This window comes from Lathyrus oleraceus, chromosome 7 (assembly GCF_024323335.1).
Source record: "Lathyrus oleraceus cultivar Zhongwan6 chromosome 7, CAAS_Psat_ZW6_1.0, whole genome shotgun sequence".
Classification (NCBI taxonomy): Eukaryota; Viridiplantae; Streptophyta; class Magnoliopsida; order Fabales; family Fabaceae; genus Lathyrus; species Lathyrus oleraceus.
This window is the reverse complement of record NC_066585.1, coordinates 226905803-227049981: the sequence shown is the minus strand read 5'-3', so window position 1 is coordinate 227049981 and position 144179 is coordinate 226905803. Positions and strand designations below refer to the sequence as shown.

Here is a 144179-nt window from a genome sequence, read left to right as displayed (position 1 = left end):
ATCCTTGAGGCCATGATATGATATGTTATGGGCCATGAGGGATCTTAGGGCCCAAAATTGGGGTCTTACAGGTACCTCAACTTTTAACTCCATATTTCTCATTATAGAGTGAGAGTTGGAAATTTGGAGGTAATATTTGGAATCCTCGTGTTTTTCTCTTCAAAATGGTATATGATCCATTCATTTTCATGAACTTTTTATCCTGACCAGTCCGGTGAGTTGGTCGGAGAAGATGACCGGAGCTAGGGCTCTTGGGGTGTGTTAGCATTGTCCAGACCATCTGATCCCATGGATATGTTCTAATATGGTTCATCCATTTTGATTATCATTGTTGTGCAAGCATTGACTGAGCATCATGATGGGTAGCGCGTGTGGTCATCAGATATGCCACCTCAATTAATGAGGGAGATTTGATGGCCCTTGTTTTTCTGATTTATTTTATTTTTCTAAATTTATTTTTTAAATAGCATTTTCTGATTAAACTCACTATAATTTCATTTTTAATCCAAAAACTATAGGACTACCACCAAAATTTCACAAATAATTTTCTCTTCCCATTTTTGAATTAAAATTAATCTTTGGATTGAATTTGATATTTTTAGTGAATTTTGTGATTTTTGAATTGTTTTAATTGATTTTTAAATACTTCTGACTTTCAAAAAATGCCAAAAAAAATTATTCAATGATCCTTTGACCTTGTTTGACCTATGATAAATCCCTTGGCCATTTCTTTGGTGATTTGAAGGGATTTTAGGTTTTTGCCCTTTTAAAAATGTATTTTCTTCATTTTAAAATTGTTTAAATTGTTTTAATTGCTTTAATTTTTTGTTGAGCTATTTTATTGACTTAACATTGAATCAACTTTTGTTTGGCCTTGGTCTTGGTTGAATTGGACTTTAATTTGGTCAATTCCATTGGACTTATGGGGTTGATGAAGTTTGAACTTCATCCCTCAAGATGAATGAATGGTATTAATCAAGTGAGGTTCATCCCTTGATCAACTTGGGATCTCTTTCACTTCATATCTTCATCTTCATCTCATTTCTTTCTCAATCCATTTCATGGCCAATGACTTCTCATAGATCAAAATGCTAGTTGATTCATCAATAACCTTGTGTCAGATGAATCAACATGAGCTTGACTAAGATAGGTATATCCCCTCTTTTTTTATGGTATGCTTTAGGAGTTTGGTCTTGATACCTTGTCTCTAGCATGCATTAACACCAACATTATTATTGACCGACCTCAGATAGTTGTGACTTCTACATAATTCCAATTACGATTGCTTAACATAGCGCTAAATTTGTCTCGAAAGCAATAACATTTTTTGTAAGATAGATTGTAAGTCTCATATTCCTCTTTGGAATTGTGTAAATATTTTTCCTCTTTTCCATTTGTGAGAGCTAGTGGCATACTTGTTGATTTATCCAAGTTGGAGCCTTTCTCATGAATGATGTCTAGGTTCATATATTCATGCTTGTGAGTGGATGGTTGAGTGTTCTCCAAAAAAATAACTTAAAACATCTTATATTCTTCCACTAATATTCACTAATATCTCTTTATATTGACTTTACTTTTAGTGTCATTTACTTTAATACAATTTAAATTCTTGCACTTTATCATTCATTGCCATTTACACTCATGCAATTTGTTTATGTTTCAGTCATTTTCACTTTGCTCACTTGAGCCATATTTTGTGCTTGTGATATATTTGTGTTTGTGATCTTGTTTGTTTTATGGTCTTAGGATCTTAAAACACTTAATAAAAACAAAAACCTTAAAAAATACATTGGTGGACTGTTGGACCTCTGTCTGTGACTTGATTTGGACTTGTGGACTTAGAGTAGGCAACATCTCTGAGCTATGGAAGGAACTTGGACAATGCCATTAATTTAAGATTGAGATACCTTGGTCAATTTCATCCATCTAATACAAGCCTTGAGAGACTCCCTTTGGTTTATCTGATACACTCCTTCTCTGTGCCTAAGTTGTTATTTTGATCTTATTGATACTATTTGATGGTTTCTCTTTGAGTATGTTTCAAGGGATATTTCATCTGATACATTTGAAGGACATTGAAGATTGTTTGCTTTGGAGTTCTTGCTTGGATGATTTGGTTATCTTTATTTGATACCATTGGTCTTCTTATTAATTGCTTGGACGATTATAGCTTTGTTGATTGCTTGACAATCCAAAGGAAATGGGTTTCTATCTGACATTATTGTCTTGTGGATGCTTCCCATGGGTTAGATCTTTTCAACTCTAAACTTTTAAATCTTGTCTAGGATAGTCCTTTCATCTCCTCATCCTTCTTTAATTTCAAAATCTCTCTCTCATTTTCAAAACTTATTTGCTTGTTTTTTTCAACTTAGACTTGTTTTAATGAGTAGAAACTCTGGCCTTAGGCCATTGACTTTCAAAATATTTTCTTAATCAAACTTGTAAATGAACTTAATCATATTGAATTTATTTTCAAAAAGAAAAAAAGGAACTAATTACCTCATCTAATCATTTTGGCCATTTTGTGCCTTTTCCCTTTAAACTTTTCAAAAGGAAGCATTTTGATTTGAGTTATCTTTGGTTGAGATATAATTCTCCCATTACATGATATGTTGAGTGTGAGACTTTCCATTTATTAGGGGTTAGTGGCATACTTGTTGATTGAATCCAAGTTGGAGCCTCCCCTCTTAAATGTTGTAAAACCCTCATTATTGATGGATGTTTGATTGAGTATTCCCCCATTGATAACAAAAGATCTTTAAGTTTTTGTTAAAAATTAATCCACACATCTTTGAAATTTTTACCATGAACTACGAGGTTTTGATCCCTCATTTTATGTTGGTACGTAGGCATAAGATCAAAAGTCTTATCAAGCACAAAAATATAAATAATGAATTCTTTTCTCATCCCCTCATTCTAACTTTTAAGCAAACATCTTTTTTTCAACTAAAACACTTACACATAAAAAGGGATTCCTAAGAGTACCTATGACACTTTGGGTGTTAATACCTTCCCTCTATGTAACAAACCCCCTTACTTGTAATCTCTGACATTTTATTAGTTTTGATTTGAAAACTTTTTATCTTTGGGTTTTGTTCGTACTTTTTCTCTTTTCCTTTGGAAACAATAAAGCGTCGTGATGACTCTTGTTTTATTAACGTTGAGTTAACCAATAGCTCAATAGTCATGAATTTACCGCTACATTATCTAGCTTTTCACCTCGGTCATTAGCATGAGGAAAAAAGTAACACATTTTCTATTACATTATTCGTTACCACACTTTCTATAGCCCGAGGTGATATATACTTTTTATAGTAGCGGAGGAGAAAAAGTGATATATACTCTTACTAAATCATGATGACTACTCTTAGCTTGGGGAGTATAAAAAACATCTTAAAGATGCTTTGACACATGAAAATAGCTATAGAATCATCTATAATAGATATATACTCTCTCTTGTCTTTAATATAAGAAAAAATTTACTTTTTAGATTCATTGAATAATCAATGTATTTGGATTACATATAGTCTAAATACATTGATTTTTCAATGAACCTAAAAAGTAAATTTTTTCTTATATTAAGGACCAGAGGTTATACTATGTTATATTGGATTTTTCATTGTTCACATCAACAACCATCTTGCAATCTAGCTCAAAAATCAAATTTGTAAGATCTATTGCCATTATCTGTTGCAATGTTTGATACTATGTTCCTCAAGTGTTACACTTCACCACTGAAAGTTTCTTATGACACCAATCTATTATTACCATGTCATAATGGTTCTAGGAATCTCTTAAATATTTTGATTCCATAACACATTTTTTGTTGGAATGTGGTTCAATCAACTTTACACTGCTTTGAAGAAATTAATAGGTGCAGTTCCTAACGAATTATAGTTGAATGAGTTAACTTGGTTTGGGTGCTATAGCCTTTCAGGGCATGTTGGTAGAGTTAAGTATGTATTTATATCAAATAACCACACCATCAACACATTCAATTATGGAATCCTAGGTTTTCTTGTTTCACTTCTTTCAAATACACCATGATATCATGGAAAACATGGTCATTTGATCATCATTCATTTGGATTTAAAATTTCAAACAAATCATCAAAGCCTTTGATAGATAGCATTTTACTACAATACAAAATAGGCTAAATAAAGACCTTACTCCAACACATCATATTATTCAGACAAACATGAAGAAAAAAACACAAACTTTTAGAGGTTCTATCACAATAAACACAAGATGAAAGACATTTACGCCTTTAGTTATGAGGTTTGATCATTCTGGAAAGTCCTAGTCCCCACCCAAAAAATTGACTTAGAAGGAATGTGAAGGCTATAAAATCATTATTTTGATTATTATATTTTATTTAGTAGTGTTTTTTATAAGTCCAAAAATATTTTATATTTCGTTAAAGTAATATCTCACATTTCTCCTTTTTGATTAATGGATGTATTTCTCCTCTTTTTCCTTTTACTTTTGTATTCAATTAGGGATCGTCAAAGAAAGATCTAGAAAAGGTCAGGTAACCACCAGAGAACTCAGCCAAGTAAATGGAGACCACTAGATATGGAGTAAAAGAAACCATGTACTCCTTATGTTCCTTTAAAAGTGTCATTTTTGACTTTTTACACATACCATAAAACTACAATCAATACTACTTTGAATTTTGAAATGATACTTAAAAATAAACAATTTTTGTCTAAAAAGTGACACTTCAAAAGGAACAGAGGAGGTGTTATATAAGCCTGGTCTAGGTATGGACTGTATCAAAGTGAGTGAAAATGGAAGCTTTGAAGTCATATGAGTTATTAGTTTTGGAGGAAAAGTGTGAATTTTGAGGACAAAATTAATTAAGCGGGAAAGAATGTAATCCCTTACTTCTCCTCTTTTGATTAATGGATGTATTATGTTGTATAATTAGTTGGGGGCTTAATTACAAGTGATTGAGGGTGTTAAATATGACAAGAACCAATCATATGCCGTAAACAATGGGACTAGAAGATGAAGGAGGTAAAATGGACAATTTTCCCTTCATGGGTATTTTATCCATTTCATGATTTAATATTTTACCTCAAGAAAAATCAAGATTTATTATAACTAAGGAATGGTAATTAAGTACTTAGGTCACAAGTAAAATGAAAAATGATTTTAGTTATTTGGTTTAAGAATGAGGGGTATAATAGAGATTCCACATTGATTAATGAGGGGGGAAAAGGTCTTTTGAGAAGCACATTATAAATATGATTGATCTAAGTTAAATCATAGTAGATGTTCATTGTTCATCATCTTCCTCACTTGCAAGAGAGAGAAAAATGAGAGAAATGGGTGGTGACAAACTCATCTTGTTTATTGTCGCACTCATTTCTTCCGTGGGTACTATCAATGGATCAAGAAAGTGCTTGCATGGAAGTTTGAAAAAATAATAAGGATCTTAGACTAGGAAGGAAGAAACTTAAGAAAACAAGTTATGTTGGAGAGGCACACAAAACAGAGTAAGAAGAAGAGGAGTAAAATCTCTACAACAATTGCATGTTCTTGGAAGAAGATAATCATCCCAAGTTCAAATGTGAACACCAAAGCATCAAGACATTTTCTCATCTTCATACAATAGTCCTTGAAGTCAGAAACAAGGAATAAAGGTGAATTTCCTTAAGCTTTAATTATAGTTAGGGATCTGTAAACTTGACGGTATGCATGCGATTCAATTGGGAATTCAAGTAATTCAAGTAATTAAAGGATTAAAATTCTATAGTTAGAAATGATGAATGAATGCATGTTTGTAGTTGGATTCGTGATTTAAAATTTCTACGCAATTGTTGTGTTTTATGAGTAGTATGATGAACATAATTGTTCTTGGATAATATTTGAGATCAGGATTGGATATGGTATATTTAGAATGTTTTCTAGTGTTAAAATCCTGAGTTTTCTAAGTTTCAAGTTTTGATTCAAATTATAAGGGGTTTTGATTCAAATCAATGGGTTTTGAGAACTTGAATAGAGTCATGAACATTTTGACTCGAGAAAGGAAGTGTCCTAGATAGTAAAATTTGAGTTTGTTTGCCTAATTCGAGTCAAGACTCCTCCTAATTCGAATCAGGGACCACATTTTGCCTAAAACCCCTAATATTTTTTTGTTATAAGCCCCACATTAATGTAGTTAATGATCTTAAACATTAATAGCATGAATATAGGTATGATTTGTTAGATTAATATTATAGATATTGATCCTATATTCCTGATAACAAAAGAACAACAAGATCAATAAAACAAAATGCGGAAATAGAATTAGAGGTTTTACCTTCAGCCATTGTTGCAGTGTTGTGAGTGCACTGCCTTTGATTCTTCAAAGCTCTTGCTCTCTCAATATAGACGATGTATTTCTTTTATGATGAGAGAAAGCTTTAGGGACCAAAGACTATTTATAGGCTTGTTTCTACCATCAAGAATTTAAAGCCATTAAAACTCATTACCACCCAATTAAATGGTCATCTCAATTTACATTAAAACCAAAATAAATCATACCCTTTTCAGAACCAAAATCCCAAAACTATGGACCATATTAAAATTGGTTTTTTATTATTAATAATTATTATAATAAAAATAAGAAACCGTTACATTCTCCCACTTGGTCGATAGAACTGATTATTGGCATAAATGAGTCATGGAAAACTTACTCAAGAAATAAATATGTGAATCATAGAGATAGTCCCTCTTAAAGCGAGTAGTCTCATTTATGTATTACAACATGTCTATACATTGATCCATGGGGTTTTCAATAAACCCAAATGAGGATATCGTTTCATGGAATTTAAGATACCATTGACGAGAGGCTTGTTTTAACCCATATATGGATCTCTTAAGCTTGCAAACCAAATGCTCACCATATTAGAAGAGAAACCTTTAGGTTGTTTCATATAAACCTCCTCCTCTAAATCACCATTAAGAAAGGCTATTTTCACATCCATTTGATGCAACTCAAGGTTAAAATGTGCAACTAATTCCAAGATGACACGAAGAGAATCTTTCTTAGATACAGTAGAAAAAGTATCAGTGTAATCGATTCCCTCCTTTCGAGTAAATCCCTTAGCAACGAGTTTGGCATTGTATCTCTCAATCTTGCCTAATGAATATTTCTTGGTTTTAAAGACCAATTTACAACCAATGGCCTTTGCCACATTAGGTAACTCAACAAGATCCCATACGTCGTTGTTTTTCATGGAATTCATTTCATCATTCATGGCATCATACCACAAATTTGACTCTTTGCAACTTATGGCTTGTCTAAAGCTCTCAGGATCATTCTCAGCTCCAACATTATAGTCAGATTCTTGCAGATACACAATGTAATCATTAGGAATATCTTATTTTCTTGTCCTGGTAGATCTTCTTAATGTTTGATCAACATTTTCTTGTGGATCTTGTTGTTCAACTAATTGTTCATCATCTTGATGGCCAACTTGATTTACTGGATCATAAGTAGCTTGTGAAGTCTCAATGATTGGTTGATCAATATCCATTTGAGCTTGAGGGATGTTGTAAATAGTAACCAATCTATGACTTAAAGTGGAAGGTTCATACTCTATATGATCATGCACAAAAATTGAATTTTTGATTTGATCTCTCCTACTAGTCAAATGATTTTCAAGAAACTTTGCATTTCTTGACTCCACAATCTAGTTGTATGAAATTGACAATAAAATCTATAACCTTTAGACCTTTCGGCATATCCAATGAAATACCCATTAATTGTCCTCATATCTAGTTTCTTTTCTTGTGGGTTATAAATCCTCACCTTAGACGGACATCCCCAAACGCGCATATGTCGTAAACTCGGCTTCCATCCTTTAAATAACTCAAATGGTGTCTTTGGGACAACCTTGGATGGAACCCAGTTTAGAATATACACAACCGTCTTTAGTGCTTCATTCCACAATAATTTAGGAAGATTAGAGGTGCTAAGCATACTTCGCACCATGTTCAATAATATTCGATTTCTTCTTTCTGCAACACCATTTTGGTTCGGAGAACCGGGCATGGTGTATTGGGCAACAATCCCATGTTCTTGAAGAAACTCAGCAAATGGACCAGGTGCTTGTCCACTCTCAATGTATCTACCATAGTATTCACCACCCTGATCTGATCTCACTATCTTTACTTGTTTTCCACACTGGTTCTTTGAAGGAGAAGGGCGATCCAAAATGCAGCGAATTTAAAATTTCTCCTTTAATGATCCTTACGAATGGGCATGATCAGTGATAGAATCATTACCTCTTGTGGCGATTGTAACCTTTGATGCAGATCTACGGAGCGATCACGAACGTTGAACGATGACAACGCCTCTACTCAGTCCACACGAACGGATTCCTTCAATCTTAGTGCTAGCTGCTACGAATGAAGGCTTTGAGTGAGAGAGAGAGAGAGAGAGAGAGAGAGAAACGAAATTGCAACTGCACTAATGCTTCTGCACAAGGGTTCTATTTATAGAACCACTTGTGTGGGCTATAAGCTAAAAAGCCCACTTAAGTGTATGTGGCCGATATCTTATAATATTCCAAAATCACTTAAGTGCGTGGTACCTTACCATATTTCGTATTCTACTTAAGTACACTGTACCTTACGATGTTCCTTAGTTACTCTATCTCTCATCAATCCGTCCTTTGTGTGTGACCCTGTAGGTTTTCGCGGCATTGGCAATTATATTAAATCACGCATTTGACATAATAAACAGTGAGCGGTGTCTAGCAACACATCACTGCTACCCAAGACACGAAAATGTCATGTGATCTGAAAAATCCTTCTGTGATAATACTTATGTATATAATTACTCTTTTTCCCTTATGTCTATATTGAACACAAGGCATAGACCGTGTCATCCTTGTCCAGTTCAATATTTGGCCCATAGACATTTATCCTGTTATGCAGGATGGGCAAATTTCATCTAGGTCACTCATGTCCCTTAGCATGCTTCGTGGAGTACCCATCAACTGTCTTTATGGTCATCCAGTTACGGACAACGTTTGATCAGCAATAAGGCACTCGACTCTACATCTAGGGTTCATAGTGGTTTCAGGTCGAAGGGTGGTATACACCATTATCACCATGAGAATAACTTATGACACTTTTCATAACATTCTATATAGTATTCTCATAGCGGGTCAATCCAGTATAAATATTACTCTTAATATTCATACCTATGTTTAAGACTTGATAACTCCTTATCCATGATCCATGAGATGTGATCATCAGTCTATAACATAATAGTTTTCATGCTTTAATGTTATCCCACTTCACAATAAAGCTCAACTACGGATACTTTAAGAATAGTGTCCTTATGTTTAATGTGATCTCATGATTAAGTCACACTTGATATATTAAATGGACCATCTATTCTAGGGACTTTATTAAACAAACATAATAAATAAAAATCCTTTTATTATTAATAAATAATTCGATACAAGTACCAAAAGTATTGGCCTCTAGGGCTTACACCAACATTCTCAACTTCAGCCTTAAAGACTTTGAAGGAATCCAATGCTTCATATTTATTGTTAAGCAAATAAATATTCATATATCGTGAGTAATCATCTATGACTGTGATGAAATATTTCTGACCATGTGCATCCATATCAGGACAACATATGTCTGTATGAATTATTTCGAATATACTTGAACTTCTATTGGCACCTTTCTTAGACATGTTGGTCAGCTTTCCCTTAATGCAGTAAACACAAGTTTCAAAGTCAGCAAAATCTAGAGTATTAAGTACCCCATCTTTTAATAACCTTTTAATTCTCTCTATGGAGATATTTCCTAATCTTCGATGCCATAACATAGAAGAATTCTCATTAATATTACACTGCTTAGTGCCAGTTTGAACATGCATTAAACTATAAATAGTTCGATTTGTAAATTAATACTTTAAAGACCACCAGACAATATACCATTCCCAACACATTCCGAATTATAAAATAGTTCAAACAAGATGTCTTTAAAATTAAAGGAATATCCAAAAGGTACAAGTCTAGAAACTGAAATCAAGTTTCGTGAGAAACTTGGTACATAAAAGGTCCTTTCTAATTTCAAAACAAAACCATTATTCAAAATTAAATTGCAAGTTCCAATAGCTTCCACATGTGAGCCCATCCTGCTTCTTGATAGGATAATCCGCTCACTACCCACTGGCTTCCTTAGGTTTTGCATACCCTGTAAGGAATTTGTTATATGGATTATTGATCCAAAATTAATCCACCAGGTGTTAATATTAACATCGGTCATATTAGATTCATAACAAACAAATGAGAATAAATTACCTTTCTTCTCAAGCCATTCTTTGAATCCAGGGCATTCCTTCTTCATGTGTTATCTCCTCTGAGCTAGATGGAGGAGAATTCTTCCTTCCACACCTTATAGTTATCTCCTCTGAGCTCGTGAATATCATATCTGATATCAGAAAAATTAGCAGGTTGAGAAGCTAAAAAGACAAACAAAATTGATGTCAAAATTTGAGGCATAAATATTATCTAAATTGTACGTATTATCAATATAAACATACCATAAAATAAATCTTGCAACATAAAAATTACCTGTGGACTAAATTTTAATGTAATAAGATTTTAAAAAAAATTGCGATAGATTTTTCAAACCTCACACTTTACGTGCATGATATAATTTTGTTTTTCTATCCAAAATTAATACTTTATGATAAAATTATCAAATTATGTACCAATTCATAATTCCTGTGGGCAAGTTATGAAAATATTTTGACATTTTATCCCAACTAATCATACACATATAATAAAAAAAATCCTATAGGATAAAATTCACTATACCACGTATAATTAATTACAATTTTATGTCTAATAATTTATGTGATCTCAAAACTTTAAAAAAATAATCTCAATTAATTTAAAGATGATGTGACTAATCCAAGTTAATCAAAATTATAACGATCACTAGACATAGTAACTCAATTATATGAGAGAACAAAATTAAATAAATAAGATCTCTTATACAATTGCTTAACAAAATAATAACATTATAAATCAATTTTAATTTATGCACAAATTTAATTTCAAAGACTAAATAATAAGGCATAATGATCAGTAAAAATGAAATCATATATATAAGTAAATTATTGTTCATGCCGTAAGTTTCCAGGAAAAAAAATTTAGAAAGTAAAATATTTCATCTTTTGATATGTTTTGAAACATAATATTCTAAAATTCAAAACTCAAAATTAAATCACAAAAAAATACCGAATATGGAATAACCATTCGAAAATAAGGCAGAGACAGTAGAGGCTCTAATACTAAATGTTAGATTAATATTATATATATTGATCCTATGTTCCTGATAACAAAAGAATAACAAGATCAATAAAACAAAATACGGAAATAGAATTAAACGTTTTACCTCCAGCCATTATTGCAATGTTGTGAGTGAACTGCCTTTGATTCTTCCAAGCTCTTGCTCTCTCAATATAGACGGTGTCTTTCTTTTCTGATGAGAGAAAGCTTTGGGGACCAAAGACTATTTATAGGCTTGTTTCTACCATCAAGAATTTAAAGCCATTAAAACTCATTACCACCCAATTAAATGGTCATCTCAATTTACATTAAAACCAAAATAAATCATACTCTTTTCAGAACCAAAATCCCAAAACTATGGACCACATTAAAATTGGTTTTTTATTATTTATAATTGTTATAATAAAAATAAGAAACCGTTACATTCTCCCACTTGGTCCATAGAACTGATTATTGGCATAAATGAGTCATGGAAAACTTACTCAAGAAATAAATATGTGAATCATAGAGATAGACCCTCTTAAAGTGAGTAGTCTCATTTATGTATTACAACATGTCTATTTTCAAGTATATATCTGTAATGTGGTAACTAACTTGACGAATAAACCAATGTTTACTCTTGGTCCAGATGTAACATATTTTCTCAAACTGATGTGCGCATGAAAATGAGAAAACATCACAATATAAGAGTTTTATTAATAAATTGTATGTATACAATCATAAGGAGGACCCAAGTCCCATGTTCTCTACATGATCCTTAAATTTTATTGGTGACATGCCCTTAGTCAAAGGAACAGCGATCATTAAATCAGTACTAATATGATTAATAACTACTATTTTATCTTTAACTCCTTCTCCAATGGCTAAATACTTTATGTCGATGTGTTTTCTTCAACTTCCACTTTTATTGTTCTTAGCCATAAAGACAGCTGCTGAATTATCACAAAAAATCTTCAGAGGTTTAGAAATAGAATCCATGATTCTAAGCCCAGAAATAAAACTCTTAAGCCATACACCATGAGAAGTAGCCTCAAAATAGGAGACAAACTCGACTTCCATAGTAGAAGTAGCAACCAAGGTTTGCTTAGTACTTCTCCATGAAATAGCTCCATTAGCCATCATAAAAATATATCCTGATGTTGATTTGCGAGAATCAACACAACCAGCAAAGTCGGAGTCTTAATAGCCAATCACATCAAGATTGTCCGTCTGCCTATACATTAGCATGTAATCTTTTGTTCCTTTAAGATATCTCAACACCTTCTTTGCAGCTTTCCAGTGATCCATACCTGGATTACTCTGATATCTTCCTAAGATTCCAACAGCAAATGCAATGTCGGGCCTTGTGCATACTTGAGCATACATAAGACTTCCAACAACAAAAGCATATGGAATGTTCTTCATTTGTTCCTGCTCAAAATGATTCTTAGGGCATTGATCCAAATTAAATCTATCGCCCTTGACAATGGGTGCAACACTTGGTGAACAATCTTTCATTCTAAATCACTCTAAAACTTTATTGATGTAGGTTTCTTGTGATAGACCCAAAATTCCTCGAAGTCTATCTCTGTGGATCTTAATGCCAATGACATAAGATGCCTCACCCATATCCTTCATATCAAAGTTTTTAGAGAGGAATTGTTCCACCTCATGTAGAAAACCTTTATCATTTGCAAGTAGTATGTCATCCACATATAAAATGAGAAAACAAATTTTACTCCCACTGACCTTCTGGTATATACATTGATCCATGGGGTTTTCAATAAACCCAAATGAGGATATCGTTTCATGGAATTTAAGATACCATTTACGAGAGGCTTATTTTAACCCATATATGGATCTCTTAATCTTGCAAACCAAATGCTCACGACTATTAGAAGAGAAACCTTTAGGTTGTTCCATATAAACCTCCTCCTCTAAATCACCATTAAGAAAGGTTGTTTTCACATCCATTTGATGCAACTCAAGGTCAAAATGTGCAACTAATGCCAAGATGACACGAAGAGAATCTTTCTTAGATACAGGAGAAAAAGTATCAGTGCAATCGATTCCCTCCTTTCGAATAAATCCCTTAGCAACGAGTCTGGCCTTGTATCTCTCAATATTGCCTAATGAATATTTCTTGGTTTTAAAGACCCATTTACAAAAAATGGCCTTTGCCACATTAGGTAACTCTACAAGATCCCATACGTCGTTGTTTTTCATGGAATTCATTTCATCATTCATGGCATCATACCACAAATTTGACTCTTTGCAACTCATGGCTTGTCTAAAGCTCTCAGGATCATTCTCAGCTCCAACATTATAGTCAGATTCTTGCAGATACACAATGTAATCATTAGGAATAGCTTATTTTCTTGTCCTGGTAGATCTTCTTAATGTTTGATCAACATTTTCGTGTGGATCTTGTTGTTCAACTAATTGTTCATCATCTTGATGACCAACTTGATTTACTGGATCATTAGTAGCTTGTGAAGTGTCGATTATTGGTTGATCAATATCCATTTGAACTTGAGGGATGTTGTAAATAGTAACTAATCTATTACTTGAAGTGGAAGGTTCATACTCTATATGATCATGCACAGAAATTGAATTTTTATTTGATCTCTCCCACTAGTCAAATGATTTTCAAGAAAGTTTGCATTTCTTGACTTCACAGTCCTAGTTGTATGAGATGGAAAATAAATTCTATAACCTTTAGACCTTTCAGCATATCCAATGAAATACCCACTAATGGTCCTCAGATCTAGTTTCTTTTCTTGTGGGTTATAAATCCTCACCTTAGACGGACATCCACAAACGCGCATATGTCGTAAACTCGGCTTCCATCCTTTAAATAACTCAAATGGTGTCTTTGGGACATCCTTGGATGGAACCCGGTTTAGAATATACACAATCGTCTTTAGTGCTTCATTCCACAATGATTTAGAGAGATTAGAGTTGCTAAGCATACTCCGCACCATGTTCAATAATATTCAGCTTCTTCTTTCTGCAACACCATTTTGGTTCGGAGAACCAGGCATGATGTATTGGGCAACAATCCCATGTTCTTGAAGAAACTTAGCAAATGGACCAGGTGCTTGTCCACACCCAGTGTATCTACCATAGTATTCACCACCCCGATCTGATCTCACTATCTTTATTTGTTTTCCACACTGGTTCTCTGAAGGAGAAGGGAGATCCAAAATGTAGCGGAATTTAAAATTTCTCCTTTAATGATCCTTACGAATGGGCATGATCAGTGATAGAATCGTTACCTCTTGTGGCGATTGTAACCTTTGATGCAGATCTACGGAGCGATCACGAACGTTGAACGATGACAACGCCTCTACTCAGTCCACACGAACGGATTCCTTCAATCTCAGTGCTAGCTGCTACGAATGAAGGCTTTGAGTGAGAGAGAGAGAGAGAGAGAGAGAGAGAGAAAGAGAGAAACGAAATTGCAACTGCACTAATGCTTTTGCACAAGGGTTCTATTTATAGAACCACTTGTGTGGGATATAAGCTAAAAAGCCCACTTAAGTGTATGTGGCCCATTTCTTATAATATGCCAAAATCACTTAAGTGCGTGGTACCTTACCATATTTCGTATTCTACTTAAGTACATTGTACCTTACGATGTTCCTAAGTTACTCTATCTCTCATCAATCCGTCCTTTGTGTGTGACCCTGTAGGTTTTCGCGGCATTGGCAATTATATTAAATCACGCATTTAACATAATAAATAGTGAGCGGTATCTAGCAACACATCACTGCTACCCAAGACACGAAAATGTCATGTGATCTGACAAATCCTTCTGTGGTAATACTTATGTGTATAATTACCCTTTTGCTCTTATGTCTATATTGAACACAAGGCATAGACCGTGTCATCCTTGTCCAATTCAATATTGGGCCCATAGACATTTATCCTGTTACGCAGGATGGGCAAATTCTATCTAGGTCACTCATGTCCTTTAGCATGCTTCGTGGAGTACCCATCAACTGTCTTTATGGTCATCCAGTTACGAACAACGTTTGATCAGCAATAAGGCACTCGACTCTACATCTAGGGTCCATAGTGGTTTCAGGTCGAAGGGTGGTATACACCATTATCACCATGAGAATAACTTATGACACTTTGCATAACATTCTATATAGTATTCTCATAGCGGGTCAATCCAGTATAAATATTACTCTTAATATTCATACCTATGTTTAAGACTTGATAACTCCTTATCCATGATCCATGAGATGTGATCATCAGTCTATAAACATAATAGTCTTCATGCTTTAATGTTATCCCACTTCACAATAAAGCTCAACTACAAGTACTTTAAAAATAGTGTCTTTATGTTTAATGTGATCTCATGATTAAGTCACACTTGATACACTAAACAGACTATCTATTCTAGGGACTTTATTAAACAAACATAATAAAGAAAAATCCGTTTATTATTAATAAATAATTCGATACAAGTACCAAAAGTATTGGCCTCTAAGGCTTACACCAACATTCTCAACTTCAGCCTTAAAGACTTTGAAGGCATCCAATGCTTCATATTTATTGTTAAGCAAATAAATATTCATATATCGTGAGTAATCATCTATGACTGTGATGAAATATTTCTGACCATGTGCATCCATATCAGGACAGCATATGTCTGCATGAATTATTTCGAATATACTTGAACTTCTATTGGCACCTTTCTTAGACATGTTGGTCTGCTTTCCCTTAATACAGTAAACACAAGTTTCAAAGTCAGCAAAATCTAGAGTATTAAGTACTCCATCTTTTAATAACCTTTGAATTCTCTCTATGGAGATATTTCCTAATCTCCGATGCCATAACATAGAAGAATTCTCATTAATATTACACCGCTTAGTGTCAGTTTGAACATGCATTGAACTATAAATGGATCCAATTTGTAAATTAATACGATAAAGACCATCAGACAATATACCATTCCCAACACATTTCGAATTATAAAATAATTCAAACAAGATGTCTTTAAAATTAAAGGAATGTCCAAAAGGTACAAGTCTAGAAACTGAAATCAAGTTTCGTGAGAAACTTGGTACATAAAAGGTCCTTTCTAATTTCAAAACAAAACCATTGTTCAAAATTAAATTGCAAGTTCCAATAGCTTCCAGATATGAGTCCATCCTGCTTCCTGATAGGATAGTCCGCTCACTTCCCACTAACTTCCTTAGGTTTTGCATACCCTGTAAGGAATTTGTTATATGGATTGTTGATCCAAAATCAATCCCCCAGGTGTTAATATTAACATTGGTCATATTAGATTCATAACAAACAAATGAGAATAATTACCTTTCTTCTCAAGCCATTCTTTGAATCCAGAGCATTCCTTCTTCATATGTTATCTCCTCTGAGCTAGATGGAGGAGAATTTTTTCCTTCCACACCTTATAGTTATCTCCTCTAAGCTCGTGAATATCATATCTGATATCAGAAAAATTAGCTGCTTGAGAAGCTAAAAAGACAAACAAAATTGATGTCAAAATTTGAGGCATAAATATTATCCAAATTGTACGTATTATCAATATAAACATACCATAAAATAAATCTTGCAACATAAAAATTACCTGTGGACTAAATTTTAATGTAATAAGATTTAAAAAAAATTGCGATAGATTTTTCAAACCTCACACTTTACGTGCATGATATAATTTTATTTTTCTATCCAAAATTAATACTTTATGATAAAACTATCAAATTATGTACCAATTCATAATTCCTGTGGGCAAGTTATGAAAATATTTTGACATTTTATCCCAACTAATCATACAAATATAAAAAAAATTCCTATAGGATAAAATTCATTATACCACGTATAATTAATTACAATTTTATGTCTAATAATTTATGTGATCTCAAAACTTTAAAAAAATAATCTCAATTAATTTAAGGATGATGTGGCTAATCCAAGTTAATCAAAATTATAACGATCACTAGACATAGTAACTCAATTATATGAGAGAACAAAATTAAATAAATAAGATCTCTTATACAATTGCTTAACAAAATAATAACATTATAAATCAATTTTAATTTATGCACAAATTTAATTCAAAGACTAAATAATAAGGCATAATGATCAGTAAAAATGAAATCATATAGATAAGTAAATTATTGTTCATGATGTAAGTTTCCAAAAAAAAAATAGAAACTAAAATATTTAATCTTTTGATATGTTTTGAAACATAATATTCTAAAATTCAAAACTCAAAATTAAATCACAAAAAAATACCGAATATGGAATAACCATTCGAAAATAAGGCAGAGGCAGTAGAGACTCTGATACTAAATGTTAGATTAATATTATTTATATTGATCATATGTTCCTGATAACATAAGAACAACAAGATCAATAAAACAAAATGCGGAAATAGAATTAGACGTTTTACCTCCAGCCATTATTGCGGTTTGTGAGTGAACTGCCTTTGATACTTCCAAGCTCTTGCTCTCTCAATATAGATGGTGTATTTCTTTTCTGATGAGAGAAAGCTTTGGGGACCAAAGACTATTTATAGGCTTGTTTCTACCATCAAGAATTTAAAGCAATTATAACTCATTACCATCCAATTAAATGGTCATCTCAATTTACATTAAAACCAAAATAAATCATACCATTTTCAGAACCAAAATCCAAAAACTATGGACCACATTAAAATTGATATTTTATTATTAATAATTATTATAATAAAAATAAGAAACCGTTACACGTCTGCCATCAATTCAAACTTGAATTGAGATAGTTAAATTAACCTTACTTAGCAAAAGTATGTATACAAGAGAAATGTTGCAATTCAACCCTACAAACCCTAAGTTTGATTTTGATTCTGACACTTTCTATTCCCTTGACCAAAGCTTGATCAAGTAACCCTACGCTGCCAATTTGATCTACCGTCCCACGCTACGCCTTTGCAAGAACATTTCGTTCCTCAAAGCCTTCACTCGATCAGATCCAAATTGCGAATTGTTGTTCACGCGATTACTGTTCATGCCGTAAGTTTTCAGAAGAAAACAAAAGTTAGAAAGTAAATTATTTAATCTTTTGATATGTTTTGAAACATAATATTCTAAAATTCAAAACTCAAAATTAAATCATAAAAAAATACTGAGGCAGTAGAGTCTCTGATACTAAATGTTAGATTAATATTATATATATTGATCCTATGTTCCTGATAACAAAAGAACAACAAGATCAATAAAACAAAATGCGGAAATAGAATTAAAGATTTTACCTCCAGCCATTGTTGCAGTGTTGTGAGTGCACTGCCTTTGATTCTTCCAAGCTCTTGCTCTCTCAATATAGATGGTGTATTTCTTTTCTGATGAGAGAAAGCTTTGGGGACCAAAGACTATTTATAGGCTTGATTCTACCATCAAGAATTTAAAGCCAATAAAACTCATTACCACCCAATTAAATGGTCATATCAATTTACATTAAAACCAAAATAAATCATACCCTTTTTCAGAACCAAAATCCCAAAACGATGGACCACATTAAAATTGGTTTTTTATTATTAATAATTATTATAATAAAAATAAGAAACTGTTACACGTCTTCCATCAATTCAAACTCGAATTGAGATAGTTAAATTAACCTTACTTTGCAAAAGTATGTATACAAGAGAAATGTAGCAATCCAACCCTACAAACCCTAAGTTTGATTTTGATTCTGACACTTTCTATTACCTTGACCAATGTTTGATCAAGTAACCCTACGTTGCCAATTTGATCTACCGTCTCACACTACTCCTTTGCAAGATCATTTCGTTCCTCAAAGCCTTCACTCAATCAGATCCAAATTGTGAATTGTTGTTCACGCGATTACTGTTCATGTCGTAAGTTTCCAGAAAAAAAATTAGAAAGTAAATTATTTAATCTTTTGATATGTTTTGAAACATAATATTCTAAAATTCAAAACTCAAAATTAAATCACAAAAAAATACCGAATATGGAAGAACCATTCGAAAATAAGGCAGAGGCAGTAGAGGCTCTGATACCAAATGTTAGATTAATATATATATATATATATATATATATATATATATATATATATATATATATATATATATATATATATATATATATATATATATATATATATATATATATATATATATATATATATATATATATATATTGATCTATGTTCCTGATAACAAAAGAACAACAAGATCAATAAAACAAAATGCGGAAATAGAATTAGAGATTTTACCTCCAGCCATTGTTGCAGTATTGTGAGTGCATTGCCTTTAATTCTTCCAAGCTCTTGCTCTCTCAATATAGATGGTGTATTTCTTTTCTAATGAGAGAAAGCTTTGGGGACCAAAGACTATTTATAGGCTTGATTCTACCATCAAGAATTTAAAGTCATTAAAACTCATTACCATCCAATTAAATGGTTATATCAATTTACATTAAAACCAAAATAAATCATACCCTTTTCAGAACCAAAATCCCAAAATGATGGACCACATTAAAATTGGTTTTTTATTATTAATAATTATTATAACAAAAATAAGAAACCGTTACACGTCTGCCATCAATTCAAACTCGAATTGAGATAGTTAAATTAACCTTACTTTGCAAAAGTATGTATACAAGAGAAATGTAGCAATCCAACCCTACAAACCCTAAGTTTAATTTTGATTCTGACACTTTCTATTCCCTTGACCAAAGCTTGATCAAGTAACCCTACTTTGCCAATTTGATCTACCGTCTCACGCTACTCCTTTGCAAGAACATTTCGTTCCTCAAAGCCTTCACTCACTACAACAAACAAGACCTTAGACAGCGCTTTTTTTAGCCTTAGACAGCGCTTTAAAGTGCTGTCTAAACCTCCGCTGCTAAAGGTTTAGACAGCGCTTTTTTAAATCTTAAAAGCGCTGTCTAAGCCCCCCCCCCCCTTAGACAGCGCTTTGGCCAAAAGCGCTTTATAAGACCCTCTTATTTTAAATTTTTTAGGTATACCTTAGACAGCGCTTTTGAAAAGCGCTGTCTAAGCCCCACCCCCTTAGACAGCGCTTTGGCCAAAAGCGCTTTCTAAGACCCTCCTATTTTAATTTTTTTAGGTATACCTTAGACAACGCTTTTCAAAAAGCGCTGTCTAAGCCCCCCCCTTAGACAGCGCTTTTGCCTAAAGCGCTTTCTAATCCCCCCTTAGACAGCGCTTTTAACAAAAGCGTTGTCTAAGGTATACGAAATTTTTTGAAGCTTTTGTTTTAAACCACATTTTTTCCAGGTTTATAAACCAGAATTTCTACCTGTTTTCAACCAGATTTTGACAGACAATTATCACATTTTATATATGCCATTTTGGCCTTTTATCTACCAATTTTTGGCTAACAAATATATATATATATATATATATATATATATATATATATATATATATATATATATATATATATATATATATATATATTATATATATATATATATACCAATTCAAACCAATTTTGCCTTAAATGTATCAAAATATATACAAATTTATGTACACATTTACAAGTCATTACATATACTACAAATGTACACATTAATTACACAAATTTATGAACAAACATTGAGCTCTATCATGAATTGACACCACTCCTCTTTGATTTCGTCCACTTGATCCTTTGTATAAAATGCACACTTGAATTCCTCAAAGTACTACATAATAATATAACATATTTTGAATTAATTCCAACTATTTAATTATATGAGATATGTGTAAATGTAAAAATAACTCATAAGTTAGAAATACATACATCGGTGGGAATCTTTAATCGGCCCAAAGCAAGAGTATCTCGCATAAACCTCAACATGAAATACCCGCAATCTATTTGATTACGTTGTTGAGGACACTACATATGAAAAAAAAATATGGATTATAAATCCTAAGTTTTATCAAGTGTCATCACTAATATAATAATGTAATAAAAAATGTGGTAATTAAAAATATACCGCCACTTTAATCCATGTAATGGAGTTGGCGCCCCTCCTTGGGGTTTGGATATCTCGTTGGGCCCGAAAAGCTTGTAGGACGCTAATAAAATAAAAATGAAGCAATTAGAACAATTCACATAAACTAAGAAAAATTTTGAACATTCTCACTTACGTGTCAATTAGGACCTTCATATCCGGGTATGTTGTCCAATCATTTCCTAACGAGTCAAGATAATACACAATTTCTCGGATAGGATTGATTGCGAGCAACAACCAATGTCCACTGTAATGATTAGGCAAATGTTAGATGGTAACTTGGAAAATAATTATAATAGATGAATTTAGAATGAAATGCTAACCCGGTATTAAACGGTATAAAAAACAACTTCTCCGCATCTTTATTGTCCATGAGGATCCGAAGAACGTACTCCGTCACGGTATCCGGTCTACTTAAGATTAAACCTAAGTTGACGGTCGTGGGTGCTAAGAATCCGAATGACACGTCCAAACCATTGGGGCGCATCAATTTGTCATACAAAAACCTAATATAAAAACATCATTAACACCTCTTTTGAAACATAAAGTAAACCGGATTAACATAAAGTAAACATCATTAACATAAGTTGTTTAATTAATAAAACAAAGTAGACCGGGTTTACCTAATATATGTATTGACAACGGTGACGCCGATTTCTTCATGACTAAAAACTTGCATGAAGTCTTCATTACCAATCATTTGGTCGTAATCAAAGCCGAAAATCCCTACCTCCATATGTACATTCCGAACACCTCCGATCGGTATATCGGTCATCTCTAGAAATGTCCTGAGGCACGACCTATACTTGGTGGTAGGTTTTTTCCTAGCTACGGTCTTCTTAGCACCAGAACTTTTTACCCGTGCGGAGGCGTTGCTAACCTCCTTTTTTTGTTGTGCGGAGGCATTGCTAACCTCATTTTCTTGAAGCTACATGTCATATAAATAGTTAGATCAAATTAAGAATGTAACAACTTCCATGAATATATGTCATATAATTGTATATTACCTCTTTTCTTGAAACCGTGGACTCGGTATGCCATGGAATCGCATTATCTTTTGATTTGGATTTTGTGGGAGTCTATTTAACATAACCAAGGAAAATATGTAAGTAAAATTTAAGCATAAATTTTAAACTTTGAATATACACATTAAAGTTAACATAAGTTTTAAGCATACCTCATATCCTACGCATATGAGGTTTGTCGGCCATGCAACAAACGAACCTACTGCTTCGTGCACCGTTGTTGCATCCGAATCATCGCTAGGATATGGTAATGCTGCATTCGGCTCAACTGCAATATCAACTGATACCTTCAAACATCCAGCAGGGAGCTCTCTAGTGTGGAGTAATACTCCGCTAACGTTATGCACTTTTCCCTTGCCAACCATCCGATAGTATGGTGACGACAAATACAGCTGACAATGGGAAATGCCCTAAAACCAATAATAACAAGAAATCGTTAATGTGTATATATGTCAAATACATAATTTAAGCAAATATTTCAATTTAAGACAATTATATGTAATTACCTCTGGAATGTTCGGCTGAAAGGTACAGTTGATACTGTCTTTGTCCGAAGCATCTCTGTATACTGTTGAGGCGCTAGCCTCTCTTTCTCTCCTCGATGCATCAAGCTCAGCTTGCATGGCTTCCAATCTTGCATGAAGCTCCCGATTACTAGGAGCCTTTCCTTTTTTAATACTCAGGGAGGTCGGAGTGACTCCAAATCCCTTACCCCTCACCCGACCATAATACTCAGGGACATCTAATGCCCGACTAAGTATGCCCTTAGTATCATCAGGAGATAAAGACTGAGATAGCTCCTCCTGAAAAATCAAATGAATACTGTATACTTGTCAAATATTTTTGTATAAAAATGTTATTCAATTAATGAAAAAATGTTATACTTACACATTTCTGGTATACATGTAAAACTTCTTCTTGAGGAACTCCAGATTTCCCCACACGGGCTTCCTTCCACAAAACATGTGCAGGAAGAGATGTTTCTGAACTTTCCTCCTTCTGCAGCTACACATTAAGTCATACAATTTGATCAGATAAAACTAATATATGATGAACAAATTTGTTATCGCAATTTATAAATACTTACCATGGATTGTTCTAAGCGTCCATATCTGACACGTCCTTTTCGGTACGGATATGCGGGACTTGATGCTCTTTCCCGATTTGTAGCACTTATTCTTTGAAAACCCGGGTCTTGTCTTTTGGATTTGAAAGCTTCCCATTCTTCAGCCGATATCAAACTTTCATATTTTTTAGGAAGCTCCGCATCCACAAAATTACCATCCGCATCCTTAAGGAACTTGGATGATAAAAATGTCCGAAACCCTCTTAGAAGCTTTCCGGCCAATTTCATACAAAAACCTCTTCTTTCTTCTTCGATGTTAAAACATCGCTAAGAAAAACATACAGATTGATAGTTAGTATCGGTAATTGAAAAAACATAATTGATACCGTATAATTAAGGGCCAAATGATTGTACCTTTATCTCACTCCAAATTTTTTCTTTGGACTCATTCAGCTCTTTGTTTCTCCAATCATCACATGTAATGGGAATTTCATTCCTTACTAGTGCACCGATAAAACTAGTTAAGGTATGCCCATTAGGTTCTATAAGTTGTCCCTGGTTGTTCCAATAGACATCTAGTATGATGCCTCGAGATCTTCCTTGGACCACCCTTCTCATTACTGTGATGCCTCTTCGAATTTCTTCTTCCGCGGATACTTTTTTACTAACTTCCTCATGTTGGTCATCAGCCATGTCTAACCTGTAATAAACCAAGGAAACCATCAAATATCAAATATAACTTATAATCAAAGCAATTGAAAACAAAAAAATAAAGAAATCATGCATTATCAGATATAACTTATAATCAAAGCAATTGAAAACAAAAATATAACGAAATCATGCATTATCAGATATAACTTATAATCAAAGCAATTGAAAACAAAAAAATAAAGAAATCATGCATTATCAGATATAACTTATAATCAAAGTAATTGAAAACAAAAATATAATGAAATCATGCATTATCACATATAACTTATAATCAAAACAATTGAAAAAAAAAATAAAGAAACCATGGATAATTTACCTAAGTCACTAACATCTCTTTCTTTTCTTTGTTGGAATATTAATCACTTATTTCTTAGCAATGCGTACGGATGAATTGATCCAAATTCCCTCATTATGATCGTTTCTTATATATGACTCATCCGGTATAAGATCCTCAACTTCACCATTTCTATTCAACTCATTCCGTCTAATGCATGACTCATTCTCAACATCAATATCACATTGATCGACACTGCTATCATCAGTCACTTTGTTAGAGAAAAGCACTATAGACCATTTTGTACTCTTTGGGTCATTCACATAGAACACTTGTTTAGCTTGAGATGCTAGAATAAAAGGTTCATCTTTGTACCCCACCCTAGTAAGATCAACTTGCAAAAATCCAGACTTATCCATTCGTATGCCACTACTATTCACCCACTTGCAACCAAAGATAAGAATCTGAAACTTCTCGTAATCAAACACCCAAATGTGCTCAATAACTCCAAAATATGACAAATTTGCATATTTGGGGTTTAAGTCCTTCATACTTGATATATGCATTGCTTCAGCTAGCACGGTGACACCACTATTTTGCATAGTACTCTTATCATCTTGTTCTTTGGTATAAAATGTGTATCCATTAATTGAATATGCGCTATGAGAAAACACATGCAAACTTGGACCATATGCCAAACATCTCAACCTTTCTGTTATCGAAGAAGGATCTGAAGAGCGCTTCAAATAAATATGATCCTTCAACCATTGTATGAAACTTTGATTGTGCTCTATAACTATCCAATTTTCATTTCTGTTCGGATTTAACCTTCGGAGTACATCCTTGTGCATTTCTCCATATGGCTCAACCTCATTATTATTGTGCAGAACATACAAATGAACTTGATCCCATTCATCCCTTGATATTGTCACAATTTTATTCCCAATTAATTTTTTACCTTCCATTTTGTCGAAAATCTGAGCTCTGGGGAGTCCAATCGATTGAACGTTAGACAAATATTCAGTACAAAACTCAACAGCTTCTTCAACAATGTATCGTTCAACAATACAACCCTCTGGTCGACTTCGGGATTTCACATACCCTTTTAATATTTTCATATACCGTTCAGCAGGGTACATCCATCTCATATAAGTTGGTCCACGCAACTGTGTCTCTTTCACAAGATGAACAACTAAATGAACCATTATGTCAAAAAAAGACGGAGGAAAATACATTTCAAGCTCACACAAGGTAATTACAATCTCTTTTTGTAGTGTTGGTAAGATCTCGGGATCGATCACCTTACTACAAATTGACCTAAAGAAAAAACACAATTTAGTTATGGCACTTCTTACTTTTTCTGGCAAAATAGAACGTATACCTATCGGTAGAAAATGTTCCATTATAACATGGCAATCATGTGTCTTCAAATTCTTCAACTTGAGGTCTTTCATAGAAACAAGTCTTCTGATATCAGATGAGTATCCTTCTGTAACCTTAACTTCACTCAGAGACTTACACAAATTTTTTTTCTCCTTTCTAGATAAAGTAAAAGCAGCAGGTGGTAGATATGTTCGTCTTCCTTTCTTCACGGGTGCTAATTCAGTTCTCATTCCCATTTTTAACATGTCCTCCCTTGCTTTAAGGCCATCCTTAGACTTGCCTTTTATATTGAGTAATGTACCGATAACACTTTCAAATACGTTTTTTTCAATATGCATAACATCGAGAAAATGTCTCACGTACAAAGACTTCCAATATGGCAATTCAAAAAATATCGACCTTTTCTTCCACCCACCTTTCACAATCTTATGTGCAAAAGGCTTGCCAAACTCAGTACGCACATCTTTCACCTTTTCAAAAACTTGTTCACCTGACAATGCGGGTGGAGCTCTACAATGTTCGGTGTCTCCATTGAATGCTTTTCTCCACCCACGGTAGTGATGTTTAGAATGTAAGAATCTACGATGACCGAGAAACACATTCTTCTGGCAAAGTTCCAATCGAATCGTATCGGTTCCGTCTTCACAAACAGGACACGCACGTTGACCTTTAATGCTATACCCAGATAGATTCCCGTATGCTGGAAAATCATTAATTGTTCCAAACAACATCGCCCTCAAATTGAAACTTTCTTTCCTATATCCATCATAAACCTCCACACCGTTCTCCCACAAAATCTTTAAATCTTCGATCAGAGGTGTCAAGTATACGTCTATGTCATTCCCTGGTTGTTTAGGCCCAGAGATTAACATAGATAACATCATGTACTTACGCTTCATACATAGCCACGGAGGTAGGTTATAAATCATAAGAATCACAGGCCATGTGGTATGTGAGATACTTTGAAGACCATGTGGGTTCATTCCATCAGTAGATAATGCCAATCGAAGGTTTCTTGCTTCTGATCCAAACTCAGGATAATCATTATCAATCTTCGACCACTGTGGTGAATCAGCCGGATGCCGATACTTTCCATCAATAATTCTTTCATCTGCATGCCAAGTAAGATGTCTTGCATCGGTTTCACTACGAAACATGCGCCTAAATCTCGGAATTATCGGAAAATACCATAAGACTTTTGCGGGAGATCATCTTTTCTTATATCGAGACAAACCGCATTTAGGGCACTCAGTTAACATTGCATATTCGTTACGAAACAAAATGCAATCGTTAGGACAAGCATGTATCTTATCATAGCTCATGCCAATAGAGCACAACATTTTTTTTGCCTCATAGGTTCGATTAGGAAGAACATTATCATCCGGTAGCATTTCTCTCATAAGGGCCAACAACTCTGTGAAACTTTTATCCGACCATCCATTGCCCGCCTTTAAGTTGTACAACTTTAATACCGCAGAAAGTCTTGAGAATTTAGTGCAACCTTTGTACAACGGTTTCTCTGCATCGCTTACCATCCTCTCAAACATTTCAGGACAATCATGAAGATCTTCTTCCAGTGCTTCTACAATCTCTTCAACTCGATCACAATCGTATGTTTCCGTGTCTTTGTCGTATGAAGCATAGGTCGTATTACTTTTTCCACTCGATTCAACATTCTCGTTAATTTTCTCACCATGAAATATCCAACACTGATAACTTTGATCAATTCCATGCCTCAGCAAATGCGATTTTAATCCATGTGTGTCAACCTTACCAATATAACAACAACGCAAGCAAGGACAATGCATTCGTCTGGGGTTTTCAGCGTGTTGAACAGCATACTTAACGAATTCCGCAACCCCACTCTCGTACTCTTTGGTCATTCGATCGGCACAGATCCATGTTTTATCCATGGTTTTCCTACTTATTAAAGTAAACAATTAATCCAGACGAAAATACATAACTAAGGTAGTATCTTTGAATATCCTAACAATTATAAAGTTCAATTCATTTTAAACTTCAAAAACCTATACATAACCAATGTTAATATAAACTTCAATAACGTATCCGACACGCCAATATACCAACTTTAATTACCTCATCACTTTCATTTTTTATATTACAAGAATCAAACTTTTTCTATTACAATATACCTATAACTATACCTATAACACGTTAATTTTTGTATAACTAACTTTAATTTTCTATTACAACATTATTACTTATCAAACATAACAACTTTAATTACCTCATCACTTTCATTTTTTCTATTACAAGAATCAAACTTTTTCTTCCATTACTTTTCTCTTATCAACATTATTCTATTATCAACATTTTTCTATTATCAACATTATTACTTATCAAACATAACAACAACAATGTACCTTATGAACTCAGTTTTTACAAACTCAGTTTTCTAATCAAACATAACAACAACAATGTACCTTATTGTTTTCCTTACATACATCAACATTTTTCTATTGTCAACTTCTAAACTCAGTTTTTATGAATCAAAACAACTTCAACAAGAATAATACACTAAACTCAGTCAACAAGATTATGCACATTCTCAACATTAGTAAACTACCGCAAGATTATAAACATTCTCAACAAGATTATAAACATTCTCAACATTCTCAACAAGATTATACAGTAGAAACGAAGAAATGAAGAAATATTGAAGAACATACCGCAAGAAATGAAGAACAGTAGAAACGAAAAACGAAGTCAACACCCAAATGTCGAGACACGTACGATTCTTCAAACGTTCGCAGGAGGAGCTATCGGATACTGATTGAAACCGAAAAATGGAAGTGTATTCGTGTTCGCTGTTATGGTTTTCGCTGATAGGGTTTCAACGTTCGCAGGAGGGAAAACAAAAGAACAGAGAACGAAAACTGAAACGGAGTCTGAAATTTTATTTTAATTAGACCTTAGACAGCGCTTTTGTGGAAAGCGCTTTCTAAGGTATGCCGTAGACAGCGCTTTCCAAAAGCGCTTTCTAAACCCCCCCCCCCCCTTAGACAGCGCTTTTGGTTTTAATTTTTTTTTTAATTTAAAGACTTTAGACAGCGCTTTATCAAAAGCGCTGACTAAGGTCTATATTTAAAAGCGCTTTCTAAAAGCGCTGTCTAATGGGGGGTCTTAGACAGCGCTTTTAGAAAGCGCTGTCTAAGACCCCCCCTTAGACAGCGCTTTCATTATTTTTTTGGAACATTTTCCGTGTTTTATTTTAATTTTAACCTTAGACAGCGCTTTCTTTTAAAAGCGCTGTCTAAGATGCGCTGTTAAAAGTCATTTTTGGCGTAGTGACTCAATCAGATCCAAATTGCGAATTGTTGTTCACGCGATTACTGTTCATGTCGTAAGTTTCCAGAAGAAAAAAAAGTTTAGAAAGTAAATTATTTAATCTTTTAATATGTTTTGAAACATAATATTCTAAAATTCCAAACTCAAAATTAAATCACAAAAAAATACCGAATATGGAAGAACCATTCGAAAATAAGGCAGAGGCAGTAGAGGCTCTGATACTAAGTGTTAGATTAATATTATATATATTGATCCTATGTTCCTGATAACAAAAGAACAATAAGATCAATAAAACAAAATACAGAAATAGAATTAGAGGTTTTACCTCCAGCCATTGTTGCAGTGTTGTGAGTGCATTGTCTTTGATTCTTCCAAGCTCTTGCTCTCTCAATATAGATGGTGTATTTCTTTTCTGATGAGAGAAAGCTTTGGGGACCAAAGACTATTTATAGGCTTGATTCTACCATCAAGAATTTAAAGCCAATAAAACTCACTACCACCAAATTAAATGGTCATATCAATTTTTATTAAAAACAAAATAAATCATACCCTTTTCAAAATCAAAATCCCAAAACGATGGACCACGTTAAAATTGGTTTTTTATTATTAATAATTATTATAATAAAAATAAGATCCATTTAGAATGAAGTATAGCATGACATATGTTTTAGGGAACTTAGGTTAATAAAATTCTCAAATATTAGGTATTCCTAATATTTTAAGTATTCCTACGGGATTAGTCTTGACTTGTCTAATAAAATAGATAACTAAAGAGATAATTTAATGTAGATCGTTATGAAGCATCATAATATTGCATGCCTTAAGTGATTATTATAATGCTAATCATAATGAATTCCTAAGGTAGTATTATAATAATGTAATGTATAATTAAGGATTGTTAAGGGTAAAAAAAGATGTTGTATAAGAAATAAAACTAGTAATACCTAGCAAGTGGCAATGCACGAGAAATTCTAGAAATGTTATATGATAATTAATATTATGGATTCTCTTATGTCATGTGATGAATGAATGATGATGCAAATAAATGTTAATTGTATAAGAAGTATGTATGTAATTAGGTTATATGTTGGATTTCCTATTTGATATATATATATATATATATATATATATATATATATATATATATATATATATATATATATATATATATATATATATATATATTTGTCTATTCTTGCATTTAACTTCATCAAGATCATTTATTAGATTTAATGGTTAGTATTTAGGACCAGTTTGTTTTAGCTTAAAAAAATGGATTTTTTCTTTGTATTTTTGAAAATGGATTCTACAAAAATGTTTTTCAAAATATTATAAGTTTTTCTAAATTTGTTTTTTATAAATTAAAAGATTAAATTGTTCATTCTATAACATAAATATACATTATTGAAGATCAAAACATTGTCAAAATCACAATTTTTTCAAAAAGTTGTATCTTAAAAATGATTTTTATGAAAAACTATTTGAAATAGCTTCAAAATTAAGTGATTTTTTGAAAATTTGATATCCAAAAAAAGTTTCGATAAAATGATGAAATGCCTAAAATAACATTTTAAGAATAACTATTCAAACCAAATTTTCATTTGAAGCTTTTATAAAAAGTTTCTTTGTAAACTTTTTTTACACTAAAATATGTAACACTATAAAAATCATTTTTAAAAAAAGCCAAAACAAACGGACCCTTAATCCTCTTATCTCTTATTTTAAAACCTCATATTTGAGATATATATATATATATATATATATATATATATATATATATATATATATATATATATATATATATATATATATATATATGTGTGTGTGTGTGTTTAAGGCTAAGTAAGAATAAAGGATCTACCGTAGATAAATGGATTCTCTGTTTATACGATGGAAAATGTAAGTCATGGTAAGTGGAGTACCACTTACAGAGGTAATCTATCTTTAATCTTACCGAAATATAATATGTAACTAATTCATGATGGTGACGATAATTTTTATGAACCCAGAAATGACTTGTAAGGATAACTCTTATTATTGGGTTCCCTCATGTTTCCATGTTGGGTAGGTTTGGATTCTCGAATTATTTTCACGTCCGGGGATCAATAAATTTATGTTAAGATTATGTTAAATCATATTCAGCATAGAATACAATTATAATTACTCTTACAAATCTCAATAAGGACCTTAGTTATTTTGTTCTTAGAAGATCATACAGTTGTCCCTTAGGCCTCAGTTAAGACGTTGTTAGATCTAAGACGTATTATCAGCAAAAATTTAGATATTATAGACTAAAAATAATCAAAAGCTTAAATGAGAGGGTGTAAATAGTGTTGGAAATTCACCAAAATCTATGGACAATTTCTATGGACAATTTATAATGAAAGACAAAAATAAAAGATGAAATTGGAGAAGAAATGGAGTTAGAGGTTTGGAGAAAAGGGAAAAAGGATGAATATTTCTGCAGAGTTTCTCTTTGCACTTCAAACTGAAGTTTATTCAAAATATACAATTGCATTCTCTCTTATGTTACAATCAATAAGGGTTTCTTCCTATTTATAGGTTGAGTTTTGTTGCTCACTAAGCAAAACTCCAACTAACCTAATTCAGCTAAAATTATAAAATAAGTCTAAGTCAAAATCTTTATCGAGAAACATGCTTCAACTTTTTGACCTAAACATTTTGATATTTCCTTGCCTTTATCGAGCAACCTGTGATTGCAACTTTCTGTTAGATGTATTTTATATGATGTCAAAACTAGGATACTTTAGCGTTTATGTATATTGGACGATATCCTCTGAGTCTTAATGTGCATCTTAGCATTATAAAGCATAAAAACATTTTGAAATAAGTTAGAAAAGGCTTCATGCATGAAAAATAAGTTTTTATGGGCAAAATAATCGATGTGTCGACACATAGAAGAAAAAAAATTCTATGTGTCGACACATAGGAATTTCAGGTCGGCTCATGTACCCCATTTTTAAAGCTTGTAGCTTTTATTTGATGTGCCGCTTCTACAGGTCAATGCATGACCTATACAGGTCGACGCATGACCTATACAGGTTGGCACATGCATCGAACAGGTCAGCACATGACTTACGTAGGTCAACACATGCAACATATTTTTCCAAAAATTCATCTTTTTCAAATCCTATTTCATTCCTTTTACCTCCAAACATACATGCATATAAATACTTCATACATGCATAATTTCTAGTAAGGTTCTAGAGTAAATCTACATGAAATCCGGATTTTAAAGAGTTCTCATCATCTTCAACCTTATTTTATGCATACACGCAAACAAACTACACATAATCATTCTTTGTTTGGGTGCCATCTAGAATTAGGGTTTTTAATGTCCAATTTAGGTTGATTTTGTTGATTCTTAGTGTTGGCAGCAATTTTGGTAAAACAAAGAGTGTTCACAAGATGTTATGTGTGATGTCTTAACATAAGATATCCTATTGTAACACCTCAAAATTTGCCCTCCTCTTCTTGGGATTAGTTTAGCATATTGCATTTCATATTTTAAGACATTAGGCATTGCATTCTTGCATATCATATGGAAATAAAGAAGGTCATCCTCCAAGGTCTTTTCAAAAGATGGAGAAGTTACATGGTCCAAGCCTGAGGGTTTCCATGGATTGATGATCAACCATCTGAGGGGTTTGTACTTCATTTAGGGTTTCCTGATCCTTCAAAGGTTTTGAGCATTATCTTGGTTGCGAGGATATGTCACCATCATCATGGCTCTATCATCATCCAGGGTTTCATGATTCATGCTCCAGTTCCTTTGGATTAGGGTTTTGACCTCTGGTCAACCCTAATCATTGGCATCCTTTCAGCCAGGGTTTTTCAAGGAGAAGAGGTATTCTATTAAGATGGAAATCACATGATCATTATATTGGGCTTACATGAGCTGGGGTTTCATTTCTGAGCCAATTCCCCAAGTGGTGGAGGCTCAAGCTGATCAGGGCATGTCAAGGTCATCTGAGGACCTATACAGTCAACTGTGCAAGAGCTGAGGGCTATGAGGTGGGGAGATGAGTTGAGAAACCTCATTCATGTTCAAAAGAGGTTCATTTGTCATTACAAACACCTATCTTGAGGATTTTGAAGTCAAATCAAAAGTTTCCAAAAATGGAAAGTGACCTGTAATTGAAAGTTTCCAAAAATGGAAAGTGACCTGTAACTGAAAGTTTCCAAAAATGGCAAGTTTTTGGTTCACATTCAACTTAACTTTCCAATATCAAAGAAGCTTAAAATGAATTTTTGGTCAACATGAAAGTTGAAGATATTTCTCTCCCATTTCCAAAAAGTCCAAGATCATGAGCATCTGATGAATGGTTGAGAAGTTATGAACAAATGATCACAATGTGTACTTGGAACTTCAAAATGCCACAACTTTTGATCCAAAACTCCAAATTGGTCCACTCTTTTTGCAAAATGCTTGTCTTGACCAATGCTTTCTAAATCAACCATTGCATTGCATGAAAAAAGTTCATATGATCATGTGTTCATTCATGTACATTTTGGAGGGAAAAGTGATAATTCAAATTTGGTGAATCACATGAGTAAAATACCACTTGCATTGTGTTTTTTGGCTGATTTTAAGTGAATCCCAGCATTTGCATGCTACTATTCATGTAGGAATTTGCCATGCAACCTCATTATTCATTTTTTGCATTTCATTCCATATTTCACTAATTTTAATTAATCAAGCTTAATGGGGATTAGCATTGTCATTGGTGAGTCATATAAATAGATAATCATAACAGAATTTTCTCATAATCACAATTCTAGATCTAGAATTTTCTTTTCCCTCCAAAATTCTCTCTCATTGAAATTCAAAAATTCTTCACACAAGCATACAATTTCTTCATAGATCCTTCATCCTCATGGAGTTTTGAGCAGGATTCATCCATTTTTTGTGGCAATTGAGCAAGGTTTGGAGCTGTTCAAGTGCATTTGCATATCAATGAAAAGTTCAAGTTAAGCAAGATCTAGGTCGTGTCAAGTGTTGATTTGTGCATAGAGCTTCGTATCAAGGTTGAGGAAGGAAATCTGGAAGATTTAAGCACTTGAATCCACTGTTTTTGATCACTGCATAACAGGTTGGTGAAAATTCGAATCTCATTATTCTTCAATTCATTGCCATGATCTTGTAGATCTTTCATTGCTGGTGATTCTTATCTAAATATCTTTGAATTTGGATGAAAAATGAGTGAGATATGATGATTTTAAGTTTGAGGCATGAAACTTATTTCCTTCGATCCAGAAAATGCATGATGATTTAGGCTTAGATAATAGGATATATGTGATCCTCGTGGAAAGATCTTTCCATTGATATAAATTTCATTGAATTCTGCATTTTGCCACGGTGGCGCTCCGCCTGGCTGGCCGGAGAAGGTGGTTGAAACCACCGTGCGCCACCGTCTGTAATTCTGGCTAGGGTTTGCAGGCAAAACGACTGCGTTTTGGCCTTGAAGCGCCTTTAACCTTAGGCGTGCGCGTTCGAATCCTGGCATTGGCATTTCCAATTGTTTTTTACTTAACGCGCTTTGAATCTCTCTTTCCTCAGCTCGATTCTCCGCTAGCGCATGTTGAATTAATTTCCTTTTTAAGCGCTTATTTGACCTAATGCTCTTCAGTTCGATTCTTAGCTCCTGGAATTTTTGATTCCAATTGATTTTATCATTTGAGCGCTTCCTTTTGATACTTGCTTTCCTCAATTCGATTCCTGGCTGCATCATTTGTGCATTTTAATTTCCAGCGCTTCTGTTAACCTTCATGACATGAGTTCAATCCCTGGTTCTAGCACTTTTTCAAATTTTCCTTCAAACTTTATTTCCCTCCATGATTCTAATATTGTTTCAAATATTTTCATACAACTTGCAAAAATCACAAGAAATAGAAAAATAATGCAAATTGATTCTAGTTTTTTTTCACATGTTTGTTTGGATGTCTAGTATTTTTTGATACTGATTGCATGATTTTTGCCTTTCTGGATTTTTATTTGTGGTTTTTTGATTGCACATGATATTATGTTGACATGTTGAATTCATTTGCTTGTGAAATGCACATAGTTTATCCAATTGGCTTGAAATTTGATATGCTTGTTCCTAACATGTGACTGGATTTTTGAGAATTGGTTTGGCATTTTTAGCATTTGTTATCACTGTTTTGGATACATGGACATGTTGTGTGACAATGTGTGTCACAATGTTTGATCCTTTTTAGGACATGTTCTTGTTTGATTAAATGTGCCTCATGTGGAATATCAACTTCTGTTTTGACTTTTTTCTTTGCCTTTGACCCTAGTCTTGGTACTAGTGGTTTGTACTCACTAATTGTGTTTGTGTTTCAGGTATCTAGCACTAATGGTTGGTTTGCTCATTATTTGAGATGCAAGTTGCTCTGTTTACTAACTATTGTTGTGTTGTAGGTCCATTGATGTGATGAACTCACTTGAGTGCTTGCATTTGAGACTTGCATTGTGTATAATTGTTGGATGATTCCATTGTGTTGTCTGTTTGGTTTTCTGAATACAATACTGACTGGTTAGCTTTTGTACAGGTACATTAGCCGCTTTTAGCTTGCTTTGCTTTGCTTTGGAGTGTGGTTGGTACACCACTGAGGTAGTTTAGCCTTCTAATTCCATGTAGTCTGGAAGCCCTGCCACTTTTTTTGGCAGGCGTTTGGCTGAAGTCCTCCTTAAGAGGCAATGACTGTGTTTGTTTATATTTGTGCCAAAGACCTCCTTGTCGAGGCATGTTACTTGTTAAGTCCTCCTAAGCGAAGAGGCAATTGACAGATAGAAGGGACTAGTAGCCAGTCCCCTATTAGTCGTTGAGTCGTTCATTATGCTCGTACTACGTGCTGACGCTCTTGAACCTAACCCAAGATATTTGTATAGAGTCAGTCAAGTGGAATAGGGTCCCTCATTCTGGACCCCCACGCTTTCATTGATTCAAGCTCACCCAGGCCAGGGTTAAGAGCTATGAGGTCTAATCCTCATTACCTTTCATCTGCTCACCCTGACGGTCAATGTCAGTGGTTAAGAGCTTCAGCACACCCCTACAGTTTTGGCTTGTTTGTCGAGGTTGATATGACCCCTTGACTAAAGCCCAACCATTTATCTGAGCCTCTTGTTTGTATATAAAGTGTGATGATTGCTTGTGTGTTTTCTTTTCATACATGTTGATTTTCTGTTCGTTTTGACTTGCTGCTTGTGCGAGTTAGGTTCTGTTTAGATACCTCAACCTAGGGCTATTGTGGATTGCATGACAACTATTAGGCTCGAGTCAGTCTCCCTTTTAGTTTGTTATTCCCTGGTCTTTGGTTAGGAGAGAGTTTCTCCCCTGTTAAGGGGAACTACGTCGCCCTGATCCTCATACCAGATGAGGTACGTAGGCAGGAGATCGAGCGAGATCTCTCCGGGCACCCTTTTTCTTTTTTGCGTGTGTTTTGCTTGACAACTATTAGGTCCGAGTTCCCGACTCCCATTTAGTCTGTATGTTCAACCTCTTTGTTTTTCTTTTGACGTCTCAGCATCTTCTTGGTGTTTGTGTGACAACTACTAGGCTCGAGTTCCAGACTCCCTTTTAGTTTGTCAATCGGAGAAATTTCTTCTTTGGTGTTCGCTAGTTAGCGATTATTTATTTGTTTGGAGTCGGATATAAGCCCATCTATTGGCATTCTGTTTCCTGTTTGCTTTTGCTTGGAGTTGGATGTAAGCCCATCTATTGGCATTCTGTTTCCTTGTTTGCCTTTGTTTGGAGTCGGATATAAGTCCAGCTATTGGCATTCCGTTTCCTTGTTGAGTTTCTTTTGACGTCTCAGCGTCTCTGTGTTGTGTTTTGTTTCGGCGTGCGTTAGCCGAACTACGACAGCTCTGATTCTCATTCCAGATGAGATACATAGGCATAGGATGCAATATCCTAGCGAGCATGCCTCCCCCTTTCCCTGAACTACGTTGACTCTGATGTTTGTTTCTGACAAACTACGTAGGCCCAGGATGCGACATCCTGCCGAGTCCACTTCCTACATCTTCTTTCACCTGTTTTATTATTCCAGTGTGTGTGCATTCTTTGAGCAGTTTCTTAGCAACCTTATTCTATTCTTTTGAGCGTGGATCCCGTCGAGTACGACGGACGTGAGGAGTGCTAATACCTTCCCCTTGCGTAACCGACTCTCGTACCTTGCAATCTCTGGTCGTAAGACCATTCCTTTCTCTTTTTCAGGTTTACTTTGAGCGTTTTTTTCCCTCCTTTGGGATAAATAACGCACGGTGGCGGCTTTGTGTCTTTCCCGCCGGTTGTTTTTCGCATTGTGACAGCTGGCGACTCTGCTGAGGACTATAAGAAGTTAACCTCTTGTTGGTCCATCTTCCCTAAGCGAGTCAATCCTAGCGCTCCCTAGGATAGTTTTGGTTGCTTCTACTACTTTATTTATTGCATTTGTGATTATTATACTGTGATTGTATATATTTGCATATATGTTTGCATGCATCATATTATTACTGTGCTAGATTCTGAACAGGTTTGGTTCCTTTGATTTGGGGTGGGTGTTCTGAGTGGGGCTAAAACCCAGGCCCGAGTATACACCTAGGATTAGCGTGGTCTCACGTTTCCTCACATGTTGGATCAGCATGTTGTTGCGACGTGACATACCACAGCCGGACGAGGTTCATCTGAGAGAGCTCTTCCAGGTGGAGTAGTCCACTTTGGTTGGGTTACCTCTTTTGAGCTATTGACTTCGGTGACCGTTCTTTCCCGGATCTTTGGTTTAGATGATCTTATGAGAGCTGTAACGACACACCCGAAAGGGCAAACCCGTTGAGTGTCTTGCCCGATTGTCGAGACCATTATCCGCCTTAGGATGACCTTGTTAGAATTCACCTGTGAGGGGAGGGTTTGATTCCTGCAGATGCATATTCTGATGGTGACTTTTTGATGGTGACTCTGGTTTAGTTGGATCATGGGTATTTATTTTTGAGACGCCGGAGTTCTGTCCGTGGTATTTATCAGCGGGTTCCGTTTATTTAGGATCCCCGGGTTGAGTTTGGAGTTATCTATTCAGAGGTTCATGTTGTTATCAGATCAGTGGTTCTCCAGTGATGATGGTGGTATATCCTTCGGTCCCGTTTATTTCAGAACCCCGAGTTGGATTTATGGTTACTCAATACCTCAGATGGTTGTGATCAGTTCCGAGACCATAACTCAGTGCAATGGATGTTCAAATTACTTGGAGGATGGCACAATGCATTACATTCATGCATCAGCATCATTCACATTTTGCATTTATCCGCGTCTAACTCATGTTTATCCATATGCAGGGGACATTCTTGATTAAAATCCTGGTTGAGAGACTTCTTTGTTCCAGATATGAGGGCCGGCTTGAAGAAGGATGTTGTATACAGTTTCTTTGATCCAGAGATTGATGCACTGAAAGATATGATAGCATTGATTACACCTGACCGTGTGGGGATGTTCCGTGAGACTTATGGTGGTATTCTGAAGTTGGTTTTCAGGCTCACAGATGCAGATAGGAGTGCCATCCATACTCTTCTCCAGTTTTATGACCCGGGTTTGAGATGCTTTGTTTTCCCGGATTACTTGTTGGGGCCTTTGATGGAGGACTATGCCAGCATCCTGGGTATTCAGATCAGAAATCAGATTCCATTCTATGTCACTAAGGGGGAACCTGATGTTGCTGAGATTTCTCGTGCTCTTTATTTGAGCCCAGAGGTGACTAAGGGGGGTTTGAAGGAGAAGGGAAAGTTGCCCGGTTTTCATCTGAGTTTCTTGGAGGCTAAAGCCAAGGAGCATGTTGTTTTGGGTAATTGGAAGGTTGTTTGTGCTTTACTTGTTGTGAGCATCTATGGAATCATCTTGTTCCCTAATCAGAAAAACTTTGTGGACATTAATGCCATCCGGGTGTTTGTGCAGAGGAATCCTATTCCTACCTTGGTGGGGGATGTCTATTACTCGATCCACAATCGGAACGAGAAGTGGCATGGGGGATTGATCAGATGCTGTGCTCAACTGTTACACAAGTGGTTCATGGGGTATTTGCCTTCCAGAGGTGCCTTTGTCTTTCTTGATCCTACTGTCAAATGGTCAACCAAACTGATGGGTTTGCGAGCCAAGGACATAGCTTGGACTCACAATGGTGTGGCTGGATGAGATTTCATTTACAGTTGTGGGAGCTTTCCCAATGTGCCTCTCATAGGAGTTCAAGGTTGTATTAATTACAACCCGACGCTTCTTATGAGACAGATGGGGTTTGCTATGAAGGTTCCTCCTCTCGAGTGTGAGATTCAGGAGTCTTTCTACTTCTTGGTTGAGGGTAATCCGACACGGTTGAGGCAAGTGTCTGGAGCATGGCGCAACATTCAGAGAAAGGGCAAGGTTCCTTTTGGTAGGGTTAATAGCAGGTCTTTTCCTCCATTTAATGATTGGCTCGGAAAGAGGGTTGAGCTCACGCATCTACCATTTCCTGGGGGTGATCCTTGGTATCCATTGATTGAGGGGCCACGTTCTTCTGTCAGCATGGAAGAATTCCTTGAGATGAAGAGGGAGAGAGATCAACTGCAGGCAGAGAAGGCTGGGTTGGAGATGAGTGTTGCTAGGATCCAAATGGTTAATCAGGAAATCAAAGGGAAAATAGAAGACCAGGATAAGAGATATGCCATGGAGGTGAAGCACTTTGAGATAGACACCGCTTATTATTGCAAGATCAGCCAAGCGTTAGAGTCATCTACGAAGGAGCACGACATTACCAAGGAGAAGTTGGCTAGAGCTTTGAAGATCATTGAAGATGAGAAGAGGAGATAAATCCTTGTGAAGACTCTGAGAGAAGCTAGAGCCAAAGTCCTTACCGCCGAGTGGGAAGCAAAGCTGAAAGCTAAGGAAGAAGAGCATGCGAAGATTGTGGCTGAGAGAGATCATTATCTGGCTGAGAGGGACCATTATTTTCGACAGATGAAGATTCACCAGAAGGAGATGGGAAGACTTCAGCAAGAGAACACTGAGCTCAGGTTTGCTATGAAGTTTACCAAGATGGTTGATGATGCAGAGCCTTTTGTGGGACCTCCTTCAGTTTAGCCTTTTGTCGCAGTTCTTATTATGTGTTGGATTACCGTCAGGCATGTTGACGGAATTCACTTGCTTGTGTTTTCTTTCTGATTCTGGAGAATTGTAACTTGATTTGTATCAAATTGGATGTATGACTTTTGCACGTGTAGTGCACTTTTGATATACAGTGGTTATTGTCATTCAGTGATTGATCTTCAAGCTTTATTTGCTTTTCTGTGCGCACTCACATAACACACACATGGTCGGGTGATACCTTTGCTAAATCAAAACTCTCTGCTCTGTATGGTGAAACCAGATGATTGGTGTCAGCTGTCAAATTATTATCTGTCTCGATGAAACCAGGATCGAAAGACAGAGTGTTCCTCATATGGATAGACATTGCATTCATGCATGAATCATAATAACTTGTCTTCTATTTTGCAGGTGTCAGTTTCTAACGTGCTTGATTGTTTCAGGAATCATTGCTCGCGCACGTAGAATCATTCCTTTGCACGTAGCACGTCCGCACAGATACCCTACCAGGTGCAACAAATCCAAACTGATGGATCCATCCAACGCTGACATTCTCGAGCTGAAAGAGAAGATGGGGGAGTTGATCATGGTCATGCAAGGGTTTGCCTTGGGGCAGAAAGCAATCATCGAGAAGGTAGGGAGGATTGAAAGCTGGTTGAAAATGAGGAAGATACAGGGAAATGCTTCGTCGTCTGGATCGAAGAAGCCCTTTGGAAATGGTCAGCGTAAGAAGGAGGGTGACACGAGTGTTGTGTATGCCCAGAGAGGACACGGTAGGGATCATTACTATCAGCATACTGTTGCGGTAACGATTCCTGTTGGTAATCAATCAGTACAACAACAGCATCAGCCCCCTCAATAGAGAACACAGAGAGTTGGGTACCAAGTGGGAGGAAGGATGGTAAATCGTCAGTTTGATAGGCCACCCATGACGTATGCTCTTCTGTTGAAGAAGTTGAAGGATCTTGGGATGGTACAGTTGAGGACGTTAGCTCCGTTGAGACCAGACCAGAGGCCCGTAAACTATGATGAGAATGCCAAGTGTGAGTTCCATTTTGGTGCTCCCGGGCATAATGTGGAGGGTTGTAAAGCTTTTAAGCATGCCGTCCAAGACTTGGTGGATTCCAAAGCCATCAATTTTACACTGTCACTGAATGTTAATGCTAATCCCATACCGGCGCATGGTCAGGTGATGGTGGGTGTAATTGCTGAAGATCCAGATCGCGTCTGTGCGATGGGTGAAGAGACTGACAGTGACTGTGAGATTGACTCGTAGGTAAAATCGTGCGTACCAGGGATGGAAGTCCAGAACTGGAAGGCCGAAAAGATCATCACTGTCACTCCACGTGAAGAGTAATATTTCTTGTTTTTCAATTCTGTCTGCATGAAAGCCATACGTTTTGCCCGAAACGTAATGGTCCATTGTAAGGGCCACCTCATGTGTTTCATTTTGCAACATTTTACATCATTAATAAATGGATGTTTTTTGTATTAAAAGCGGTGTTCCCTGTTTTTCATTTATTTTTACAGTTTAAAAATAATAAAAATGGCAATGTTTGTTTTCATTTTTCTTCCTTTTAATTTGCTTCGCTCCGGTTCTAAAGCAATGCATGAATCAACATTCATGCGGATGCGATCATTCTCCGGATCTCATTGATAACAATAATGTTGCACCCTCATATGACTTCGATAATCCGATCTATCATTCCGAAGAAGAAGACAAAGAAGATTGTGAACTGCCAGAGGAATTAGCCAGATTGTTGAAGCAAGAGGAGAAGGTGATTCAACCGCACGAGGAGCGAGTTGAGATTGTTAATCCAGGCACCGAGGAGGTCAGGCTAGGGCCGCTTTGGAGGTAAATGTCAAGAGCCGAAGAAGGATGAAATGGTGAGGATGTGTGTGGACTACCGGGATTTGAATAGAGCTAGCCCGAAGGATGATTTCCCATTACATCACGTCGATGTGTTGGTAGATAATACAGCTCAAGTCTCGGTGTTTTCCTTCATGGATGGCTTTTCTGGCTATAATCAAATTAAAATGTCGCCAGATGATATGGAGAAAACAACGTTCATCACACCGTGGGGCACTTTTTGTTATAAGGCGAGGCCATTCGGTCTCAAGAACGCCGGTGCCACGTACCAAAGGGCTATGGTGACTTTGTTTCATGATATGATTCATCATGAAATCGAATGCTATGTTGATGACATGATAGCAAAGTCCCAAACAGAAGAGGGGCATTTGGCAGATTTGGCCAAGTTGTGTGACCGGTTGAGATAATTCAGACTGAGGTTGAATTCGAATAAGTGCGCTTTCGGAGTGCGGTCCGGTAAGTTGTCGGGGCTTATTGTGAGTGGAAAAGAGGAATCGAGGCTGATCCTGCTAAAGTAAAAGCAATACAAGAAATGCATGAACCGAGAACAGAAAAAAAAGGTTCGTGGTTTCTTAGGTAGATTGAACTACATTTCACGGTTCATATCTCATCTAACAGCCACGAGTGAACCTATATTCAAGTTGTTGAGAAGAGATCAAATGGTCAGGTGAAATAATGATTGCCAAGTGGCATTCGAAAAAATAAGAATATTTGCAGGAGCCTCCGATTCTAATGCCTCCTGTGGAGGGACGACCGTTAATCCTGTGCTTGACAGTCCTCGAGGGATCTATGGGGTGTGTACTGGGGCAGCATGACGAGTCTGGTCGAAAAGAGCATGCAAATTACTACCTTAGCAAAAGTTACCGACTGTGAAACAAAATATTCACTGCTCGAGAAAACTTGTTGTGCTTTGGCATAGGCTGCTCGCCGACTGAGACAGTATATGCTGGTTCATACCACTTTATGGATTTCCAAGATGGATCCGATCAAGTATATATTTGAGAAGCCAGCCTTGACCGGACGGGTTGCGAGATGGTACAGGATTTTAACTGAATACGATATTCAGTATACCTCTCAGAAAGCATTCAAGGGGAGTGTATTGTCTGATTACCTCGCCCAGCAACCCATTGAGGATTATCAACCGATGAAGTTTGAATTCCCTGATGAGGACATCATGTTTCTCAAATCGAAAGATTGTGAGGAACCAATCCCGGAGGAGGGGCCTGACCCTTAATCCGAATGGATTCTGATGTTTGATGGGGCCGTTAATGTGAATGGTAGTGAAGTTGGTGTTGTTTTGGTTACGCCGAAAGGATCCCACATTCCTTTTGCTTCCCGGCTAACATTTGAGTGCACCAACAATGTGGCTTAATACGAAGCTTGTATCTTGGGTATTGAAGAGGCGATTGATTTGCGGATCAAGAACCTCGTTATCTATGGAGATTCAGCTTTGGTTGTAAACCAGGTTAACGGGAAATGGTATACGCATCAATCTCATTTAATTCCATACCGGGACTATACGAGGATATTGTTGACGTTCTTCACCAAGGTGAAATTGCACCATGTGCCGAGAGAAGAGAATCCTTTGGCAGATGCTTTGGCTACTCTAGCCGCCTTGATTAAGGTGCAGTGATGGAATCAGTTCCCTAGTGTTGAGGTGGGACGTCTGGATAGACCGGCTTATGTGTTTGTTGTTGAAACAGCGCCTGATGATGAGAAGTCGTGGTATTTTGATATCAAGCGCTATCTGGAAACCCAAGAATATCCTGAGGGAGCGTCCAAGAAGGACCGAAAGACTCTGAGGAGGTTGGCCATGGTGTTCTATCTGAACAAAGATGGGGTTTTGTACAAGCGGAATTTTGATTGGGTGTTGCTTAGATGTGTCGATGATAAAGAAGCAACCAATTGATGAAAGAGGTACACGAAGGGTCGTTTGGTACCCATGCCAATGGGAATGCGATGGTGAAAAAGTTGTTACGGGCTGGTTATTATTGGATGACGATGGAGGCCCAGTGTTTCAACTTCGTGCGGAAATGTCATAAATTCCAGATTTATGCTGATAAGGTGCACGTGCCTCCAAACCCGTTGAGTTTGATGTCATCTTCGTGGTGGTTTGCTATGTGGGGCATTGATATGATTGGGAAGATTGAGCCTACGGCTTCGAATAGGCACCGGTTCATATTAGTGGCTATTGATTACTTCACCAAATGGGTGGAAGCGGCATCTTATGCTAATGTGACGAAGCAGGTAGTAGCCAGGTTCCTCAAAAGAGACATCATTTGCAGATATGGGGTTCCCGAGAGAATCATTACTGATAATGGTTCTAATCTCAATAATAAGATGATGGCAGAACTGTGTCGGGAGTTCAAGATAGAGCATCACAATTCTTCTCCTTATCGTCCGAAGATGAATGGGGCGGTCGAGGCAGCTAATAAGAATATTAAGAAGATTGTGCAGAAGATGGTCGTGACCTATAAGGATTGGCACGAGATGTTGCCATTTGCATTACATGGGTATCGAACCTCGGTGCGTACGTCTACTAGGGCAACGCCTTTCTCACTCGTGTATGGGATGGAGGCCGTACTACCAGTTGAGGTCCAGATTCCCTCTTTGAGAGTCCTGATGGACGTGAAATTGGAAGAGGCTGAATGGGTAAGGACTCGGTACGAAGAGTTGAGCATGATTGAGGAAAAGAGGTTGGCGGCCATTTGTCATGGGCAGTTGTACCAACAGCGGATGAAACGGGCTTTTGACCGAAAGGTGCGACCTCGTGTGTATTACGTAGGATATCTGGTGTTGAAAAGAATCCTTCCTCCTCAGAACGATCGTCGGGGCAAGTGGACACCCAATTATGAAGGTCCATTTGTGGTCAAGAAGGTCTTCTCTGGCGGAGCCGTGTTGTTGACGATCATGGATGGTGAGGATTTTCCATCCCCTGTGAATACGGACGCAGTTAAAAAATACTTTGTATAAGAGACCCGTTGGACGAAAAGAATAAAATAGTCCAGGCAAAAATGGGCATCCCTGCGAACCAAAAGAAAAATGAAAAAGGTTTGGGAGAAAATTAGGGATAAAAAGGAAAAAACTGTACATCCGGGAAGTCGAAAACCCCACAAGGGCGGCTTGGGCAAAAAAGGGTATCCCGGTGGACTGAAAACCCGAAAGGGCGGTCCAGGCAAAAGACGGATTGAAACGAACAACTGCGTCTGGCATGATCGTTTGTACTTTGGATATGACACGTGGATAATCCCCGGCAGAGATCAGTCTGAAGCGTCTTGTTCAGAAGGCAGAAAGAGCGGAGAGTCTTGAGGACATATGGGGTGTAACCGAGTTGGAAATCGATGAGATCACGGTTTCACATTGCCATTAGGATAGATTTTCCTTTTGTGCACAATTACCTCTTTTCAGGAATTGCTTCCTGTGTATTGCTCGGTTATGAGCACACTTCTTTTTCAATCAATAAAATGCATATTCAGTCAAATAATTTTGTTTTTGTTTTCATTACCGCTTTGATTGCAAAAACATCCGTTTATTTTGATAAAGAATATTTGCATTTTAAGACATACGAGTCCCTTCCAATGCATGTTTATAAGATTGGAAACCGAAAATCTTATTCGGAAGTTTGAGTGACCCGGGTGTTGAAATTTTGGCACGCCTGGGGCACGTTTTTATCTAACGATCTCTTTTGCAGGTGCTGTTAGATGTTTTCACTCACTTGCAGGTTGTGATGTGAAGCTTTTTGACAAAAGATCCCCGTGGAGTCCAAACAGGGACGGGAGCTAGAAGAACGGTGGAAAGACGGCGAAGGGACGTACGACTATCCTTGAGGGTTAATCAAGAAGACTCTTCAAAGTCTGAAGAAGTGGAAAGTTAATACTTTGGTTAGAAGATGAATGCCAGTGTTCGGCACGTCGACAGGTGTTCCATGCCCAATATTCTGTATCTCCCCAGCAGGTTCGAGATCGGTATTTCCTCGGTAGCCAGGCCTGAAGGTTGTTGTTTCCCCTAGCAGGGTTGAGATTGTCATATCCCTAGCAGATGGAAGGTTGTTGTTTCCCCAGCGGAGGCGTAAGTTGGTGGATTCTTCCCCAGCAAAGTCCCCAAGTGGATCGAGTTCAGTGGAGGTCATCCCTGGTGAGGGTTGTCCTTTCCCCAGCAGTAGTGTTGTTCCCCAGTAGGGTGGAGATTGGAGTGGAATCAAGCTTCTCAGCAGAGTGCTTCGAGCTCCCTAGTAGAGTCCCTTGAGGGGGATACTTTTTATGCATTCATCATTCAGATAAGCATAGCATATTGCATAACTCATTGCGTAACATTTCCATGGTTATGGAGCATTACGCTGAAAATCATCATGCATCAGCATTGTAAGCATAAGCTAGTCTCAAGCTGTGGTTACCGTTTGAGAATTGGTTTAGCTGGTTGGTAAAGATGTTACTCAAGTCGTGGTTACCGTTTGAGAATTGGTTCTGCTAGTTAGAAGATGTTACTCTGAGGAGTTTAGCATCATGACGTTGAAGCAACAATGTTCCCCAGTAGTGCGATATTGGAGGAAGAGTTTCCGTCGGGTGGAGATGGAAATGAAGATCAGCATCAGCATTACGCGATCAGCGCGACTCAAGTCGTGGTTACAGTTTGAGAGTTGGTTTAGCAAGTTGGTGAAGATGTTACTCTGAGGAGTTCGGCATCGTGATTCTGAAGCAACAATGTTCCCCAGTAGTGCGATATTGGAGGAAGAGTTTCCGTCGGGCGGAGATGGAAATGAAGATCAGCATCAGCATTACGCGATCAACGCGACTCAAGCCGTGGTTACCGTTTGAGAGTTGGTTTAGCAAGTTGGTGAAGATGTTACTCTGAGGAGTTCGACATCGTGATTCTGAAGCAACAGTGTTCCCCAGTAGTGCGATATTGGAGGAAGAGTTTCCGTCGGGCGGAGATGGAAATGAAGATCAACATCAGCATTACGCGATCAGCGTGACTTAAGCCGTGGTTACCGTTTGAGAGTTGGTTTAGCAAGTTGGTGAAGATGTTACTTTGAGGAGTTCGGCATCGTGATTCTGAAGCAACAATGTTCCCCAGTAGTGCGATATTGGAGGAAAATTTTCCGTCGGGCGGAGATGGAAATGAAGATCAGAGATCGCTACGCGATCACCGCGGAGAACGAGGTTCAAATGGAGAAAGGGAAGTGCGGGGCATTTTCTGGAGAACGGGGTTCAAATGGAGAAAGGGAAGTGCGGGGAATTTTCTGGAGAACGGGGTTCAACTGGAATTGAAGATGGTATCCGGGATGAGGTCCTCAGGATTGTCTTCTGATCATGTGTCACCTTAGACTTTGGCGAGGCCAACAGAAGTCGTTATAGGTGTCTTCAAGTGAAGAAATGCACATGTTACCTTCCTTTTGTGAAGGTGTACCCTCTGATATGTCGCCATCAGAGTGGTGTTTGGTGTTATTTCCGGCATTGCCAACGGAATTAGCATGGGAAAATGGAGAACAGGGTTCAAATGGAGAAAAGGAGACACGGGGTGTTTTCTGGAGAACGGGGTCCAAATGGAGAAAGGAAGACACGGGGTGTTTTCTGGAGAACGGGGTTCAAATGGAGAAAGGGAGACACGGGGTGTTTTCTGGAGAACGGGGTTCACAACGACGATCACGAGTTATCGTCAGGCGACTGGGGTTCAAATGGAGAACGGGGTTCATTGTTTGGTAGCAAGAGTGACAGTCGGGGTTCAAATGCGGTGATCAGGGATCATCTGCGTGGAAGAAAAATATTAGTCCTAGGGTTCAAGAAAAGCAAAAAAAAATCAATTAGAAGAAGTTTCGGTGTTCAAGAAAAACGAAAAAAGAAAAGAATCAATCAAAAAGTTCGGGGTTCAAGAAAAACAAAAAAAAAAGCAAGAAAAACAAAGCAAAAAAAAAAGCAAGCAAGAAAAACAAAAAAAAAAGGTCAAAAAGTTGTGGGGTTCAAGAAAAGCAAAAAATATATAATCCCCAACGGAGCGTAAATTGTTCGTCTGTTCTTGGTATTCAACCACTCTTCACTCTGATCATCTGAAAGTCGAGGCTATTCATATCGACAGGTTCACAGTGGATTGAATAGGGGCAGCTGTAACACCTCAAAATTTGCCCTCCTCTTCTTGGGACTAGTTTAGCATATTGCATTTCATATTTTAGGACATTACGCATTGCATTCTTGCATATAATATGGAAATAAAGAAGGTCATCCTCCAAGGTCTTTTCAGAAGATGGAGAAGTTACATGGTTCAAGCCTGAGGGTTTTCCATGGATTGATGATCAACCATCTGAGGGGTTTGTACTTCATTTCGGGTTTCCTGGTCCTTCAAAGGTTTTGAGCATTATCTTGGTTGCGAGGATATGTCACCATCATCGTGGCTCTATCATCATCCAGGGTTTCATGATTCATGCTCCAGTTCCTTTGGATTAGGGTTTTGACCTCTGGTCAACCCTAATCATTGGCATCCTTTCAGCCAGGGTTTTTCAAGGAGAATAGGTATTCTATTAAGATGGAAATCACATGATCATTATATTGGGCTTACATGAGCTGGGGTTTCATTTCTGAGCCAATTCCCCAAGTGGTGGAGGCTCAAGCTGATCAGGGCATGTCAAGGTCATCTGAGGACCTATACAGTCAACTGTGCAAGAGTTGAGGGCTATGAGGTGGGGAGATGAGTTGAGAAACCTCATTCATGTTCAAAAGAGGTTCATTTGTCATTACAAACACCTATCTTGAGGATTTTGAAGTCAAATCAAAAGTTTCCAAAAATGGAAAGTGACCTGTAATTGAAAGTTTCCAAAAATGGTAAGTTTTTGGTTCACATTCAACTTAACTTTACAATATCAAAGAATCTTCAAATGAATTTTTGGTCAACATGAAAGTTGAATATATTTCTCTCCTATTTCCAAAAAGTCCAAGATCATGAGGATCTGATGAATGGTTGAGAAGTTATGAACAAATGATCACAATGTGTACTTGGAACTTCAAAATGCCACAACTTTTGATCCAAAACTCCAAATTGGTCCACTCTTTTTTCAAAATGCTTGTCTTGACCAATGATTTCTAAATCAACCATTGCATTGCATGAAAAAAGTTCATATGATCATGTGTTCATTCAATTTACATTTTGGAGGGAAAAGTGATAATTCAAATTTGGTGAATCACATGAGTAAAATACCACTTGCATTGTGTTTTTTGGCTGATTTTAAATGAATCCCAGCATTTGTATGCTACTATTCACGTAGGAATTTGCCATGCAACCTCATTATTCATTTTTTGCATTTCATTCCATATTTCACTAATTTTAATTAATCAAGCTTAATGGGGATTAGCATTGTCATTGGTGAGTCATATAAATAGATAAACATAACCGAATTTTCTCATAATCACAATTCTAGATCTAGAATTTTCTTTTCCCTCCAAAATTCTCTCTCATTGAAATTCAAAAATTCTTCACACAAGCATACAATTTCTTCATAGATCCTTCATCCTCATGGAATTTTGAGCAGGATTCATCCATTTTTTGTGGCAATTGAGCAAGGTTTGGAGTTGTTCAAGTGCATTTGCATATCAATGGAAAGTTCAAGTTAAGCAAGATCTAGGTCGTGTCAAGTGTTGATTTGTGCATAGAGCTTCGTATCAAGGTTGAGGAAGGAGATCTGGAAGATTTGAGCACTTGAGTCCACTGTTTTTGATCACTGCATAACAGGTTGGTGAAAATTCGAATCTCATTATTCTTCAATTCATTGCCATGATCTTGTAGATCTTTCATTGCTGGTGATTCTGATCTAAATATCTTTGAATTTGGATGAAAAATGAGTGAGATGTGATGATTTTAAGTTTGAGGCATGAAACTTATTTCCTTCGATCCAGAAAATGCATGATGATTTAGGCTTAGATAATAGGATATCTGTGATCATCGTGGAAAGATCTTTCCATTGATATAAATTTCATTGAATTTTGCATTTTGCCACGGTGGCGCTCCGCCTGGCTGGCCGGAGAAGGTGGTTGAAACCACCGTGCGCCACCGCCTGTAATTCTGGCTAAGGTTTGCAGGCAAAACGACTGCGTTTTGGCCTTGAAGCGCCTTTAACCTTAGGCGTGCGCGTTCGAATCCTGGCATTGGCATTTCCAATTGTTTTTTACTTAGCGCGCTTGGAACATCTCTTTCCTCAGCTCGATTCTCCGCTAGCGCATGTTGAATTAATTTCCTTTTTAAGCGCTTATTTGACCTAATGCTCTTCAGTTTGATTCTTAGCTCCTAGCATTTTTGATTCCAATTGATTTTATCATTTGAGCGCTTCCTTTTGATCCTTGCTTTCCTCAGTTCGATTCCTGGCTGCATCATTTGTGCATTTTAATTTCTAGCGCTTCTGTTAACCTTCATGACATGAGTTCAATCCCTGGTTCTAGCACTTTTTCAAATTTGCCTTCAAACTTTATTTCCCTCCATGATTCTCATATTGTTTCAAATATTTTCATCAACTTGCAAAAATCACAAGAAATAGAAAAATAATGCAAATTGATTCTAGTTTTTTTTCACATGTTTGTTTGGATGTCTAGTATTTTTTGATACTGATTGCATGATTTTTGCCTTTCTGGATTTTTATTTGTGGTTTTTTGATTGCACATGATGTTATGTTGACATGTTGAATTCATTTGCTTGTGAAATGCACATAGTTTATCCAATTGGCTTGAAATTTGATATGCTTGTTCCTAACATGTGACTGGATTTTTGAGAATTTGTTTGGCATTTTTAGCATTTGTTATCACTGTTTTGGATACATGGACATGTTGTGTGACAATGTGTGTCACAATGTTTGATGTTGCCTTTGTACATTTTCATTCATATGCCATTTGATCTCTTCTGGAGTTGAATTTTTGTATGATGCTTGTTCATAACATGTTGTATTCACATAAAAAATTTCATGATCATTGGATGTGTTTCTGGTTTAATATGGATTTTCTATGTTTGATGTCCAATTGTCATCGCCTCTGCTTGCCTTAGCCTTATCTTATTCAGGTGATGGCTTTGCCTTATGATTTGGCTTTGATCCTTTTTAGGACATGTTCTTGTTTGATTAAATATGCCTCATGTGGAATATCAACTTCTGTTTTGACTTTTTGCTTTGCCTTTGACCCTAGTCTTGGTACTAGTGGTTTGTACTCACCAATTGTGTTTGTGTTTCAGGTATCTAGCACTAATGGTTGGTTTGCTCATTATTTGAGATGCGAGTTGCTCTATTTACTAACTATTGTTGTGTTGTAGGTCCATTGATGTGATGAACTCACTTGAGTGCTTGCATTTGAGACTTGCATTGTGTATATATGTTGGATGATTCCACTGTGTTGTCTATTTGGTTTTCTGAATACAATACTGACTGGTTAGCTTTTGTACAGATACATTAGCCGATTTTAGCTTGCTTTGCTTTGCTTTGGAGTGTGGTTGGTACACCACTGAGGTGGTTTAGCTTTCTAACTCCATGTAGTCTGGAAGCCCTGCCGCTTTTTTTGGCAGGCGTTTGGCTGAAGTCCTCCTTAAGAGGCAATGACTGTGTTTGTTTATATTTGTGCCAAAGACCTCCTTGTCGAGGCATGTTACTTGTTAAGTCCTCCTAAGCGAAGAGGCAATTGACAGATAGAAGGGACTAGTAGCCAGTTCCTTGTTAGTCGTTGAGTCGTTCATTATGCTCGCACTACGTGCTGACGCTCTTGAACCTAACCCAAGATCTTTGTATAGAGTCAGTCAAGTGGAATAGGGTCCCTCATTCTGGACCCCCACGCTTTCATTGATTCAAGCTCACCCAGGTCAGGGTTAAGAGCTATGAGGTCTAATCCTCATTACCTTTCATCTGCTCACCCTGACGGTCAATGTCAGTGGTTAAGAGCTTCAGCACACCCCTACAGTTTTGGCTTGTTTATCGAGGTTGATATGACCCCTTGACTAAAGCCCAACCATTTGTCTGAGCCTCTTGTTTGTATATAAAGTGTGATGATTGTTTGTGTGTTTGCTTTTCATACATGTTGATTTGTTGTTCGTTTTGACTTGTTGCCTGTGCGAGTTAGATTCTGTTTAGATACCTCAACCTAGGGCTATTGTGGACTGCATGACAACTATTAGGGTCGAGTCAGTCTCCCTTTTAGTTTGTTATTCCCTGGTCTCTGGTTAGGAGAGAGTTTCTCCCCTGTTAAGGGGAACTACGTCGCCCTGATCCTCATACCAGATGAGGTACGTAGGCAGGAGATCGAGCGAGATCTCTCATGGGCACCCTTTTTCTTTTTTGTGTGTGTTTTGCTTGACAGCTATTAGGTCCGAGTTCCCGACTCCCTTTTAGTATGTGTGTTCAACCTCTTTGTTTTTCTTTTGACGTCTCAGCGTCTTCTTGGTGTTTGTGTGACAACTACTAGGCTCGAGTTCCATACTCCCTTTTAATTTATCAATCGGAGAAATTTCTTCTTTGGTGTTCGCTGGTTAGCGATTGTTTATTTGTTTGGAGTCGGATGTAAGCCCATCTATTGGCATTCTGTTTCCTATTTGCTTTTGCTTGGAGTTGGACGTAAGCCTTTCTATTGGCATTCTGTTTCCTTGTTTGCCTTTGTTTGGAGTCGGATATAAGTCCAGCTATTGGCATTCCGTTTCCTTGTTGAGTTTCTTTTGACGTCTCAGCGTCTCTGTGTTGTGTTTTGTTTCGACGTGTGTTAGCCGAACTACGACAGCTCTGATTCTCATTCCAGATGAGATACGTAGGCATAGGATGCGATATCCTAGCGAGCATGCCTCCCCCTTTCCCCGAACTACGTTGACTCTGATGTTTGTTTCTGACAAACTACGTAGGCCCAGGATGCGACATCCTGCCGAGTCCACGTCCTCCATATTCTTTCACCTGTTTTATTATTCCAGTGCGTGTGCATTCTTTGAGCAGTTTCTTAGCAACCTTATTCTATTCTTTGGAGCATGGATCCCGTCGAGTACGACGGACGTGAGGAGTGCTAATACCTTCCCCTTGCGTAACCGACTCCCGTACCTTGCAATCTCTGGTCGTAAGACCATTCCTTTCCCTTTTTCAGGTTTACTTCGAGCGTTTCCTTTCCCTCCTTTGGGATAAATAACGCACGGTGGCGGCTCTGTGTCTTTCCCGCCGGTTGTTTTTCGCGTTGCGACACCTATGTACCTGCTGGAGTTTCCAGAACATGTTCATGCAGGATTGTTTCAGAATGTCATACACAAGGTCATGGCATCTGATATGGGATGTACCTGCTGGAGCTTAAATGAAATACATGTTCATGCAGGATTGTTTCAAGATGTCATACACAACGTCACGACATCTGATATGGTTGTACCTGCTGGAAGTTATAAAAGGAATTATGGAATGATGCAGGATTTTTCCAGGATGTCAGACCCGATGTCATGACATCCTGTACACAGAATATTCAGCGTGAATGTCTGGTGTTTTGTGATTTCACAATTAATGGCAATCTATGTATGATTGAAGATCTGATTAGCTGGCGCATTCAATCATGGATTACAAGCTGATTTACTTATTTTCCAAGGAGATCTAACCAGCTGTTATAAAAAGATTTGATTGGAAAATAGATTTAGGGTTTTCAAGATGTCCAAGCCCAGCTGAAATCTTCTATAAAAAGGGACTTAGAAAACTTGTTTTAATACACAACCAATAATGAGCGAAATATAGTGAGAGAGCTAGGGTTTGTGTCTGTTTATTCGTAAGACTTGTAATCCATTCAAGTCATCTTTTGATGATTGAATTGGACTGATTTGTGGTTGTAATTTGTCACTCTAAAGCTGTTAAGCAAGAGTGTGTGTCTACTTGATCAAAGTTGTGAAGCAAGATCAAGTGTGTGTCTTCTTGATCAAAGTTGTGAAGAAATATCAAGAGTGTGTCTTCTTGATTGAAACTGTGAAGTAAAATCAAGAGTGTGTTATTGAAAAGTGTTTTCTTTTCTCAAGGGATTGTTGTTTAAGATCATAGGTGTGATTGTAGGGAAGTGAGTGGGTTCTCATATCTAAGAGTGCTTAGGTAGAAATTGCACAGGTAGAGATTAGGTGAGAAAGACTGTAACTTGTTGAAGTGTACGGAGAGTCTTTGAACTGATTCTATTTTAGTGAATATCCTTCCTGGCTTGGTAGCCCCCAGACGTAGGTGAGTTGCACTGAACTGGGTTAACAATTCCTTGTGTCTTTTGCTTTACCTTCCTATATCTTTCTTCTGTTAGTGTAATTTAGATATTAGTGTCGTGACATTACATTCGACATCTCATATCTGATACCAGAATTTCAATTGGTATCAGAGCAGGCATCCTGCTTTGGTTCTGGGTGAGATCTAGGGATAATACTTTCTGGTACAATGGAGAGAGATGGAGGATCTGTTCATAGACCACCAATCTTGGATGGTTCAAACTATGACTACTGGAAACCTCGAATGGTAGCCTTTCTAAAATCTCTTGATAATAAGGCTTGGAAAGTTGTGTTAACAGGCTGGGTGCATCCTGTCATTACTAAAGAAGGAGAAGCCACCATTGAGAAGAAGCTTGAAGAACAATGGTCCAAGGAGGAAGATGATCTAGCTCTTGGAAATTCTAAAGCATTGAATGCAATATTCAATGGGGTAGACAAGAACATTTTCAGGTTGGTAAACAACTATGAAGTGGCCAAAGATGCTTGGGATATTCTCAAGACCACTCATGAAGGCACCTCTATGGTAAAGATGTCCAGACTTCAGCTGCTCACCTCCAAGTTTGAAAACTTAAGGATGAAAGAAGATGAAAACATTCATGAATTTCACATGAGTATCCTTGAAATTGCTAATGCCTCAGGAGCCCTGCGAGAGAAGATGACAGGTGAAAAACTGGTAAGGAAAATACTTAGGTCACTCCCTAAGAGATTTGCAATGAAGGTGACTGCCATAGAAGAGTCTCAAGACATTTCCAACATGAGGGTTGATGAGCTAATTGGTTCCCTCCAAACCTTTGAGATGGGATTAAATGATGGTTCTGAGAAGAAAACCAAAAGCATTGCCCTCATATCAAACACAGAAGAGGAAAATAGTCAGGATGTTGATGAAGATTTGACCAATGAAGTTGCAATGCTGGGGAGACAGTTCAACAGATTGTTAAAAAAGATGGATGTAAGATCCAAGGCAAATGTCAAGAACATCTCATTTGACATCAGCAATGAAAGAAGAGCAAGGTCAGATGAAAAGTCCAGAGAAGGAAAAGAAGTAAAGTGTTATGAATGTGATGGGTATGGACACATTAAAACTGAATGTGGAACTTATCTCAAGAAGCAGAAGATGAGTCTTGCTGCCACTTGGTCTAATGAGAGTGATACAGAGGAGGCTCCAAATCTGGTGACTGCATTGACAGGAAAATGGGGTTCTGATGGAGACTCAAGTGATGAAGAAGTGACCTTTGAAGAGTAGGCCTCTACCTACAGAAAGTTGTGCCATAAAAGTGTAGAGTTGTGTAAACAGGTTGAGAACCAGAAGAAGGGGATAACTCGACTTGAGAAAGAGAAGGTAGAACAATTGGAAACCATCTCCAAATTAAAAACAGAAGCAGTGGCTCTGAAGGTCAAGCTAGATGAAAGTCAACAAGTTGAAAGCCAGAAGATAGTACAGTTGGAGAATGAAAAGGATGAACATGTGGAAACCATCTCCAAGTTAAAAACAGAAGCTTTGTTCTTGAACTCAAAACTAGAAGAGATGACCAAGTATGTAAGGATGTTAAATAATGGATCTGACTCCTTAGACAAGATTCTCCAAACTGGACTAATCACAGGAGACAAATATGGAATAGGATATAATAAATCCAAGGCTGATATTAGTTACACTAGTTACAAACCTCAAGCCAAACCTAAATGCAGCAATAGTAAGAGCAGTCCTGAGATGTCACAACATCAGAGGTGAAGACAGCAGAAAAGGAAACACCAAAGATGGAGATGCCATTATTGTGGGAAATTTGGTCACCTAAAGCCTTTCTGCTATAATCTATATGGTTACCCTATCCCTGTTCATCAACAGACTCACTATCAACAGCACAGGCATATCAACAATAAGCAATGGGTTCCTAAGACTAATGTTGCAAGTCTAATAGCTCACACTCCCTTTAGAATCTTAGCCAAAGAAGAGTGGTATCTTGATAGTGGATGTTCTAGACACATGACTGGAAACATAGACCTGATAACTGATTTTCACCCTCATATCATAAGCCATGTAACCTTTGGTGATGGAGCAAAGGGTGAAATAAAGGTGATAGGCAAGCTTGATTATCCTGGAGTTCCTAAACTTAACAATATCCTGCTGGTTAAGGGTTTGACTGCAAATCTAATAAGCATCAGTCAATTATGTGATCAAGGCCTGAATGTCAACTTCACTAAAACTGATTGTCTGATTAGTAACAAAGACAGTGAAGTGATTATGAAAGGAATCAGGACCAAAGACAATTGTTACATGTGGATCTCTCAATTGGATCATTCCTCAAAGTGTACCTTTGACAAAAAGGAAGGGATGAAGATAAGTACAGCTGCTAGAAGAACACTCAAGAGTAATGAAAGCCAAGCCTGTGGGAAATGTCAGACAAGGATGTCACAGCAGAAGCTCAGACTTAACCTTACTCTCAAGAGAGAAAAGGTCATGATGGCCCAAATGGGTGAGAGGTTAGATCAAATAGGTGGACATGTGACTAGTTATATGCAGTCTGATATTGGAGAGAGCTTTGTTGGAACTGTGCCACAAGGGGATATGGGTGCCAAGAACAATGTGGAGAGGATTGAGATGAAGAGTGATAGGACTCCTGATCCTACACATGTGAAAGATAAAAATGATGTTGATGATGAAAGTATATCAGATAAAAGCAGTTGTTCTCAACTAGGTTGGATGAAACTACTGATAATTGCATACAATGTCACACACGATGTCATGACATTGTATTATGACAACCTGTATGATGCAACTATGTCCAAAAATCATATTCAGCACAGCTGGACCAAGTACATTATTTGTTGTCATCACTCAATCAGAAAATATGTGGAAAACAAATTCATATTTCTGCAGCATGAAATGCAACTAACTGATAAGGCTGCAAGGGATTGGGATGATATCCAACTTGAATATGTAAGGGGGAAATTAGGGACTTGGATTCTTGAGAAAATATGGCAATTAATGTTGAGTGGAAAAGGTAACAAAAATATTGTCTGCCCAATTAAAAGAAAGAGCCACATTAATAATGAATCATTCCCTAGTATTGGAAATAGGATCTATTCCATTTGCACGCTCTACCTGAACACAACTCTTTCCATCTTCATCAAACTACTCAAAGAACCTCTGCTAGGGCGCAAAAATTTTCCTCAAAAGTTCAACAACATGTCTCAACATCCATCATCATCTAGCTCAAAACCCTTTCATACAAGAACTCCCTCCATGGAGTTTCTAGATGAAGATTTGATGGACGTGACTCCTCTGTGTATGATACCAGGTGACGTCCCAAGCCCCTCTTCCATGGCTGGAACTAAGCAAGGTAACATTTTTGAAAAATCTCCTAATAAAGAGGACATGCACTTTACTGATCGCACCATAAGAAACCTAGTTACTAGGATTCTGAATGAAGAACATGGAGTCAAGGATATTTTTACCCCTCTGTCCAGAAGGGACCCCTCTCCTGAGGAGGAAACCCAAGCTGAAAAAGATGATGACTCATCTAAGACAGAAAAGGAAGTAGCTGCTGAGGGATTATGTTCTCTTGGGAAAAATTTACCTAGCAAGAAACCAGCTAGCATGTCTCCTGATACTGCTGAGGATAGCATTGATTTGGAGGAAGAAAGCTCAGAGGAAGAGGAGGACACTTTGGTTCACCATGTGAAACCAAGTGCTGCTAGGAAATTGAAGACTAGGAAAGGAAAAACCGTGGCTGAAATGATGGCATCCAGGACTAGGAAGAAGACTGATGGTGTAGGACCCTCCAAGTCATGGAGCAAGGTTGAGATTAAGAAGACGAAAGAAAGTAAGAGTTCTGACTCTGATGAGGATGTCGAAGACGATGTTCCAGACATCTCTCCTGTAAAAAGGCAGGCTGTTAAGAAGTGTCCAGGCAAAGTTGCAGCTGTACATTTAGACAATATCTCTTTTCACTTAGAAGACGGTGCTGCTAAATGGAAGTTTGTCATTCAGAGAAGGGTAGCGGTTGAGAGAGAGCTGCGAAAAGAGGATGTTGAAGTAAAGGAAGTCATGGATTTAATCAAGAATGTTGGATTGATAAAGACTGTGGTTTCTCTGCCCCAATGCTATGAGAGGTTGGTGAAAGAATTTGTTGTAAATATCCCTGAGGAGATTTCTGAAAGGAGCAGCAGGGAATTTTGCAAAGTTTTTGTAAGAGGTAGGTGTGTGAGATTCTCACCAATCATCATTAACAAGTTCCTAGGGAGAGGAACTGATGGAGGAATGGATCTAGAGACTACAGACAATGAGGTCTGTAGGATCATTACAGTTGGCCAAGTTAAGGAATGGCCTAGTAGGAATCACCTTTCAGCTAGCAAGCTAACTGTCAAATATGTCATCTTGCACAAGATTGGTTCAACTAATTGGGTGCCTACTAATCATATCTCTACCATCCCCATCAATCTTGGAAGAGTCATTCATGCAATTGGAACCAGGATTAATTATGATTTTGGAAAGTTTATGTTTGACCAAATTATCAGACATGCCTCCACAAATGTTGTGAAGCTGCCCATTTCCTTCCCATCCATTATTTGTGGTATTATCTTGAGTCAATAACCAGGCATACTCAATGCAAATGACATTCCAAGCAGAAGAAAGCCCCCACTGTCCATTCATCATAAGATGTTTGAGGGAAGTCATGTCAATGATGTTGTCATGACATCTGCCAGAAAAGAGCCTGCATCTCAAGGGAGTTTAACTGATCAGTTGAAGGAAACCTGCAAAGAACTGGAGAATGGTATTAGGGTTGCCAAAGCAAGAAAAGAGGCCTTGGAGGCTCTTATTCGTGGCCTAGAGAAGGAAGAGGTGGAGAAGGCTGGTGAGACCAAAGACTCAGATGCAAATACTTCAAGTGAGAGATCAAATGCTCAATCCAGTGGCAGCACTGAAAGCTCTGAAGGATTTGAAGATGAAGGTGATACTTCTTCCTCTGATTGATGGTCCCCCCCCCCCCTCTGTGTTGAAGACTGAAGATGAAGACTATGTGGCTGTTGTTTTGGAAGCTGTTCTGGTGCTGTTTGGAAGACTGGAGTTTTATTGTTTTTTTTTTAAATGTGTATTTTGTGGCAGTCCCCATTGATGCTTGCTTATAATATTTTGGGCTCTTAATGAGTTCCTTGGATTTGTTCATTATCTCAGCTATCACAGTTGTGTATAATGATGGTTTGTACTGCTTAACTGTTATGTTTTAACATGTTTAATGTTATAACATATGTCCTGACATTCTCTGATAGACTAATTGACATTTATTTTGTCTAATTGATCACCTTTGGTCAATTTTGACTAAAAAGGGGGAGAAGTGTTAGTGTGGAAGCAGTTGTGGAGTGGTGAGTTGTATGTAGCTGAACTGAAGGACAGCTATTATTGAAGGAAGTGCACAGGTGTTAAAACAGAATGTTGTTCTATTTACAGATGTCAAAGAGGATGTCTGGTATGGTGCACAGGTGTTGATGATGAAGCAGATGTCAGAATGACATCCTGGCTGGTACAGGTGTTGGAGTTACAGTAGTTGTTATTTGATGTGTGCACAGATTTAGGGGGAGAAGGAGTACCCTTGTGCATTTGTGTGTCTTACTAGTTGCATCCATAACTAGTAATTCTGTTTTTGTTGCACAGATTTAGGGGGAAGAGAAGTACCCTTGTGCATGTGTGTATTACTAGTAACTATAAGCTAGTAATTGTGTTGCTTCTATTGCTGTTTAAACTACTGTTATGTTGTTTAACTGCTGATAGTTTACCTTGTGAAGAAAAAGGACAGATATATGTTTTAGCCAAAATTTGCCAAAGGGGGAGTTTGTTGATTCTTAGTGTTGGCAGCAATTTTGGTAAAACAAAGAGTGTTCACAAGATGTTATGTGTGATGTCTTAACATAAGATATCATATGTACCTGCTGGAGTTCAAGAACATGTTCATGCAGGATTGTTTCAGAATGTCATACACAAGGTCATGGCATCTGATATGGGATGTACATGCTGGAGCTTAAATGAAAGACATGTTCATGCAGGATTGTTTCAAGATGTCATACACAAGGTCATGACATCTGATATGGTTGTACCTGCTGGAAGTTATAAAAGGAATTATGGAATGATGCAGGATTTTTCCAGGATGTCAGACCCGATGTCATGACATCCTGTACACTGAATATTCAGTGTGAATGTCTGGTGTTTTGTGATTGCACAATTAATGGCAATCTATGTATGATTGAAGATCTGATTTGATGGCGCATTCAATCATGGATTACAACCTGATTTACTTATTTTCTAAGGAGATCTAACCAGCTGTTATAAAAAGATTTGATTGGAAAATAGATTTAGGGTTTTCAAGATATCCAAGCCCAGCTGAAAGCTTCTATAAAAAGGGACTTAGAAAACCTGTTTTAATACACAACCAATACTGAGCGAAATATAGTGAGAGGGCTAGGGTTTGTGTCTGTTTAGTCGTAAGACTTGTAAGCCATTCAAGTCATCTTTTGATGATTGAATTGGACTGATTTGTGGTTGTAATTTGTCACTCTAAAGATGTTAAGCAAGAGTGTGTATCTACTTGATCAAAGTTGTGAAGCAAGATCAAGTGTGTGCCTTCTTGATCAAAGTTGTGAAGCAAGATCAAGAGTGTGTCTTCTTGATTGAAATTGTGAAGTAAAATCAAGAGTGTGTTATTGAAAAGTGTTTTCTTTTCTCAAGGGATTGTTGTTTAAGATCACAGGTGTGATTGTAGGGAAGTGAGTGGGTTCTCATATCTAAGAGTGCTTAGATAGAAATTGCACGGGTAGAGATTAGGTGAGAAAGACTGTAACTTGTTGAAGTGTACGGAGAGTCTTTGAACTGATTCTATTTTAGTGAATTTCCTTCCTTGCTTGATAGCCCCCAGACGTAGGTGAGTTGCACTGAACTAGGTTAACAATTGCTTGTGTCTTTTGCTTTACCTTCCTATATCTTTCTTCTGTTAGTGTAATTCAGATATTAGTGTCGTGACATTACATTCGACATCTCATATCTGATACCAGAATTTCATATTTAATTGTAAATTGGGTTGAGATATTTGAGGGTTTCAAATAAAAAAAACGAGTTGGGGTTTTCCTTCAAGGTAAATTTGGGATTTAATGGTTTTGGACAAGATTTAATTTGGATCCGATCGAGTGAAGGCTTTGAATAACGGGAGGTTCTTGCAAAGGAGTAGCGTGGGATGGTGGATCATATTGGTAAATCTTGGGTTACAACAATTCGCAATTTGGTCGATTGAAATTTTGAAAATGAACGTTTAAATATCCTTCAAAAACAGGTAAATAAATTCAAAACATATAAAATGCTGTTAATCCTGCGGTGGAACAAGCTATTATTGCGAAAATTGGTGAATACAACCAACTATCATTAAGTATCTCATCCTTGGACCAAAAACAAGCAAAAGGTGGGATCCCACAAAGAGAAAGTGTACCTATTAAAAAATCCGTTTTTGTAATTGGCGCATGTTTTGTTAAACCGCCCATAAGAACCATATTTTGACCTTGATCTGGAGAATATCCAACAATAGCTTCCATTGAATGAATAATAGATCCAGATCAAAGTCAAAATATGGTTCTTATGGGCGGGATACTTACGACATGAACAGTAATCGCGTGAACAGTAATAAAAAAATTATTTTGTTTTTGCTGTGGTTGGGAATTGAACCCAGGTCTTAATCCATGGCATTCATGAATGTTATTGCTGGATTGCTTTGTTAAACATATATTTTGATTCAGTTCATATCTATACGATTTCATTTTTACTGATCATTATGCCTTATTATTTAATCTTTGAATTAAATTTGTGCATAAATTAAAATTGATTTATAATGTTATTATTTTGTTAAACAATTGTATAGGATATCTTATTTATTTAATTTTGTTCTCTCATATAATTGAGTTACTATGTCTAGTGATCATTATAATTTTGATTAATTTTGATTAGCCACAACATCCTTAAATTAATTGAGATTATTTTTTAAAGTTTGAGATCACATAAATTATTAGACATGAAATTTTAATTAATTATACGTGGTATAATGAATTTTATCCTACAGGAATTTTTATTATATTTGTATGATTAATTGGGATAAAATGTCAAAATATTTTCATAACTTGCCCACAGGAATTATGAATAGGTACATAATTTGATAGTTTTATCATAAAGTATTAATTTTGGATACAAAAACAAAATTATATCATGCACGTAAAGTGTGAGGTTTGTAAAATCTATCGCAATTTTTTTAAAATCTTATTACATTAAAATTTAGCCCACAGGTAATTTTTATGTTGCAAGATTTATTTTATGGTATGTTTATATTGATAATACATACAATTTGGATAATATTTATGCCTCAAATTTTGACATCAATTTTGTTTATCTTTTTAGCTTCTCAACCTGCTAATTTTTTTGATATCGGATGTGATATTCCCGTGCTCAGAGGAGATAACTATAAGGTGTGGAAGGAAAGAATTCTCCTCCATCTAGGATGGATGGACATAGACTATGCTATTAGGAAAGACGAACCACCTGCAATTACAGATGACAGTACTCCAGCTGCAATCGCACTATGTGAGCGGTGGGAGAGATCCAACCGGCTCAGTGTAATGTTCATTAAGACTAAGGTCACAGGTGGAATACGTGGTTCTGTCGATCAGCATGAGAATGTCTGTGATTTGCTGAAAGCCATTGACGATCAGTTCGTCACTTCTGAAAAGGATTTGGAAAGCACATTAATTATGAAATTTTCCTCCTACCGACTCACCAGTGTAAAAGTTGTGCTAGAGCACATAATGAAAATGCGTGACATTTCAGCTCAACTTAAGAAACTTGAGGTTGATATGTCTGACTCCTTCCTGGTGCACTATATTCTGAACTCTCTTCCGTCTGAGTATGGGCCTTTCAAGATCTCCTACAATACACATAAAGACAAATGGTCAATCAATGAATTAATGACCATGTGTGATCAGGAAGAAGAAAGGCTTGTAATGGAACAGAGTGAGAGTGCATTGCTGACAAGCACTCGCGGGAAGAACAGAGCTTTCAAAACTGACAAGTCACAAACCAATCAGAAAGGGAAATTCAAAATACCACAGCAAGGTGATATCAAGAAAAAAGCAAAGTGTTACTTCTGTAAAAAGGGAGGATACATGAAGAAGGAGTGCCCTGGATTCAAAGAATGGCTTGAGAAGAAAGGTAATTTATTCTCATTTGTTTGTTATGAATCTAATATGACCGATGTTAATATTAACACCTGGTGGATTGATTCTGGATCAACAATCCATATAACAAATTCCTTACAGGGTATGCAAAACCTAAGGAAGCCATTGGGAAGTGAGCGGATTATCCTATCAGGAAGCAGGATAGGCTCACATGTGGAAGCTATTGGAACTTGCAATTTAAATTTGAATAATGATTTTGTTTTGAAGTTAGAAAGGACCTTTTATGTACCAAGTTTCTCACGAAACTTGATTTCAGTTTCTAGACACCTTGTTTGAATTATTTTATAATTCGGAATGTGTTGGGAATGGTATATTGTCTGATGGTCTTTATCGTATTAATTTACAAATCGAATCCATTTATAGTTCAGTGCATGTTCAAACTGGCACTAAGCGGTGTAATATTAATGAGAATTCTTCTATGTTATGGCATCGGAGATTAGGACATATCTCCATAGAGAGAATTAAAAGGTTAGTAAAAGATGGGGTACTTAATACTCTAGATTTTGCTGACTTTGAAACTTGTGTTGACTGCATTAAGGGAAACCAGACCAACATGTCTAAGAAAGGTGCCAATAGAAGTTCAAGTATATTAGAAATAATTCATACAGACATATGTTGTCCTGATATGGATGTACATGGTCAAAAATATTTCATCACTATCATAGATAATTACTCACGATATATGAATATTTATTTGCTTAACAATAAATATGAAGCATTGGATGCCTTCAAAGTCTTTAAGGCTGAAGTTGAGAACTAGTGTGGAAAACAAATAAAGATAGTGAGATCAGATCGGGGTGGTGAATATTATGGTAGATACACTGAGAGTGGATAAGCACCTGGTCCATTTGCTAAGTTTCTTCAAGAACATGGGATTGTTGCCCGATACACCATGCCTGGTTCTCCGAACCAAAATGGTGTTGCAGAAAGAAGAAACCGAACATTATTGAACATGGTGCGGAGTATGCTTAGCAACTCTAATCTTCCTAAATCATTGTGGAATGAAGTATTAAAGACAACCGTGTATATTCTAAATCGGGTTCCATCCAAGGCTGTCCCAAAGACACCATTTGAGTTATTTAAAGGATGGAAGTCGAGTTTACGACATATGCGCGTTTGGGGATGTCCGTCTAAGGATAGGATTTATAACCCACAAGAAAAGAAACTAGATCCAAGGACCATTAATAGGTATTTCATTGGATATGCCGAAAGGTCTAAAGGTTATAGATTTTATTGTCCATCTCGTACAACTAGGATTGTGGAGTCAAGCAAAGCAAAGTTTCTTGAAAATCATTTGACTAGTGGGAGCGATCAAATCAAAAATTCAATTTTTGTGCATGATCATATAGAGTATGAACCTTCCACTTCAAGTAATAGATTGGTTACTATTTACAAGATCCCTCAAGTTCAAATGGATGTTGATCAACCAATCATCGAGACTCCACAAGCTACTAAGGATCCAGTAAATCAAGTTGGTCATCAAGATGATGAACAATTAGTTGAACAACAAGATCCACAAGAAAATGTTGATCAAACATTAAGAAGATCTACTAGGACAAGAAAATAAGCTATTCCTAATGATTACATTGTGTATCTGCAAGAATCTGACTATAATGTTGGAGCTGAGAATGATCCTAAGAGCTTTAGACAAGCTATGAGTTACAAAGAGTCAAATTTGTGGTATGATGCCATGAATGATGAAATGAATTCCATGAAAAACAACTACGTATGGGATCTTGTAGAGTTACCTAATGGGGCAAAAGCCATTGGTTGTAAATGGGTCTTTAAAACCAAGAAAGATTCATTAGGCAACATTGAGAGATACAAGGCCAGACTCGTTGCTAAGGGATTTACTCAAAAGGAGGGAATTGTAGCGGGGTATTCGTTACCATTAGAGATATTGACTAAATCTAAGGTAAACCATACAAGTCGAGTTGCCACCGCACTTCTATATGTCCAAAGGAATGGTTAGAAAGCGAACAAAAACCTAAAAGTTTTATCGAATCAAAAACTAGTAAAAATGTCAGAGATCGGGGTAAGGGGGTTGGTTATGCAATGGGAAGGTGTTAAGCACCCAAAACATCTTAGGTACTCCTAGGGAGCCCTTTTCATACTTGTTGTAAGGTTGGTATTTTATGAAAAATTGCATGTGCAAACATGATTGAAGAGATGAGAAGAGAATATACAAGTTATTTACGTTTTTTGTGTTTGGATGGATAAACCCATTGCCTACGTACCATCTTAAAAAAATATTAGGATCAAAACCTCGTAGTTAGAGGTAAAAATCTCAAAAATGAGTTGGTGAATTGATTGGTCCAAAAGCCTTAAGGTCTTTTGTTATCCAAGGGAGAAAAATCAACCTAAAACCACAAATCCACCATGTGAGGATAGCTTCAACATGCTAGTGAGGGGTTAACCCTATAATAAGCATGGAAGACTCATTATCCATCACTAAGGATATAGGTGAGTATTGCATCTACCTCAAGGATAATTCAAACCTAATAGCTAAAGGTTATAAAAAAAAGTTTTGATTAAGAGAGTGGCCATTGAAACCACAAAAAGTATTTGAATGATTATATTTACCAATAAAAAGTATTTACAAAAATATAGTCAAAGTTGACTTAAAGATTCAATTCAAAATAAGTGTTATGAAAAGAAAGTTTGAAAATCAAAAGCATAATGCTTAGGTTTCTAATGTTTGAAAACAAATGTTAAATGTTTGCACAAAAGTTTTGGCTTGGGGTTAGAGTGGAGGGAAGAAGAAGAATGGCTAAAGTCCTAATCATACAAGAGATAAGGGATAAGAAACAAGACCACAAATGGAGTTCCTCTCTTGAGATCATATTGATGATCCAAGTAGCTCCAATCCTTTGGAATGTGCAAGCAAAATGATAGTAAGCTCAAACAATCAACATAACCAAACAAGATCCTTAGGAGATGCTCAATGTGTCTTGTATCTTTCACTTTGTATGAACATGGCAATGGTTCTTCAATTTGAGCTCTCATAGGATCCCCTAGCACAAAAGCACACACATCAAAAGTTCCATGAAGTAAATCAAGAATGGACAAGAGTGAGTTTAGAGGTTTGGTCCTTCTAATCCATCTTCAATATTTAGGGTCTTTTTACTCCAATTTGCATAGGGAAAGTCCTAGAAACTAAGTCGATTTGTCCATTTCTTTGCATTTGGTCCACAACAATCAAAACAAAACACAAGCACAATAGTATATACACAATTATGTGCTCAAGTGAGCAAAAGGCAAATTGCATTAACATAAACATGTGCTCAAGTGAGCAAAGGGGGAAAAGCAAATGAATAATATGTACAAGAATAGTAAATTGCATAAAAGTAAAGAGCAAGAAGTAAATGTTAATGGTTAATAGTTAGTGTTAGTAGTTAGTGTGCCATAAGGCAAATTTAGCGCTATGTTAAGCAATCGTAATTGGACTTATATAGAAGTCACAACTATCTGAGGCCGGTCAATAATAATGTAGGCAACAACACAAGTTAGAGGTCTTGATTAGTGAATCAAACTCCAACAACTTGCCATGCCAAAAAGAAGATGAGAAATGATCTTGTATTGATTTAGGTCCTTTGCATGATTTAGAAAGCAATCTATCCTTAATGCAAAGCCATTCACTTGATCATTGATCAAGATGAATTAGATTTGAATCAAGGAAGATTAAACCTCCCTAATCAATGCTAACCATCAACCTTTAACTCATTGATCAAAAAAGAAAAGAAGAAGAAGAAGAAGATGAAGAATAGAAATGAAGAATTAAAGTGCATTAAATGAGATGGAATGAGATAATCAATAAGCTATGACCAAAGATAGAGGAGATCAAGGTCAAACAATAGAAAACAGAAGCAAAATGAAGATTAGAAGTCAAGAAATAAACAAAATATTTTTGGCATTTTTAACATTTAAAATAAATCTTGAATTAAAATATTAAAGAAAGGTCAAACTTCAAACTCACTTCAAATCAACTTTGAAAAGTCCAAGTGAATTATCCCAAGTCCAACAAGGTCAAACAAAGTTTGACAAAAAAAATTCAGCATTTTTAGAAGTCAGAAACTATTTTTAATCAATTAAAAATGCATAAAAATGACCTAATTGAACTAAAATCTCAAATAAACCTTAAATCAATTAATAAATTGATGAGAATATTTTTCATAGATCTATCATCATTCAAAGAGGTTGAGAAAATATTTTTGTATTTTTTGGATCTCAAAAACTATTTAAAATGAATTAAAAATAATCAGAAAAGAGAAAATTATTAAAAAAATAGAAAATGATAAAATAAAAAATATTAAAAATCATTTTTAGAAACTCGAAATTAAAAGAGAAATAATGCAATTGGTCCCATAATTTTTTGACCAATAATGAAAGAGATATGGATTTTAGAAATAAAAGAAAATAGAAATCAGAAATTAAAAATTAGAAAAAAGGAGAGGCGTTGGATGATGGCTCATTAATTGAGCTGGCATATCACATGGCTCTCAGGCGCGCATCCACCATACATCCAGGTCAATGCAAAACACGCTGCTTATTAAAAGGTCATAACAATGAGAGGCCTAGATCTAATCTGGAAATGAAAATGGACGGCAACGATTGGATCTGGAGACCAGACGGTGGCCAGCGCCACCGTCTTCTCCGGCTAGCTCCGGTGAGAGCTCAAATTTGCAGAAGAACAAATGTGCACCAAAACGCACGATCCAGGTACCAAATAAAAGGTGGAGTGATGTACGTCACTCTTATGCCACTCAATTCCACTCTAGATCCCTACTGAGGGAGAAATCAGAGATGGAACTTTGGTGGTGTTCAACTGAACTTGCTTAATTTCAAAAATTAAGAACACAACAATGAGGCCTCTATGCAGAGGACTTCAGATCACACAAAATCAAGGCAAATGGAACAATATATATGTTGTTTCGAAGCAAAATGCAGTCGAGCAAAACCTTGGAATTGAGATGAATTGAGTCATTATCTTTGAGTTCTTTTGCAAACAGAAGCTTCTATAGATCAAGGTGAAGAGGTCTAGGAACTTTAGATCTTAAGAAAATAGTCGAGGAAACTGAATTCTAGATCTGAAATTTTTAGAGAAAATTGAGATTTGTTCCTTTGGTATGGGTGTGGATTCAATTCAGCAGAGGTTTAGGCGCCTTTAGGTTGAGGAATGAGAGCTCACATGCCATGTATTTATAGCCAAAGCCATCTGATATGCATGAACAAAGTGTGCATGGGAGAAGAGGGCCTCCATGCATGGGCCTGTACAGGCGCATGGAGGGCCCAATTCTGATTGGAATTGATTGCTTATACCATGATTAGAAGGAATGGACGTGTAGATATGATATCATGAGCTCATATAATGTGTTTGAAATGAATTTCCAAAAATGCACTAAAAGGTTCTCTTCTTCGAAAATGGTATTTCCAAAATTGAAACATAGGCTCATGGGTAATGGTTGGAAAGCTTGTTGCATAAGGAACAAATGCTATGTTGATCAAAACTCCAATTGGGCCTTGGAAATTAATGAAATTTGAGCTTGAAGTGTAGGGTGCAAAACATGCATATGTGAAATTTCCAAATTTGGCCAATGTCCAAGCCCTTCTGTCTCAATGATTCAGGCTCCAAATGATAAAATATTCAACATGAAAGTTGGAGATCTTTTCCATCCAATCAATTTGGACTTAAATTTTGCATAATTTGGATTTTTGAGGGAGAAGTTATGGGCACTTGAAGTTGGACTTTTTCACATTTCAATGCATTTGGTCCACAGTGACCTATAATGTTTTTCATTATCACATGTATTTTTTTTTTTGAGATTTTTCAATTTTTCTCAACATAACATTTTAAGTAGACACATTAAGCTTTCCAATGCATTAAGTCTCACCTCAAAATCATGAAAAATTAATGAGTTATGTTCTTGGGAAGTTGACCCAAATTTAGGGTTTCAGTCAAAATGACCCATAATGTCTTGGAATGGATGATGACCTTCCAAGCTTCAAATAAAATTTTTATGAACATGAATGTTTTTCATATTGTCCTTAAGACCATTTTTTCTCTTGGGGTCATCTCCATTTGACCAACACATAAAAAGTTAGGTCTCAGTGCATTTCAAAATAGTCAGATGATTTGACTGATCAACTTCTCAAGTCCACACCTCATATCTTGATGAATGGATGATTGAGGACACTCAAATGAGTTCAAATATGCATGCAATGATGAATTAAAGAACTCCCCTTAATTGTATTTGACCATGGGCCGAGGTTGCTTCAAGAGCAAGGCACAGTTGATGAACAGATGAATTAGGGTTTCCTTGGGAAACAAGCCTCACGCCCCTTGACTTGTTTTGATCAAAATGATGAATTGAGATAATTGGGAGGCATATTTGATGGATTAGATCTTTGGGGAACCATTTCCATGTTTGCCTTCATCTCCTCTTGACCATATCATTGCACATAGGATCTCCTAGAAGCCTTTAGACCTTGTGACTGCTCAAGCTACAAACAAGAGATGTTAGTGACATATTTTTGTGATTTTGAGTTAATAAAAAAATGAGAAAAGCAATAATACACAATTCAAGAATGCTTGGTGATCTCAAACCGCTTACAAGATGTCCCAACCCAAAGGCAAAGGGAACCAAGATGCTTATGATCCTTGAGGTTATGCAAATGCCATGTTATGATGCCAAAATTAGGGTCTTACAGGAATCGATTACACTGATACTTTTTCTCCTGTATCTAAGAAAGATTCTCTTCGTGTCATCTTGGCATTAGTTGCACATTTTGACCTTGAGTTGCATCAAATGGATGTGAAAACAGCGTTACTTGATGGTGATTTAGAGGAGGAGGTTTATACGAAACAACCTGAAGGTTTCTCTTCTAATAGTGGTGAGCATTTGGTTTGCAAGCTCAAGAGATCCATATATGGTTTAAAACAAGCCTCACGTCAATGGTATCTTAAATTCCATGAAACGATATCTTCATTTGGGTTTATTGAAAACCCCATGGATTAATGTATATACCAGAAGGTCAGTGGGAGTAAATTTTGTTTTCTCATTTATATATTTGGATGACATACTACTTGCAACCAATGATAAAGGTTTTCTACATGAGGTGAAACAATTCCTCTCTAAAAACTTTGATATGAAGGATATGGGTGAGGCATCTTATGTCATTGGCATTAAGATCCACAGAGATAGACTGCAAGGAATTTTGGGTCTATCACAAGAAACCTACATCAATAAAGTTTTAGAGAGATTTAGAATGAAAGATTGTTCACCAAGTGTTGCACCCATTGTCAAGGGCGATAAATTTAATTTGAATCAATGCCCTAAGAATGATTTTGAGCGGGAACAAATGAAGAACATTCCATATGCTTCTGTTGTTGGAAGTCTTATGTATGCTCAAGTATGCACAAGGCCCGACATTGCATTTGCTGTTGGAATCTTAGGAAGATATCAGAGTAATCCAGGTATGGATCACTGGAAAGTTGCAAAGAAGGTGTTGAGATATCTTAAAGGAACAAAAGATTACATGCTAATGTATAGGTAGACAGAAAATCTTGATGTGATCGGCTATTCAGATTCGACTTTGCTGGTTGTGTTGATTCTTGTAAATCAACATCAGGATATATTTTTATGATGGCTGATGGAGCTATTTCATGGAGAAGTACTAAGCAAACCTTGGTTGCTACTTCTACTATGGAAGTCGAGTTTGTCTCCTGTTTTAAGGCTACTTCTCATGGTGTATGGCTTAAGAGTTTTATTTCTGGGCTTAGAATCATGGACTCTATTTCTAAACCTCTAAAGATTTTTTGCGATAATTCAGCAGCTGTCTTTATGGCTAAGAACAATAAAAGTGGAAGTCGAAGCAAGCACATCGACATAAAGTATTTAGCCATTAGAGAAAGAGTTAAAGATAAAATAGTAGTTATTAATCACATTAGTACTGATTTAATGATCGCTGATCCTTTGACTAAGGGCATGCCACCAATAAAATTTAAGGATCATGTAGAGAACATGGGACTTAGGTCCTCCTTATGATTGTATACATACAGTTTATTAATAAAACTCTTATATTGTGATGTTTTCTCATTTTCATGCACACATCAGTTTGAGAAAATATGTTACATCTGGACCAAGAGTAAACATTGGTTTATTCATCAAGTTAGTTACCATATTACGGATATATACATGAAAATAGACATGTTGTAATACATAGATGAGACTACTCGCTTTAAGAGGGACTATCTCTATGATTCACACATTTATTTCTTGAGTAAGTTTTCCATGACTCATTTATGCCAATAATCAGTTATATGGACCAAGTGGGAGACTGTAACGATTTCTTATTTTTATTATAATAATTATTAATAATAAAAAACCAATTTTAATGTGGTCCATAGTTTTGGGATTTTGGTTCTGAAAAGGGTGTGATTTATTTTGGTTTTAATGTAAATTGATATGACCATTTAATTGGGTGGTAATGAGTTTTAATGGCTTTAAATTCTTGATGGTAGAATCAAGTCTATAAATAGTCTTTGGTACCCAAAGCTTTCTCTCATCACAAAAGAAATACACCATCTATATTGAGAGAGCAATAGCTTGGAAGAATCAAAGGCAGGGCACTCACAACACTGCAACAATGGCAGGAGGTAAAACCTCTAATTCTATTTCCGCATATTGTTTTATTGATCTTGTTGTTCTTTTGTTATCAGGAACATAGGTTATATATATATATATATATATATATATATATATATATATATATATATATATATATATATATATATATATATATATATATATATATATGTATTCAATTGTAAATTGTTGAATTCATCGATTGTGCGATTATTATGTTTGGATAAAAGTTTTGATAACCTTTTGAAAGGGGTTTTGTTGAGTTGATCACAATCCTTTAGATTGTGATTGAATTTGAAGATCAACAAAACCATACAAATTTCCAAACAAAATCGATTGCACACAAGGTGTTCGATAATTTGACTCAATCATATTTTTGTGTGATTTATCATTGGGTATATACTATAGTTATATCGTAGCATTCAATTGGTTGTGATTAATATACTTTGATCAATTTGTGATTCATTATCATACATTGGTTACAATTACATATATCTGAGCTTTTTGATAGCGATTCGGTTAGACGATTTGATACGGGTTACATTCGCGTCCCATAAGGTTTTCAAAACAATTTTTTGTTATAATTTTTAACTTGTGATCTATTCACCCCCTCTAGATCTAAGTCTAACGTCTAACAAGTGCTATCACTAGCTCCGGTTAATTCTGTGCTTCAATATTTGCTTACTAGAAAATGGCTACCAAATCTAAAGGGGCATACAAAAGAGCACTCATTTTCATCGATGAAAATTATGGCTATTGGAAAGCTTGTATGTGTATCCATATCAACTCGATTAATAAAGGTGTATAGGACATCATCATCAATGGTCCTAATCAAATTACAATGACCAATGGTGAAGGTGTCGTCGTACCAAAACCGGAAGATCAATGGAATGATAATGATAAGAAATTATGGTCACATGATTAGAATGCACAAAATATTCTCATATCTGCACTGGTGTTGATGAATATTATCCTTCTTTCCATTGTAAATCCTCCAAAGCTATGTGGTATGCATTAGAAGTTTACCATGAGGGGACTAATGAAGTTAAATAAGCTAGGATTAATACATTGAATCAAGAGATAGAACTATTTCGTATGAAGCATGGTGAAACCATTCCCACATTGCAAAAGAGGTTCATACATCTTATAAATCGGTTGAATACTCTAGGTAAGCCTATTTCCAATGATATTACTACTAATAGAGTTTTGAGGTGTCTTAATAGGGAATGTCAACCCAAGGTCACTGTAATCAAAGAAGCGACTGATCTTAAAAGACTTGATCTCACAATTTTATTTGGCAAGCTAGAAGAACATGAGCAAAAACTCACTTGCTTGGAAAATATGAGAAAAAGCTTGAGAAGAAGATGAAGAAGGATAAAGGTAAGCACAAAGAGGTAGAAAAGAAGTTTATTGCTCTAAAGACTTCATGTTCAGGGTCCTTAAATAATGAGCAAAGTGATTGTGAAACAAGAGATGACAACAATTTCGATGATGAAGATATGGGATTATTTGTCAAAAGGTACCAAAGGTATATAAGGAAAAATGGAGTCAAGCACTCCGACAAGAACCTAATCAAATTTAGAAGGCTATCTAAATCCTCAAAGAAAGATAAGAATAAGAAAGGTAAACTTGAAGTTCATGCTACAATTATGGAGAAGTTGGTCATTATAGACTGGATTGTCCTATAATCAAGAAAGACAAAGGGAAAGACCATCACAAGAAATCTAGCAAGTCTAGAAGAGCATATGATGCTTCAGAGAGTGAAAGTGATTCTTCAAGCGATGAAAGCTCAAGTTCAAGCGTCGAATAAGAAGATATTTTCTAGATGGTGTCGCACCTCGAAAAAATGAGAACACGACTTAGAGAAGCGCAATCGCAAGCTCACATGATGGGCTAAACATAGTCTCCACCGAACTTTTTTTATTCCTAAAAAGGAAAGGGGAAATATCGATAAAACCCAAGAAAGATCGACAATGATTATGGTCGTCACAACCAATATCAGGGTTTGGGAGTCAATTACGCAAGGGGAAGGTATTATCACCCCTCACGTTTGTTATACTCACCGGGAACTATTAGGTTAGTTATGCGCGTTAGTATTAGCTTAGAAAGGTTAGGCTTCTCAACTTATTAAAAGGGAAAGAAGAATAGTATCAAAAGAAAAGAGAAAATGTTTTTGGATTTTTTAACGAAAAGGGCTAAACCAAAGTTTTTTATTAGTGGGTCTGACAAGATTTACAAATCTTGATCCTACATATCTTCGGATGCAATAGAGAACTCAAGGCTTACGTAGTTTTGGGTAGAAAATGTTTATTTGTTGGTCGATTTTAGTGAAAGCTACTTTGTGTCAATCGACGAAAACATTGTTAAGCTACCCAAAACAAATGGAGAAGGGGACGTTTGCATCACGGTCGAATGGGTTTATAAATAACATCCATGGGCAACGTCGCAACCTTACTCACACATTCAAGTGGATGAAACATTGTTTTTGCGTCGTCTTGAAACAAAATACCTTTCGTTTGAGAAAAGGGTTTAAGGATCAATCGCACAGCCACGAGAAAAGAGTTTGATTGGTTTGAATGTGTTTTGATTAATTCTGAGAACTTGGATGGGCGTGATATCCATCTCGAATCCTAGCCTCAGGAGTGCGTGGTATCCACCACATTCCATTTCCATCTTATTTATAAAAGTGTTTAATATCTTTTAGGTGTTTCTTTGAGATTTGATTAAGAAAGGGTTTGAAAAAACCGCATTGAAAGTTTTGAATGATGGCGAGAACTAAGATGGACGAGATATTCCTCTCGAACCTTAGTCTCAGGAGCTCGTGGTATCCATCCCGTTCCGTTTCCATCTTTATTAAAAAAGTGTTGAATATGCATTAAGTATTTTTGTATTTTATTATGAAAATGGCTTGACGTCAGATCAAGCATTTGATGAACGATTGCGAAATGTTTGAATGAAATGGTTTGAAAGAATATGGGATAGAAATAAATGGATTGATTTGGTTATTGAGAAAATACTCGACGTTAGATCGATTTTTTACTTTTTGCTCTTTTTGAGAAAGGGTTGATTTTATTCTTGTTTTAGAAGTAGCTAAACAAGCAAACAAACAAAGAAATAAAAGCGATAAAATTATTACACGTCATGGGAATGGGGGTACATTTTTGTCGAATGGGGATTTAGGATAATGAAACGATTAAATCGAGCTCAATCAACAAACAGTAATAAGCAAGTGTAGGTTCAAGAGGATGGTCTCATTGTAAGAAGGCCCAAGAGTAAGCCATGTGAAGAAAATAGCAATGCACAAGTTATATTTACAAAAGCTACTGCTACAATTTGAAAAGTATGTTTTCTTTGTGAAAAAGCTATCAACTTTGTGCACAACTTTTCTTTAAGTGTTTGTATTTCATTTGTGTAAAATCTGATTGTGTAAAAGCAACTTGTAACATAAAAATCTTTATTCAAACTGTTTATTTGTATTTCCTTAAGGAGACTAGGTTTCAGTCGGATCCTTGAGAAGACAAAGAAAGTTGTTCTTTGTGTTTGTTCTATAATTTATTTGGTTATAGTGGATTAAGTCTTTGGGTATAAGGAAAAATCACATTGGCGGGTGGATTGGAGTAGCTTTGATTTCAAGCAAACCAGGATAAAATTACTTGTGTTTTTATCTCTTTGTTATTAGTTTTGTTTTTATCCCTTTCTTGTGTTTTTCACACCTTCAAATTCTCTAGAAATCCTACCACGTCTTCTAGAGGATATGGCTTTGAGAAGATAGGAAAATATTCTAAAGGGATCCTTCTGTTGTGGATAACTTCCTTGGGTATTTCAGCAGGAGGGCCTATCACTTAAGTAATGATGCCCATATGCTGCAGACCATTGACATTAAGCATCCTTCCATACAGAGGTTGCATACCTTTGAAAAACTGATCATCTATTAAAGAGTCAATCAGTTTGCTCTCCATCATAATTTTTGAGATCGGCCTACCAAGAGGAATGTAATTCTTGGGGAAATGGAGAAACAACGGTTTCTTGGAAAAATTGGTGGAGAAATTTATGGGTATGAATTCTTGAAAGGTTGATTGTTGTGGTTATTTTGAGATAAAGCGAGAATGTGACGAGAAACGACGGTGGGTAAGAGAGAGAAAAGAATGAAGGAAATGGAAAGATACCCTGGTTTTGGATGATCCAATAGAAGGTAAATAAGCATGCAATCGGGGAAACCAAAGAAAATTGGATTGTTGGCAAAGAAAGGGATACGATTGCATGCAGAAGGACACATTTATGAAGATGGAAAGAGAATAAGAAATGAGTATAGAAAGAGATAATGGAAAAGTAAAGGGGAATTATTGAATATTTTTTGATACCATATTGATTTAGAAATAACATCACAATAAAAGGAAAATAATATTTGATATTAATGAAAAGGAAGATACATAGGTGTCTTAATATATGGGTTATTGATAACCAACTTTCCTAATTAGTAGGAAGCTAACTGCCTAAGTTAAAACTAACAAAGAGAAAATAAAGGGGGAAATAATAATAAAAATACATTATAATATATTCATGTCTAAGACTGCAAGTAAGCCAAAATTTCATCCTAGCAAGCCAGCAAGGAGCCACATGCCTCGACCTTGGAACCGCCCGGTAAGCAGGAAGGTATCGAGGGAGGTGGTTTTTCATGCTTGATATGGAAAGATATGGGATGATGAGTGTATTGATGTGTTGTAATGAAATTATTCCCACGGTAGAAAACATAACCACTAAGAAGGTTTGTCATGTACAACGCACGCAAATACTGTTCCATTGTATGATTCATTGTAACACCCCATTTCCAATTTAGTCGATTTACCCATGAATTAATTTTGAATTGGTGTATTTTGTTTGATTATAATATGTGGGGTGAAGAGGTTAGTTGGAATAAGTTAGAATTATTTATGATTAACTTGGTAATTAAATAATAGGAGTTTATTTAATTAATTGAGTAAATAGTATTGGAATATTAAAATAATGAGAAAAATGGGAGCGTGTAGAGATTTGAGGGCAGGGTGGTAATTACAAGTTTAATTTGAGGGTAGTATGGAAAAAATAATTAGGAGGAATTGGGTTATTAGAAATAGGAGAGAAATGGAGAAAACGTTAGTTTGCATATTACGTGAAAAACTTGGAATAGAGAAAATAAGGGTTAAGAATAAAGGCTTAAGATAAAAAGTTTGGGGATCCTTTCATTTTTATTGGAATAATCAGGTAAGAGGGGAGAAACTATTCATCTAATTAGGTGTATCACATGATGGGATATAGATGAGAGGTACTTACTCTCTTTAGGAAAATTGGGATGTGAATGATTTTGAATTTCTATGATGCTTTGATGTTGTTGGTTGTTTTCAATGATTAATTCCATGTGCCTATATGTGTACAATTTTCTATTTTGAGATATTTATGTTTTTCACCATGTTTGAGGGTTTGGAAGGTTTGAGGTAGACATGAATTGATGAGATTGAATGATTTTTTTGGTGTCAATGTATGATATAATGTGAATTTTCTGTTTTAATTGTAGTATAATTGTAGTATAGCAAATTCTGATATTGAGGGTTTTTACAGAATCGAAATCGGAGATTCAAAAGGCCTCCAACAGTGAAATTCGTAATTCTGTATTTTATAGGTCTGGACAAGTTCACTTAGAAAAAATACTTAGCTTAGAGAAAGTTCTCTTAGAGATCAACACTTCGCTTAATAAAGAGAAACAATACTAAAATTCTTATTTTTATTTCCAACTGTTTTCATCGTAACTTGAGTTCTGTAACTCGGAACAAGACCTGTTTGAAGTGTTAGAAAGCTAACACGGATTACTATCAATTGGTAATATTTTAAGAGGAATATTATGTTAAGTTTTTTATGCTTTGAATATTTTAAACAAATGCTAAACTTAAAACTTGTTTATCTTCATAAAATTATTGTCGTAACTTTTGATCCGTAAGTCTGATTTAGATGTCGTTCGAAGCATTGGAAAGCCGACACACTAAACTACATATTGGTAGTGAGAGTTAGTAGTGATTCAACTATGATTATGTGTGTATTATTATGGTTTATACAATGATTTTTATGAATCTTTTTGTGAGACATTGAGTTTCCGTGGATGATGAATTATTGTGGTAAATTGCTAATATAATTGCTAGTTGTTTGATTATCGTCTTTTGATGACATATTGAATTGAGAGGCATGGTTTCGATTTGAAACTATCATGTTATTGTTATATAGGAAATTATGTGGTTGATGTGATATAGTTTGTGTTGTTGATGATGCATACATTCATTCATGCATCATGAGTTGTTAATGTTGTGAAATAGGAGATTATAGGTTTCGATGTGGGTGACCGGTAATTATCCCAAGATTGATGTTGTGGCTTGGAGCTTGGTGTTAGAGCTCAGGGTTACTGAGTGAAACCCTTGGGTTCGCAGTTGACTGGAACCCGGTTCATATAAAGAACCATTATTGAGATCAATATTGCATGCATATGAGTCCATAATGTTGTTGAGAGTCACATTCCATATTGATTGTGTATTATGGTGAAGTGGGTGAAACTTGAATACATGTGTTGTGATGCCTAGTATATTATGTTTGAAGTGTATTGTATTTAATCTACTCTAATTGTGTATGCATCACTTATTATTTGAATGTATTTCTTGCCCCTTCTGTTTGAATGTTGCCTTTACACGGGCATCGAGCAAATACTCAGGAGTAGCTACTGCAGTAAGTGAAGTTAGCTTGAGGAGTTGCTTCTTTAGCTTTATTGTTTTAGAAGTCTTGCTCTGATCGTGTAACATCGGGATCGGGAATATTTTATTTGATTATTCTGTTGAAGTTTAATAGTTCATTGCGTTACATTGAAGTGTTTAAGAATTGAGTTTAGTAACTCGTGTTTCTGAAGAAGTTTTAATTAAATGAGTTTTAAGGACTAAATGTTGAGTTTATGCTTATTTATCCAATTAGGAACGATATCGCCTCAATGATTCTCTAAGTGAAGGTGGGTGGGTGATGGCAGGTGTTGTATGACGTTAGTATATTTCGCTGCATGTTTATTAATTGTTGAATCATTTTAGACGTTTATCGTTGGTGACACCTTAAATTATCGTATAATTCTTAATACATAAGTTTCGGGGTTTAGGGTGTTATATAGTGGTATCATAGCAGGTCGGTCCTTCTGGATAGGTTTTATAATGTTCTTTGTTCCCTAGTATGTGACATGTGTATGGAAAACTATCGGTGCTTGTTTGTTTTCCTAACCGCTTGTCTGCGGGATCGGGATTGGAACAAGTGGGGGAGAAGATTTTGCTTCTTTGAGAGGTTTCAGGTGTTAAAGATTGGTTCAACATGCTGTTGATTGCAAGAGTGCGAATTATTGGATAAATTAATGTTGTTTCCTGAGTTGTTAAAGAGGAATATTCGAAGTTCATATCAACAATTTTAACAAATCAATGTCATTTCTAGAGTTGGATGCCAGTGATGAATGGTTTGTGCTTGCTAAGCAAATGGATGAGCTTGTAAAGGATGATGATACAATATTTATGATTTTAGCATCTATGAAGACCGAAGGTAAGGCTGCGAATAATGAGTTACTAGTGGTGTGTGATTTTCCAGAAGATTTTCCTTATGATATTTGTAATTTGTTATCGGAGCATGAAGTTGAGTAGTATAGACTTAGTATCTGGTACTAGTCTGGTGTTCGACGACCCCTAATAGAATGTTTGTTTCAGAGTTGAGTGAATTGAAGAAACAACTGGAAGATCTGCTTGAGAAAAAGTTTGTTCATCTGAGTATTTCGTCGTGGGGTGTGTTGTTGTTGCTATTTAAGAAGAAAAATGGTGGCATGAGGTTGTGAGTCGATTATAGACATATGAATAGAATGACGATCAAAAAAAAGTATCCACTTCCGAGGATTAATGTTTGATAGATCAGTTGGTAGGTGCTTGTGTGTTTAGCAAGATAGATATTCGTTCAGATTATCATCAGATTTGTGTGAAGCCATAAGATTTTCCGAAGACTGCTTTTAGAGTGAGATATGCTCACTACGAGTATTCAGTAATGTCATTTGGTGTGTCTAATGTGCCTGCCCGAAGTATGATGAAGAGCATGGGGGACATCTGAGAATTGTATTGCATAAATTGAAAGAGAACCTGTTGTACATAAAGGTATCCAAGTGCGAGTTCTGGTTAAGAGAAGTGAGTTTCCTTGGTGATAAGATTTATGTAGTGGTGGTGTAGTTGTGGATCCATCGAAGATAGATGTTATGTTGAAATCGGTGGCTCCAAAGTCTGTCACTGAGAATTGAAGTTTTCTTGGTTTGACTGGTTACTATAAGAAGTCCATTGAAGGTTTGTCGAAGTTAGCATTGTCATTGACTCGGTTTACTCGAAAGGGTCAAGCCTATGTTTGGGATGTGCATATGAATGAAGTTTCCAAGAACTCAAAGAGAAGTTGACGTCTACTCCAGTTTTGAGTTTTGTCGAATCCAAGTGAGTCCTTTGTTGTCTATTGTGATGCTTCGAAGATGAGTCTGGGAGATGTGTTGATGCTGAATGGTCAGGTGGTAGCTTACGCTTCTAGATAGTTAAGAGTTCATGAGAAGAACTATCCCATGCATGATCTCGAGTTAGCAGTAGTAGTATTCATGTTGAAGATTTGGAGGCACTACTTGTTTTGGGTACATATTTGAGGTGTTCAGTGATAGCAAGCGTTTGAAATATTTGTTTGATCATAAGGAATTGAATATGAGGAAGATGAGATGGCTTGAGTTTCTGGAAGATTGTGATTTTGGTATAAATTACCATCCGAGTAAAGTGAATGTGGTAGTTGATGCGTTGAGCAGGAAGTTCTTACATATGTCAATGCTTATGGTTCGAGAATTAGAGTTGCTAGAATAATTCTGAGATTTGAGTTTAGTATGAGAAAAGAAACTCTTGTCAGTGTAAAGTTAGGTATGTTGAAGCTGACTAGTGGTATTCTGGAAGAATTCAGAGAAGGCCAGAATACCGACTTATGATTGATTGACCAGTTAGTGTTGATTAACCGAGGTGGGGGTGGTGACTTCAGAGTCGACGGGAACGGTGTGATCAGATTTGGAAAAAGAGTTTGCATTCCGGATGTACCAGAACTTAAAAAGAGTATTCTTGAGGAAGGTCATATGAGTGGGTTAAGTATTCACCCCGGTGATACTAAGATATATCAATACTTGAATAAATTGTTTCGGTGTCCTGGTATGAAGAAAGAGGTAGTCGAGTTTGTCTATGCTTGTTTAATATGTTAGAAATCAAAGATTGAACATCAAAAGTCGTTGGGTCTAATGCAACTGTTGAACATTCCATAGTGGAAATGGGATAGTATTTCTATGGATTTTGTGACAAGTTTGCCTAAGATGGCAAAGGGATATGAATCCATTTGGGTGATTGTGGATAGGCTGACTAAATCGGCTCATTTTATTCCGATTAAGATCAGTTGTCCCTTGGAGAAGTAGGTTGAGTTGTCTATTGAGAAGATTGCCAGTCTGCATGGTATTCCTTTGAGTATTGTGTCAGATCAAGATCTGAGATTCCCTTCGAGATTTTGGGAGGGTTTCCAAAAGGCATTGGTTACCAAGTTGAGGTTGAGTTCTTCTTATCATCCATAGACGGACTGTCAAACAAAGAGGACTATTCAATCTTTAGAGGATTTATTGAGAGCTTGTGTGGTAGAACAATAAGGCGATTGGGGTAACTACTTGCCTTTGATTAATTTTACTTATAATAAAAGTTTTCATTCTAATATTGGAATGGAACCTTTCAATTTTTTGTATGGTAGGAAGTGTATGACTCTTTTGTGTTGGTATGAGTCATGCGAGAGTGTTGTGCTCGGACCTGAAATTGTTAAGCAGACGACTGAGGAGATCAAGATGATCCGAAAGAATATGAAAGTGTCGTAGAGTCATCAGAAAAGTTATCATGGTAAGAGGAGGAAGCACTTGAGTTCCAAGAGGGGGACCATGTGTTTTTTAGAGTTACCCCAATAACTAGTGTTGGTCGATCCTTAAAGTCTCGAAAGCTCACTCTGTATTTCATTGGTCCATACCAGATTTTGCAGGGGATAGGAGGAGTGGCCTATCAGGTTGCTTTACCATTGCCGTTTTCTAATCTTCATGATGTGTTTCATGTGTCTCAGTTGAGGAGATAGATTATGGATTCGTCTCATGTGGTCCAAGTGAATGATGTGCAGGTGAGAGATAACTCAAATGTTGGGACATCACCCATACAGATAGAGGATCGAGAAGTGAAGCAGTTGTTGGTAAAGAGATTTTCTTGGTGAAGGTAGTGCGGGGAGGACGAGCTAGTGGGAGCATGAGGAGAAGATTAGAGAGTTGTATCCGACTCTGTTTTACTTATATAATTTTCGAGGGTAAAAATTCTTTAAGTGGGAGGGGGGGAGAGAGTTGTAACACCCCATTTTCAATTTTATCGATTTACCCATGAATTAATTGTGAATTGGTGTATTTTATTTGATTATAATATGTGGGGTGTAGAGGTTAGTTTGAGTAAGTTAGAATTATTTATGATTAATTTGGTATTTAATTATTTGAGTAAATAATATTGGAATATTAAAAAAATAAGAAAAATGGAGTGTGTAATTTGAGGGCAAGATGGTAATTACAAGGTTAAGTTGAGGGTAGTATAGGGAAAATATGATTATGAGGAATATGGTTATTAGAAATAGGAGAGAAGTGGAGAAAAAAAGTCAATTTGCATATTACGTGAAAAACTTGGAAGAGAAAAAAAAGGGCTAGGGAAAGAGGGATGAAAAGAAAGGCTTAGGAGAAAACATTTGGGGATTCTTTCATATTTTCTTGAATAATCAGGTAAGGGGGACAAACCATTCATCTAATTAGGTGTATTGCATGATGGGATAGAGATCAGAGGTCCTTACTCTCTTTAGGTCAATTGGGATGTGAATGATTCTGAATTTCTATGATATTTTGATATTGTTGGTTGTTTTTAATGATGAATTTTGTGTGCCTATATGTGTATAATTTTCTGTTTTGAGATATTGATGTTTTCCACCATGTTTGAGGGCTTGGGAGGTTTTAGATAGACATGAATTGATGAGATTGAATGATTTTGTTGATGTAAATATGTGATATAATGTGAATTTTCTATTTTAATCATTGAATGATTGTAGTATGTCGAACTCTGAGATCGGGAGTTTTTACGGAATTAAAATCGGAGGTTTGGAAGGCCTCCAACAGTGAAATTCGCAATTCTACATTTTGCATGTCTGGATGAGTTCACTTAGCTAAAATACTTTGCTTAGCGAGCAAGGCTTCACTCAGCGATGAGAAACAGTATTGAAATGCTGATTTTTTGTTTCCAATTGTTTTCGTCGTAACTTGAGTTTCGTAACACGGAACGAGACCCGGTTTGAAGCATTGGAAAACTAACATGAATTGCTATCAATTGGTAATAGTTTCAGAGGCAAATTATGTTAAGTGTTTGATGCTTTGAATATTTGAAAGAAATGTTAAACTTGAAACTTATTTATCTCCCGACGATTATTGTCGTAACTTTTGATCCGTAAGTATGATTTATCATTCGAAGCATTGGAAATATGACATGTTGAACTATAAAGTGGTAGTGAGATTTATGAATTATTTAACTATGATTATGTGTGTATTATTATGGTTTATAGAATGATGTTTATGAACCATTTAGCAATACGTTGAGTTTTCGTGGATGATGAATTGTTGCGGTAAATTGCTAATATAATTGTAGGTTGTTTAATTGTCGTGTTTTGATGACATGTTGAATTGAGATGTATGGTTTGATGTGAAACTATCATGTTAATGTTGTACAGAAAATTATGCGGTTGATCTGATATTGTTTGTGTTGGTTGAGTTATTGTGATGATGCATACATTCATTCATGCATCATGAGTTTTTTTTTTTGTGAAAGAGGTAATTACAGGTTTCGATGTTGGTGACCAGTAATTGCCCCAAGCTTGATGTTTTGGCTTGGAGCTCGGTGTTGGAGCTCAGGTTTGCTCAGTGAAGCCCGTGTGATCGCAGTTGATTGGGACCCGATTCGTGTAAAGAACCATTGTTTAGATCTATACCGCATGCATATGAGTCCATAGTGTTGTTGAGAGTCACATTGCATATTGATTGTGTATTGTGGTGAAGTGGGTGAAACTTGAATACATGTGTTGTTATGCCTAGTAGATTATGTTTGAATTGTATTATATTTAATCTATTATGATTAGTTATGCATTGTTTATTATTTGAATGTATTTCTCACCCCTTCTGTTTGAATATTGTCTTTACATAGATATTGTGCAAATACTTAGAAGTAACTATTGTCGTAACTGAAGTTAGCTCGAGGAGTTACTTTTTGTTGTTTTAGATGTCTTGCTCTGATCGTGTAACATTGGGGTCGGGAACATTTTGTTTGATTATTATGTTGAAGTTTAATAGTCAACTTGCTTATGTTGAAGAGTTTAAGAGTTGAGTTTAATAACTCTTGTTTTTTAAGAATTGTTAATTAAATGAGTTTTAAGGATTAAATATTGAGTTTATGTTTATTTATCCAATTAGAAACAATATCGCCGCAATGATATCATAAGTGAAGGTGAGCTTGCGATGACATGTGTTGTATGACGTTATTATATTTCACTGCATGTTTATTAATTACTGAATGATTTTAGAGATTTATCATTGGTGACACTTTAAGTTGTTGTATAATTCTTAATTGATAAGTTTCAGGATTTAGGGTGTTTAATTCATATCTCGGTTTGCCCATCCGTTTGAGGACGACAGAAAGAGCTCATCCGAAATAATGTTCTATTGAACTTAAACGGGTCCAAAATGGCCGATGAAAATGAGACTCGTCTGAAACTATGCTTTTTGAAAGACCGTGATGCTTACAAAAAAAATAACAACAAGAAGTTCCGCCATTTTGTAAGCTATGAAACTTGGATGAAGGGCTCTTAAATGAATTCCCTTGGTGAAATGATCAACAATCACTAACAGAACTATGAACCCATTAGATGGAGGTAATCCGAGGACAAAATCCATAGAGATATCCTCCCAAATTTAGGTAGGGAGAGGCAAGGGTTGTAGTAATCCAGAAGGTTTCAGTGTAGTATATTTAGTTTGTAAACAAATTTCACACTGCTCAATGAAAGACTGGACCTCCTGCTTCATTTGATCCCAATAAAAATTGTCGGACAGACGCTCCATAGTCTTCACTAGGTCCGCGTGTCCGGCAATTGGCGTGTAATGAAATTTACACATTAGTAAGGACTTGAGTTTAGAATTGTGACTTACCCAAATTCGATAGTGGTATAATAGTAACCCATCCTTTAATTTATACCCTGGAAGCAACGCATGATCACTTTGCAACTTAGTAATCATGGACACAAATTTTGGATCAGAGGCTAACTCCTTCTTGAGGTCATTTAAGAATGATACATGTGGGGCAGACAAAGCATAACAAATTTGGTTTTTATCTGTGACAGCTCTAGATAATACGTCTGCAACAACATTAGTGCTATCGGGTAGACGGAATGACATAGATATATTATACCCCCAACAGATTGGCCAAATAATGTTGTTGTTCCAGGGTTTGTCCCACTTTTGTTAACAACTCCTTTAAACTCTGATGATTCGTTTGCATAACAAAGTAAGTGCCCATATAGTATTGACGCCAACACTTCACTGCTCTGGCGATGGGGCGTAGCTCCCGAGTGTAAGTCAAGGCGTTCTTCATCCAAGGACAAAAAGCTATGCTAAAATAAGTGATAGGATGGCATTGTTGGATCAAAACAGCTCCCATTGCAAACCTGGACACATCTGTTTGAATCACAAATGGCAATGAAAATATGGTAGCTAGAGGATAGGTGTAGTCATCATGGCGTGCTTTAACTGATCCAATGCATATTGTGTTTCTCCATCCCAATGGAATGAGTCTTTCCGAACTAGGGCAGTCAAAGTTTGTGTTATTCCTGCATAATTCTTAATGAACTTGCGATAACATCCTGCAAGTCCCAAAAATCCTCGCAATCCTTTGACATTGGAAGGAGGAGGCCAATCATAAATGGCATAAATCTTGGCAGGATCTGGTGCTACTGTTTCATTAGAAACAATATGGCCAAAGTAGGAAACTTCTTGTTGACTTAAGGAATACTTACAATACTTACAAGTTTCACAAAAAATTAATGTTGGTGGAGCAGATTGAAAACTTGAGATAGATTTGTCACCTGCCATTAGGGATTTGGATATTGACGGGAGGGAGCACAATGATGAAAGCACCAAAACGGTACAATCTTTGATTTATTTTTCATCTGATTTAGGGGTTGGTGGAAGAGGAATTTCGTGTGTATGGAGGACCTCACGGCTAGTGTTCAAGGGCGTGAAGCTTTTTGTATGCCTCATACTTCATTTGAAGTGCACCTTATCTCTAACAAGCGAGGTATTGTGATTCTTGCGCGAGTGTATTGAGTTATCATTATTTCTAGTTATCCACTCCTTAACATATTTGGCCTTATTTTTGGTGTTCCTGTCATCTCCATTTATATAGCATTATGCCCTCATCATTACTTCCGTCGGAGAAGTATCAGACCTCTAGGTGAGGGATTAATTAAAATGTCTAACCCTTAATCCATTTTAGAATACTCATATGAAAATCTTCTGGTTGAGGTGGACGGACTTGATAGTCGCGTCATTAAAGTGGGTGACATACTTCCTCAAAGATTTTGTAGGGCTTTGATGTATGTTGAAGAGGTTGGTGGTAGACATTATTTTGTTCCTACTCGTCATAAATCGGTTGACTAACTTTTTTACTAGGTCCAAGTAGCAGTGACTGAGAGTCACACCAGACACACGTACCACCTTAGTGTCGGGTTCTTAAAGGTGTGCGAGATGAGCTTGCATTTTAGGGAGTCAAAGGCTCCAATAATTTCCATTTGTGTGTTGATGGAGGCGACGTGCTCTTGGGGTTCGTTGTGTCCATCAAACTTGATCAGTGATGGTAGCTTGAAATTCTTTAGCACTCGTGCCCACATATTTCATCAGAGAGAGGTTTGGGGTACCTTTGTATTTATAGGAGGGTCATCCTTTTGCTAGTGCTACTGGATGTGAAGGACGTTATCCTCCAAATTTTAATTTCTGAACATTTTTTCTATGGTGTATTCATCTCTTCCAGAACTACTATTGGTTTGAGTTATTAACCGCTTGTTCACCATGTTTAATAGAGGGTTTACATATGTGGATAACAATCTGACCATTTGACAAAATGGTGGCTCGGATCAATTTTACTAGGGTCTCACGGTGGACGCGAATTGTACTTACTAAAACTATAATGAGTGACAACCCCTAACTGTGTAGGTTTGTTTGATGGTTTTAGGTTTGTTGTTGTTGGAGTTAGGTAAAGCTCACACAAGGATAGTGAGAAGCTTTCTATCTATGTGGTTTTTTTAATGTCTTCTCTCAACCCCGTGATTGAGGTATTTATAGAGGTTTATTGGGTCTAGATCCTTAGACCCATGGGATGGTTATTCTTCCCCTCTTAGGAACGTGGAACGGTTATTTCCCTTATTTTTGTTGCAAATTAAGGGACACATGACTAGATCTTTAGTAAAAAAAAACACCATCAATAGAAAGATAGTCCTTCAAGGAGACACTAAGAACCCTCATCCACAAGAAACGTGACAAAGACACTCAATCTTCTATTCTCTTAGACAAATGATAGAGTTCTCAAGTCAAGAAAATAAATCACACGAGTTCGCCACAAACTTACAAAAATACTATTTTCACAATAAAATAATGTTATTTTTCTCCACTTCTTTCACATTTGTTTGCGTACATGTAAACATTGTATCATTATGAGATTTCCAAATTGAACACACAATTGCTTGACACGTCATGGGTAGACCACCTCTAATCTAAGATACACCACACAAAGAAAAAAAATACAACTAAAAAAGATTCAAGAGATTCCTAGGAAGAAAAAAACACCATCCTCAACCATAGAAAAATCATATATCACATAGATGCAACCACCTCACAAATGATAAATAGATTAAAAATTGACTTTATCTCCCCCTACACAAGACATGAGATAACCTCCAAATTTGTTTTGACTCTCTGAATGTAAATCTTTACTCTAGTAAGAATCTTTTCTTGAAAGAGTTGGCAGAAGAACATTACTTCTTTGGAGGGAGCCAAACTATCTCAAATTAAAAAAAAAAATAATCAAGTCAACTCTGATAATCATAAAGTTTATGGTCTAGTTTGTTCTATCCTATTTTCGCATGTATTTTACTATTCAGGATCATTAATGAGTTGTGAGGGTTGTTTGTCTTCACTACTTTGAACTTTCGTTGTCATGCTTCTAGTTTGTTGATATTTATTGTATAAATTTAGGGATTTCTTCAAAACCGTTTTTTGAATTTCTAATCATTTATGTTTGTTATGACCTCTCTCATATATTCTCAATAAATAGGACCAGAGGTAGTATATTTTCATTTATGTTTGCAGATAATTTTGGCCTCCCCTCTCAAAGTTGTAAATAGATGTTCTCTTACCATTTTCTTAAAATTGTAAATAGATGTTTTCTTACCATTTTCTTAAGTCAACTTTCTCTTATAAATAGGACCAGAGATAGTATAACTTAGGAAAATTATAAGAAAATATCTATTTACAATTTTAAGAAAATGATAAGAGAACATCTATTTACAACTTTGAGAGGGGAAGCCAAAATTATATGCACTGCCTGCCATTTATGTTTGTCCTAACCCCTCAAATTTTACCAATCTCCAAGTGATTTCAATTATGTAGAAATGATACCTCTGAAAAAAGGTGTGTACATTGATATTTTCACCAACTCTTCTAATTACATTTAATTTATTTATTTTTTAAAATTATTACTGATGTCGTTAGTCTTTTTCAGAATGTACGTGCATCATATGATTTTTCTCCATATTGATCAAAGAGAAGGTCCATTCAACCCATCTAAAGAAGCCATCTTTTCAAACTTCATGTACACTTGCAACTTATTGGACCTGTCAAAATGTGGTAACTTTACCTAGAACCGCAATAGATTAGTCATGGCTAGAGAACTTTCTCCAAAAACTTTAACGTGGCTTAGCTAACATTCAATGGTGAGTTTCTTTTCTGGAGGTTTTTGTTGAGGTGCTCTACAGACTCCACTTTGTTCATACTCTCACCAAGGACCTTTCATTTTGAGGCAAAGTGAATTGATCATGAAGATTATATGAGGATGGTTTACCAATATTTATCTTCCTCAAATATCAACCTTGTGTTTTCTTTAAAAAAAAAAGGTGCAAGAAGACTCCATTAACTTGAACCAGAACGTCTTTGGTAACATCTTCCAACGAGAAAAATCACATAGAAGCCAAACTCAAAAGAATCCATGGTTTTCTTCACATAGTTAATTTCATTTCTCATTTCCAACTTAAACAACAATTGCAACGTGGCTACAAGTCTCAAACCATCATTAGAAGGAAGGGGGACAAAATTCATCGAATCTAGACAAATGATAGCATAATCATCCAGGAATTATACTCAACAATGCATCATCATATCAATTATATGTCCACTCATCTACCCATATCACAGCCTCACGTTCATGGTTTGGTTTGGAAACTCTGCCTAAAAAAAGATTAAGTTTCTATTTTAGCTCGCTTGTCACAACTCAGGGCCTAGTCTTTCTATGATTCATCATTGTAACATAATAACCTTTCCTTTATGAACTCAATGTGGCATGGATGATGAGTTTTTTCCCATTGTACTCAAGATTGCACTGATTCTAGAAACTTTTTATTGAATGTTGGATATGTAACTACAAATTCGTTTCATTATTCAAAATTGCATTTGAGACTCCCACAATATTAGCCTCATCCCACAATATTAGCCTCATCGAGACTCCCACTAATAAGTATTATATGCATGATAGGTTGATTCATAGCATAAAGGATATGTTACATGAGAACATACTATTCAAAATTATTCACACGCTCTGTGAAGACAATCAAAGTGTTGATTCTATGGTCAAATTTTAAATCTCTTCTAACATCGACGTAATGGTCCATGTTTCACTTCTTTGGACCGCGCCATGTTCTAGCAATTGATGTTAGAAACACTTTCTTTTTGATATCATAGTTTTCTGTTTTCTTTTCTTTTCTTTCAAAAACCTTGTGACCACAAAACATGAATATATCCAAGAGGTAACACTAAAATGCATGTTTATTACATATGATATAGTCCTGCTTGAGGAAAATTTAAATAAGAGTTTGGAATCTTGGAGATAAGATTTAGAAATGTATGATTTTCGACTAAGTAGAAGTAAGACAGGGTATATGGAATGTAAGTTTAAAAAAAAGTGTTTCTAACCTAGAAGTGGAAGTTAGAGACACATCATCCCTCAAGTAATGCGGTTTAAATATTATGGGTTTGTAATACAAAATGGCGGAGAAATAGAAGGAGATGTAAACTATTGAATTCAAATTGAGTGGTTGAAATGAAGGAGGGCTTCAGGAGTTTTATGAGACACAAAGGTACCGTTTAAATTGAAGGGAATATTTTATCGGATTGCGGTAAGACCTATGATGTTGTACGAGACAGAATATTTAACGGTTAAGAATCAACACGAGAATAAAATAAGTGTAGTAGAGATGAGAATATTGCGTTGGAGGTGTGGTAAGACTAAACAAGATAGGATTGAAAATGAAAATATTAGGGTGAACGTTGAACTAGCACCTATAATATAGAAAACTGTGAAAAATAAATTTATGTGATTTAGACATATAAAAAGAAGACATGTAGATTTGGAGATAAGGAGAGTAGATTTGAGTGAGAGTATTTAAACAACTAAAGAAAGAGGAAGACCTAGAAATATTACGGTATAAGAAAAGTTATTTGAGATTAGTGATTTAAATAGAAGTATATCATAAATAGAATATTATAACAAAAGTTATTCATATAATCGACGTCACTTAGTAAGATAAGGTTTGATTCTCGGTTGCTGATATGTATAAAAAAAAGTTTTTCATGGGAGAAATTGAAAATAAATAACAGAAGCTTAGGTAACATGTTACATATGTTGTTGACTTCAATGTAGTAGAAGGATACAATCCATACTAATATCTTCCAAGAGTAGATTAGGAGCTGGAACTGGATTAGTCTAAATACAATCAAAAGTAATTTGTCTTTAGACTACAAAAGTAGTTTTTTTGTTAAGCTCAACTAATTCAATGATGAGCTAACGTAGTAACCAGCCAACAACTGATAAAAATCTGAACATTTAGACTTTAAATTGTGATCTAGGTAACAGTTACAATCATAAATTACACAGAAAATTACAGTTATACATACACATGATTCAACCTCAATAGAGGTTGCATAAACAACAGAAATAATTATGTCAGCAATCCAAATTATTTTATATCCAACAGCTCGAATTGCCTTGAACATAAACTTATCAACAATCCTGTAAAAATATAAAAGTTCAAACTAGGGAATATTAAAACTGGAAACTTCTGAAAAAAAAAGTATAGGGGTAAAATTTCCATGGCAAAAATTTGAAGCTCAACAAACATGTTTTACATTCCTATAAATTACAATAGCTGTTGCCCTCTCAAGAGTGCTTATGATACAAAGTCTACAAGTGGTATATAAATAAAAGATTCATATAACACAGTTAAATGGCCTCTTTAAAATATTACGTAGCCCACAAGGGACTAATATCATCACCTTATCAAAACATGAAAAGAAAAAGAAAAAGAATTTAATGCACGAGTGAACCTTGTTTATTTCTTTTGCTTTCGAAACACCGCATATTAGAGGCCTTTGCTTTTCTAATACGGCGAGAATAACGCAATCGAGAGTCGCTTCGTTGAGTGTATGAGCTGCATTTTACTTTGGCTTTAACCCCTACTGCTTTAATTCTTTGAATGTTTTCTTCTCTTCGCTTCAGGTTCTCCTAAATGCAAGGAAACAAAATTGTCTTCTTCAGGTTCATTCTTAAGTTCAGAGAGACTCTTGAATTCCGAGTCTTCTTTTAGGTAGCTTTGATGAACTGGAGATTTTCCTGCATAACTTGTCGATATGAACTGGTGTTCTACATTTGGAACTGTTTCAATCTCATTTCTGATATGAAATTCACAGGGCCTTAATGATGGTTTGACTATCTTAGATGGTTCTTCTTCGACCGGAACTTGTTGCATATTCAAACAAAAAGGCTCAAAGCTCTCTTCAAGCCTTTCTTTTATTGGCACAGTTGGAGATGATTCTCCAACAGTAGAACTACCAATTCCTGCAGTAGAACCGTTCCTGTGCTCTTGTGCCGCAGCTAAAATACAATGGAAGAGATGGCAAGTCAGCTGTGGATGATCAGTGAATAATTAAATGGTTTGGAAATTAAATGTTACAGAAACAAACCGTGGAGTGCTGCATTTGTTGTTACGAGATCTAATTCAAGGAGATCAAGAAGCCGGCCAAGGTCAACACCACTTGTCCAATTCTCAGGGGGTTGACCAACTCTTAGTTTCAAACGACCCCGGTTAGCTGTCCCTCCCCAGATAATGCCAACAGGGCGTGGCTTCTCCCGGTTCTGACCAGTTAATAGAATGAGGCTTCCACTGTCACCTTCTAGGTCAAATGTCTGCTGGTTCTCACCGACGACAAGAAAATCGGTGAGAAAACAAATACCTTTCTCATCATTATATTCGAGGGCATAGGCCATTATAGTTCCTGTAGTCAAACCAGAACTTCTTCCAACTTTAATCACCTGCCTACCAATAAGACTGTTGATTGGAGACTGCAAATCTATGACGTGGACTTCACCAATATCTCCCACACCTCTTATAGATGTAATTACGTTGTTCATATTAAAATCTTCTGCAAATGGGATGAATGCACCATCAGCTCGCACAAATGTTTCTGCAAGATAACAAAATTTTGAAAGCATTAGAAAGAGTTTGACATGTCACTGTGGAAAGATACTTAACCATAAAACCATTATTACACCCCAAAGCCTGCGTCTGTAGGATCAAAAGTATGAATTCTGAGCATTCCCTCAGGAAAAATATTAATGACGATTGCAATTTGAAAACAAGTTACCTGGGTTTGTTCCAGCAAAAATGCCGTACCAAAGATCATCGGTAATAAACGATGTTGCTCTCTCAACTGCACCAAGATATACACCGGGTCCAAGACTGGGTGGCAACGGATGAAACATCTTCTGGTTTGGATAGTCCAAATCAACAGCTACATGTCGATTTGTAAGAAAACCAACTTCTCGACTTCCTGTCCGGCTTCTGACAATAGCACCCAAGGTTCCATATGTCTCTTGACTTGCAACCTTCAAGGGTAAGAACTTGAAATAGTTATAAACAAAAAGCGGAAAAATTATCACCAAAACTTGCATTAGAAGTTGATTCATGTGAGCAAAATAACCTGAGAACCAGAGCCAACACATGAATCACTTCCCCTTAAGCCATCAGCAAGCTCTGTATATAATTGTTCTTTAGGAGTTTGTGCAGGTGCACCATAATAGGAGAACTCCACAACATCCACATCACACCAAACACCTCCTGGCCCCTGTTTAGAAAATTAAAAAATGATTTAAACTTCATCAAATAGAAAAGGTTCATCAAAGATTAGACCAAACTATATACCATAAAAAACAGATATAGTTCCTATATGGCTTTAAGATGCTATTTTTACAGATAAATGGAATTTATAATCAGTTAAGGTTATCACTAATAAAGAAGTTGTTTGTTTTCCAGCAGTCTATAAAACCTATCAATCAAATTAAATTACTAAAAGAAAAGAAGAAAAACTGTGTAGTGTATTAAAATGAATAATAATTGAATTGAAAAGTTTAATGAGAACCACTAAAGCCATGTAGAAACCTGCAACATAGCCAGAAGAACCAAAATTCCCCACCTCAAGGGCAGCAGGTAGGCACTGAACATGGTTGAGCCATTGCCTATGAACTTTATGCGCAACAAAGACAAGAATCGCTGGAATATCAGTCAAAACACCTCCTCTGATCCGAAATCCAATTGCAGTGCCAAGACTGAATCGCCGTAATATCTTACTATGAAATGCCCTAATAGTCATAAGTTCAAGCAAGGTAGTAGCCTGTTGTCCTGTCGGCAACCGACCCAAGGTTTCAGGTAGCACTCCCTTTTGAAGGTTTCCAAAATAGTTGGCCCTGTCTTCTGCTGCGTCATTCCAGCGACTCAAGGTGGGCCAAGAAAAGTAGGCTGCATTGCTCTCAGAATGCTGAACACCAACTGCAAAAGTTTGCAACTGTATAGGGCTGGACGAAGGATTACGGTGACCATAGTAGTTTCTTTCCAGGTCCAGGGCTGACTCCTCCGATTGGGTTGATCCAGAATGGTGAACAACTCTCAAGTCCAAATGATTCCGATTCATCTGTCAGCTCTCCTACATCACACTAGTGTAGCTTACATATCAAAAACTCAGATCCAGTTATGGATATCAAAATACCCCATTTCATGTTATGCTCAAATTTAACTGACTTTTCAATCAATAAAAAAGCTTCAACCTAGGTGGATAAAATTCTTCAGAGAGTATATGACTTCTAGGAATTAAGTTGGTAGTTATATCAGTTTTCAGGATTTGATCAAAAGTAAAAGGTCAAGTCAAAGTAAAACTCATCTGCATAAACAAAACCTAACAAGTAAAAGGGTGTCTGCATAAAATCAACAAACAACACATAAAAGCAAAACCAACCCCGTTTTGAACCGGAAGCTCCAAATCAAAAGGCATGAAAAATACAAACTATATCTGACATATAGATGATTTAGCAAGTTCATCTATTGCAAAGTCCAACCCAACTCTAGAAATTCAATTCATTCCTTCATATGAGGATAGACATAAAATAAAATCTGTCAAAAATAGCAACTAACTGAAAAATTAGAACAAAGTTTTAGCAAAATCCTCAAGTAACACATACAAACCAAATCCATAAGAAGAAAAGGATAAGAAATTTACAAATCCTCGTGAGGAGACCCAGAAAGTGGCTCAAAACACGGGTAACAAAAAACGGAACAAAGAACAAACAGTAGGTGTGCAAGAGAAAAGAACAAAGGAACGGTAGTAGGTTTTAAAAAGAAACAAAACGCAACCCATTAAAAAGGGTTGTGAAAAGAAACAATCTTGGAGGTTGAGTGAGAGAAAACTGACCGAAAGGCAATGTTGTTGGAGGTAGAAAAATGGCGTGGAAGAAGAGAAGGTTGAAGGTTTTCATGCCCTAGTAGTAGTACATGAAAATTCCCTTCCAATCATTTATTAGAATAAGATTTAGAGACAAAAGAGAATCACAATTGAATATGGGGGCATTAGCTAACAAGCTTCCCCTCCTCAGTGATAGTGATGATCATAACAATATTTGTGGATTGTGAAGAAGCATTCATTCATTAATTATTAATATATCTATATATAGAGACTTTTTCTTGGGATACTAATTTTTGAGTCTATAGGGATTGCATAGTATAGAGGTTAAAAGTTCATCCCTAAAATAGACATTATTTTTTTCTATTTTTTTTTAAACTTTTTTTATATTAATTTATAGTAATTTTTATAAACTAGTTTAAATATATTTTAATTTAGAATTTATAGTTTAATATTCTCTCTCTATTTTATTCTAATTACTTAAGAATATACTCCCTCCAATCTTATTTTCACTTTTTATTTATCTCAAAATAATTATCATTTTACAATATCAATACAGTATTTATCATTATTTTTTTATTATTATATCTTTATTTATTAATTTTTAATTTATCCAACCATTTTTTTAATTATAATTAATAGAAGTATTCTAGTAAATATATTAGTTTTATCATCAAAACTAACATATCCAAATATTTTTTTAAGGATCATGAATTGTTCAAATAAGATATTTTTTTATAAAACAATAATTGTTATGAGTTCTAAAAATTTGATATAATGAGGTAGGTAGATGTACACTCATTTGTGACTGTTGTTTGAGTTTAAAGCTTTTTATCTTTGAATTAAGGCATTAACCTAAATATTTATTCTTTAAGAAGAATTGATTAATTGATACTAATATGTATTTTAAGTATAAAAAAATTTTACAGTCAGTAAGTCAAACATTTATAAAAGTCAAACGATTATAAATAATTGTCAATGTAAAAATTCTAATTAAATTTTTAAAAAAAAAAATTATTATGTTATTTCATATTTATAAATAATATTTATAAATAATTTAATGATTAAAAACCTAATTTGTCATCCGCTAATTTAAATGTTCTCTCATATTATATATTAACATTTTTTTTATGTTATTGATATATGGAAAAAAAAATCTAAACTTTAATTACTATCATAAGTATAAACTTAATGGATTTAGATTGGGTCTCTTTAAGGCTAAAAATGCATGGTATTTTGTCCACCAATTTTGTTTATTTAATCAATTTGACGTAATAAATAATGTCACATGTACAATTTTTTGTATTTTATTAAATCATTATTGTTGGACTGAATCTAGAGTTAAAAATGCAGAGTAAGTATTTATTTTCTTGTGTTATGTTGGACATGACCTGCACCTTTGTGACACCATTGATGTCGGATCTTGTTTTCCCATCATTTGAATGTGATAATGTTGCATCCATGCTAGCACATATGTAATTGTATTAGATGTCGAACTCTAATAGCTCTATTGTCTACTTTGTCATTCTTCCTGCTAGGTCTGGCTTATATAGTATTTGTCTAATGAAATTGTTAGTTCTTCCCGCTATGATATGGCCGAGAATGTAGTTCCTCCCTTTTCTGGATGTCTTTACGAGTTTTCAGATCAATCTTTTCTACCTTCTAGTAACAAACTTAGGGTCCTTGTAAAACTTTACCAATGAATATTAGGTCTTGTGAAGAGTTACTTTCTCTCACTAAAACAACTTTCACGCTCTCGAGGGGAATAGAGAGATAAATAAATAGATGCTTTCTTTCCCTTGGGTGGATCGAAATGAGGGGTTGCAACAACACTTCCTTGAGTTTTGCGAATGCAATATCACACTCAGGTGTCCATTCAAATGTTGCTTATTTATTTAAGAGTTTGTATGGTAATGTGTGATGTGTTGATCTATAAGTAAATTGAGACAGGGAGATCATATCATATCGTTCAACTTTTGAATGTCCTTCCTGGTTTTCGGGGTTGTCATCTGAACCATTATTCGGCATTTGACTAAGTTTACTTATATCCATTTTTCTATGAGGTACTACCCTAAGAAATTTCTTAACCTTACTCTAAAAGTGCATTTCCTAGGGTACATATGCATCTTGTACTTTCTAACCTCCTAAAACATGAATTCCAGATGAGTTATGTGCTTGTCTTACCTTGGGATTTGACAATCATGTCATCCATGTAAACCTCCAACATGACCCCAATCTGATTTCGGAAAACTTTATTCATCATTCGTCGGTACGTTACCCCAATATTTGTATGGCTAAATGGCATGACCTTCTTGCAAAAGTTCCCTTCATATGTCATAAAAGGATATCTTGTTGTGATCGAGGGGATCCATTTCTATTTGATTATATCCAGAGTAAGCATCCATGAAAGATAAAAGCTTAAATTCATATGAGTTGTAGAAGAGCTTGTCGATGTTCGGGAGTGAATAAAAGTCGTTGGGGAAAGCTCTGTTTAAGTTTGAGTAATCGACGCTTGCACCAATTCCTGTTGGCTTTTTGTAGCAATATCATGTTAGACGTCTAGGTTGTATACTTTGCCTTGGTTATAAACTTGGTCTTAAGGAGCTCTTCGACAACCTTTTTGGTTGCTTCGACCTTCTCTAGTGATTGTTTCCTCCTATGTTGTGCTACAAACGGTATGTCGTCTCTAAGGGCCAAAGCGTGGCATGCAACTTCTGGACTAAGACTTGATATCTCCTATGTCGACCACGCGAATAGATCATGGTTCCTTTATAGGAATTACGACAGTGCCCCTCGCACGAGCTCAGGTAGATCTGCTCATATTTTGATGGTTTTTTGATGGATCACCCTTTACAAGGATGGTGGTAAAATCCCATATTGATTCGGGTATCTCCTCTTTTATATGTGCCTTTGATGTTGTTTCCTAGTTAATTTCCCCAACTTCATCGAGAAAAGACTCGTCTAGCCGAGAATCTAGATATAATGTTCTTTCAATCTTATCATCTAGAAAATGAAGTTCCTTTGTGCTTGTCTTTTATGATAAGGGCTATGAAGCAAGTCCGGGAAATCAGTTTCCAACACCACAATTTGATCTTCCATTGTGTGGAATTTGATCTTTAGGTGAAATATAGAAGAGAATACTTATAATGCTACTAGCCATGGACGTCCCAGGATACAATTGTAAACGAAGACACATTCTATGATCAATAATTTTACCCAAATCATTATCATTTTGTCGTTAGTCCCAAAGGTCGTTGGAAGTTCTACGTATCATAAAGGTCTCATGATCGACCTAGGAAACCCTAAAGAGTTCCCTCGTTATATGGTCGCAAGATTGGAGCAAATTTGATTTCTCATATGCAATGTCGTACATGATATCACATGAACTTCCTTGATTCATCAATACATGTTATGTTGAACATGTGACTCCATACACAAAAGGGGGGGTGAATTATGAAGGTTTGAAAACCGTTGATTAAAAACAAAATCATTTTGGAAATAAGAGTTTAAAAATATTTTAACAAAAAATGTTTGAATAAGCAACAAAAATTCAAGGTAAAGAAATTGAGCGAAAAATGAAATAGATAAGGGAAGAGAGATAACACCAGAGACTTGTAGAGGTTCGGTCTTAAAGAAGTTACTTACTCCTCTCTCCAAGAATTGATCTTGAGAGTATTCGCTAATGCTTGAAAACTTTTAGAAGGTTAAGCCAACAAACACCCTTATACAAGGAAATGAAGTTTTAGGCTGATGTCTAACCAAACAGCGAACAAAGTTTAAAGAGGTTAGTCTCTAAACAATGAATAGGCTTGAAGTGGTTAGTCTTCTCGCCAAACATCAAATAGGCTTGAAACGGTTAGTCTCCTCGTCAAAAAGAGATTTTACACACGCCGATCTCGAACCAAGATGAAGTTTTGAATTGGTTATCCTTAGAACGAACTGAGGTTTTATATTGGCTGACCATAAATTAAATCGAGATTTTTACCGAGTTGATCTCGAACCTACAGAGTTTTTACACAATATAAACTCGGAACTCAAGTGAGATTTTACACATGTTAATCTCGAACCAACAGAGCTTTTAACTAAGCTGAACTCGAGAACCTTTTGAATAATTTTCTCTGGTTATTCTTCACGAACCCAAAAGGAGAGCTTTTCTTCAATGGCGGAGCTCACGAACCAAACGAAGACTTATGTTAATCCCCAGAACCAAACAAATAGCTTTTAACAATGGATTAACTAAAAAACAAAAATAATTACTTCCTAAGGAAGAATGATTACTCAATTAAAAACTAGTCTTGGTAAATATACAATAAAGCCTTTACCCAGAATAAACTCCTCACTTAAACTCAAGAACACTCTCAAAGCACTATGACTTAAGTTTTTGAGAAAGTGGAAATGACTTTAGAGAGAGTGAGAGAAAGGAAAAGTGAGGTTTTTCACGTTTTATAGATGTTTTGAAATGGTGGAGAGTTTCTATATTTATAGGACAGGAGATGGTGTAAAAATGGAAACAATCCATGGGTCAATCAACACACCTAATCGATTAAGTTCTACGTCTAATTGATTAGGTACTTCAAATAATCGATTATTATGGTCCAATATGGAAGATTTTGATATATAGTTGTTACCAACCAGTAAAAGATTGTCATAATCGATTATGGTCTTGATTTGCCCTCATCTATTAATTAGGTATTTGTTCTAATCGACTAGACATTTCGAAACTCATAGTAATCAATTTAACAGTTTCTAATTCAATCGACTAGGTTCCAAAATCATTTTCTGGTTGCTTTAATAAAAAAACTTTATAGGTTTCTCTTTATTTTAAGTGTGTGTCGGGGGGGGGGGGTGTTTGTGTGTGTGTGTGTGTGTTTGTGTGAGAGAGAGAGAGAGAGAGAGTGTGAGTGTGTGATTTAGCTATAATAGTTACGAAAATGCCCTGGTATCTTTACAATACACTGATCACTTAGACAGACACGATCGGGTGAATTTTCACACTTCCTCTCTTTCACATTCTGATGTTTCAAATCCTTTTCTAAATATACCAATCATATAATCACTTCACTTGAGTCTTCTATTAGACGAGGATTGAGATATCTTCAAGTTAGTCACCATCATCATAGAGTTGTGGAGATGTTATCGGTGATCAAAAACCTTGATTCTTAATTTAAGCTAACTTTGGTTTGATTCAGAAGGATAGTTTGATCTTGATCAACCACCTTGTGCATATTTGACTACTTGAGCTAGCTTTAGTAACTTCTTGACTTCATATGTTGTTATCATCAAAACAACTTCAAAATTTGTTACTACTTCATGTGTTTGTTGGAAAAATATTTTTTCATATCGTTAAAAGGTTTTGATGATAATAATGTATTTAAAGAACAATAGGGTTTACTAATAGTTGTTCAAGTGTGCAGGTTATGAAGTCAAACTATATCATGGTTTCAAGTCTATCAAAAAACTTGGTTCCACAAAAAAGTGACTCAGATTCTGATTGATCAGACTTTGTAGTAGTTCATCAACATCTGAAGGCATCAGACTCTAAAGGTTCAGACTCTGGTATTGACCCAGCTTCTGATGACATATCAGATTCTAAAAGGCTAAAAGGCATCTGATCTATACATTGTACTAAAGTAGTATTGTCTTATCAAAGCCCTAGATTTCTGGTTAAAGTCATCTAGGGTTTCGTTTTGCAAGGTTCAAGAAATAGAGATGTGACATCTTCAGTCTGTTCTACCTTTTAATAAAGACCTAGTACCTTGAAAGGTACTGAGAGCATTGTTATTATTTAGTGGACAAAGCTTTATACCAGATGCTTGTTTCCAACGACTCTCTTGGCATACTTCTCCATTAAGCTTGCTCGTGTTCAAACCCTCCAATGGTTATTTTCCTTGTCCTATAAAAGGAAGTTCAAGGATATGAAGAAGTGTAGAAGATGATTGGTCAAATTGATCAATATGGTTTCGTTGACTTTGGTTGAAAACTCTAAAAGTGCTAAAGATTCAAATATTGTGGAATTCTTTGAATAAGCTGTCAATAGAACCACACAACACAAAGAGGATATGATACAAGCAAGAACACTTTTGTATATTTGTTAGCTTGTACAATAGGGTCTTAAAATTTCTTATCATTGTTTATCTTAGGAATCTTAATGACATCAGAATCTGTGTTGTAACTATGCACAACTGATAAGAGTATCAAGTGCATTTGTATTTACTAGCCTAAAATACTGTTTAAAATATGTAAAAGTCTCAGACTTAGTATTTGAGCAACCAAAGTCTCTTGCTGAGTGCTTGAGCAAAGAAGTCTTTAATCGTGGGTTTAAGCAAGAAGTTTCTTTCTAATGATTGAGCATTGAAGTCTCATGCTAAAGGGTGGAGCAAGAAAGTCTATTTTTGGTTAGGTTGAGCATTGAAGTCTCGTGCTTGAGGGCAAAGCAAGAAGTCTATTTCAAGGTTTGATTGAGAAAGAAGTATCTTTCCACGGATTTTAGCATAAAGTCTTGAACAGGTTGTTCAGGCAATGAAGTTTCTTGCTTTAGGGCTTGAGCAGAAGTCTCTTTCTAGTTTATTGAAAAAAAATGTAATCTAATTTATTATAGTGAAAATCTCTGGTGCTGCAAGGGAATTGGACTACTCTCAGTTTTGGAGGAACCATGATATTTTATGTGTCTCTTTATTTACTTCTACATTTATAATTTGCTGTGCAATAAACTCTGAAGTCAGGTTCTTACTTGAATCAGAATCTGAGCTTGACATCTCAGGTTCTGAAACAGGTTTAAGAAAAAGAAGTAAACTTTCACATACACAATTCAATCCCCTTTCTTGTGTATATTTTCTCACCTTCAGTGTTGTCATCAACAAAACCATTAAAGTTAAGCAATTGCTTATTAAGTCTTGATATCCATTGGTTTCATCATCTTGTATCACTTTCTTGATTATACCTGCAAGCACATGGTTCCGCACATTGAAATTCATTGTCAACCATTTCTACCTTGATGATAATGAGTATTTTGTGACATTGTTAACCAATTATTCGTTGTATAATGAAAAAGGGTGTTTCTCGTTGGTGTGAGTGTTTTTTAGGAGTGCAATCATCTGCATTAGGAAATAACAGTGAATAAATAGATTAAACTAAATTAATAACTAGTATAAAAAAATTCAACGAATAATAAATTACTTCATTATATCATATTAATAAAAAATAAATAAGTACTAAAATATATACATGCGGTTTGATTCAACTTTGATCGATTTTGAAAAATCAATCTAAAATTTCATCTGAACTGAGCGTTTTCATAAAATGACATCCAAACACATCTATTAATATTTGATTTTTTCAGTCTTCTGTTTTTTTAATCGATTTGCAGTTTTTATTTGAATTGATTTGGATTTAAACACCACATACTTGCAAATATTCTAACGCCTAAGTCACTAAATGAATAATGCAATGAGTAATATTTTTAGGTTTCTAAGAGTGTACCTTGTTTTTACGCTCGACCCCTTATATAAAGGTTCAATTAAGGTTTATGGAGACTTTATTCCAATCATCACCGTCCAAGGAGACAAATGTCATAATATAATTCATTCTTTTTTTAATGATCCTTCTTCAATTATCATCCTGGATCAGATCAGATGCTTTTCTGGGGTAAGTCCATGATTTCTCCCTAAGGCTAGAACATTCTTTTGGATGATTGTTTTAAAACATATAGTATGTCCTCTAATGTCATGACATATATTATGTCCTCTAATGTCATTGAGTGACACCACCATTTAGGTAATATTATCATAAATATCTTCGTCTTATTGAATTTCATGTTTTTAGACCGAGATTCATGAATAAAACCAGATATAAACCATCATAATCAATTATTGATATTGGTTTGCGTTAACTATAACCTAATATCTTAATTGACTGATATTTTTTCGACTTCAATCTAGGTAAGAATACTAACATTAATGATTTTTTTATTATATTCTCTATTATTTATTATTTTTTCTTTTTTTAGTTTATATTTATAATGTAATAAAGAATTGTATCCAAAAGTCATACTTGGTTTATTAATTTTATATAAAATTAATTATATTTTTTAATTTGTGTAAAATATACAAAATGACTCATAGATTATATAGATTATAGATTGTGAGGAGTAAGATATTATGTAATTATGAATGAAGATTTTTTTTTATTAGAGAAATTGGAGAAATTTTATGAGAGAAGACATGGGCACTTGGAAAACAATGTGTTTATTGAATACAGATAATTTCTATGAATTCTTTTGTGCGGGTGGGGTTTTACTGGCCATCCCTGTTTGCTCCCCAAAAGTTGCACATCCTTTCAAACTAATAATTCATTTCTTATAAAATATAATTCAAGCTTTCTACTATTAAAAGAATATAGTCTAGCCAAACCCACAAAGAAAAAGAAAAAGGAAAAGGTGAATGCCCTTATAGTTTTGTCTCCTCTTCTTTGTTACCATCGTGCTACTACATGTTTTTCAACTAAGTTTTTCTCATAATAATTTGAGTTTGAAATTAGAGAAAACCAATGTGAATTTTGATAATAGAAAGTAAGAAATAGTATCATTAAAAATAAGCAAAATAATGACAAAATGATTGGACCAAGCCACACTCATTTCTAATGTTCCTATTGAGGAGTTGATCTTAGGCACCTATTCATAAGTCACTACGTTTCATCCACATATTGGTTTTGGAGAGGACCACTCTAATGTATTTTTAAGCTTCAAGTAAATGTTGAGGTAAGACTTTTATTTTATTAAAACTTTATCTTTATATATAAATATATAAAATAGTTTTTAGTTTCTAATTTTTGTATAATATTTTTTTTCATCCTTATAAATATACTTCAATTTGTTTTTTACACGTGTTTTTTTAATTTAGTCCTTATAAAATTTGTCCGTTTTGAATTAATTTTTGTAACATGTGTAGAAAATATATTTCAATTATTTGAGTCATATATATATATATATATATATATATATATATATATATATATATATATATATATATATATATATATATATATATATATATATATATATATATATATTTATCTTTTATTATATATAGATGATATTGACACTTCACAAAAAATATTAAATTTGCCTAGTTATTATAAAGGTATTTCTCTTTCGTTTTCACAATATAAATCATCTATGTCTTATGTAATGCACTCATAATATGATTTATTATGATTGTGCAAATTACTATTTGTGCTATTTTGATCGAAATTTAGTCTTAATAAGGATAACTTCATGTTTCGACAGAGTTGTGAATGATATAGTTGAAGTTTATTCAAACATGCAGGAGTTGAAGATGTGTGTGTTGTAGTCGAAACTTGTTCCAACATGTAGGTGGGTAAGTTAGCTTGTTGTTTAAGTTAGTTTAGTGTTTTAGTTATTTTGGTGTTTATGTTAGCTTGTAATCTATAAATAGGTTGCTCTCTTAGATTGTTCAGGAAGGGATATGTGTTGGTTGTTATTATTCACTTGTAATCTTTTTGCCCTAATTGGAAAAGTGAACAAAAAAACGATATAACTAATTCTTGTTCTTCTTCTTCTTCCATTTTCTCTCTCTTTCGTAAATCTAAAAAGGGTTTCTTGTGTTTGTTCAAAAAAACTCAATCTTTCTTATAGTTTTATTGGTTTCTGGTGCGGCGATTGTCACAACAAACTAGTGCGACGAGCGTGAATCAAGATGACGTCAATGAAGTATGAGATTGAGAAATTCACCGATGTGAATGCTTTCAGTTTGTGGTGCTTGAAGATGGAAGCCCTACTCGTTCAGAAGGATTTGCTAGAAGCATTGAAAGGATCGAAGAAGATGGATGTTGCCCTAACAGAGATGGAGAACATGGAGATGATGGAGAAAACCCATAGTGCAATTATATTGAGCCTTGGTGATAAGATTCTCCGACAGGTCTTGAAGGAGAAGACAACAACAGGTGTGTAGACCAAACTCGAAGGGTTGTACATGACTAAATCCCTAGTAAATTATATATACCTGAAGCATGCCCTGTATTCATTCAAGATGAGTAAATATAGAGTCTTGACGGAGCAATTTGATACGTTCAACAAGTTGGTTCTTTATTTAAATAATATTGAGGTTAGTATCGATGATGAAAATCAATCGATGTTATTTTTGTGTTCTTTTCCTAAGTCTCATGCTCATTTCAAAGAAACTCTCTTGTATGGAAGAGATTCCTTGATCTTTTAAGAAGTTCAATCAGCCTTGTACTCTAAGGATTTGAACGAACGAAAGGAGTATAAGCCATCATCTGTCGGTGAATGTTTGTCTGTTAAATGGAAATTCTTGAAGAAAGATGGCAGGTTTGAGAAGAAGAAGGGTAAAGGTCAGCAGAAATCTTATGGTGGTGATACTCATGGAATCGGGTGTTACCATTGTAAGAATGAGGGTCACACAAGAAAGGTGTGCCCCAGTCGAAATTGGCTTTTTTCTTTAGCCGAAATTTGCCAGCTAACAAATTGCCCCCTGAAAAGGCTGGCTTTGACATGAGCAAGTCGATCGAGAAGTTGGCCTTTTGACGTTCCATATTTCGGCTAGCTGTCTTGTCAGTACTCATGACTTAATACGTAATGATGACTTTTTTCGTCCGCACGATTTCCAAGACACTCAACCATCATTAGCAGCCATCCCTAGGTCGTGGGATCTCAACCGAACCCCACTAACTCTTCAAATTACTCCCTAGCCATCCACTTGTCAGTCGCTTACATGCTCGACTGTTCACCTTGCTTGGCTTATAAATAGAGTCTTCCGCTTCTTTGCACATTTCTCTGCCTCCATACTCACATAACCTCTTTCTAAAAACCTCAAACACACTTCTGCATTGCGTTTTCTTACACAACATTTCCAAAAAACTTCAAACCTTTACTTTACTTCTTCAATGGCTTCTTCATCTCTCACAAAAGAAAACGTCTCTTACAGTACTGGCCACAACCCCATTGCCTTCAAGCTTACTGCTAAAGAAGGGATGGAAAGTACTCTTCAACCTTCATCGTCTGATGAATCCATTCTCAAGAACTGGCAAAACCAGTTGGTGATCCCGTTCGTGGTGGACAAAAAACTATTGGCTTTTCACGGTCCCCTTATTGATGCCAAATCTTCCCCAACAAATGTGGCACCCTTCTTTCCTGGGTATAAACCTGATATGCCTCATACTTTCGACAGATCCGTCGCACTCGATGTCAGGTTCATGGAGGCAAACGCTAGGGTTTTTCATTCCATGCCCACTCCTTGCAACAAGGAGTACTTGGCGTGGCTTAGCAAAGTCCAGCGCAAATGTCATGACCAGTGGAGGAACGCCGGGATTTTCGACCTCATTTAGATCTCGAAGTATGCCCATCGTGTTAACCCTTGCATGTTATTAGCGTCCCTCTACTTCTAGGAAGGTTTGACCAACACCTTCCAGATGCCATGTGGGATGCTGATGCCTACTCTCTTCGATGTGGCGGCAATTACTGGCCTTTCACCCTTGGGGGAGACCTTTGACCCGACTCTGTCGACAGAGTATACCTTCACATTTGGTTGGGCCATCCTTCTGAATTACATCGAAGACCATCACAACAAAGATTCTGTCGAAGTGTCTGATGAAGAACACATGGCTTTCCTCACCCCGTGGCTCTCTTATTATGTCTTCTGTCCCAGATCCCTGCAGATAGCCAAGAGTTATATTGCCCTAGCGATCCAGATACATGAGGGTCGATAAATATCATTGGGAAAACTTCTGCTGGCTTCTTTGTACCAGGCCCTGGGGTTGGCAACCTTAAAGCTGAAACTCCTCTCCAACACCCCCAAATCCCTGAATTTGTCAGGTCCTTTGTGGCTCCTACAACACTGGTTAAATGCTACCTTTGAATATCAACTGGGATACACCATGTCGGAGCGTCTTATGAGACTGAACGAAGACCGGCCAATCGAATGGGCCAGATTAGCTCTGATAACCTGGCAGAAAACCCCCAACTCCAACATCTTCATGAAATATCTAAACATGTTCATTTAAGCGGACAAGTTTACGCCTGGTATTGCGTTGTTTGCTTACAGGAATTTTGCCCCTAAGTGGTTCAAGGATCCCTTTCCTGGAAGGTATCCCCAAACTACAGCATAGTCGAACGCTATATGGAGGGCTTTCTTGTCTCCAACTTTGCTGTCCTATAGGATTGAACCAGGGTCGAAGGGATTCAGCTTCATGAGCCACCAACCAAACCTTGTCTCCCGTCAACTTGGCCTGAGTCAGATGGTCCCAAAGTCTCTGGTATCTCAGGATACCAACATCATTTGGTTTGGTCGATCGCTAACGGATGATAACCACGGGGTCTGTCTTCGTCTTTGTCGATCCAACAACCTCTATGAACTCCCAGTTTTTCGATTCCACAATCTTTCTTGACAACCAGTGAGTTTGATGACTGGTGTAACTCTTACTATAATCGCTCCTTTGCCAGTGACCAGTTCCTCCAGAAGATGGTCAATGCCCTCTCCACCCTCGCCGGTGACATACAGCCTCCGCCTCCGTCTGTTATTGCTCCCGACCCAAAAATCCAAAAGCATGCCCTTGACGAAGCCCCTAAAAAGGTACATGTACACTGACTTAATTTTATTTATTTGGTGTTTTGCCAATCTGACGATTTTTTGTTGTTAGGGTCGAAAGAGGGTTGCTAAACCGCCTCTAGCGAAACCTCTGAAAAAGCAACGGGTGCCTTCGACCCCTCATCCACAGGTATGACACATTCTTCTTGCGGACCAATTTTTTGCTAAGACTTTTTATCCACTTCTTTATATATCTCCATATTCAGGTGTCTGAAGAGGCGCCTACGGCGTACGACGAAGATTCAGAAGGGAGTACACACTCCCATATTTTCTCTCCATCGAAAGCTCCACCCAAGACTCCACCCACTCCTACGCGGCGGAAGAAGGATCCAACCCAAAAAACTCCGACCAAGGTGGCTCTTAGGGCTTCCCCGACCATCCAAAAAGAAGTCTAAGAGGTTCTCACCCCCCGGGATCTAGAAAGGACTCCTACTGCTTCGCCTTCTGTCGATCTCCAGGTATTGGCTCATACTTCTCTCCTCATACATGGGTTTCTTTTTGCTTTGTGATCTAACACTTGTATCTTTTCAGGGACTAGTGGGCTCCCCGATTGAGGTCGAGACCGAAGTCAAGGATTCGATTGAACATCCCCCCACTGATGTTGCCCTAAGCCCACAATAATAAGCTGAATTTCAACCTGATTCTCCTTCGACCTCTCAACCTCATGCTTCTCCGGCACCTCCAAACACGAGCATGGCTGACGAAAATGCATCGGCCAACCTTCCGACTCGGGATGACATAAGTTTAATCAAACACCAGAATCCTGCAGAGGCCTTAAGAAAACTTCAACAAATTCTTCGGTTGTCGACTGACGCACCACCTCCATCAACTGTTATCGGTGATTCCTCAGAGCTTCATGCTGAGGTTGTCTTCATCCTTCAGCAGCTGAAGGAGTCAGTCTACGACGATGGATTTTTGGATGCTCTTAGAAAACATGGGGAGGTCACTTGTAATATCTTCAAATTTCTCGACTCTCTGGCCCTTCGCGACCTTCCAGTCTCAGTGGTGAAGTATTTTGTCGAGTTCGAGGCTTTCTTTACTCAATTCATCAAGGACTTGAACCTCCAACAAAATGTTGACTTCCAAATAAACATGAAACTCAATGAGGCGAAGATCGAATAGGATTCTAGTGAGGCTTGTGAACGGGAGCTTGATGAGTTCGAACAGAAGAAAGAAGAGTGTCTCCGTCCGCGGGAAGTCTTTGATCAGCAAATATCTTATTACCAAGCCCAAATCACGGAGCTTCACAAAGATTGCCGAAGTGGAAGCACAGAAGGCTTCTTTGGAGACGGACAAAGGGATCCCAGAGCAGGAGGCAATCGACAGTGAGGTCATGCGGGGGGTGTCTCATGGGGAGAGGGCCCTCAAAATTGAAGTCGATATCAAGTATCTACGCGGGAAGAAAATCTCTCTTGATAATAGGATTAAGCATGATATGGACATGTTTGAGGATTTAAAATCTAGGTTCCCCATTTAAATTTTTCTTCAATTATTGTAGGTCTTTCGACCATTTTGTAATGTCTCCCTAGAACAATTTTTCAGCAATTAATGAAACTTATGTTTGGATCTGTATTTCCTGTAGCATAGGTTTATATTTCTTCAAATATTTACCATTTACTCTTAAGACCCTTTGATCCCCACCAAGTTCTTCGATTTCATACGCATTGTTACTGTATGTCCGAGTTACTCGAAATGGTCATTCCCATTTTGGTGACCACTTACCTAGGGTTCGATCCCGACGATCCATAGGAAAAATTAATTTCCGCACGTAATCATTATCAACAAATATTTTTCCCTTTATTTTTCTATTGTAGACCTTAGCTACGCGTTCGTTTTGTCGGATCAGTATTTCGATCGCAGCCAACCTTTCTTCGTCCAAATCAGCCAACTCGTCGAACATCATATTCCAGTATTGCTTTGATTGAAGATCATTTTGACGCTGGACTCTGACGGACTGTAAACATATCTCCGCCTGCAATATGGCATCGTGACCAAACGTTAGTCGAAATGGTGTCGAATTCGTCGCCTCTTTGGGGGACGTTCGACACGTCCATAGAATTGCGATCCAAAACGCAACGGAAATTAAAAAAATTCTCCTTTAGTGATCCTTACGAATGGGCATGACCAATGATAGAATCGTTATCTCTTGTGGCGATTGAAACCCTTGATGAAGATCAAATGAGTGATCACGAACGTTGAATGGTGATAACGCCTCTACCCAGTCCACACGAACGGATTCCTTCAATCTCAGTACTAGCTGCTACGAATGAAGGCTTTGAGTGAGAGAGTGAGAGAGAAATAAAATTACAACTGCACAAATGCTTTTGCACAAGGGTTATATTTATAGAACCACTTATATGGGCTGCAAGCTAAAAAGCCCACTTAAGTGTATGTGGCCCATATCTTATGATATGCCAAAATCACTTAAGCGTGTGGTACCTTACCATATTTCGTATTCTACTTAAGTACATTGTACCGTACGATGTTCTACAATTCACTTAAGTGCACTGTACCTTACGGTGTTCCTTATTTACTTTATCTCTCATCAATACGTCCTTTTGTGTGTGACCCTGTAGGTTTTCGCGACATTAGCAATTATATTAAGACACGTATTTAACATAATAAATAGTGAGCGGTATTGCCCCTATTCAATCAACTGGGAACCCGAAGGGATGAGAGCAACGGCTGTCAGACTTTCAGGGTAAACAAGGATTGAATACCAAGAACCGTAGAAATTTGCACGCTGCTGGGAATTTTTTTGTTTTCTTTCTTTTCAGAGGTACAACCATATCCAAACATCGACACACGATGAATGGGATCAGAAATCATCTCAACTAGATGCCAACGGGCAACTAGGAAAAACTCGACGTTTACCAAGACCAACGGAGAGGTAGCCAGACATCAACGGACGACGGATGAACTGGGAAGACTCGACCAGACGTCATAGGACGAAAGGGAGACTCAACGTTTATCGACACCAACGGAGAAGGAGACCAGACATCAACGGACGACGGATGAACTGGGAAGACTCGACCAGACGTCATAGGACGAAAGGGAGACTCAACGTTTATCGACACCAATGGAGGAGGAGAAAGCCACTTCACGAGGGAAAGGCACCACAATCAGAAACCGAATAGGACGTCTACTGGGGATTCTGGCTGGGAATAAACCAGACATTAATGAATGACTGGGAACAGGATATACAATCAGACGTCAACGGACGAATGAGAAAAACTCGACGTTTATCGAAACCAACGGAGAGGTAAATCCGCATGGGGAAGGGTACAACTAGACGCCATCGGACGACTAGGAAAAACTCGACGTTTATCGACACCAACGGAGAGGAGGAACTCTGAGGGGAATCATCTAGATATCAACGGATAACTAGGAAAAACTCGACGTTTATCGACACCAACGGAGAGGTAACTAGACATCGACGGACGACGGATGAACTGGGAAGGAGATACAACTAGTTATCAACGGATAACTAGGAAAAACTCGACGTTTATCGATACCAACGGAGAGGAGTACTTCTGGAGATAATGACCACAACCAAATCATCAACGGATGACCGGGAAGACTCGACCAGACGTCATAAGACGAAAGGGAGGATCAACTGGGGACGACCCTGTAGGGAAGGATATCAACTATACGCCAACGGACGCATAGGAAAAACTTGACGTTTATCGACACCAACGGAGAGGAGTATAGCTACTTCACTAGGGAAGGAGGACGACGTTACGAACATCGAAAGATGATGTTTACAGACATCAAAGAAGACCAGACACTTACGCATGACTGGGAAATCACCGAAAGATGGTGTTTACCGACACCAAAGAAGCAACACACGCGGGTGCTGACAGGATACTGACATTTACAAGATGACAGGGCAAGGCTGAACACTTGCAGGGGTCTCGCTGGGGAGAAACAGGCTTTCCTTTCACTAACGGATGAGGAAGTAAACCTTTGTGGGGATTGTCAACATCAACAGTTGACTGGAGCCACTGTAGCAAACGTGCCGTACAGGTTGAACAAATATCCGCTTCTGCCGGGGATACAGTCTGATGGGGTTTCGAACACATGAATGCACATGTTTGAATTTTTCTATGGCGTAATGCTCCATCTTGAATGGAAATGCTACGCATTTTTGAAGATGCAATGATTGCTACATGCTAGATGCAAAATGAACTCCGGCTGGGGAGCCAAACTGATCAGATACTTTAGCTCTGCGGGGAGACTCTGCTTGGAGAATACTCTGCGGGGAGAGCCTTATCGGGGAATGCTTTGCCGAGGAAGTACCGACTTCTCACTCATGCTGGAAAAACAAAACTGCTGCCGGGGAAAGGATAGACTTCGCCGAGGAACATCCTTCACAGGACCCACTCCGCTCGGGAAGCAAACAAATACTCCGCTGGGGAACAAACCAGGCAACTCTTCGGGGATTAATCAATACTGTTCCACTGGGAAAGCAAACCAGGCAACTCTCTGGTGAAACTACTCGCCGGGGAGTAACAAGACGACTTTACCAGGGAATGATAAAGCGACTTCACTGGGGAAGACTCAACCAAACCTCAGTTAGGATAGCTTTGGGGAATAATTGCTACTCCACTGGGGACGACCCACGCAATCCACAGGTAGAATAGACTCGGCTGGGGGTGCAAACATTAATCTGCTACGAAAACTCGTCCAATCCGCTGGTAGGATGAACTCTGCTGGAGAAATATTTCGTTGAAACCCGCTCCACTCGGGGACTAGCTGGGGAAAACCTCTGTGGGGATGAAACACTTCTCTGCTGAGGAAAAGCAAAACTCTGGTGGTAACATAACATGCCAGACCCTGTGCTGGGGGAGAAACATTCACAACCCTGCTGGGAAACAAACGCTCACGACCATGCTGGGGATGGCAATACTATTTCAAACCCGACTGCTGGGGAGATAAATAGACTCTGACAGCTCTCAATATTTGCTTGGAGAGAAAATATCTGCTGGGGAATGCTCACAGATAATGACCTGCAAAACAACCATAATCAACATGCCCCAGGGATACATGGACAAGATACGCTCAAGTGTCCTCAACATTCAAAATGATTTTCAAATGTTTTATCTTTCTGCAAATTATTGTTAAGCCTTCATGTTTTTATATGTAATGTTTATCAAAAATTCGGACGTCTTTGCAAACAAAACAATAAAATAAAAACAAGAGAGCTATTTATCTGAATAACGACTTTTATTGATTGAAAATGCGCCTGAAAAGGCGAATACAATTGGGAAGCAATTCCTAGAAAGAGGCAATTGCGCACAAAAGGAAAAATCTATCCTAGTGGCAATGTGAACACGGCATCCACTATTTCCCAATCCTGTTATAACTCACAGATCATCAGTTTTCCTCCCAACTCCTTGCTTTCTGAGAAGAATGACTGGACCGATCACATCTTTCGAGATGGCACATGACGAAGCGTGATGAAGTACAGATAACTCAGACTGTAGTCTTCGCTTAAATCCCTCTTTTGGCTGGATCGCCCTTTCAGGTTTTCAATCCACCGGGATACCCATTTTTGCCTAAGCCGCCCTTGCGGGTTTTCGACTTACCGGGTGTACAAATTCTTTTCATTTTATCCCTAATTTTTGCCCGAACCTTTTCTTTCTGTTTTTTTGGTTCGCCGGGATGCCCTTTTTTGCCTGGACTATTTTGTTCTTTTTATCCAGCGGGTCAATTTACGCGAAGTATTTTTTGACTACATCTGAGTTAACAGGTTACGGAAAATCTTCACCATCCATAGTTGTAAGCATCAAGGCTCCACCGGAGAAGACCTTCTTCACAACATATGGACCTTCGTAATTAGGAGTCCACTTGCCCCTGTTATCTGTACCGGGAGGAAGGATCCTCTTCAGAACTAGATCACCGATCTGATAGCTCCGAGGACGCACTTTCTGATCAAAGGCTCGCTTCATCCTTCTCTGATATAACTGCCCATGGCACACAGCTGCTAGCCGTCTCTCTTCGATAAGGCTTAACTCATTAAACCTTGTCCGAATCCACTCGGCTTCGTCCAGCTTGACATCCAAGAATACCCTCAGAGAAGGGATTTCCACTTCAACTGGTAGGACCGCTTCCATACCATACACAAGGGAGTACGGGGTTGCCCCGGTCGACGTACGTACTGAGGTACGGTACCCATGCAAAGCAAAAGGCAGCATCTCATGCCAATCCTTGTACGTTACGACCATCTTCTGCACAATCTTCTTGATATTCTTATTAGCTGCCTCTACAGCACCATTCATCTTTGGTCTGTAAGGAGAAGAATTGTGATGTTCAATCTTGAAATCTTTGCAAAGCTCTTTCATCATCTTGTTATTGAGATTCGAACCATTATCAGTGATGATCCTCTCAGGAACTCCATAACGACAGATGATTTCTTTCTTGATGAACCGGGCAACCACTTGTTTGGTAACGTTAGCATAGGAAGCTGCTTCCACCCACTTGGTGAAGTAATCAATCGCAACCAAGATGAAGCGATGTCCATTCGAAGCAGTAGGCTCAATCTTCCCAATCATGTCAATGCCCCACATGGCAAACGGCCAAGGCGAGTTCATGACATTCAACGGGCTGGGTGGTACATGCACCTTATCAGCATAAATTTGACACTTATGGCACTTTCGAGCATACTTGAAACAGTCGGATTCCATAGTCATCCAGTAATAACCGGCTCTCAACAGTTTCTTTGACATTGCATGACCACCAGCATGGGTACCAAACGAACCCTCGTGCACTTCCTGCATCAACACGTCTGCTTCGTGTCTATCCACACATCTGAGCAAGACCATGTCAAAGTTCCTCTTATACAGCACATCATCCTGATTCAAGTAAAAGCTTCCAGCTAGCCTTCTCAGGGTTTTCTTGTCATTCTTTGATGCACCTTCAGGATACTCCTGAGTCTTGAGGAAGTTCTTGATATCATAGTACCACGGTTTCTCATCGATCATAACAGACTCGGCTGCAAACACATACGCAGGCCTCTCGAGTCGATTCACCGCAACATGTGGCACATGATTCCACCAATGAACTTTTATCATGGAAGATAAAGTAGCCAAGGCATCAGCCATCTGATTCTCATCCCGAGGGACATGATACAACTTCACCTTCTTGAAGAACGTCAGTATTCTTCTGGTGTAATCTCTATACGGAATCAAATGCGGCTGGTTCGTATTCCAATCTCCATTGACCTGATTGATCACTAGAGCGAAATCTCCATAGATGTCAAGAGTCTTGATTCTCAGGTCGATGGCTTCTTCTATCCCCATGATACAAGCCTCATACTCAGCTTCGTTGTTGGTGACATCAAACGTCAATCTAGCAGAAAAGGGTATATGGGCACCTTTCGGATTGATCAACACTGCACCAACACCATTACCGTTCACATTCACGTCCCCATCAAACATCAGTGTCCACTTGTCATCAGGATCCGGTCCTTCCTCGACAAGAGGTTCTTCGCAATCTTTCATCTTAAGATACATGATGTCTTCATCAGGGAATTCAAACATCATAGGCTGATAGTCGTCTATCGGTTGCTCGGCGAGATAGTCTGACAAAACACTACCTTTGATAGCCTTCTGCGACGTGTACTGGATATCGTACTCTGTTAAGATCATCTGCCAACGGGTAACACGTCCGGTGAGAGCCGGCTTCTCAAAGATGTATTTCACTGGATCCATTTTAGAAATCAACAAGGTAGTATGGTTCAGCATATACTGCCTCAGTCGGCGAGCAGCCCAGGCCAAAGCACAGCAAGTTTTCTCAAGCTGCGAATATTTGATTTCACAGTCGGTAAACTTTTTGCTAAGGTAGTATATGGCATGCTCTTTTCGACCAGACTCGTCATGCTGTCCCAATACACACCCCATCGAAGTCTCGGTGACTGACAGGTACATTATCAATGGTCTCCCGGGAACTGGAGGAATCAGGATTGGAGGTTTCTGCAAATACTCTTTAATCTTGTCAAAAGCTTTCTGACAATCATCATTCCACTTGATGGCCTGATTCTTTCTGAGCAATTTGAATATTGGTTCACACGTGGCAGTTAGGTGAGATACAAACCTTGCAATGTAATTCAATCTCCCTAAAAACCCACGAACCTGCTTCTCTGTTTTCGGTTCAGGCATTTCCTGAATAGCTTTGACTTTTGCTGGATCAACCTCAATCCCTTTCTCACTGACAATGAAGCCCAACAGCTTCCCTGATCTTACGCCAAACGTACACTTGTTTGGATTCAGCCTCAGTTTGAACTTTACCAATCTGTCAAACAGCTTCTGCAAATTAACCAGGTGCTCCTCTTCTGTCTGCGACTTCGCAATCATGTCATCCACGTACACTTCAATCTCTTTGTGCATCATGTCGTGAAAGAGAGTCGTCATTGCCCTCTGATAGGTAGCACCGACATTCTTCAGCCCAAATGGCATCACCTTATAGCAGAACATGCCCCAAGGTGTAATGAATGTCGTCTTTTCCATGTCCTCTGGCGCCATCTTAATCTGATTATAGCCCGAGAAACCATCCATGAAAGAGAATACCAAGGATTGAGCCGTATTATCCACCAATACATCAATGTGAGGTAATGGGAAATCATCTTTCGGACTCGCCCTGTTCAGATCCCGGTAATCGACACACATTCTGACTTTGCCATCCTTCTTCGGCACGGGAACGATGTTGGCCACCCAAGGTGGATATGTTGTTACTGACAAGAAACCCGCATCGAACTGCTTCTGAACCTCTTCCTTGATTTTCACTGCCATATCAGGACTCGTTCTACGAAGCTTCTGCTTAACCGAAGGACAATCATCTCTGGGAGGTAGCCTATGAACCACAATATTCGTATTCAGCCCAGGCATATCTTGATAAGACCAGGCGAATATCTCCACATACTCTCTCAGCATCTCGATCAACCTGCTCTTGACCTCTAGCTTCAAAGCGGCCCCAATCTTGATATCCCTTTTGGCGTCCTCAGTACCCAGATTCACAATCTCCAACTCCTCCTGATGAGGTTGGATGGCTCTTTCCTCTTGCTTCAACAATCTAGCCAATTCTTTCGGGAGTTCACTGTCTTCATCACTCTCCTCTTCAGCTTGGTAGATGGGATTGTCGAAATCATGCTGAGCCATAACAGATTTGTTCATAGTGGATGCCATAAGATCAATTCTGCATGTTAATGCTTTGTTTTAGAAAAAGATTTCAATAAAGTCACAAAAACAAAAACATTGCCATTTTTTTTTGAAAAATGAAAAAAAAAAATAAAAATAGGAAGACAGGGATCACAAAATTGTTCGCGAAACGTCCTTTATTAATGATAAAGATTGAAAACATGAGGCCCTACAATGAACCACTACGTCTTGGGCAGAACGTAGGGTTTTGTGCAGAATGAAAAAAAACAAAAGAAAATTACTCTGTCTGGAGAGTAACTTGGACTATATCCTCCGCAGTCCAGTTGTTGATCACTTCTCCTGGTGCACTCGGGCGAACCCAGCAGTCGAGATCAATATCACTGTCACTGTCTTCAACATCAGCTGCGAAGACGTCACCGTGGTTCATCAGCCCTGCGCTGGTAAACGTACTAGGACCTGCTGCACCCTGCTCTGCTCGGAGAGGCTCATATCCAATGCCAAACTTGTCCTCCTTGACAGGCAAGTCCACCATCTTGCCCCAACCCTCAGCTTTACCGGAATCAACAACCTCCTTAGCCTGCTTGTAAGAAGTAATTGAAGCACCTGGCTTCCTCTGTTCAGCATACGCTACCTTCTCAAGAGCCACCGTCTCGAACGCCTGGCATAAAGTCTCGTGGATCTCGCCATCCACCTCGACATATTTGAACGAGGATAAATGACTCACCAAGATATCCTCTTCACCGCATACGGTCACAATCTGACCATTCCAGACGTATTTGAGCTTCTGGTGGAGAGTCGACGAGACCGCCCCTGCTGCATGAATCCATGGACGTCCCAGTAGGCAACTGTAAGCAGGCTGGATGTCTATGACATAGAAGACGATGTCAAACTCCTCAGGACCTATCTTTATGGGCAAAGTGAATTCCCCAAACACAAAACGTTTGGATCCATCAAAAGCACGAACTACGAGGTCACTAGGCGTCAGCACGACCCCTTCAACGGGTATCTTCTTCAAGATTTGCTTCGGCAGCACATTCAGAGAAGAACCGGTGTCCACCAGCACGTGAGATAACACAACCCCCTTGCACTCCATAGTGATGTGCAAGGCTTTGTTATGATTCCGCCCCTCGGGCGTCAGATCAAGATCAGTGAACCCCACGCCATGTCGGGTACTCACGTTAGCAATTACACCCTCAAGCTGGTTGACTGAAATCTCCTGAGGTACATACGCCATATTCAACATTTTCAGCAAGGCGTCTCGATGTGCCTCAGAGCACAGCAGCAGAGATAGAATAGAGATCTTAGAGGGAGTTTGATTGAGTTGATCCACAATCTTGTAATCACTCTTCTTAATGATGCGCATGAACTCCTCCACGTCCTTTTCGAACGAGCCACCAGGCACATTCGTTTGAGCAGGCGCTTCGTCAACCACGGCTTGTTTGCCCTTAGCTCTAGTAGATGCCTCAGCATTGGCATCCTTCAACGATTGAGGCGCAAACAACCGACCACTGCGAGTAAAGCCTCCTGGACCACCCACATTGTCCACAGCGGGACTCACAACCGCAGGAGCTTTACTGACTGGTGCATTAATAGTCACGGGCGCTTGATTCGAAGGTTTGACCCTATTCTCAGCCCTCCTGTTGCTTCGGTAGGCATTGTCATACTTCCAAGGAACCGCATTACTGTTTTCAGCCCTTCTTACCGGAGCAACGATCGTTGTCGGAGTGTTGGTAACAACTGGTGCAGATATGGTAACTGGATTACCACTTGTTGTAGGCGCCCGTCCTTCAGACGGTTTAAAGAATATCGTGACAGTAGACACTGCCCCACGATCTTTACTATCAGCTCGACCAAACTGGACACAACCCTCATCTATCAGACGTTGAATACCAGCCCGCAACAATTCACAACCATCCTCACAGCCCACACAGTTTTCATCACAACCCGGATAAATACCACCTTTCAACAGACGGTCTTTAACCACAAGCAGTGAAGTCTGAATCTCGTCAACCCGGACAACCAGATCTTCAGCTTCACTCTCAACACAATTTACCCGGTGAGCACCATGCGCCGGCATAGGATTGTTAACAACGTTAGGCACAGGAGAGAAATTGATCGCCTTGGAATCGATCAAATCTTGGACTTTGTGCTGAAAAGCCCGACACTTCTCAATGTGATGTCTTGGTGCCCCCGAATGAAAATCACACCGGACATTAGCATCGTACCCAGGCGGCAATACTGTCGGCGGAACCATAGTTCTCAACTCAACGAACCCTAATCTGAGCAACTCGGGCAGTAGCTCAGCGTAGGTCATTGGCAAAGGATCAAAGCGTCGCTCGGGCATTCGTTGCCTTGGTTGATACGGACGCTGTGGCTGTTGTTGTTGTTGCTGTTGTCTCGGTTGTTGAGGAGGTTGACGTTGTTGAGGTGCAGGGATGGTCACTGCAGTAACCTGTCTATACTGATTTTGATTTCTGTTCGGCCCTCGGCGGTGCTGAACAGCATTGGTTTCACCTTCTCTACGGCGAGATGCCCCAGAGAAAGGTTTCTTGGATGAAGAGGCACCAGCATCATTGATCTTCCCAGCTTTGATCAAGCTCTCAGTCCTCTCACCGCAGATCACAACATCGGAGAAGCTTCCAAATGGGCAACTTCCCATTCGGTCCATGAACACTCCCTGAAGTGTGCCGATGAACATATCAGTCAACTCCCTTTCCAGCATAGGGGGTTGGACTCTCGCAGAAAGTTCGCGCCACCTCTGGGAGTACTCTTTGAAGCTTTCATTGTTCTTCTGGCACAGACTCTGCAGCTGAGTCCGGCTAGGTGCCATATCCATGTTGTGCTTGTACTGTCTGAGAAAAGCCTCTCCCAGATCCCTCCAACATCGGATAAAATCTCTTTTGAGCTCCATGTACCAATCCAAAGATGCCCCAGATAGGCTATCTTGGAAAAAATACATCCACATTTTTTCGTCATCTGTATATGCCGAGATCTTCCGATAATACGCCTGCACATGAGTGCGAGGGCAAGAAGTACCATTGTACTTGTCAAAAGTGGGCGCTTTGAATTTGTGGGGAATTCTCAGACCTTCCACCAACCCCAGATTTGTGACGTCGAACCCAAGAGTGTTCTGGCATTCCATCGCTCTTATTTTTTCAGCCAGGGCATCGACCTTACGATCCCTATCCTCAACTCTGACAGCATCCTCATCTTCACTCATGGTGAACATGTCCTCTTGTCTGTCGACAATAGGATCTGGATGACGCACTGGAGCCCGGATAGCTCTGGCATTGACCTCTGCAGCAAGAGGCTGACCATTGATTCTGATACCCCTGAGTTCATCTCCCACAGCATAGTCATGAACGGGAGCAGCAGCAACATTGATATTCTCGGGCACGGGAATACCAGCAGGTGAACCACGGTTAGACGCCTGAATAACCGTCTCTTGTCTCTGAACCAAAGCACGGAGCTCCTCCTGACCCTGAGCAACCCCTTGCATCATCGTCATAAATTGGGCCATGTTCGCCCTCATCTCAGCCAATTCGTTCTGAACCTGATCCATGCTCCTTCGTTGATTAAGTCTGGTAGAATACCGGTGTGGTCGTTGATCAGCTATCCTGTCTGACACAGGAACCAAAGTGAGAAGTCGGCACAAGAACACCTGTTATGCAAATGTTATGAGTATGATGCTAATGCATATGATGCAAATGATAATGATCATCTCTCAGGCATTCAAAGAGCCTGATCCATCTTCAAAAGATGGCAACCTGCAACAACACGAAAGCAACAGGGAGATACAGAAACAGCATACAACAGAGCAGTGAGTACAGAGTGAAACAACAATCTCATCTATAAATGAGCAAATTGGATCATACAACAAAGATCCAAGTATCCAAAAAATACAATAGATGAATCCCACCCAACAAGCATGGGGGTGATTCTCAACATATACATCAGAAAATACAAGCTAAGACAAGCGGCTTCCAGGAATGAGTGTCTTCAAGTAGTGACACTGGTCTATCAACAGTTCACATTCTGAACATTCTGGCAAGGGAGTGATCTTCTCCTTCAACTGTCTTCTAAGCTCGACAACTTCTGCCCCAAGCTGGGTCTCTGATGCAAGTCTCTGGTCGACTTCCTTCTTCAACTGGATATCTTTGCCTCTGAGTTGCTTCTCCAAGTCTCTGATCTTCTTCAGATAACTGGCTTCAGCTCTCTGCAATCTCAAACACTCTCTGTGCTCTGCATCCAACAAGGTCTCCATCTCTGAATAAGATCTCTTCTTGCTCCTTACTCCACCAATATCTGCATTCTGAGCATCTCTGAGCTGATGAGTCAAACTCAGCCTATCAGCTTTGGCTTGATACAACTCCATCTGGGCCTCTTGCTCTTTCTCCTTCAGACGACGATTCTCCATCAGGGCTTGCTTGTACTGCTCAACAGGCACAATTTCAGCAAGAATCAAGGGTGGTTGCACTTGCAACGGATTCATCCTATCATAGGGCAACAACAAAGTTTCCACTCTCTTCTTCACCCAATCAGTGTAATCAGGCATAACAATGGCAAACTTCTTCCCTAAGACAGATCCATCTCTGACGCTAATGGACTTCCAAGCTCTCCCAATCTGCTCCAATCTAACAGGGTCGCTTCGCTTCTCAAAACACACACTCTCAGCTATCTCAGCTTCAAGTGGCCTTCCACTCATCACGAACCCTAACTGGCGAAGAGAAAGAACTGGGTTATAATTGATGCAACCCTTGGTCCCCACGAGCGACACGTTCCGGAATTCTCCACAACTCATAATAACATTTTGCATGTCCATCCGGTAAGACTGCCATCTAATATCATATGAAGTAAGAGACATCACCCTCTGAGTCCACCTATAAGCGCTCTGAGCATCAACAAACGGTCCGCTGACTGGCAGAAGAGACATAAACCATCTGAGCAAAAGTGGGAGACAGCATCTGGTAGCTCCACCCTTACCATTCCTATTGTGGATAGCATAGTAAGTGTCAGCTAACAGAGTAGGAACCGGATTCCCTCCAATGAAGATGCAGACTGCAGCATAGTCAATAAAATTGGGCATACTCGGAAACAGGACGATCCCATATATCATGACAGCAAGCTGGGCATAAAAAGCTTCCCAATTCCCCTTCTCTGCTTCTCCTCTAGCAACTCTCAGCAGAAACTTCAAAGGCAGCCCAACTGTATCCCCACTCGTCTTCCAACTATCACTGATCTCTCTAATACTCAGATGAAGAGCCCTAGCAATAACCCTGAAGTCCACTTCCTTTGGTACGTCCAAGAAAGGGATTTGATGCTGAATAGGGACGCACAACAGAATGGAGTACTCCTCGAGAGTAGGCGCCAACTGATAGTCCTGGAAAGTGAAGCATCTCAGCTCCGGGTCATAGAACTGAAGAAGAGCCTGCAACGGTACCGGGTCGACTACCATCTTCAACAAAGTCAACAGATCCCCATACTGGTCACTGAACCCCTTCTGATGATCCCTGGTCACAAGGCTACTCAACTCAATCAGAGACGTCAGGGGCTCACGGTGGAAAATGTAGGAACAAGTCTTCCGCTTCGGCTCTGGGACTGTTGCCATCTCTATCAGTGAACAAGCTTTGGAATGTACCTGAGAAATGATATGCATGCAGGGATTAGTTTTTCTTTTTTCTCTTTTTTCCAAATTTTTTATTTTGCATTTCTTTTGAAAAAGAAACATGCTATGATGCACATGATGCAGACACGACTGGCAAGCTGTGCATCTCTGAACACAGGATCGAAGCTTCGGCTCGAACTCTGATCACAATCATCTGAAACCCAAAGTCAACTGATCAACTGTCATCTGAACCCAATCTGAGGAACTGAGTCACCAACAGAACCCTGAGTCACCATCAAGTCACCATCAGTCACCATCAGTCACCAACAGTCACCATCTGTACCTGTTAAAGTGATCATTCCCTCCCCACTCACGGGTGTCATCTAGGCCAGGGTAAGGTCGAGAGGAACGCAAGATAAACAACCCTTTCAAGAATATCATCCTGTGCACACCAGATGTATGCACCGATAATACCCCATCAGAGTCTGAACTGCTCGTGATATCGATGTTCCGCTAAGTGGCGTACACCACCCGCTTCCCATGAATCACTCTATTCCTAGGTTTCCTAGATTGCACTCATAGCCTGGGTATTGGGCCTTTTACCTCGAGTAACTCCCACCCCAAACAGAGAGATCACAACACAACCAGCAGATGAATATGAATGAATGCAAACATTAATGCAAACAATAAATGCAAACAATAAACAATGAATGCAATAAATAACACAGCAAAAAGCAACCCAAAGCCCTAACCTAGAGAGCGCTAGGAGAGACTCGCTTAGGGAAGATGGACCAGCACAGGTCAACATCATATAAAATCCCCAGCAGAGTCGCCAGCTGTCGCATTACGCGAAAAATCGGCGGGAAACGAAGAACAACAGAGCCGCCACCGTGCGTTATTTATCCCAAAAGAGGGAAAGGAAACGCTCAGAGTAAACCTGGAAAAAGCATGGTCTCGCGACCAAAGAGAATGGGATCGGGAGTCGGTTATGCGAAGGGAAGGTATTAGCACCCCTACGCATCCGTCGTACTCGACGGGATCCACGCACAATAGGAAGGAAAATGGTTGCTAAAACACTGCTCCAAAACAAACACACACTGGCTGAAAGAGACACAAGAAAACCAAACAAGACTGACTCGGCAGGACATCGCATCCTGGGCCTACTTAGTCTATCAAGCATAGACATCAGAGTCAAAGTAGTTCGGACTGGGGGAACGACACATGCTCGCTAGGATGTCGCATCCTATGCATACGTATCTCCTTTGGACGAAGGAGAATCAGAGCATTCGTAGCTCGGCTAACACGCACACAAACAAACACAGGCAAAGGCAAACATGGAGCCCGAATGCCAACCACTGGACTTACATCAGCATCCGAACCAAACACACGCACACTGGAACCCGAATGCCACTCGATGGACTCACATCAGCTTCCAAGCACACAACAAGACAAAACAAAGACACAGGCGCCCGGAGAGATCTGCTCATCTCCTGCCTACGTACCTCATCTGGTATGAGGATCAGGGCGACGTAGTTCCCCTACGAAGGGACACAGGACTAGCCTAACCAGATAACAGAGAGAGACACAACTAGGGAGACTACGACTCGAGCCTAGATGTTATCATGCAAAATCATCCCTAAGTTAAGGGTTCTAGCTAACTTGCACAGGAAGCAAGCCTATCCTAAAGCACAAGCAATAGCAAACAAAGCATTCACAAGTAGCACACACTATATACACGCAAGTGGGGCTCAATCAAAGGGTAAGACTGCAAGAGCAAGTCATCTGTATAGGGGTGGTGTTAGCTCTTAACCTTGACATCGAGAGCCAAGGTGAAGCTGATGAAAGGAGAGTAAAGATAAGACTTCACAGCTCTTATCCCTGGTCAGGGAGAGCTTCAGACAATGGAGTGTGGGTTCAGAATGTGGGAACCCTTCTACACTCAAGACTCTGACACAACTGTACAATGTACAAGATCTTGGGTTAGTGTCCTCAATGCATCAACACAGTGGTGTGAGCAGAGGGATGACTCAACAGAAGAGCGGGAGATAGATTGCATATCTCTCTTATCCGCCAATTGCCTCATAGAGGTCTTTACCTGCTTGGGGACAAAAATAAACAAGCACAAACATTGCCTCTTAAGGAGGACTTCAGACAGGTGCCTGGCTAGGTAACAAGCCAGGTCTTCCAGACTACATGGAGACAAGAATGCTATACCTCAGTGCAAATTTCTTATCAAGCAAAGCAAAGCAATATTAGCAACTAATGTACCTGAAATCAATCAAATACAATCAGTATACCAATCACAGAATTAAACAGCAAATGGTTCACAATTAACTATACACAGACAAACACAAGCCAATGCACAAAGGTGCAAGCCATTAAGGCTCAAACTCAAGTATCAATCCCTGCAAAACAAAATCAAAATTAGCTATACACAAGTCACAAATCAAGTCCAATGGAAGCACACCCTCAAGCAAAGGCCATTTGTGCTATTAACCTGAAACACAACTCAAAAGTGAGATCACAAGCCACTAGTCCAAGACTAGGGCCAAAAAGAGATGAAAAATCCAAAACAGCGAGTGAAAAATGATCAAAACCAAGATAAATCAATTAAGAAGAGAATCCAATTGGTCTCACATTAAAACTATGCACCAAATTTATTTCATGCCCAATTTAAGTCAAACTAGGCAAGTGTGAACCACATATGAGCAAACAGAATGATCACACTCAAACAAATACCAAAACAGCTCAATAAATTCCACAAAAATTCCAGCCTAAATAGAACACATTGAATGAGCTTCATATCAAATTTCATGCTATTTGGCCAAGAGGAAGTAGGTAAATTAAATTCAACAAGTCAGGACATGCAAAAATTAATCCAAACTAGGTCACAAAGCATGTGTCAACTTCAAGCACATGTAAAACAGTGAAAACAAATGAGAAATGAATGGGACCAAAGCCAAAATGACATTGAACATGTTAGGAATCACTCCACCAAATTTCATCTTCATATGATAAGGTATGAGAATTTCACAAGGCATGGAAGTTAATCACTCAAGAAAACCCTAAAAATGACTAAACAGCAAACAAAAATACCAATCAAATAGGAAATGGATCAACAAATCCTACAAAAAATCATGGCAAAACTAGATATACACAAGTGATCACATGCAAAAATCCAGGGCAAAAGACATTCAATAAGCATGGAAACAAAATTCATGAACATGGCATAACATAGTGTGACACACATTGTCACACTCAACTTGAGCACATCATATCTATCAAACCAGGAACTCAAAATTAGCAAACTATACATCAAAATCACCAGGAAAGAGTCAAGAACATGCCTATAAAATTTCACACATTTTGGAACAACCATCATCATTTTATGAATGAAATGACAAAACATACATCAAAAGCATACATGTCCAAAGTCTCTAGGCAAAATAAAAAATCAGCCAGGCACAACATTGATTATCATACCTAAAAACAACTAGAGAAAATTTGGAGATCAACACAAAAATCCCCATCTAATTTGGATAATCCATGATTTAATTATGATTTTTTGAAGTTATATGATGAAATGAAATAAACATTTAACTATGAAAATGATTTTAATTGACTGAGTGGCATATTCGTAAATACGCTTGGCCAGGGATGAAACGCGCCCGTTTCATTAAAACGGTGGCGCTTTGTGATTGGTTAATTCTGGCGGTAAACGCGAATTCAAAAACGGACGCAGGAAATATGGATCAAAAGCTTGCTGGAAACGCGTTCTTCGTCGTGTTCATCAAGAAAATTCCAGAAAATCCAAATGCACAAATCTTTCACCAAAATGAACAAATCCTATATGGTTGGAACCGTCTAAGCTAGCACAATCACAATATCCACATAAAATTTCCTAATTCCTAATGTACTGAACGGATCGAGCAAGAATAGGTTTCACTTCAAAAATTCAATTCACGATTTCTCTCTCAAATCTTAATGGTTTTCAATTCTATAACTTGCATTGTGTTCTATGAACTAAGCTCTACAATAACCATATCATGATTTTGGCAATGGTTGAGATCGAAGTCTAACCTTATGATGAAGCAGTCGGTGATTTCGTGCGAATCCATGCGTGAAATGGTGAAACAGGTGATGCTTGATGATGACAAAGATGAATAGAGTCAATACTTCAGCTCAACAATGCTTGGATCCACCGAATTTTGCAACTGCCATGTGAAGAATCTTGATTCAACAGTTACAATTGCTGCGTGTTTTGGCCAGGATTTGATGAAACAGTTACTCAAGAATACCTGTAGAGAAGGATCAATACACGAAACTAGCAAAGCAAAGGTGAAATCAATGGAAAATGTAGAAAAGGTTTGAAAAAAGTTTGAAGAAAATTGGAGAGAATTGGTGAATTTTCTGTTTGGATCTGAGAAAATGAAATGTGATTATCTGTTTCTGTTACAATTAGGCTTTTATACCACACACTAATCCAAATGTTAATCTCCATTAAGCAAATTCAAGTGATTAGTGTAAAATGCATTTTTGTGATTTTTGGCCAAAATGCCCTTTCCATTATGCAGCCAATGTATCAGTCTAAAAACAGTTCAAGCAAGTTCAAAATGGTATTTGGAATGTGTTGGAATTGGTCCCAAGTGCAAATGGCCTGCAATTTGGAAAATCACCCTTTTTTCACACTAAAATGCAAAATGAACACTTGAAAAATGGACTTTTGCTATGATGATTTTTGATGAAATGTGATAATGCACCATGAAAGTACATGTTAAATATGGTTTGATCAAAGAAAGATCACCCAAATTGGCCTTTCCATGTGAAAGTTATGGCACTTTGAATTTAGGCATTTTCTGAAAATGAATGGACCATATCTTGCCAACCACACATGGGAATTTCATGTTCTTGGACTTTTTGGAATGGTGAGAACAAGATCTTCAACTTTCATGTTGGACAAAATTCCATTTGAAGCTTGTATGATGAAGTAATTTTGAGGAGAAAAACTTTCCATTTTGGGCAGTTGAAATTACAGGTCACCTGCCAATTTTGGAAACTTCTTGTCTGACTTTATTTTCTTCAACCTTGATCTTTGATATGTCAAATGAGACTTGTATGGACATGAATGAGGCCTTTCAAACCATCTCACACTTTCCAATCCATAAAATCAGGCACAGTTGACCACAGTTGACCACAATTGACTTTCTAGGGTTTCTGAAGAAATTCAGCTTGACTGTTGAGCTTTGATCATCCAATCTTTGGCCAAACCACTTCAAAATGATCCTTAGACCATATGAACTTGATAAACCAACCTTAGGGCCTTGTCTCAATGGAAATTGCACAAGCTTGCTTGTTTGACCTGATCTCCTGACCAGTTTGACCTAATTTGTTTGAGGAACTTGCACTTGGGCAAATGGCCATGCAATGCTATGCAATGGACTTTGTTATGTTAATGACCTAAAAAATGAAAATGTATGCACAAAAGGTAGGGTGCAAATTTGAGGTGCTACAGGTATCTAGTAACACATCACTGCTACCCAAGACACAAAAATGTCATGTGATCTGACAAATCCTTTTGTGATAATACTTATGTGTATAATTACCCTTTTGCCCCCAGGTCTATATTAAACACAAGGCATAGACCGTGTCATCCTTGTCCAGTTCAATGTTGGGCGCGTAGACATTTATCCTGTTATGCAGGATGGGCAAATTCCATCTAGGTCACTCATGTTCCTCAACATGCTTCGTGGAGTACCCATCAACTGTCTTTATGGTCATCCAGTTACAAACAACATTTGATCAGCAATAAGCCACTCGACTCTACATCTAGGGTCCATAGTGGTTTCAGGTCGAAGGGTGGTATACGCCATTATCACCATGAGAATAACTTATGACACTTTGCATAACATTCTATATAGTATTCTCATAGCGGGTCAATCCAGTATAAATATTACTCTTAATATTCATACCTATGTTTAAAACTTGATAACTCCTTATCCATGATCCATGATATGTGATCATCAGTCTATATACATAATAGTCTTAATGCTTTAATGTTATCCCACTTCACAACAAAGCTCGACTACAAATACTTTAAGAATAATGTCCTTATGTTTAATGGGATCTCATGATTAAGTCACACTTGATACATTAAAGGGACTAGTTATTCTAGGGACTTTATTAAACAAACATAATAAATAAAAATCCTTTTATTATTAATAAATTATTCGATACAAGTACCAAAAGTATTGGCCTTTAGGGCTTACACCAACACTTCCCATTTTGGTGACCACTTACCTAGGGTTCGGTCCCGACGATCCATAGGCAAAATTACTTTCCACACGTAATCATTATCAACAAAGGTTTTTCCCTTTATTTTTCTATTCTAGACCTTAGTTATGCATTCGTTTTGCCGGATCAGCATTTCGACCACAACCAACCTTTCTTCGTCCAAATCAGCCAACTCGTCGAACATCATGTTCCAATATTGCTTTGACTGAAGATCATTTTGACGTTGGACTCTGACGGACTGTAAACATATCTCTGTCGATAATATGGCGTCGTGACCAAACGTTAGTCGAAATGGTGTCGAATTCGCCGCCTCTTTGGGGGACGTTCGACACGTCCATAGAATTTGGTCCAAAGTCTTGTGCCAATTCTTTGGCTTTTTACAAATGTGCTTCTTAATCAGACTTATTATTACTTTGTTGGCTGCTTCTACTTGACCATTTTCTTGTGCATAGTAGAGTGTATAGGTAACCAACCTGAAACCTATCTCGCCAACAAATTCCTGCATCTTTTGTCCCACGAACTCTAACCCTTGATCCGTCGTAATGGTTTCTGGGATACCAAACCTATACATGATATGTCTCTGAATGAATTCGATCACCGCCTCTTGGTCCAGAGGGATAACTTCGACCCATTTGGTGAAGTAGTCTATCCCGGCTAGGATAAACTTCTGTTGCTTCGATGAAGTCGGTCAAATTTCTCCAACGATGTATAAACCCCACCCCCCAAAAGGTCATGGTTTGATAATAGCATGCAACTCACTTGCCGACATATGTTGGATACCCGCGTGCCTTTGACATTCCTGACATCCTTTGGCAAACTCGATACAATCTTTCAACATGCTAGGCCAGTAAACCCCTTGTCGGAACAGTAACCATTTCATTTTATGGCCTGCTTTGTGGGAGCCACATGCCCCATTGTGCACTTCGTAGATGGCTAAGTACGCTTCGGTATCTCCCAGGCACTTGAGTAGTAACCCTTATGGTGTCATCTTTAGCAATTTGTTACCTGACCACACGTAACTCAAAGCCCTATATTTGGTTTTTGTGTCAGTACTTCCGACTGGATTCTCCAAGTAGTCGATGACCGGCTTTCTCCAATTTGTCGGTGATGAACTGTTGATAGAAAAAACTTCATGTTCACATGCCTCTTCGACTCCACGGGCTTCTCGACACTCTTCCTCGGGCTCTTTATCACGACTGACATTCTCGTCGAGGACGTCCTCTATTGGGAGCGTACTTGACACCATTTTCCTCGAACCTCGATCATATCTTGTAACCTCAACTTAGACATCTTATACCCTGAAGCGACTTGGGATAACTCGTTGGCCTCTTGGTTCTCGTTCCTTGGCACATGTCTTATGTCCGCAACTTCGAAGTGTTCTAGTAGCCGTGTTGCAGTCACAAAGTATTTCAGTAGACTCCCCTTGATGCACTTATATTATCTTGTGACTTGCTTTATTATCAACTCTGAGTCTCCCCTCACCTCGATTTGACTGGCTCCCAACTCTTTCAAAAGCTGAAGGCCGACTATTAAGGCCTCGTATTTGACTTCGTTGTTGGAACACTTCTCGTTGATCCTATACTTAAACTTCGTCGAACCTACCTGAAGGGGATAATATCAAAACCCCGACTCATGTTCAGTCTTTGTGACTCGAACCATCGAAATATAGACGCATGGTGTGGTGTCGACCACATTCAGGGATGATTCGACCATGGCATGATCCACTATAAAATCCGCCACGATATGGCCTTTCATGGCTTTTAAAGGTTTGAAAGTTAGAGAAAACTCTGTTAGCGCTAGTGCCTATTTCCCAATTCTACTATGTAGAATAGGCTTAGACAACATATGTTTAATAATATCGTAGTGAGACGAAACATAAATATCAACTGGTTTAATATATTGTTTTAATTTCATACAGGCAAAGTACAAACACAAACATAGTTTTTTTATGAGACTGTACCTAGTTTCAGCATCTACCAACATTCTACTGAGGTAATATATGAGCCTTTCGACACCATTATAATCCTTTTGGGCTAACATGCTCCCTATGGTTGTATCAGATGCAACAATATATAAACTCATACTTTTATTTCTACTTGGGGGAAACAGGATGGGAGGCCTGGTAAGATACCCCTTGATCGCATCGAAAGCCTCTTGTTGTTCATGGCCCCAGTGAAAATCACTTTCCTTATTAATTTTAACTAGTGGCGAAAACACTTTTCTTTTACCACTTAGGTTCGAGATGAACCTTCTTAAGAAGTTTATTTTCCCCAACAAAGACTGGAGATGTTTCTTTGTAGATGGGCTTTTGAGATCTAAGATCGCCTTCGTCTTGTTTTGATTGATCTCCATCCCTCGTTTGTGTACCACAAATCCCAGGAAGTCATCCGCGTGTACCCCGAAAGCACACTTCAATGGATTCATTTTCAATCCATATTTCCTCATTCTATCAAACGAGCGTCAAAGGTGATCCAGGTGTCCTTCTTGAGATGATGATTTCACCACAATGTCGTCGATATATACCTGCATGAACTTCTCAATGAAGTCATGAAAGATGGCATTTTTCGCCCTTTGGTAAGTTGCTCCCGCGTTTTTTAAACCAAACGGCATGACAACCCACTCGTATGTCCCCAGCGCACCAGGGCATCAAAATGCTGTCTTTGGGACATCTTCTTCGGCAATGAGAATCTGATTGTAGCTGGAGTACCCGTCAAGCAGGCTCAGATACTCAAAACCTGCGGCCGAGTCGACCAACATTTCCGCCACTGGCATCGAATATTCATCCTTAAACGTGGCGCTGTTTAGATCTCTGAAATCTCTACAAATCCTAAGAGTTCAGTTTTTCTTGATGGCGGGCACTATGTTGGCCAGCCATTCGATGTACCTTGCCGTCCTTATGAAACGAATTTTTAGGAGTCTTTCGATTTCTTGCTTGATCTTCGAAGTAACGTTCGGAGCAAACCATCGAGGGTGTTGCTTCACTGACTTCCTCCCAGGTTGGATAGGCAGTCGATGTTCTACTACGCTTCGATCCAAACCTGGAATTTCTTTATAATCCCAGGCAAAACAGTCTTTGTATTCAGTCAACACCTCGACTAGCTTTGCCTTCATCTCTGACCCTACCTTAGTACTTATGTAGGTTGGTCTTTTTGTGGTTCCATTTCCCAGTTCGATCTCTTCGAGGGGATCTTGCGCTTGCATCTTTTGGGACTCATTTTGTGGGTTCTTTTCGAACCCTAAAGGCTCATTGTCATAGATACAATCAAGCCTCCGGCTTTCCGAAACTGTTGTCTGGTCTAGTCGACCATCATCACATGGCGCTATGTTCGCCAAATGTTGGTCAAACGATCTCTTGGAACCCCTTTTGTCGACCCGGTAATAGCTTTGGTTGGCCTCAATATTCTCTATGATGCCATCTTTTCTCCAGATGATAAGCCTTTGGTGGACCGTTGAGGGAACAACCCCTATCCCATGGATCCATTCTCGACCCAGGAGCAAGTTGAAGTTGGCTTTTGAGTATATTACCATAAATAATGTTGAACGTGTTATCGTGCCTACTGCGAGGTCGACCTGGACCACCCCCATTATATTGTTGGTCTTCCCTTCATAATTTGAAAAGACCATGTTGTGTTGTCGGAGATCTTCATCGACTTTTCCCATCTTCTTGAATAGAGTATAAGGCATTAGGTTGACTGCAACACCTCTGTTGATAAAAACCTTATTCACTGCCATTCCATCCAGCTTAGCTCTGATGAACAATGGTTTTAGATGGTACATCATCCCATGACTGGGCCTTTCAAACATTGCTTTATGCTCTTCCACCACGCTGTTGTTCATGACATAGTAACATAAAGGCTTTCCCCCATCTTTTTCGCCTGGTACAAAGTCCCCTTCTGTTTTAGAAACTTCAGACACCATGTCGTATTCGGCCGGCAGTACCGACACAATGCCGCAGTTTACGACGAAATCATCACCATAGATATCGTCGTTGTTTTCGTCGTACATATCCTCGTCAAATTCCTCATCAGATTGAGGAGAATACTTAGGTTCTTCTTCCTCTGGTTGGGGAGAATATTTTGGCTCCTCCTCATTAGATCTTTCCTCACTTCGTGGCCATCCCTCAATCTCTGATGAACATTCCACGTTCTGAGTAGCTATCACTGCCTTCTTTCCTGTCGAGTCGACGGTTATGGCCACTTTCTGGTTGGCCACCATTTTTGCAAGTCACTTGACCTTTGACACCTGTTCCTTTTATCCAACAGTCTTCGAAGTCTTCGACTGTGGGGTGGTAACAACTTTCCCAGCTTTTTTGTTTCGCTGGTGGCGTGTCCACTGTGTCCTAGTCATAATATTCTTTCCTTTGTAGTTGGGAGAGATTGTGTAACCTCTCCTCTTTTCTGGAGACGTTGCCTCTTTTTCCAACACCCTAAATTTCGGCTTCTTACCCCCCTTCTGATTAACAGGTTCTATCCACTTCTCTTGTGGAACATCAGTTGGAGGAATGAATGTCTTCGGTCGGGGACATTGAAATTGTCTCATGTACTCTTTGTTCCGTCGAGGCGCTTTGTGCCTGTCGAAAACAAATCGTGGGACAATAGGCTTTTCCTCCTTATCGGTCTTATTGTCGGCCTCCAGTCTTTTGGCAGTTTTCTCGTTGAATACCGCGCTGCAATTTGGGCATAACAGAGCCTTTGATCCTTTCTCCTTGCACTTCTCCTGGAAGTCAGACAAACTTTCGCCAAGCTGGGGATATGCCAACTCGGGTCTCCTTTCGTCTTTGACTCTGAAACCTTCAGTAGTTTCGACCATCATTACTTCAAATGATTCAGCTAACGAGGTTGCTTTAAGAACCTCAATGAGACCATCAATAGCCTCCACCATCATGCATTCTAGAGGCTCAGCATACAATGCTTCTTCCACCTTCAAAGGGTCGGTGTCCACCTGCATTTTTGGCCTTTCGCCAAACTGAAGCCTCCCTTCTTTCAAAGCTTTCTGCACCAAATTCCTGAAAAGAAGACATTGGTGAGTTTTGTGACCAAGGAAATTATGAAATTTACAAAATCCCCTTTTCTTTTTCTGTTCTAGGGGAGGGTCTTTTAAACCCCGAGGGACGATGATTTGTCTGTATTTTACTAATAGATCAAAGATCTCATCGCATTTAGACACGTCAAACGTATATGTCTTAGCGATGTATTTGTCTGTTATCTCTAGTTCGACAGGGTTTTTCCCATTCGATGGTTTCAAAACCTTGCACGTATATGGAGGTCCGGGCTTGAGTTCCGCCACTTTGACCTCACTCCTGTCGACTATATCTTTGTCGTCGGAAGAGTCTCCTTCGACTGTGATGTAAGACACTTTCTCTTTTTTATGATATCGACCCGCCTTAGACTTTAAGGCTTTCAAACGTTCGATACGTCGAACCCTATTGGCCAATTGGGCCATATCCCTAAGGTACTGGGTATCCAACTTCTTCCTTATAGAATAATCTAGACCCCCGACCGCCATTTCGACTAGTTCGTGTTCAGGGACTTGAGTAAAGTATCACGCCTTGAATAGTCTAAACATGTTCAAGTACTGATCAATTGACTCAGCGACCTCTCGCTTAACACTATCTAGTTCTTTAAGACTGATCTTTGATTTTCCCATTTAAAATTGTTCATGAAACAGCCGTTCCAACTGTGTCCATGTTTGGATTGACTGTGGAGGTAGCATTGTGAACCAGGTAAACACATTTTTCGTGAGAGAGCTTTGGAAGTATTTCAACTTCAAGTCCTATTTGTTTGCTATCTCACCAGCCTTAGTATGGTATCTCACTACATGTTCGACGAAGGATTCTTCAGTATCCCCCGCGAACTTAGTAAATTTAGGGACTTTCCATCCCCTTGGAAATTTTGTTTGTAAGATAAAATCTGGTAGAGGCGAGGAGTATGTCGGCCGTTGGAGGCACGGACTTACTCCATTTCGCACTATGATCCGTTCGATGATAGCCTATAGGTTTTGTTCCTCTACGGTTGCGTCGTGTCGAACTTATTGAACCACCTGGTCAGGATCCTGGTTACGGTTAACCAGTACCACGGGGGGCCTTCGTGCCATCCTTGGGATGTGTTCACACTCCTAGTATTCTTGTTTGACTGTATCATCTGTCATCTCCTCTTGTCGAACCGGAGTCTCTGGTTGAGGAGGAGGCGTGAGATTATGACGCACTTGAGCCCTTGGAGTTCCCCAAAAGTCTCCAATCCTGGTCATTTGGGTCGCCAACTGTTGATAACTCTGCTTCGAATCCTGAATCAAAGGCTTTAAAATAGTACCCATTTGCTGAGTCAGCATGTGTACCATTTCATGGTTACTTTCGTCCATTTGTTGTCTCATAACGACAACGGAGCTTGACGTAAATGTTGGGACTGATTGAGGCATCAATCTGAACCCTAGGGGCCGACCAAATGGGGTTGCCAAAGGTCCAAACACCTGATAACAAGGGAATGGCGATGACGAGGTATCGCTGTAAGTCGAACCGAAGTTATGCATGTTAGCCATAAACTTTGTTGGAATTCCCAATGTTTTGTGTATGGGAGCCGTGTAACTGGGCATATGTTGCCCCATAGTTCCCATAGTTGTCGGTGTCGGCGTTTGTGGCTGACACGACGTTAGAATTGGTCCCACAAACGCTGTTGAAACTGTCGACGCCATACTAGAGCCAGTGTCAACGGCCTGGGGCGTCGTTGTGTCTCCCGCCAAAGACGTTTCTTCGTGGGGTCTAGAAGACGTCATTTTTCCACTACGTAATCGCATACAACTTAACACTGTCGAGGTCCCATCAGGTGTGCCAATTTGTTGTTTTGCACAACAATCCCTAGCCTTCTTATATGAGGTTTACTTGTAGGACCGGCTAAGGAGTCCCAAACTTTAGTGTTTTGGGTGTATGGATATTCGGTAAACAATGTTTCTGACTGGTTGAAAGGGTGTAAGCGAGACTCTTGACGAGTCAAGGAAATAATAAAGGTAAACTGACAGGTAGAAATGATAAAGTACTGAAAGAAAGATGATAAACAATAAAGTGAAACAAGACAAAAGATAAGCTTTACGAAGATTAAATGACTTGTAATTATAAAGTGGAGGCAAAATACATTGTTCAGGGGGGGGGGGGGGGTTACAAAGCCTTCTTGAGGTGCCACGTATCGGTCCACTTCCCCCATCTCGGCGCATAACTACCCACGACTTCTTTTACATGCCCACGTTCTCTTTCTCCGCTCAAACCCTTTCAGCCTCGACCGAAGCTTTCCTGTATCGACCGACAAACTCTTCCACCCTTCTGTCGAGGAGCTTCTAACGGAACCCCCGATCGAAATTGGCTTTTTTCCTTAGCCGAAATTTGCCAGCTAACAGACAACCTAAACAATATTCATGACATAAGGAGTCTTAACTATTTCAGTGGCTAACCAATGATATATATTGACCTTAGCCGAATCGATTAATTGAAGGCCCATATGGGCCAATACGTCAGCTTTATCATGGTCGACAGGGTTGACCCAAGACACAACATCAGACTTCCCTTGTAACTCCAAATGACAAGCGATCTCAGGGTCGCTAGGCTCAAAACCAGTCGCTCTCCGATATGTTTTAACAAAGCTTATAACATTTTCCCTCCTTCGAGGGGCAACTTTTATTTCCGCCTCAGTCAAGACATGGGGAGCCATCAGTTTCTCAATAAAGTTTCAAACACTATCGACTTTCCCAGAAAGAGAGCCTCCAAAAAATCTATAGGAGGAGTCTCATCTGAAAGATATTCTCCAGACAACCTTTCATTTTTGAATCATCACTCAAATAGACAATTTCCTATTTGAAATCCCCGCTGATAGAGGAAAGGGAATGTGATTCAGATTCCATATCTCTTCTCAAAGGAGAAACAACACTACCCTCCGAATCGCTCTCGATGACAATAAGGTTATTATCCATCATAATGAAAGCACAATAAAATACTAAAATGAAAAAGTTAAAAGGGAGAAAGGTACCTCGAAATGTAAGGTTGAATATGACAAAGCAATGAGAAGATCTAAGAGTCGAAACTTTAAAGATTTGAAAACTTTGAATGTGTAACAACAGTTACTCCTGAATCAAATGCTCTCGTAGAAAAGGGAAAGACTCGAAGAGACAAGGGAAACTCAGTCTACACGAAGCAAAAAAGTTTCTCCACTCTCTCTTTCTATCCTTATATAGGCAAAGGCAATTGAACATATCAGATTAAAACTGAGAAGCAAGTACAGATCAACAGTCATATTTCATCTTGGGAACTCACATAAACTCAAGTGAACCTAATCATGCAGTAAGCTATGACATGCCACTTTACACCTTTTCAGGTCACACGTTAAGAGAAAAATAGTGAAACACTTCAATGATGGGACTGCATTTAATGTTATGTTCCTCATTACTCTTGGGAAAAACCAAAGTAGTGCATGCTAGTCAACACCTACGCAACTATTTTCAAGGGCCGACCATGACTACTAAAGAATCCCATGGCATCCAGATAACTCGAAGAGTCTTGGGGGAAATTGTTTTGTGTTGGCCAAAGGCCTAAGACTTAACACCCCATGTCGACCAAAGGCCCAATAGCATGAGACCCATTATCTAACTTATTCCACCAAGCATAAGGTATATATACATTCACAAAGGGTTTTCAGGTATACAACTTCTAATCTCCACTTCCATTACGGTTATCAAAACCTAAACTGACTTGGGTGTTAGAGTGTTAACCGTGCAGATACCCTTTATTGAACCACTGTATCAAAGATTAGAAACGCCTATTCAAGATTGACACTAATCAATTACTTTGATTCAAGATCAATGATCACAATCTAAGAAGCATCGTGATCACAACCTTTGATCCACGATATCACTTCTCAAAATCACTTACGAAACTTTATCTCACTGTAACTTCTGCAATCTCCTCCATTATTGGTTCCACAATGGAATAATACTTAAAATGGACTCTAGAGTTTGGAATCTTATACAAAAAGGGAGGGCACTCTAATCTGAATGCCTACTCTGATAGTGACTATGTAGGAGATGTGAACGATAGAAAGAGCACATCAGGCTATATGTTCATGTTGGGATCGGGAGCTGTGTCTTGATAATTAAGAAAACAACCAATTCTTACTATATTAACAACTAAAGTTGAATTCATAGCTACCACTCATTGTGTTTGTCAAGATATATGGTTGTACATAATTTTGCAAAGCTTGGGTCTGAAGCACAAAAAGTATATGCTAATCATTTTGATAATAGCTCGACCATCAAATTAAGCAAATATTGAGTTATGCATTGAAGGAGTAACCACATAAATCATAAGGTTTCATTTTCTAAAGAACCCTAGTAGAGAAAGAGTAGTTGAGCTAATATATCGTGCATCACATGATCAGATAGTGGATGTGATGACAAAACCTTTAAAGGTAGAGTTATTTAAAAGGTTTAGAAAACTCCTTAGAGTATATAGGAATCCTAATATGACCTATTTATGTTTTAGTGTTAAACTATTGCAATTTAGTTGTGTACGCAACTAACTTAAGGGAGGGTTTGTTAGTTATAAAGCCCTTATTAATTAGATGGCTTAAAGTTAAGCATTGAGTTAGCCGGTTGAACAATTAAGTTTTTTTAATTCTAAGTATAAAGTGACCATTTAGTCAAATGAGTTTCAATGCACATGATTAAAACCAACCCGTTTACAGATAAATCTAAAGATAACAATTACATAATTTCTTAATGCACCATATGAGTTACTTACACACCATACAAAAATACTAAAATGCCCCCAAATTCTGGACATGCATCTTCGAACGCACCAAATTTTTATTGAAGGTTAAAATATTTCGGATATGCATCTCCATTTATTTTACGGAGTTACATCTCTGTAATGTATCATAACAGAATGTTTCATGTTATATTTTGCTTACGTGTATTCATATGAAGATTTATAAGTGTTATGTACCATGTTATGTAACGAGATTTAAACCATATAATTGATATAGAAAAAATGATGTTCATAAATCCATATGGTCCAAAAATGTCATATATATAAATAAAAGACCAATAAATGTCAAAAAAGTCGAGAACAATAATAAAGTAGCATGATGTCAAAATAAAATACAATATAGAGTACTACTATTATATACTAATGCACTAATGTGTATGTCGGACTACATCTTCTTTGCCTCCTCTGGCTCCTCGGCCATCAACTCCCCCTATCCTTCGGCACTATCTCCGATACATCAATGCCCCCATGCCTTCGTCATGATGGTATCTAGGACCCGCCTCACATCAGACCCATCAGGGAAGATACCTCTGTCAATGCCTACCTACCCAATCTACACAATGCGAATGTATCTAGGCAAGACATCCTCAACATGATCCAACTGTGTATGCTCCTCGTCTAGTATCTCCTAATGTGTTGGCCTTGGTGGGTCTCCTGGAGCAACATGCACCATATATAGACGTGACACCCTAAAATACCACCTGATGTACTCGTCCATATAACTCCACTCACTCGGGGTTATGGTACTCCGTGCATCATCTGGTACTAGATGACTCTCATAATCATCAAACATGCCATCCATCTCCCCATGTGTTAAAGCAAGAGGAGCATATACAACAGGGTGAATAGGAATGTTCTAAGTGTAAATGAACTGTCGTATGACGCGCTCGGGCAGATGAGGAGCAGTGAGAAGTGATCTGCAAGCCAACCATCTAGAGTATAACATTATCTCATCAAATGGTCGTGTCTCACGGTGATCGATATGGCTATTGAAGTGTATGTCATATGTAATCAAACGGTCAAGATATACTCTGAACGACTCAGTCGCCCGGTTCCCTATGAGCAGGGCAAATGTAGTAGTACATAGCATATCCTCAGAATAAGTCGGTATAGTCGCCCAACAGGAGATGCACAGGAAGTGTTTGAGGATTCAAGCCTGGAAAGTTTGGAACCCACGAATCATAATAACGACATTGTAAAGATGAAATGAAAATGACACAAAAATATTAAAAGACCAATAAATATTACCATCAGTAGTGTGATGTTGCATGATAACTTCGAGTACAAGTAGACCAAACAAGAGCCCCTAAGTTGTACTCATGGTTCCGCTCAAAATCCTAGAGGTATCGTAGGTAGATGACATTTGTATAATTGATACTCTTGTCCATAAAAATCGTACTGCCAACCAAATATAACAAGTATGCTCTCATGACATACGTTTTGTGGAGCCCTACTTGCTCGTCATCCCCTTTAGCCTGATGTGCTCTCTAGAGCTTATATATATATATATATATATATATATATATTATATATATATATATATATATATATATATATATATATATATATATATATAATATATATATATATATATATATATATATATATATATATATATATATATATATATATATATATATATATATATATATATATATATACTTTTTTTCAAGTATTCAAATCTAACATGAACCCCCTTGGTTCTATTCAACTCCTCATTTGCCTCCCCTGGGTCAACCCCCGGATAGTCTATCATCATCTCAAGTGCCCTGTCTTTGGTAATCCTTCCATGATCTATAAGTCTCCCCCTAATCAGAAGATGTAGCAAACACGACACATCGTCGAGTGTGATAGCCATCTCACCAAGCGATAGATGAAATTACGAGGTTTCCGAGTGCCATCTCTCCATGAATGCATTAAGCATCCTGTGGTTGACCGTAATATAATCGGGCATGCACAATTCCTTCAGGCCAGATAAGGACAAAGCAACCTGAAACCAATCCTCATTCGACTAAGCCAGGTTAGTAATCTTCCACCCATGTTTAATAAACTTCAGTTGATCACAATCTTGGAAAAAAGTCAATGTCACAAACTTGTCAATTAAAACAAACTTAAATTAAAAAGAATGAATTTAACTAATGCTCCCTATCCGTCCCAGATATGTTTGGAAGTATGTTCTGGGTATATAGACAGTAGTGACAAATCTACAAGGCCTCCTCCAAATACCTTTCGATCAGCATTTGCGACAGCCCCACCCTCTGGTGGTGGCATTGGCTCAACAACATCAGCAGTGGGAGGTGACAATGGTGCCTCTGGTATCACTGATGACTCAGGTATCTCAAGCACCTGAATAGGTGAAACCTGACGCCTGCATAAGGATGGAGGAGTGATGTGTCAGTAGGTGAAACTCGTCTCCTACAGGAAGAAGAAGATGAAGAAGCATGAGGAGAAGCACAAGCCCTAGGAGTAGCTGGATGTGCATGGCCATAGGGACCAAGAGCCTCTGAAACCTGGTAACTCTTCTCCCGCCACACTAATGTGTGTTGTGCAACCCTCTCGTGCCTCAGTTTATCGTGTCTATCAGTCATTATGCATATTAGTTAAAGTAAATTAGACAATTAGTGCAAGCAAGAAAATAAAAATAACTGAGAAATTAAAATGATAAAAAAATTTAAAGATGTATCTTTAGAATTTTCTACAACTTAGCAGTTACGTCAATGGCAGTAATGCAGACATGGAAACCAAAAAAATATTGCATTGATCATCATTTTCAGCCAACTATCATGTTTTACATTATGTCTAAACTATCAATCATATAATTTCTACTCATTTCCTAACTTAATCATCAATTTCTACTCATTAACACAAAAACTAAAAAACTATTCAAAACATATTTATTTTTTTTACATTTTTTCACTTTGTTTAACTGTTAATGATGTTTCTGATTTTGATTGAAGTTTCTCTGATCTTGGTTGCTTGATTTTGGACTTGGTGATGAAAGAAACTTGAGAGAGTTTGAAGAGGTTTTGAGAAATATGAGAAATGAGGAAGGAGAAGGGTTCTGATGCAATTTAAGCTCCAAAACATTCCGAAGATGTATCTCTGACATATATTCAAAGATGTTTCTCCAAAATATTTTAACGTTAACTTAGACTTGGATATTTCTGGAGATACATCTCCAAAATTTATAAACATTTAAGTATTTTCGTATGGTGGTTAAGAAACATATATGATATATTAAAAAGTATCCTAAAAATTATAATCATGAGAGATAGGGACCAGGAGAGATCCCTATTTCAACTTAATAATAAAAAAATAGTAGAACCATCCTCATTGTCCATCTTTCAAGGAAGGCAACATAAGTCAAAGTATAAGAATAATTTAATTTTTTAAATTAAAATATAAAAAATTATGATAGATTCAAATTTATAATTGGGAAAATTTTAGTACTAGAATAAACAACAAGAACCATTTATCTCGGTCTCACACACTCTCTATCAGGGTCCAATCATCCATTATCCTCACATTATCTTCACTTTATTAGTCACATCATATTTTAAATTTTCAATCATCAAATCATGATACCATTCAATTCGTGTAAAATTATCATGCCAGAGACTTGTTTGTTCCATCCATATATGTGTACCTACCTACACGCATCTCTGTTAACAGCCAAAATATTTACCACAGTATTATTCAATTTCCATAATCTCTTTTTCATACCGAGATTAATAAAAAATAATCATATACAACAATTTCATAATCTCTCATTTATCAAAATTACTTATAATAGAATGGAATGAACAATAGCTAGGCTGTATATTGTACCACCAATAAGATATCCTAGGATATGCCTTTGAAGTTTTGTATTTGTCATATTTGAAAGTAAAAACTGTTTTATGCACCTGTCTTTATTAGGGTGAAGATTATTTGGAATAGATTTTGTGAATGGAAATAGAAAGGAAAAAAAAAGTATATTTCTCCTTAGTTCTTGCTGAAAGGAAAAGTTCAAGAAAGCAATAATTGGAGTGGTGGAAATGGGTTCCACCACAATCTGGTCTCTTATCTTACGCATGCTAATATGGTCATATGCACTATGAATGGGCCAATGGGATCTCGTCTACCGTGTGCATTCATCGTCCACTTTCGAGTGTCCACATTGAAACCAAGAATAATACCCTCCACAATTGATTTTGTATGACAATGTGAGTCAAATTCTTCTCAAGTATAGCAGGATGTAACTCACCAATACTCTAGACCAGACTAGAACATAGTAGAAATGAGTAATCCTGTTTTATTGTCATAGTTTTAATAGTCATCAGTAGTAGATGGAAGGAGATTAGAAAACATTTAAAATTTTAGTTGTTACGTGAAAATCAAGTCGCAATTTAAAATTCAAAAATTAAAAAAAGATGCTGATTTGATGAGGGACGTTTAATTGACACAGTCATATGACCGTTGGGGAGTTGCGACGTGAATATCACATGACAAGGTTGCGATGTGAAATTCATGTCACTAAATTGATTATATAAATTCCACTTTTCTCTCTCACGCTCATACTCAATTTCATTCTTCATTTCCTATCAATTCCTTTCCTCTTTTTCATTTCATCGCAAGGTATTTTAATATAACTTAATTTTTCGTTTTTGTGTGCGTTAAATATTATGTTGATATTTTAATTGTATAAGTAACATTGTTAATTCTTTTCTTCATATTCATCGACATATATCACAATTCAAACATGAAGGTTCAAGATTCAAGTTTTTGTTTATCTCTGTTGAGGTATTTTAGAATTATTTTTTTCCAAATTTAAAAATATATATATCAAGGTTCAAAATTTATTATTTTTTTTCAAATTTAAAGATATATATATTGGTTATTTTTTTTCCAAATGTAGGATAATTTGTTTTTAACCAGAATATTATATATAAACAGAATATTATTTTTAAAATAATATATTATTTTTCAGAATATTGTTTTTAGGGATTAATTACTATACACTGTCAGTGTAACACTATCAATTCATCATCATCATCCGTTTGCATTACTTTATATATTTTTAAAATAAAAGTCAAACTTGTTTCAATATCCAACGTCTATTATGAATTGACGGTGTAAAAACCTTTTACACTGCCAGTGTATTTCAATTAAACTCTTATTTTTACTAATATATTAATTTCGTAAAATATTATATTAGATTTTAAATAAATATAATAAAAACATAATATATTATATTAAATTAAAAAACAGAATATATATATATATATATATATATATATATATATATATATATATATATATATATATATATAGAATAATAATTTTTAA

General features: G+C 37.5%; 1 protein-coding gene across 3 annotated transcripts; it reads right to left on the bottom strand.

Annotated features, from left to right (window-relative positions):
• Nucleotides 1–91752: 91752 nt before the first annotated feature.
• LOC127101068 (protein NARROW LEAF 1) lies at nt 91753–95641 on the bottom strand. Of its 3 annotated transcripts, none has more exons than XM_051038394.1 (6): nt 95391–95641; nt 94122–94628; nt 93630–93773; nt 93294–93534; nt 92613–93113; nt 91753–92523 (listed from the first exon to the last, which is right to left on the bottom strand). In XM_051038394.1, the coding sequence occupies exons 2-6, from the start codon at nt 94614–94616 to the stop codon at nt 92114–92116; spliced, it is 1791 nt and encodes a 596-aa protein (XP_050894351.1). In that variant the 5' UTR covers nt 94617–94628; nt 95391–95641; the 3' UTR covers nt 91753–92113. The 3 variants fall into 3 exon arrangements, with proteins under 3 accessions (XP_050894351.1, XP_050894350.1, XP_050894353.1); XM_051038393.1 differs by having other exon boundaries at nt 94122–94638; nt 95391–95640; XM_051038396.1 differs by lacking the exon at nt 95391–95641 and having other exon boundaries at nt 94088–94236.
• Nucleotides 95642–144179: the final 48538 nt, after the last annotated feature.

Coding starts and splice junctions, on each gene's coding strand:
- LOC127101068 (XM_051038394.1), bottom strand. CDS start 94,616: ATGAATCGGAATCATTTGGACTTGAGAGTTGTTCACCATTCTGGATCA. Junction 93,114..93,293: donor TTTTGCTGGAACAAACCCAG/GTAACTTGTTTT, acceptor GTTATCTTGCAG/AAACATTTGTGCGAGCTGAT. Junction 92,524..92,612: donor AACAAATGCAGCACTCCACG/GTTTGTTTCTGT, acceptor ATTGTATTTTAG/CTGCGGCACAAGAGCACAGG.